General features: G+C 38.5%; 1 protein-coding gene, 1 non-coding gene and 1 pseudogene across 4 annotated transcripts; 1 reads left to right on the forward strand and 2 right to left on the reverse strand.

Annotated features, from left to right (window-relative positions):
* Positions 1 to 20,224: 20,224 nt before the first annotated feature.
* Positions 20,225 to 80,855, reverse strand: LOC103111538 (small ribosomal subunit protein uS5-like; annotated as a pseudogene). Its single transcript, XR_009552610.1, has 3 exons — positions 80,762 to 80,855; positions 80,467 to 80,590; positions 20,225 to 20,877 (listed from the first exon to the last, which is right to left on the reverse strand). The product of XR_009552610.1 is annotated as a small ribosomal subunit protein uS5-like (transcript).
* HAS2 (hyaluronan synthase 2) lies at positions 79,974 to 111,962 on the forward strand. 2 transcript variants are annotated; one of them, XM_007520808.2, is made up of 4 exons: positions 79,974 to 80,551; positions 98,003 to 98,629; positions 107,289 to 107,390; positions 108,980 to 111,962. In XM_007520808.2, the coding sequence occupies exons 2-4, from the start codon at positions 98,003 to 98,005 to the stop codon at positions 109,907 to 109,909; spliced, it is 1,659 nt and encodes a 552-aa protein (XP_007520870.1). In that variant the 5' UTR covers positions 79,974 to 80,551; the 3' UTR covers positions 109,910 to 111,962. The 2 variants fall into 2 exon arrangements, with proteins under 2 accessions (XP_007520870.1, XP_060051628.1); XM_060195645.1 differs by lacking the exon at positions 79,974 to 80,551 and adding an exon at positions 82,124 to 82,252.
* Positions 111,963 to 125,257: 13,295 nt separating this feature from the next.
* LOC132542647 (U4 spliceosomal RNA) lies at positions 125,258 to 125,397 on the reverse strand. The gene has a single exon (XR_009553611.1). It is a non-coding gene; the product is annotated as a U4 spliceosomal RNA (small nuclear RNA).
* Between the last annotated feature and the right edge of the window lie 18,782 nt (positions 125,398 to 144,179).

The raw sequence follows: 144,179 nt of genomic DNA on the forward strand, positions 1-144,179 counted from the left end.
CTGGAAAACACCAGAGGATGTCAAGCACTGTTTTTCTTATCTGAGGGAGAGAGGAAAACAGGAAGGGTATTTGGAAGTAATAGTAGGTATAGGTGTGACTTAGAAAGGCAATGAATGGAAGACCATAGAAAAAATGGGGTGTTATACATAGATATAGATAATTTTAGATATAAAGTCAACTGGTATCGGTGACCTTGGGAGAGCAACTTCAGTATCCAGTGGAGGGGATGGGGACACAGAACTCTGGTGGTGGGAGCCATATGGAATTATACCTCTACTATGTTGTAATTCTGTAAATCAGTATTAAATCACACACACACACACACACACACACACACACACACACACACACAGTGGGTCACACATGTTAGCAACTAGCTAATATATCATTTTAACTGCTACATTATTGACAAAAGTAGTATGGGTCAGAAGGAAAGCAAGTATTCTTGTTGAGAGTTCAGATTCCACAAATATGTTCTCCACAGAGTATTACTCAAATATTAGTTTTTTTTAAAAATAATATGTTTACTGAGAATGGCTATTTCCCTATAGAAGGGATATTTTATTTTTTTCTATTTTACAACTAGGAAAATTAAAAGTCAGAGATATTAAAACTAAAGCCGTACAATTTCTACAAGAAGTAATAGATAAAATTCCAGAAGTATTGCTAAATTCAAATTGATTCTCATTTCCCATTTTAACATAAGCCCACTCATAAATAAATTTAACAGAGGATAAAATGGAATATGATTGGAGATGAGAAAGAAAGAAATTTAAAAGGGAATTGTGAAACTATCCACATAGAGTTTCAAGTTTCTAGTTTTTCAGAGAGCAGCTCCTTTGAGGGGGATTATTAAAGAAAAATAAATACTCCAGAATGTTCAAAATCATGAACAGAAAGCTTTGCTGAGAATATAATGCTTCTTTTTCTCAAAGAGAGCTCCCAACTAAATTATTTGGAAGAGGGTGTCCCTTTTTTTTGCCTCGAGGGTTATCGCTGGGGTATGGTACTAGTGGTACTAGCACTATGAATCCACTGCTCCTGGAGGCCTTTTTTTTTTTTTTTTAAGCTAGTAACCTTTTTTATTTTTTATTAGTGATTTAATAATAATTAACAAAACTGTGAGATAACAAGTGTGCATTTCCATACAATTCCCACCACCAGAGCTCCATATTTTTATTTATTTTTAATTGTTATTTATTTTTATATTACAGAATTACATGTTAACATGGGTTTGAATCCACACCATTCCCACCACCAGAGTTCTTAATCTTCATTTTCCCCACTGCAATCCATCACAGTTCCCCAAAAGTTGTAGACATGGGCCAACCATCTTCTCTACAACTATCTGTCCAAATTTATATATAGTTGCCCCTTCTTTTTCTGATTCAATCCTCTCTTCTCCTCTCGTTCACTCATGACATCATAACTACATCCATGTGTCCCTCTCCTTTCCTCTCTCTCTCTTTCTGTCTCTGTCTCTTTCTCTCTCTCTCTGTGCTGATAGAGCTGGAGTTCAGATTTCTCTTATCTTCATCCTATCACTTCTCCCCTACTGGGAGTATGGATCAAGGTTATTTATGGGGAGCAGAAGATAGAAGTTCTGGCTTCTGTAGCTGCTTTTCTGCTGAGCATGGGCATTGGCAGGTCAATCCATACCCCCAGCCTGTTTCTATCTTTCCCAAGTGGACCAGAGCTCCGGAGATGAGAGGTTCAGGACACATTGGTGAGGTCCTCTTCCCAGAGAAGTCAGGTAACATAATTACCATGGAGTCATGGTAGCATCTGTAGCTTAGTGTCTGGAAGGTGGCATGACCTAAACTGAAACAAAATGGTTAATGAACAGGAATCAGAAAGTAGAATCAGAGCAGATGAGATTAGGGCTTTTAGAGTAGAAGAAGCTAGGAAAACTATTTTAGGCATGTTCCTGGGGGCATACAACTATGGTGGATTTGCTTAAGTTTGGTAGCTAGCCTGAGGTTGGATAAGAATATTTTCTGAGAGAATGGTGTCAGAGTAGAGAAAGGGGCTAGAAAGTTGAATTAGGTAGGGCAGGGAGTAAAAAAAAAAATCTGTGATTAAAATTAACTACTTACCTTCATCCACCTGCTCCAGGGCCTATATGTAAATACATATTTATATTTAGCACCAGAACCTGTGTAACCTCTAAGTTCCTATTGGTCTGAGTTTACAGCTCATGGTCACACCTGAGGAACATTGCAGGCTGCACTCATTTTAGGATCAGTCTTTTTCGAGTGCCAGGGAAGGATACTCCCAGCCTCCCTTCAGAGACTGGGGATATCCCAACTGTCATTGCTTTATGGTAGAGTCAAGTCCCTGGGAGGGCCCACAAGACGCTGTTCCTTATGGAACTGACCCATTAGTAACTGGTAGTGGAGAGAGAGACTCTTTAGGGGTCTAAGAGGAATTTTTTTCCATTTTTATTAGATAGGAAAGAGAGAAGTTGAAAGAGGAAGGGGAGATGTAGAGGGGGAGAAAAAGACAGACACCTGCAGACCTGCTTTATTCATCTCTTGTGCTGGGACACCTCCCCCAACAGCTTTAAAAATCCAGGCTTTAAAAAATCATTCTATCATAATTAATCTCTGGACCTTTTGTGTATCTAATTTCTTCTTCTATTTTTAATTCTCTTTAAATTATCTTTACTTATTGCATAGGGACAACCAGAAACAAAGAGGGAAGGGAGAGCTAGAAAGAGAAAGAGACAGATAGACACCTCTAGCCCTGCTTTGCCACTCATGAAGCTTTCACCTTGCAGATGGGGACAAGATGCTTGAACCCAGCTCATGGTGCACTTAAATATGTGCACTTAACCAGGTGTGCCACCACCTGGCCCCTGAATCTAATTTCTTCAAACAAGTTATTTTCCCTTTTTCTTCTGGAAAATACCTCTTGGGAGTCGGGCGGTGGCGCAGTGGGTTAAGCACACGTGGCGCAAAGCGCAGAGACCGGCGTAAGGATCCCCGTTCGAGCCCCCGGCTCCCCACCTGCAGGGGAGTCGCTTCACAGGCGGTGAAACAGGTCTGCAGGTGTCTGTCTTTCTCTCCTCCTCTCTGTCTTCCCCTCCTCTCTCCATTTCTCTCTGTCCTATCCAACAACAAAAGCAATGTCAACAACGGCAATAATAACCGCAATGAGGCTGCAACAACTAGGGCAACAAAAAGGGGGAAAAATGGCCTCCAGGAGCGGTGGATTCATGGTGCAGGTACCGAGCCCAGCAATAACCCTGGAGGAGGAAAAAAAAAAAAAGGAAAATACCTCTTGGCAGCCTAGAATGTTCCTAGCTATGACTACAGAATGCAAGATCAGACCTACAGGGATGCAGAGGTTACACAGACTACTGCACTGAATGTTGGCCCCAGATAAATCAATGGGGTTTATACTTAATGGCATTTATATACTTTTTTCAGATTTGGGAGCTACTCTCTTCCCTGATCCAGCTTTCTGGTTCTATTTCCAACCCTGACACCATCTACCCAGATAATACTTTTGGTCCACTTTCATGTTAGCTGTAGGGCTTAGGCAAAATTTAGTAAAGTCATGGGCCCCTTAGAATATACCTAAAATAGGTTTCCATTTTGGAAAAAGTGGAAACCCCAAGTCTCATCAGCTATATGCTTGCCTTTAGGTTCCAGATTAATAAACAATGTGTTCTTTTTTATATCTAAATACTTTTTCAGATTACAGATTACAGATGCTACCATGATGCTAAACTGACTTCCCTGGGCAGATGACCTTATCAATGTACCCTGGAACCCCATCTCTCGGGAGACTTACCCCACTAGAAAGACTCGAGGAAGGTCTCACTGTCTGAGAAATTCAGGCCATTATCTCCATGAGAGTCTGAGAGGCTGGACCCTGAGGCCCCCTCTTCATAGGAGGGGCAGTAGGCAAGTCCACACTTGACCCCATGGCTGGTGATGGTGTTTTCCAGACCTGGAACTTTCTTGCACATACTTCCTCATTCCTTTTGAACAAAGGACATAAGTCACCATATATGACCAACTGAAAGTCACCACAAATATCCTGATTTTGCTTAACTGCCCCCTTCCCCCTGCCCTGAGGTGCTGGTGATTCACCTTTAGAGAGAACCCTGCCTATGCATGGTGAGCTCATGAACAAATCTTACACGTTAACTTAACCAGTAATGAACAAATACTTGATAGGTCAAGACTTAACCTTGTATTGTGTGTATGGCTTAATGATTATCTTAACCTTTTCCTAACCCTTGGGTATATCTACCTGCCTATACCCCCCAAAAAGAGTTGTCTCTCTGAAGCTTCTCCTGGAAGAGATCCTGTGGTTCCTCTTCACACACTCTCCCTCATCAGCAGGGTTCCCAGGACCCCTGGGGTGGCCTGTCTCCCCAACCCCTCCACTGTGGTGGCCAGCCTATGTGCAGAGGAGAAACGACCCCACAAAAAGATGGAAACAGACTGCAAGTATGGATCGACCTGCTAACGCTCATGTCCAGTGGAGAAACAATAAAAAAAGCCAGACCCTCCACGTTCTGCACCCCATAATTATCCTGGGTCCATATCCCCAGAAAGATAAAGGATAAGAAAGCTTCCAGTGGAGGTGATGGGATATGAAACTCCTGGTGGTGGGAAATGTGTGAAATTTTACCCTTCTTAGCCTATCGTTTTGTTGATATTTTCTATTTTTTATTTTATAATTAAATTAAATTTAAAAATACATTTATTAAGTCACTTTCTTTTTTTTTTCTTTTTTAAAACTTTATTTCTTTTAGTAAAGACAGTGAGACATTTAGAGGGAAGTAGGGAGGGAGAGAGACAGAGAGATACCTGCAAACCAGCAAACCTGCTTCACTGCACGTGAATCTTTCACCCTGCATGTGCGGACCAGGGTTTTGAATCCAGGTCCTTATGCACTGAGATGTGTGTACTTAACCAGTGGCACTGCGACCCAGCCCCATTATTTTTCTTGTTTAAACTGATATTTTTTAAAAACATTTTATTTATTTATTTTTCCCTTTTGTTGCACTTGTTGTTTTTCATTGTTGTTGTTGTTATTGTTGTTGTTATTGATGTCATTATTGTTAGATAGGACAGAGAGAAATGGAGAGAGGAGGGGAAGACAGAGGGGGAGAGAAAGACACCTGCTTCACCGCTTGTGAAGCTACTGCCCTGCAGGTGGGGAGCAGCGGGCTCCAACTGAGATCCTTAAGCAGGTCTTTGGCACTTTGTGCCACATGCGCTTAACCATCAGCACTACCGCCTGACTCCTGCATCTTTTAAATATAGTCCAAAGTATCTATAAAATTTCTACCTTTCCCCATCTATTCTCCTCTCTTCACTTTTCAGTCCTATTATAGTTTCATTAGCTTATAAAATTCCCCTTGTACTATTTTCTCCTACTGACACACCATGAAACACACACACACACACGCAAACAGACACACACACACACAGGCACGCACATACATACACACACGCACACGCACACGCACACACACACCAGTTTCTCTTCTCAGTTTTCCCATGCTAGTTTCCACAGTCTCTGTGGACAGCCAACTGGCCTTTGGGAAACATTATGTCATGGTGACACTGAATCCATTAGATGTTCACAAGTCAGTCTGGAAACTCCAAATCTAAATTGAAAGCATATTTCCACAGAAATGAGATACAGATTTTCCTGTACATGTAGGACTTACTGATCCATACAAGCTGGTACCAATGTAGGGAAAACAGACAGTCCTGCCCTCAAAGGCCTTGACACAGTTCTTTGTGGAGGGTTTCTTCCCTTTCCAGAGCCTAAACAGTTATAACCTAAACCATGTTCACAATGAGAAAAGCTCATAAAATCTGAAAAGAAAAAGAATAAAGCCTCACTGAAGTATACCTAGAATTCTCCACACAAATAATGAAACGTGGGGCAGGTGGTAGCACACTAGGTTAAGCACACATACTTCAAAGCTCAAGGATCCTGGTTTGAGCCCTGGCCTCCTTATCTGAGGGCCAGGGTGTGGGGAAGGAGATTTGCTTCACAAAGGGTAATGCAGGTCTGCAAGTGTCTTTCCCTCTCTCTTTCTATCTCCCCTTCCCCTCTCAGTTTTTTTTCTCTCTGTCTTATCCAGTAAAAGGGGAAAAAATGGTCACCAGGAGCAGTGGATTTGTAGTGCTGGCACTGAGACCCAATGATAACTCTGGAGATGAAAGAAAGAAAGAAAGAAAGAAAGAAAGAAAGAAAGAAAGAAAGAAAGAAAGAAAGAAAGAAAAAAGCTATGCTTTCATGTTCGTAACATGTACACATAATAATCAGGGGTTCTCACACATCTTTTTCTGAGATGGTCCCTGGAAATTCTGTTGAGATTTGCCATAAAGACATAGAAGTATAAAGTTATGTTTCCACTCCAGTTGCCACAGTATAAAGATTCATGGAACCCTTCATCTGTGGTGAGGGTCCTTTGCTGGAATAGGATCTCTTGTCATATACTCTGTACTCTGAATCCTTCTACTTTTAAAGGTATTTCCTATTGTCAGCTTTTAACTATGATAAAAGTTTTTAGAACATGAAAAATACCATTGTCAAATATCAAACATATTTCATATAAGTGGTTAAATGACACCTAGAAGAATGTTGGTTACTCTGTTAATTGCTGCTTCACTCTCCAAATAAGGATTAATAAAAATTACACATACTATTCACTCATTGTGTCATCTAATTCTCTTCTACACACAAGGATTTTGAGTTGAGAATACAATTCAGCCAGAGTACCAGCTTGCATCCCTGAGGCCCCAATAGGTTTTGGATTCAATCCATGATATCACCTTATGCCAAAATTGAACACTGCTTTAGTTCTCTCCTCTGTCTTTCCCTCCCTGTTCCTTTTCATTGTCTCTCATATGCATGTTTAAACTTTGAAGAAATAAAAACAGAGTTGTGATGATAACTATTACTGATAATAAAATAGTAATATCAATTACTGATCTATTTCTTGCTCTAGGAATACTCCTTAATGCTTTACGCATTAAGGTAATGCTAATCACTATTGTAAAAGAAATCTGAATATTCATTGGTTCTAACAAGATAGAACTTTTTCTCATTCACATAAAAATCCCAAATTCTCTCCCTTATGGGAGATATTGGATTCCAGAAGTTCCAGCTCCAATACACCATCTTCTGGAGGAGCCTTCCATGTTTGCTAACAGCATAATTTTCTTCACTGGGAAGCAGAAACAGAAGTACAAAATTGGATTTTTTTTTTTTTCTTAAGCAAAACAAGAGGAACACCTACCTATACAGCTCTGTTACTGAAGGGAAGGAGAAGGTGTATTTTGGTAAATGTCTGAAGAGATAACAACAATTTAGATTCAGGTGATGCTAGGGATTGAACCAATAAACTCTTGTGCCTCAGGCATGAATATCTTTTTCTGTAACTACTATGCTATCCACCCAGCCCAATAGAAATGTATAATTTGAAGACTGGTTTGAGTCACTTTCAAGAGTAACTTCATGAAGAAATATTAGAAGATACACAGGAAGGAGCCAGGAGGTATCGCAGTGGGTTTGGTGCCCATGGTTCGAAGTGCAAGGACTGGATACTGGTTCAAGCCCTTGGCTCTCCACCTGCAGGAGTTTCACTTCACAGAAGGTGAAGCAGGTCTACAGGTGTATATCTTTCTCTCCCCCTCTCTGTCTTCCCCTCCTCTCTCCATTTCTATCCTTGCCACAACAACAACAATGGCAATAACAACAATAAAAACAATAATGACAAGGACAACAAAATGGGGGGAAAATGGCCTCCAGGAGCAGTGGATTTGGTAGTGTAGGCACTGAGCCCCAGCAATAACCCTGGATGGGAAAAAATACACAGGAATGCAAACATCTAAGTTATAACAAGACAAGATGGCTATTTAGAGAAGAAAGAGCTCAATTGTAAGGATACTTGGCTGTGTCATGAGTTATCCCAGGTTTGAAGCCCTGATATAACATGTGGGGGTATTATGGCACTGAGGAAAGTTTTGGTACTGTGTTATCTCTGTCTCTCCTTTCTATCTGAAAAAGTCAGTCTGAAACAGTGAAACTTTAGTTACTAAAAGAAAGGCAACTGTTTATCATTTCTTGTTGCTATGAGTAATTGGAAACATTTGCTAGACTGAAGATATTTGACTTATGAAATTAGGCGAGTCTGAGGTGAAAAGTGTGGACTTTCATTATTAATCTTAAAAGACTCTCAAATCTGTTTAACAACTTTTACAAAGTTGTATTTATAGAAGTATATTACTTTCTTAAATTGTTTTATTTATCTTGTCATTATTATTATTATTAAATTTACTGGAGCACTGCTCAGATCTATCTTATGATAGTGTGGGGGATTAAACCTGGGATTTTGTATCTTCAAGAAAGAAAGCCTTTTTGCATAACTGCTATGCTATCTCCCCCACATTTAATTGCTTTTTAGGAAGTAAAAGTTTGAATCTTGGAATATATAACTGTTCTAGTTAAGGAGACAGCAATAAATGCATGAAAACAAACACTTTCATTGATATAACTATAAAATTAAATAAGGTAGACACTTCTGAAATGATGGTTTCTTCTTTATTTTCAATTTGGCCAGTGTAGCAGTCAAACAATCTATCTTTGCAAATTCTGCTCTCTTTAAATATGTAATTATTTTCTACAAGTGGAACTACATAGACCTCATAACTGCATCTATTGCTTGTTCATAAGTAATATGGAGTTGTTCATAAATGTGTGTATGTGTGATTCCTTTATGGTAGATCTTTGCAACTTTTCTGAATGACAATGCCTCTTATTCTACTGAAAATTGCTAGAGATTGGTAATGGTTGATGGTAATGGTCCTATCTATACCACATTAATTGTGCTTGAGACATAACACTTCAATCATAAACTATTGTCTCATAGTAAAATCAAGGCTCTGTGGAGGCACAAAGACAAGAACATAAGCTTAACTGACATACCATGAAGCACATGATTAGATTAAAAATAGCCATTGAGTTTTACAATCTACCTACTAAGTGATTCCAAGTGATCCTAGATGTTCTTGATCTGATTTTACCTCAAACCTAAGAAGGTACTAGCAAAAAAGAAAAAAAGGAAAAGAAAAGAAAAAGAAAGTGAAAGCAGTTAATAAAGACAAATAATTTCTGGGGGCCAGGTGGTGGCACACTAGGTTAAGCACACATAGTGCAAAGTGTAAGGACTCACTCAAGGATTTTCAAGCCCCACTCCTCACTTGCAGGAGGTGGGGGATCGCTTAACAAGCAGTGAAGCAGGTCTATGAGTCTCTCTGTTTCCCTCTCTGTTTTCTTCACTTCTCTCAATTTCTCTCTGTTTCATCAAAAAAAAAAAAAAAAAAAAAAGGAAAAAGTGGCCACTAGGTGCAGTAGATTTATAGTGCAGGCACTGAACCCCAGTGATAACCCTGGAAACAAATAATAATAATAATTTTTATTTATTTATTTATTTATTTATTTAATAATGACTTAAGCTAATGTAATAGCATACTCTTAAAAAATTACTTCCATATACCTGATGTTATGAATTCATTTGTTGAATAGTATTGAATTCTATGTGCTAAGCTCCCTATTGATAATAATGTACAGAATGGATAAAGTCTTTGCTTAAGATTTGTGAGGCAAAGTTTTAAAAATATGAAGTAATCACAAGTACAAAATGTAACTACAGCTTTGTATAAAGCCAAGAAAGGGCAGTGTTATAAAGAAGAATAGAGAGATTATAACACACAGCATGTGAGACTGCAGATGTGAGGGCCACATCAATTAAACCACCAGTCACATGTGCTAGAGTGATGCTGATTTTTTTCTTTTTTTCTCTCTTTCATAAATAATGAATATATAAATCTTTTTTAAAGATTTTATTTATTTATTAATGAGAAATATAGGAGGAGAGAGAAAGAACCAGACACCACTCTGGCACATGTGCTGCCAGGGATTGAACTCAGGACCTCATGCTTGAGAGTCCAAAACTTTATCACTGCACCACCTCCCGGACCACAATTCATAAATCTTTAAAATAAAAGAATAGTAGGGAAGTGACTCCGGTTAGTGCTGAGGTTCCAAGCTCAATTCACACTGCTGTATTTCTCCCATTTAATATAAATATTTTTTGGATTCTTTTAAAAATTTTCTTTCTTTATTAATTTGTTGGATAGAGATAGCCAGAAATAAAGAGGGAAGGGGGTAATAGAGAGGGCAAAAGGCAGAAAGATGCCTGAACCCCTGCTTTACAACTTGCAAAGCTTTCCCCTGTGGGTGTGGACTAGGGGCTTGAATAAGGTGTGCCACCACCCAGCTGCAATATATAAATAATTTTAAATGAAAGCATTAAAGCATATTCAAGGAAGTTATATCATTTAAAACATGAAGAAAAAGTGGTTCAACAGATTTAAATGACTGACTCAGGGCCACACAGACAGAGGTAAGAGTAGATTTCCCCATAAATCAGGGAAAAAATAGAAAGAAAAAGAAAGATGAGATAAGAAAACAAGAAATAATTTTGCAACTTGAAAATCTGCAAGACTTACACTATTTTTTAAAAAGAGGAAGTGGTCTGATTGGGGAGAGAGCATAATTGTTTTGCAAAGGAATTTCATGCCTGAGGCTGCGAGATCTCAGGTTCAATCCCCAGCACCACCATAAGCCAGAACTGAGCAGGGCTCTGGTCTTCCTTTGTATCTCTCTCTTTGTATCTCTGTCTATGGTCTTCCTTTGTATTAATTAATTAATTAATTTTTTAAAGGAGAAATGCTACCCTTTTGGTCTCTATAATATCAGACCCAGTAGGCTTTTGGAGGTGGGAGAGAAACAAGATCATCCCTCTCAGTGTCCTGAGGAATCAGCAATGAGCAGCAACCATGCTTGTCGACATAATGTATCTGATGAGCTATCAATTGGTAGCGACAAATCCGTTTCTTGCTGCCTTTAGCTCTCAACCCTGCCCAGCTGAAAAGGCACCAACATAGCTGTTGAATCGATACTCTGTATTCAGAGAACCCGTTACTTCATAGTCAACTTTCCTTGATGCCAGCTAGGATCCTTAGATAGCAGTTATCAAGTCTCAAGTAATTCTCCATGACTCTGGATATAACAGCAGGTGAAACAGTTCTGAACAAGGTCCAACCACTGCCTTTTCAAATGAATCTCCCCAGTTACCCAGTGGTTTTGTCTTCCCCTTCAATATTTTTTTTTTCAGATATTTAGTTAGTGGGCAAGACATTATAAGAATGAAGAGAACAGTTTCATTTTCTTCATGCCTCACATTAGTTCAGGCATATTACTTTCTAAATATGTTTTACTAGAAAATCTAATTTGAGGGGGTTGGGTTAAGTGCACGTGGCACAAAGCGCAAGGACCTGCTAAGGTTCCAGGTTCGAGCCCCTGGCTCCCCACCTGCACAGGGGTCACTCTTCACAAGTGGTGAAGCAGGTCTGCAGGTATCTTATCTTTCTCTCCCCCTCTCTGTCTTCCCCTCCTTTCTCCATTTCTCTCTGTCCTATCCATAAAAAAGAAAACCCAATTTGACTTCTATCTATACCTTGAAGAGTTTTCCACATCCCAGCTTAAAAAAAAAATCCCCCTTTCTTTTCAAACCCTATAATGTCTATATTCTGATATTCATCATAGTATTATTAAACATATGGGTAGGGTGGGAGGAATAATGAATAATGATTAAAAATAAAGCCAACCCTGTTGATGCCAACTGAGCATGAGGCTGTTGTTCCATGATTTTTACAAATCTAGAACAAAACTTTGAGGAAGAAATTTTTAAGGATGACAGCAAAGGTATTGTTTACTGAATAATTATTGTTAGCTCTGGGTGGGCCTAACCTGTGGCTAAAGCTGTCAGCCACAAGAATGTAGAACCTAGATGCAGGCATAGCCAGTTTAGCCAGTTCTTGAAGTGTGCCACTGGTGTCAGCAGTTTCCGAAGACCCCTGCCCCACCAGACTGTCATGGAAAATCCCTACTGAACTCTCATTAAACTTCCTTGTTCTCCTTGTCCTATAAGAATCCCCCTCCCCTGACCCTGGACAGGACCATGCACCCCTGGAGAGCTTGAATAAAGCCCTGCTTGATAATACTTGAAGCCTTACTGTTTCTATCAGTAATGAATTCTGTGCTTACACATAATGAATTCTGTGCTTACATGCTCATCACATAATCCCAAGAGGTGTGCTCTATTCTATTCAGTCTTCTGAGGAGACGGTCAATTAGAAAAGGTCAGAGGTCCACTTATAACCTATATACTTGCTAGCTGGACCCCTTTGTGCAATAAAAAGTTCCCTCCAGATGAATGCACCCTTTGGCCATAAAGTTTAGCAGAGATTGATGTCTACCCAAGGTAAGTAACTCTTGCATCAAATCTAAAAAAACAGAGTAGGAGTGGGCTTCAGGTCTCACTGACTTATGGGCCTGGTGCAAGGAGTCTGTACACATACCACCAGCAACAACTCTGGAGACACACTAAGGTAAGAAGAACCACAGCTGGAACTTGAACACTAGTGTGTGTGATTTAGAGCTTTTGATCTTTCTCAACAAGCAACTATGCCTTTGAATGTTAGGGACTTCCATATGCAGAGGACTAATCCTTAAAAAGCAATTTCAAATGCCTAGACATCAAACTGCAAGTTCTATGATGTAACTTAGGGCCTAAAAGCAACTGAATCTCCCTCTGGTTAAACTGTTTGATATTTTGAGGAGATGTTAAGGTCAGGGCAGCAGACTCCATCCTAATAGTTCACCAGGAACAAGGGTATTAGGACGCAACCAACCAATTCTTTCAAGCATAGTTTCTTTTTCATTTCTCTCCTCTGCACATGCTCATCAACCAGACTAGAAGTAAGACATCTGCACACTTAATTATTAATGTCAGCTTAGCCATCTGAAACTTGAGCTTCATTATCATAGCATCATCAACTCAACTCTTTGGAGGAGTGAATACTAAAAAAAAAAAAAGAAAGAAAGAAAGAAAAAAGATAAACCATGAAACAGAGCCCAGATATAAGACTCTCCTTCTGAAGGTTCACTGCCTCTTCCAAGTTTCATGAAACCTGCTCCTCATATTTCTTCTGTTTCCCCATTTCATTCAGGTCCCCAGTCTTTATGTTGCAGTTGTTTATTTTGGGATCAGAGTAAAACAGGCAGTTTAACTCTGTTTATTCAACAGATTGAGAAATCCCAACGAGAATTTTAAAGACATAGAGCCACAAATCTGCTAGCAATAAAATTTGCATTTTAGACATTTAGATTGGTCAATAAGGAAATATGGAGGTCAGGCAGTGGTGTACCTGGTAAAGCACACACATTACCACGCACAGTGACCCCTGTCTAAGCCCCTTGTCCCCACCTGCAGAGTGCGGGAGCAGTACTGCTGGTCTCTCTTTCTCCTCTCTAGGCTCCTTCCTCCTTCCCTCTCTCAATACCTTTCTGTTCTGTCAAATAAAAAGACAAAAAATGGCCTCTGGGAGTGGTCAATTTGTCCTGCAGGCACCAACCCCCAGAAACTACCGTAGTGGTAATTTTAAATAAATAAGTAAATAAATAAATAAATGAAATATACCTGGCTGAATCCTGTTACATCCTATGGAGGAAAACGGCAGACATGCACTGTCTTCTCTAAATTCTCATGGTTATTTTTCCCAGTAGGAAGTTAAGTCTAGACAACCAGTTGCTTAGAAAACTTTATTCATGAAGTCTTTTATTTTAGTCTTTAGCTGTCCTGCTTTTTTGTTTGTGTGTGTGTGTGTGTTTTTTTTTCCTACCTCCAGGGTTATCACTAGGGCTCCGTGACTGCTCCTGGCAGACATTTTCCCCATTTTATTGGATAGGACAGAGTGAAATTGAATGAGGAGGGGAAGATAGAGAAGGAGAAAGAAAGACAGCGTCTGCCCTGCAGATGAGGGGGTGGGGGGTGGAACCCGGATCCTTGTGATTTATACTATGTGCAAGTGCACTTAACTGAGTGCTGCCATCGCCCACCCCCTAGCACAATTAAATAACAATTATCTTTCAGAGACAGAAACTTTAAAATGACAGATATCCTCGTTTTCTATTTGGCTGGCTTTGGATTTTTGTTTACTCTGTAGGGAAGAGGAGGTGCAAGGAGAGCAGAGGAGGAACAGTGGAATTCATGGTGTGCAGAGCCAGACAGTAGACCCTCCACCACACCCTCCATCTTCTGCAGCCTGGCTGCCTTGCTAACATGGATCTCAGGGTGGAAAGGACTTTGCTATCTGCCTCTGATAAAGCCATGTCTGAAAAGGGCGATTCAAACATGGTCATAAGTGCAATTTTGTGGTTCAAGGTTTGCTGACAGAAAATGTGTTTGTTTTGTTTGGGGCTTAGAGATTTTGCACTCCTAGCTCTCTACTCACCCCCGCCCCCGCCCCCGGCCCAGCTTCAGGGAGACTTCTGTCCCAAGTGACTCAGCAGGCTCTCCCAGTCAAATCCAGCCTAAACAATGTCCACTTGGCTAAGGGTTGGGGTGTTCTCCCATTGCTCAGGGACCTGGCAGCACTGAAAGGAACAGCCAAGGCCCCCCTCCCTCTTTGGTGAGGAGCGGCACACGGAACACAGCAGTACGCAGGCCAGACTTCTCAAGCTGCAGTCACAAAGACTCCACCCAAGATCTTCAACACACACTGGCCCTCCTACGAAAGGAGACGATGAGAAATTTGAGAAGCAGTGCTGGCTGGGCTACATGCTTTCCCTGAGGACGCCGCTAATCGCAAACAGGGCCCAGTGATTTCAGTCACCAGGTTCCCTTCATCCTCCCAGTGACGCAGGTTCAGCCAAGGCGGGGTGGGTGAAGCAGTTGGAAAGCCCACACAGCAGCACCCGCAGTGTTTGGGTGGGGTGGCAGGTGAGTCCCCAGTTGGAAAGAAACCAAGAATCCTGGATGGCAAGCAGTCACATCTAAGAAGAACTGTTCTTTGCTTCAACACACACACGTATCTTTATACTTGCCATCCACAGGACTCAATAGCCTTTTGAAGCTAAATTGGAAGGACTGAGCTAGTTGGAAAGAGGTTGATAATTCGGTATGGAAGGTGATGAATCCTTCAGAAGAGGTGTACCTGGTCTTTCTCTTATGTCTTCAAGTTCAAGAAACACTTTACTCCTTCCCATGAAGAGTGTGTTCTTTGTTTGGGATACCTTTCTTCACTCTGAACTCAACAACAACAAAAATAGTAAATGATATGTGATGATAATAATTATTATTATTACAACAAGGTTATCGCTCAGTGTCTGAAGTATTCCACAATCCCATAACCATTTTTTAAATTATCTTTATTTATTTATTGGCTAGAGATAGCAAGAAATCAAGAGGGAAGGGGGTTATAGAGAAGGGTAGAGAAAGAGCGACACTTGCAGTACTGCTTCACCACTCGCAAAGCTTTCCTCCTGCAGGTGGGGACTGTGGCTCAAACCTGGGTCCTTTCTCATTGTGTGCTTATTTGTGCTCAGCCACTTGGCCCTACCATTTCTTTAGATGGAAACAGAGAGACAGAGAGAGTCAAAGAGACTAGACCACCAAATCTTCCTTCAGTGTACTGGAGGCTGGGCTCTAATCTCGGTATGGCACATGGCAAGGCAGCTCACTGCTTAAGTGAGCTGTTTCACTAGCTCCCTGTGCATGTATATATATCTTTTTTTAAATATTTATTTATTTATTCCCTTTTGTTGCCCTAGTTGTTTTATTGTTGTAGTTATTATTGTTGAATAGGACAGAGAGAAATGGAGAGAAGAGGGGAAAACAGAGAGGGGAGAGAAAGATATACACTTGCAGACCTGCTTCACCGCCTGTGAAGCGACTCCCATGTAGGTGGGGAGCTGGGGGCTCAAACTGGGATCCTTATGTCAGTACTTGCACTTTGCGCCATGTGTGCTTAACCATCTACGCTACTGCCTGACCCTGTATATATTTCTTTTTTTTAAATATTTATTTTATTTATTCCCTTTTGTTGCCCTTGTTGTTTTATTGTTGTAGTTATTATTGTTGTTGTTGTTGTTGGATAGGACAGAGAGAAATGGAGAGAGGAGGGGAAGACAGAGAGGAGGAGAGAAAGACAGACACCTGCAGACCTGCTTCACCGCCTGTCAAGCGACTCCCCTGCAGGTGGGGAGCCGGGGTTCGAACCGGGATCCTTATGTCGGTCCTTGTGCTTTGCGCCACCTGCGCTTAACCCGCTGCGCTACAGCCCGACTCCCTATATATTTCTTTTTATAGTGAAAGACAGAAGTAAAAAGGAAGAGAGAATGATATGACAGAATCACTGCAGTACTACTCCACTGCACATGAAGTTCCCCTGCTGCAGGAGATCAGCTGCATGAGGTGCTCAGGACTCAAATCTAGGTCCCCTCACACATCTGTGTGCTGTGAACTCTACTGAGTGAGAAATCTCCATTATCCTACCTGATGCAATTTCTGATACAGAATGAGAAATATATATATATATATATATATATATATATATATATATTAAAAGAACATATATATATGTTCTTTTAAAAAACTTTTTATTTACTTATTTTGATAGAACAGAAAGAAGTTGAGAGGGGAGGGAGAAAGAGAGAGACAGAGGGACACAGAGACATCTGTGGCCCTACTTTCCTTCTGCACGTGGGGACTGAGGGCTTGAACATGGCTGCTCCTTATGCACTTAACTAGGTGCCCCACTGCCTGACTCCTCAGAATTGGAACTTCGTGCTTGAGAACTTTATCCACTGAACCACCTCCTAGACTGCAGCCCACCTCTTCTTTATTTTTTAATAATTTATTATCTTCATTTATTTGATAGGGACAGGCAGATATTGAGAGGGAAGGGACAGATAGAAAAGAAAAGGGATAAAGAGACACCTGAAGACCTGATTCACCACTTGTGATGCTTTGCCCCCTGCAGGTGGCGACTGGGGACTTGAACCTGGTTCTTGGACATTGTAACCATGTGTATTCATCCAAGCATGTCACCACCTGAACCCGATAATTTTATTTATATTCTGTAAATATACATTAAGTAAATATGTAAGAGTTGCTGAGGGAGGCACACCCTCAAGTAAATCCTAGTAAGTCACACCTTCTCTACTAGAATTTCTTCCTCTAAGTTCAGGTAGAGCCTATAACTTGCACCTGACCAATAGTGGAACATGTCAACATTGATGGGGGCCACCTCATAGTTAGGTTTTAATATATTATAACAGTAATGAGGTATTATCTCTGGTGATTATTCTGTAACATGTCAAGTGTTCAAATCTGGGCATTTAGATCACTTAAATATTTGTCATCTATTTTTCTATCAAAAAGAGAATGGGGAGGAGGGTAGATAGCATAATGGTTACGCAAACATACTCTGATGTCTGAGGCCCCAAAGTCCCAGGTTCAATCCCCCACACCACCATAAGCCAGAGCTGAACAGTGCTCTGGTAAAAAAAAAAAAAAAAAAAGAAGAAGAAGAAAAAAGAAAGAAAGAAAGAAAGTAAAGAAAAAAATTAAAGAGAACGATGAGTGAGATCACCTTTTGGTTATGTATATCTCCATTTATTGCTATCGGTTTTCATGTCTTGAGGCTATGTCATTAGTTGTGTAATATTTGGAATTATTTGAAAGTATTCTGTCCCATTATTTTTCTGGTTATTTTGGGCATATCTGTATTAGATTCTCTATAGTATAGCAGTATTCTTCTCAATATATATTTCCTTATAGTTTTCACCTTAACACACAATTCTGTCCAATATCTTTCAAAATATTTCCAAAGGCTTCTTTCCTTTCTCTCACACTCACCATGGCCCTGTTCTACTTTGAATTATATCTACCTACTGTCTTGAACCCCTCTACTTCTATATGTGCTTTAGTAACACACACACACACACACACACACACACGCGGTGCATGCGTGCACACGAAATAGCACCTAACTACCTCAGGTGTTCTCCAAATTCTCTTCCTTCTCTATGATGAAAAAAAAAATCCCTGGTCATACAAGTCTCAGATCCCAGCAGAACTGGGGTTCAGAACCCTCTGGTTATCTTCCCCTAACATTTTCCCTTCTAGGATTATGGATCAAAATACCTTTTGGGGTGCAGAATGAAAGAGCTCTAGCTTTTGTAATTGCTTTTCCACTGGACAAGGACATGGGTCAGTCAATCCATACCCCTAGCCTGAAAAAAAAAATTAATATTATCAGTCTGTGCTAGTAGCTGCATTTTTCCTTTAAAATAATTTTTTATTTATTACTGGATAGATACAGAGAGAAATTGAGAGGAGCAAGAGTTAGAAAGGGAGAGAGACAGAAAAACACCTGAAGCCCTGCTTTACCACTTGTGAAACTTTCCCCCTGCAGTTAGGGACCAGGGGCTTGAAACTGAGTCCTTGCATACTGTAATGTGTGTGTTTAACCACATGCACCACAATCTGACCCCATGGCCACATTTTCCTTCTAGTCTACTCTTTTTTTTTTTTGGCTTTTAAATTAGGTGTAAACCTTCACAAATTCTGCATTCAAGTGAGGATGTCCAATCAACTCATAAGAAGTCATTGGTTCAAGATTTACTTTCCTATCCTGATTGGATATCAAAAACTAGTTATCTCCATGTTCCTAACTTCTGAAGAAGATTTAACAGTTGTCTCTCTGCTTCAAACTTGGATTTCAGTCTTGCTTTTTTTCCCCCTTGATTATTTTTCTTTTAGATGTAAACAGAGGAGAGAGTGAGAAAGAGGGGGGGGAGGGAGAGGGAGAGGGAGAGAACATAGCACTAAACCTTTCTTCAGTTTGATAGGATATGGGTATGAACTTGGGTGGCACATGTGGCAAAGCAGCACACTATTCAAATGAGCTATTTCATTGAACCTAGTATTGCCTACTCTAATCTCTAAGGACATATTTCACATTTTTATGAGCTTAGTGGTCCATTTAAGAGGAGTATCTGTTCTAATTTACACATCACTTAGAGGATTTTTTATAAGGAAGTATTTTCAAATAATCTTACGGAGCTTACTTCTCTAACTGTAAGTTGAGTATTTCCTTGTCCATGCAGTTTTACTTATATAGAGCTTTTGAAATTCATATCATAAAGATGTAAAACCCTGTCATTTTCTCTTGTCCTAATCAGAATGGGGCCACCCTGACAGCACCTTAAGTTCTTACCATAATTTTTGGTCTCTAATGAACTCCATCCTGTTCGGCCTGTTCTCTGCCAGGCTAAAGACTAACTTGGAAGAGTCTTGGGAGCCCATTCTAGCTGCCGGCCATATTTTCTAAATGCCTTGTATAGGTATGTATTTAGTAGGTAAAGTCCTTGTGCATTGTAATATGTGCGCTTAGCCAGGTATACCACCACCAGTCCACAAAAGTCACTAATGTCTTTTCCCCTCTGGTTTCTTACCTAATGGTACAGAATCACATTTGTGGTAAAAACTGCTAAAATCTGGCATAATTCAGTTCTCAGCACAATGTGCCAATCAACTTACAAACACCGAGGAATTGTTTAATCTGCAGAGGATATGATGAGTTCATCCTAGATTTAGCTATGTGAATAAAGAATCCTGAGCAATACTACTTGTCAAAGCCTATAAACCATTTTCGTTTGGAACTACTTATCCTGTATTTTCAGTTTCTCACTTGTCAGAACAGAACCTGTAAGTGTGTGTGTGTGTGTGTGTGTGTGTGTGTGTGTGTGTGTGTGTATAGAGAGAGAGAGAGAGAGAGAGCCAAAATCTCTTTGGCAAAATGTTCCATTCAGAGGAGTAAAGAATTTTAATCCTTGAAAGAAAAGATCATTTTATCTACTTTCATTAATTTTCAGACAAGAGATTCTCAAAAAGAAAGAAAGAAAGAAAGAAAGAAAGAAAGAAAAGAAGAAGAAAGTGACTTTGCTAATAGCTCCTAGGTAGTTAGAAAGCAGCATGACCTTACTTCAGACTATTTCCACTTATCACCTCTTCAGTTGCATAGGAAATATCAGTTTCTCGAGTCTTTTTCTAGTCTGTATTTCCATGCTCTGGTGTGTTTTTCAGCCCTGTTCCCAGATCTGTGTCCTATGTTTATACCTTAAGTTACCAATGACTGAAAGAGCATCTATCATATGCCAGTCATATGTGTGATTTGTGCTTCATTTTTGTTCAAGGGATGGAATTGTTTATAGTATTGATACTTTCTAGGAAAGTAGTTATACTGCTTTTTGTTTATAATTTATACCTTCTTTTTTTCTTTTTTTTGACCAGTAATCACTTTTATTTCTCCTGTACAAAAACTTATGTCGTGGCCACAGCTGGAGCCTGGGTCCTCTGCACGGAGACTCTGGTGTGGGTCTTCACAAGGTGGTCGGTGAATTCCTGGTAAGGAGACTTGGTGAACACTGTCTCTTTCCAGAGATCGGGGGTGAGATAGCTGTAGGTTTTGGAAATGGCGTCAAAGGTGGCCTTGGCGAAGTTGCCCAGCGTGGCGCTGCAGCCCCTGACCGAGGGGTAGCAGTCGTCAATGCCAGCCATCATCAGCAGCTTCTTCGGGACGGGGGCTGACCCAATGCCAGTGCCCCTGGGGGCAGGGATGAGGCGCACCAGGACAGACCCTCAGCGGCCTGTGACCTTGCAGGGCACGGTGTGAGGCTTGCCGATCTTGTTCCCCCAGTAGCCCCGGCGCACAGGGACGATGGACAGCTTGGCCAGGATGATGGCCCCTCGGATGGCAGTGGCCACCTCCTTGGAGCACTTGACTCCCAGGCCAACGTACCCGTTGTAGTCCCCAATGGCCACAAATGCCTTGAACCTGGTCCGCTGCCCGGCTCGGTTCTGCTTCTGCACAGGCATCATCTTCAGCACCTCGTCCTTGAGGGATACCTTCTTATCAACTCTGTTTCATCGGTTCGTTTGTGGGTTTGAATTCTCCCACAAATTCAACACAGTTTTCTTAGTACTTATTGTTTGTTTGTTTTGGATAGTGATAGAGATAATTTAAGAAGGAATGGGGAAACAGGGAGCACTTGCTTCAGTGTTCATAGTACATCTCTGTCCACCCCATCCCACCCCACAGGTGGGGACCAGGGGCTTGAAATCAGGATCCTTGCACATGATAATGTACGGGCTCTACCAAGTATGCCACTGTTCAGCCCCTCCCTTAATGTTTATGTAATACTATATAAAACACAGGATTTTTTTTTTTTTTTTTTTTGACAGGAAGAAGACCAAGATCTTCCTCCTAAACCTGCTTGGATTTTCTAAAGTACTCTAAAGACTTGAAGTAGTTCCAGAAAAGAGATAAAGTAGGTTTTACACCTAGGAAAAATCAGAAATATCACCTCACTGGACCAGAACTACTAAGGAATACTTGAGTTTGACAGGCTCACTTGAAGTGACTATGACTAAAATAAGCATCACCTTACACATCTATGCCAGGAGCAGTTTGAATTTGATTAAGCAGTCAAACGCCACCACGGTCATTTTGGTAACCTGCATTAGCAGATGGCTCTCTCTGTGTGACTGTCCTACCACATTTAAAAAAAATATATTCCCATATTTTTTTTTTCTTAGTAAAAAATTATAACTACTTTTAATATTTTAATCATTTACTTTCTTAGGTAAATTGTACATTATATCTTGCCTATTTATTTTTATTTCTTTAATATTATATCAGTGACTTCCCTGGGATGCATTGGATCGACCTTCTCGTGGTACATCCCGTGAGTACCCATTCATTGGAGAAACTGATGATCCTTCCTAGCCGACTTAATCCACATGGATCCCAGTCACTTTCAAAGCCAGCAACAAGCAGCTCCTGCAGCTTTCAACCTGACGCTGTTGACTGGCTACGGAAGAAGGGCAAACTCTAGAAGAAGAAGAAGTGACTTCCCTGGTCCATAATCCTCCCATCTCTCTAATAAAAATGTATTCTTAAAATTGTACCTCAGAAGCTCAGTTTTGAAAGCAGGCATTTTTTTTAATTTTATAAACTCTGAAAACATATTAATTGAGAAGAAAGTCAAATATTTGCACTAAGATTCAGGAGTTTGTTCATTCAAAAACTATGTAGCTAATGCCCACCACATTTTGACCTCTGATTTCTATTCCACTGGGACTCATTCGCAGTTGTGGTCTAACGAGGTATATTTCCAAACACCATCAACCCCCTCTCTTACTGTTTATATAATAACATAAAAGCACAGGAGTTTTTGACAAGAAGACATCCAAGACCTTTCTCCTAAAACTACCTGGATTTGCTAAAGAGCTCTGTGCTCCATATTTTCACCTGTAGTCACCAAGCACTAAGGTACTGTATTAGGTATGGGATCCTGTTTTGTGTATGTATTTGCTGAAGTTAGGTTGTGGGACTTTACTCCAAGAGCATTCATTATTCAGTATTAAAGTTATTTGAAAGGGGATTGACTTTTTTTTGAAACTTTTTTTTTCTTTATTGGGGGATTAATGGTTTTCAGTCAATAGTAAAATACAGTAGTTTGTATATGTGTACAATTTCTCAGTTTTCCACATAACAATTCAACCCCCACTAGGACCTCCTTTTTTCTCCCCTTGTTATCTGAAAAAGTAGGCTAGGAGTTGTGAAGTAACGGAAGGAAGGAAAGAAGGAAGGAAGGAAAGAAAGGAGGAAGCAAAGATGGATGGATAGAAGGGAGGGAGGGAGGGAGGAAGGAAAGGAAGAAGGAAGGAAGGAAGGAAGGAAGGAAGGAAGGAAGGAAGGGAGGAAGGAAGGATGGAAGGATAGGAGAAAGGGAGGAAAGAAAGGAGGAAGGAAAGATGGATGGATAGAAGGGAGGGAGGAAGGAAAGGGAGAAGGAAGGAAGAAAGAAAGGAGGGAGGAAGGAAAGGAAAAAGGAAGGAAGGAAGGAGGAAGGAAAGGAAAAAGGAAGGAAGGAAGGAAGGAAGGAAAGGAGGTAGGGAGGGAAGAAGGGAAGGAGGAAGCAAGGAATAGAGGAAGGAAGAAAGGGAGGAAGGAAAGGAGGGAGGAAGAAAGGAAGGGAGGGAAGAAATTAAAGGAAAGGAAAGGAAAGAAAAAGAGGAAGAAAAGAAGGAAGGCAGGGAGGAAGGAAGAGGGGGAGTAAGGAAAGGAAAGAAGAAAGAAAGAAGAAAGGAAGGGAGGGGAAGGGTGGAGGAAGGAAGGAAGGAAGGAAGGAAGGAAGGAAGGAAGGAAGGGAGGGAGGAAGGAAGGAAGAAAAGAAGAAGGGGGAAGGCAAGAAGGAAAGAAAAGGAGGAAGGAAGGGAGGGGGAGGGAGGGACAAATTTTGGCACTACTGATGTCTAAGTATTTATCCATGATTTTATAGTAAGGAAATACAACCTGATATCACTCTCTTCCCCTCACAGAGATAGAAGTTACAGGAAGAAGGAGACAATTCTATCATTCCTAATGCCTCCTCCTAAGAGTTAAAGTGTAAGCTTACTGACTACCCATGCACATTAGTGGGGTCCTCAGATATGGAGCTAGTATGATAATTAATTTGATGCATTGACTTGTTTGATCCTAGCATGTTCAGATATTTGGTTTGATATTTTCTCAGTGTTTCTTCCTTCCATATATGTATATAGAGAGAGTGAAGAGAAATAATACTTACTGTTTTTTTCTCTGAAGCACTAATACTTCCTCCATAATAGAATGGGCATCATTTACATTGGTCGAAGACAAAAGACTGAGGCTCCCCAATCAAAAGGAGTTATATTCTTGTCTACAACACAGAAACCCTGCCTTAGTTTTGAGTCAGCTGACATATCCTATAAACTTCTGACTTACCAATACCTATAAGTGCATAAGCCAAGTCCTTTGTCACTCTCTCAAAGAATAGATACATATATAAATAGTTAGATAACTTGATAGAGATCTAGTTCTATTGATTCTTGATTCTGAAGGAAAAAATTAAAATAGTTTTCACTGCTTATATAAATACAGAAGTCTAAATAATATCATAATATCAACAGTAATGTTTTTTAATTTTTTTGCTTCCAGGGTTATTGTTGGGGCTCGGTGCCTGTACTACAAACCCACTGCTCCTGGAGGCCATTTTCCCCATTTTGTTGCCCTTGTTGTTGCCCTTGTCATTGTTATTATTATTGTTATCATTGCTGCTGTTGTTGTTGGACAGGACAGAGAGAAATCGAGAGAGGAGGGGAAGACAGAGAGGGGAAGAGGAAGACAGGCACCTGCAGTCCTGCTTCACTGCCTTTGAAGCGATCCCCCTGCAAGTGGGGAGCCAGGGGCTTGAACTGTTGAACCGGTATCCTTGAGCTTTGCTCCATGTGCGCTTAGCCCACTGCACTACCACCCCAACCACCGGTTTTTTTGTTTGTTTGTTTGTTTGTGTTTTTTGTTTTTTGAGACAAAGTGTACCTTGAACTGTTCGGCGCCTTTATCACGCCATTAAAAAAAGATACAGTTCACTTACTATTAATCACTATGATGAAATATGTCATGAACTAATTTGTGAATTGCATAAATAGATAATTACCTTGCTTCCTGGGAAGATGACCTTAGGCAGTCACAGTTTAACTCCATCTATGATGATCAAAATTACCATGTACTGACTTTCCTCTATAGGCATCAGAGGTTCTGAAATTACCCAAACCTCTACAGACATACACAGTAAATGTGACAACTAAATTCACCCATTCTTAATTTAATAATAAAAATCTTCTACATATGGCTGACATCAGTGTTCTTGATGATTTTAAATGCAGTAGAGGCAGAATCCTGTCTATCCCAAGGAACCTAAATTCCAAGGAACTCCATTACCCATATTGTCATTTATAATATCTCTTAAAAGTCAAATCCTTTTAAAAAATTATTCTTTTCATGGTATTCTTACAAGAGGAGGTAATAGGTTTGGTTACCAATGTGTCCATGACTCCATTAAGACAGGAGTTAAATTTAATTTTCTTTATCATTCTATCTATGTTATTTAAACGTTGGGTACCGTTAACTGTTACCTAACACAATACCTGCACTTAATAAGGACTCTGTGAACATTATTAAGGTGTGTCAGCTACCCCTATATTATTTTATGCTCATCATTTAATACAATATGGCAATTGAACTTAAAAGATTTTTCCCCCTTTTCCAACTCTGATATTCACTAGTATTTGACAAAATTGCCTGGGTGTTCACTGGTGTACTATAATGACTACAGAGAAAGATAATATTTCTCCCAAAAACACTTGCAATGACATGATCTCCACCTCCTAACACAACCAATCTGTGCCTGTTTCTTGCTCAGTCAGTCGTCTGCCAAAGGAACACCCACTGCTCATCAAGGACTCAATATCTGACCCACAGAGACACTAGATAGCACAGGTCTATAACTTCCTGACTTGTTGTGTCACTATTTCCCTTCTGATCCTTGGAATCTAGTTCTTCTTTGGAGTCCTTAATAGTGTTCCAGAACTAAAGCAAACTATTCCTACACCTTTTGTCTGTGAAATAGCTCTCCTCTTCACCACCAGGAGGCAGTATTGAAACTAAAGAAAGAAAGGTCATTCCAGTGCAGATAGTGAACCTTGACTGAAGCTTGGTTTTACTACAGGGTCTGCGAGGAAGAAAGGAAGAAAGGAAGAAAGGAAGAAAGGAAGAAAGGAAGAAAGGAAGAAAGAAAGAAAGAAAGAAAGAAAGAAAGAAAGAAAGAAAGAAAGAAAGAAAGAAAGAAAGAAAGAAAGAAAGAAAGAAAGAAAGAGAAAGAAAGAAAGAAAGAAAGGAAGGAAGGAAGAAAGAAAGAGAACGAAAGGAAGAAAGGGAGAAGAGAGAGAGAGAAGGAAAGAAAGAAAGAGAGAAAAAAAGGAAGGGAGAAATGAAGGAAGAAAGGAAGGAAGGAAGGAAGGAAGGGAGGGAGGGAGAAAGGAAGGAAGGAGAGAAAGAAAGAAATTTTAGCATATATATTGTTTAAAACAAAGAAATAATTCACAATGCTAAATACACACGCACCTGCTGGAATCCAGTTGTGTTACTGTAAGCCATAGTGCATTTTTCTGAAGTCTAATTTTCACTATTCAAAACAAGTCCTTCTCATTTGCCACTAGTGGCTTCTCTAGTCTTAACTATCCATGGTTCTTCCGGTTTATTGTTGTTGTTGTTTGTTTTTTAAAGATGTAGTCAATAGCTGAAAGGTGGTCTTTCATTTCTTGAGAAAAGTGTTTCTTAAATTAATGATTGGATATTAACTTATTCACTTATAAAATTTCAAGGGTATAGTTTCTCACTTTTTATGCCACTGACGTTTTCATCTCCCCATTCTCTGCCCCCCCCAATAATTCTAAGTTTTAAAGATAGTTTGCTAGTTGGTTTTTTTTGTTTGTTTGTTTTTTGTTTTTTCTTTTTGCAAATTGTATGCTTTTCTCTCCCATATTCCACATATGAGCAAAACCATTTGATGATTGCCTTTCACTTCTTAGTTTACTAAGCATAATCACCTCCAGTTCTATATTATCCAGTATTATTTTTTTAATTGTAATGTAGTACTTCATTGAATGTGAAAATGCTTTCATCTGGGAGCAAGAGGTAAAATTTTGTTTAAAAAATATTTTATTTACTTATTTATTTATTGACTTGAAAGAAAGGGAGTCACAGCAACTCTGGCACATACAAAACTGGGATTTAACTAGGCATAACCCATGCTTGAGTGTCTAACACTGCATCCAGTGTACCAACTCCAAGGGTGCAAGAGTAAGTTCTTAAGAAGGACTTCAATTAGTTCAGGAGGAGTGAAAGTGCATGTTATGTAGTTCTAGGCATATTTTATAGATGCATTGAAATCTCACAGCAGCAGTGTAAAGAGGAAACCTTATTATTTATTTATTTATTTATTTATTTATTTATTTAAGAAAGGAGACATTAACAAAACCATAGAATAAGAGGGGTCCAATTCCGCACAATTCCTATAACCCGATCTCCACATCCCACCCCCTCCCCTGATAGCCTTCCCATTCTCTATCTCTCTTAAGTTGAACTTTACTTAAAGTCAAATCAGTCACTGGGCACCAGGATGAAAACTGGTGCATCTCTGACTCAACAGTCTGTGATATCAAATAGGCACTGTAATGTGAATAGAAACACATGCTCAATAATAGTAATTTTTTACCAACTACTTTTATTATTATTAGCTTACTTGATAGAAGATTTCCTAATCATTCCACCTGGCTGGACATGTCAATATCATTACAGACTTAAACTGATTTTTTCTGGAAAGTAAGGAAGTCCAGAGGAAGGAAATAGGGATGTAAAAGCTCCCTTTCTATAGAGGGAAGGGTTAAGAGAAAAAGACAGAAAACAAATAGCAAATGGTGGGCTACCCCCTGCGAGAGCTCCCTTACACTCTGCAGGTGGGCCGTAATTTGTAATTACTTCTTCATTGGTTTAGACAGTTTCCGGTAACAGTGTAGGTAGGGACTCCAGGAACAAGAGAATGGCAACTGGAGAAAAGAGGAAAAGCTAATTAGCTCTTTACAGAAAATAAACACACAGAACCTTAATATGGGGCAATTGTTCTGCAAATCTTGATTTCAAGAATCTTACAATGTGGAGTCTTGTTTTTAAGAGAAATGCATCATATGGTCTCTTAAAGAGTCTCCTTATTAAAAGCCCAACACGCACACACAAAATAAACAAAGAAAGAAAAACTTCCCACCAACTGTCAAATATGATCAAATATAAACTGAGAACTATGATGAAAATCTTAGACAACATCTTTGGGGAAACTCTATAGCTATGTAGTTACTAACAAGTACTGCCTGCTTAAATAGATGATAAAATACCTCCGCATTGGCAGTGATGTCCCATTTTCATTACACAGTATAGTTATAAAATTAAATAATTACCATACTCCACAAATGTAAAAATTAGGGAAAGATTTGCCTTGTGATAAAATGGTTCCTATGAGACTAAGATGCTTCGCTGTTTAAATTCTGCCAGTATTTGAAAAGGTCTGTGTGCTGGGAATCTTCTGTTTTTGGTTTGCTATTAGCAGTTTAGAAATCAGTCACAATTTAACTGGCCATTTATACTCTTTTCAGTTATGGGGTCAGTGGTGAATGTGCCTTCTAAACCAAGAGCAGAGCCCCACCCTAAGCAAATTTGGCCTTAAAAGTGCACTTTTTTTTTTTCCTCCTTAGCCAAATACTTTAATGTAAACTCTTCTCCCTTTTGGAAAGTGAGATGGAACAAAACTAGATCTGAACATTCTTATTTTTGTCAGGGTTTCTATTTAGTCGATGAATCAATTTAAAAAGAACAGAAAGAGACAGGAAGGAAGGAAAGAAGGAAGGAAGGAAGGAAGGAAGGAAGGAAGGAAGGAAGGAAGGAAGGAAGGGAGGAAGGAAGGAAGGAAAGAAGGAAGGAAGGATAGGAGTGAGGAAGGGAGAGGGTGGGGGAAATGAAGGAGGAGGATAAGGAGAAAAGAAGGAGGTTGAGATCAGAATATATTGACTGAGTACCCTATCAGAAACCAAAGTTATCACAGGAAACAAAGTGATTATCATTGTAGGATGGAGGGGAGGAATGGGGCACAGAACTCTGCTGGTGGATGCTGCAGTATGTAATTATAACCCTTAATTATATAATCTTGTGACTTATAGTTAAATAATCAATAAAAAGTGAATTAAAAGTGACTGGGCAGTGGCCCACTTGGTTGAGTGCACACCTATTACCATGTACAAAAACCCTGGTCGCCACTTGCAGGGAATAAGAGTTGGGGGGAAAAGAGTGAGTGATGAGGCTGCAGAGGTCTTCCTTTCTCCCTACCTTCCCCTCCCCTCTCAATTTCTCTCTGTCCTATTAAATATAAGAAAAGTAAGGACTTCAAAAGGTCACTGTGGAGTTAGGATCCATTTCAGATTGTATTCCTGATAAACTAAGGGTAAAAATCACCACCTGAAAATAAAATACAACCAGGATCTCTCCAGAAACTCACTAAGTCACATCCACCAAGTTGTAGATGCTATCATGGTTTCACCTTGACTTTCCTGGGCAAACCACCTCATCTGTGTGTCCCAGAACCTCACCTCTCCAGAGCCCTAACCCACTAGGGAAAGACATGTACAGGTCTGCCAACACCCAAGTCCAGAAGAGAAACATTTACAAAATCTAGACCTTCCACCTTCTACACCTCTAAAAGAATTTCGGACTATAATCCCAGAGAGAAACAAATGTTAGGGGAAGATGAACAGAAGGCTCTGAACTCCAGTTCCATCAAGACTCAGAGACAGAAGAGGAAAAAAGAAGGGCATTTGGAAGTAGAAATAGGTGTCAGTGTGACTTAGGAAGAGAAGGCAGAACCATGGGAAAAAAAATATGTATATATATATATATATATATATATATATTTACAGCAATAATTGCCAACCTGTATCTGTTACCTTAAGAGAACAGTGGAACACTGAAGTTTCCAGTGGAGGGAATGAATAGGGACACAGAACTCTGGTGGTGGGAATGGAAAGGAAGTATGCCCCTGTTATTTTACAATTTTGCAAATCAAAATTAAATCACTAATAAAAAGGTAAAAACACTGAAAAAATATAATAAAAATATAGCAAATTTTTAAAATAACATAATAAATTTTAAAAATAAAAGCATTACACAGATTATACAATAACAAAGAATGTACTCAAAGTCAGATATATATTCTCACATAAAAACACATGTTTGTGTATGAAGATTAAAAGATGTATGCATACACATAAATCAAAACTCCTCCATAAGTAGACAAACATATGCACCCAAATAACAGGAAGAGCATTTTAGATGAAGAAAGAAGGAAACTTTGTTTGCTTTTCAATTTCAGTATCATTATTAATATACAGAGTTATTTCTGTCACAAGGTTGCATCTCCTTAAGAGTGGTATCAATGAAAACTATTATTTAAAAAATTTTTTTATTGGGGAATTAATGTTTTACATTTGACAGTAAATGCAATAGTTTTCCATATAACAGTATAACCCCCACTAGGTCCTCTGCCATCCTTTTTGGACCTGTATTCTCCCCACCCCACTCACAAACCCCAGAGTCTTTTATTTTGGTGCAATATGCTAATTCCAATTCAGGTTCTAATTGTGTTTTCTCCTCTGATCATGTTTTTCAACTTCTGCCTGAGGGTGAGGTCATCCCATATTCATCCTTCTGTTTCTGACTTATTTCACTTAACATGAAATTTTCAAGGCCCATCCAAGATTGGCTGAAAAACGGTGAAGTCACTTTTTTTTATAGCTGAGTAGTATTCCATTGTGTATATATACCACTACTTGTCCAGCCACTCATCTGTTGTTGGACACCTATTACAAATTGTGCTGCTAGGAACATATGTGTACACAGATCTTTTTGGATGGGTGTGTTGGGTTCCTTAGGATATATACCTAGGAGAGGAATTGCATGATCATAGGGTAGGTCCATTTCTATCCTTTTGAGAGTTCTCCAGACTATTCTCCACACAGGTTGGACCAACTGACATTCCCACCAGCAGTGTAGGAGTTCCTTTGACTCACAACCTCTCCAGCATTTGCTGCTGCTACCTTTTCTGATGTATGGCATTCTTACAGGAATGAAGTGGTATCTCATTGTTGTCTTTATTTGCATTTTTCTGACAATCAAAGACTTGGAGCATTTTTTAATGTGTTCCTTGGCCTTTTGGATCTCTTCTGTGGTGAATATTCTGTCCATGTCCTCTCCCCATTTGTGGATGGGGTTATTTAATGAAAACTATTTTTTAAATATATATTTTATAATAGTTGCTATCTGACCTAAGTTATAGTATATCTTGTCAAAAGGAGATTTTTTTTTTCAAGTTGTTTTACACGTTTGGAAAAGGAAGGGAGATAAATTTTTATTGAGAACAAATCACTTGCTTTTTTACATTATAAAGAGAATTTTCACTTACCTACTTATTTTAGAAGACAGAAGAGGCCAGGGTATTGATCCCTTATATGTGGGGCTAAGGTCTTAACCCAGGGCTCACAATTCCCAGTCCTACTCTCTACCACTGACTGATGTTTTTTTTTCCACTTTTAGTGATATATATTTAGTAATACTTACATAGCACTTATTATGTACCACATACACTATTCCGAGCACACTATAAATATTAACCTGTTTGCCTTTCTAACAGTTCTATAAAAGATAGACTATTTTATCCCTATGGGACAGATGAGGACACAGAACACTAAAGAGGGCAAGTAACTGATGTAATAGTAGTTAAGCTTGGATTTTTGCTGGATGATCTGTGACATTTGTGCTTTTAATTCTCTTTCCTTACAAGGTGAAAATTAATCTCCTTAAAAACATTCACAGGTGAGGAAGGATGCATGCTCTACTTATTTACTTAATTCACGTCAAACAAGAATTAAAACACGGCATATTAGGGCCATAGCACTGACAAAAATACTTCTCTATTGCCTTGATATTAGTTCTTTTTTTTCTATATAACCTCCTTTCAGTTTGTCTACATTCACTGCCTAACATTTCCTAAATATGTGGTAAACAGATCTTTCTGTTTACCAGGTAGGACAGCTGGCTGAAGCACTAAGTGCCTCATCTCCAGTTAAGATTTTAAAAGTACCACCCAAAATGAGCAAACACATCACTTGCCAAGGCTTCCAAAAACGAAAACAAACAAAAGCACTGTATGAGGCACAATGCATCTGTTATAGCAGTGACAAGATGCTAGGTAAAAAAAAAAAAAAGCCTTTCTAGAAAATTAGTCATATGTAAAGCTTTGTTGATATAAAACTTTGTAAATTAATAAATAAGGAAATGACAGATGTTAGCAAAGAAATATGCTGCTAACTTACTAGGAGTAAGGAGATGATTTTTCTATTCATACATACAGGCACTTTGTAGAATTACTGAAAGAGCTTGAAACAAAAATAGTAAAAGTTTGTTTGAGAGTAGTAGTACGTAATTCATGTTAGTCATTGACAATGGGCCATCCCACCACATTTCGGTATTTTCTGTTTGACCTCATCACAAATTCTACTAGCACCACCATTGCTTAAGCCTTAAAGTTTTTATCTTAACTCTCCCTTTATTTGATATTTACACAACTAATAGATTGATCTTTTTAAAACATATTCTTAGAAAGAGAAGTGAGAACATGATTTGTGAGAATGTGAACACACCAAAAGCATTCCTAAAAGAGAAATTCACAGCAAACAACAGATCAGAAAACAAGAAGAAATTCAAATAAATAATCTAACCTAACACCTACATGACCCAAGACCAAAAGAACAGGAGAAACCTAAATTAAGTAGGAGGAGAATAATAAAAATAAGGCAGAAATAATAGCACTGAAACAAAAAAATATTGCAAAGTATCAATTAAAATAAGAGCTTGTTTTTTGTAAAGCTAAACAAAATTGACAACCCTTTATCCCAAGTAACAAGAATGAGAGAGGAAGAGAGAGACAGAGATACAGGAGGGATTATGATCAACATTATTGTAAATTAAAATGGAAAAATCACAACAAACACAGATGAAATCAAAAGAATTGTGAGTGGTTTTCTATAAGCAACTATGGGCTGCTGAGCTGGGGAATCTAGAAGAGAACAATAAATAATTTAAATCATACAGCCTTCCAAGACGGAATCAGGAAGTCCTAGAATATATAAGCAATTTCAGTGTAAGAAATTGAAATGGGCTTTCCCTCTGCCTAGGTGAGCCTGCCAATATGGGAGTAAGGGCTCTCAGGTTCTCTCTCTCTCACTCGCTCTCTTTCTCTTCCCACATGTACTCCAACATGTGAACATTCTCAATTTTCCTGAATAAAATTTAAAAAATGAATGAAAAGAAAAAGAAAGACAAGAAATTGAAATGGTAACCAAGAATCTCCTGGAAAACAAAAACCCAGGATGAGATGTTTTTGCTAATGAGTTTTATAAATTCTTCACGGATGACCTTTTGCCTATATACTTTTCAAGTTCTTCCAAAAAATTTGAAGTTAAAGGAATACTCCCTACCACTTTTATAATGCCAATATCACACTAATATTAAAAGCAAAATCTTGGAAAACTAGACTGAATGCCATATTAAAACAACTTGTACACCATGACCAAGTAGAATTTATCCCAGGGATGGTTCAATAAATATCTGTTAAGCGATATAATTTACCATATCAACAATAGGAAAATTAAAAAATCACATATTTTAATACTGAAAAGGCCTTCAACAATGTTCAACATTCTTTTATGATAATTTTTTAATATGGAAATTTGGCTAGGGAGACAGCATCATCCTTATGTAAAAGAAGAAAAAAATTCATGCCTGAAATTCTGAGGTCTCAGGTTCAATCCCCAGCAACACATTAAGCTAAAACTAAGTAGTGCTATGGTAGCTCTCTCAGTAAAATAAAAATATTAAAATGTATATATAAGAACTGAAGAAACATCCCCCAATCTAGTAAATTCTATATACAAATTTTTGATTATCACCATCATACTCAGTGGTATGGAACTATAAACTTTCCCTCTTATCTCAGGATCAAGGCAAGGCTTTCTACTATCACCATTACCATTCAATACATACCTGGGAGTTTAATTTACAGCAATTAGGCAAGAAAATAAAAAGGATATAAATTGGAAAAAATAATATTATCACTATTTGCAACTGACATAACACATAGAAAGCCTTAAAGAGTCCAATAGAACAGCTTTAGAATTCACTAGACAGTACAGTAAAGTAAAACTGCAAAATTAATATACAGACATAAGAGGAATTCTTATTTGCTAATAACAAACTAGTAGAAGAGGAAATTAAATAAACAATCCCATTTATAATAATATTAAAAAATTATATGTCTTGGGCATAAATTTAACATAGTTGGCGGAGAGTTTTTACTTGAAAACCCTCAATCACTATAAAAAGAAATCAAAGAAAAGATAAGGAAATGGAAGTATACCCCCTCTTCATGGTGTGGAAGAATTAGCATAATTGAAATTACCATCTTACCAAAAATAATGTGTAGGTTCAGTGCAAAACCTATCAAAAATCCCTGTGAACTTCCTTCAAGTAATAGAGAAAATACTACAAAATTTTATCTGGAACTGTAAAAGATCAATAATTACCAAAGTAATCCTGAGAGAAAAAAATGAGAATCAAAGCATAATCCTCCTTGATTTACAAGGATATTACAAGGCTATAGTAATCAACACTGTGAATTACTGGGACAAATATAGTCATTAAGATGAATGAAATAGAATTAAGATCCCAGAAGTAAGCCCTCATATTTATGGAAAGTTAACTTATGGGCCCAGAACATTAAATGGAAGAAGGAAAAACTCTCTCTTTTTTTTGTTAAATTGTATTTATTTATAACTGTATAGAGAAAGAGAAATTGAGAAGAGGGAGATAGAGATGTAGAGATACAAACATTATAGTGGAGATGTAGCCAAAACTACACAAGGAAGCAGACTGAAAGTAGATTAGAATATAGATTAAGAAAATAGATCATTAGAAAAGAGAAGAGAAGTGGGATGTCTAAAGTATGTTGGGTCAGAACCGGGTCAGACTACTTTGTCATATATAGAGCGAAATATTCCATCCCCTGGACAATGCACCTGCTAGTTGAAAATGGCCTTGTAATTTATTGTGGTGAGTTGCAAAATCTCTTGTAGTTTTAACTGCAAGACCTAATTGCTTTGAATTTTGCTTCTGTACTTCCTGGTATGCTTGTTTGTGCTTATAGACTTGGAATAGACTATAAAAGGCAGTTTAACCCAAGGTTTTTAACCCAAGCACTTTCTGTGGAGTATTTCAGGCAACAATAAACTTCTCTTTCTTTCCATCTTGGTCTCTGTCTCATTACTTGCTGTGACAACACCTGAAGCTCTATGTTAACCATTTGTGAAGCTTTCCCTCTGCAGGTAGGGAGAAGGGGCTTGAACCCAGTCTTTGAGCACTGTTGTACGTGGGTTTAACCAGGTGCTCCACCACCTGACCCGAAAAGGAAAAATTCTTCAATAAACAGTGTTGTAAAAACTGAGTGGTCACACACAGAAAAATGACAGAGGACCACCACGTGTCACCACGCACAAAGATAAACTCAAAAAGAAGTAGAAGTTAGACTGGAACCTATAAATACATAGATAAAATATTGACAGAACAATAAATGATATCTGTTTTGGAGTTGTCTTCAGAGTCTTGAGTCTAGCAGCAACAAAAACAAAAGAAAAGATGGATTATTGAGGCTACATGAACCTGAAAAGCTTCTATGGGGAGCTTTTCCCAAAAGCATTTACCAAAACAGAAAGACACAGTACAGAATGGGAAAGTAAATTCATATGTCATACAAAGGGCATATAGCCATGCTGCCTACAGAACTCACTAGTTAAAATGAATACCCCCATATAACATATGGGAGAAAGACCTGAACAGACACTTCGCCAAAGATATTCAGATGGTCAATAGTCATATGGAAAAAAATGTTCAAAATCACTGACTATCAAAGAAAGGCAAGTCAAGTCAACCACCTCTCTGTGAGAATGGTTTACCCCAGAAAGAACACTAGCAAGTGCTGGGGAAAATAAGGAGAGAAGGGATCAACTTGACACTGAAGATGATGAAGATATAAATTATTGTAGCCCCTATGTAAAAATAGTTTAGAGATATCTGAATACATTAAAAAACAACTTACTAGAAGGCCCAGCAATTTCTCTGCTAAGCATCTATTGCAGAGAAAAAACAAAACAAAGCATTTATTCAAAAACATCTATGCAGAGGCTAGATGGTGGCACACCTGGTTAAGTGCACACACTACAGTGTGCAAGAACCTGCGTTCAAGTTCCTTGACCCAATCTGCAGGGGGACAGCTTCACAAGTGGTGAGGAAGGGCTGCCTCTGCCTCTCTCCCTCTCTACCCCCTCTCCCCTTTCAATTTCTATGTCTTTATCCAATAATAAATAAAATATTTTTAAAAATCTATGTGCACCTATGTCTGTGGTGGTAATATCTGTCATAGTCAACATTTAGAAATAACCCAAGTGTCCAACAACAGATAAATGGCTACAGAAGTTGTGGCAAAGATGCGCAATGGAATATTACAGAACAGCTGTTAGAAATGACAATATGTTCTCTGTACTATAGCACAAATGGAAATAGAAGAAATCATGGTGATTCAGGTAAAACAGAGAAGGAAGAATACCAAAGGCCCTCACTTCCTGAGGGACTCTAAGAACCACACAAAGGTCAACACATGAAAAATCCTCAGTAGGCTGAAGACCGTTGCAGTGGATTCACAGACTCAAAGGGAGAAAGGGTGGTTACTAAGAGAAGGCTGGTCCTAAGGTGAAATAAGATGATAGTTTGGTTGAGCATGAAATGCACTGATAGTTGTCTTAGGAAATATAGCGTTGTGGCAACAATCCTGTAAGTCAACATTTTCTCAATGAAGTGATATTAGAAATGAGGGGGAAGAAAGAAAGAAAGAAAGAAAGAAAGAAAGAAAGAAAGAAAGAAAGAAAGAAAGAAAGAAGGAAAGAAAGAAGGAAAGAGGGAAAGAAAGAAAAAGAAGGGAGGAAGGAAGGAAGGATATTAAAAACAGTTTCTTTTCTCCTCTTGCTGAAAGCACAAGCAACATTCATTTTTCTAATGTTTTCTGAGACTCATTAAAGATAGTAAATAAACTTCAGTTTCTGCCTATAGTTTTATAGTTTCTTTGCACAGTTATGCTAAAATATGATAGGTATAACTGTTAAAACATTTTCCTCAGTTTGTAACTAAACATATTTTTTAAATATTTATTTATTTATTCTCTTCTATTGCCCTTGTTGTTGTTTTTTATTGTTGTTGTTGATGATGTAGTCATTGTTGAATAGGACAGAGAGAAATCAAGAGAGATGGGGAAGACAGAGAGGGGGAGAGAAAGACAGACACCTGCAGACCTGCTTCACAACTTGTGAAGTAACCTCCCTGCAGGTGGGGAGCCAGGGGCTCCAACTGGGATCCTTATGCCCGTCCTTGTGCTTTGCCCCACCTGTGCTTAACCCACTGTGCTACTGCCCAACTCCTACTAAACATATTTTTGAAAAGGTAATCTGGAAAATCACCAAGTCTCCTTAGAGAAATGAGGTGACAGGGAAATAGAATCATGATTGACTTCAGCAAGAGACAGAAAACTGATTACATTTTTTACATGAGAATTTCAACATCCCTGGGCCTACCTCTTTATTCAGGTAGGGAGAGTGAGAAAGAGACAGAGCAAGGGAGAGACACCACATACCAGAGCTTCTATCACGCTGTGGCTCTCCCAGAAGATGCCAGAACTCCAACCTGGACCATTTACATGGCAAAGCAGCCACACTACCTTGTGAGCTTTCTAACCCAAGTGCTGTTTCTGAATCAGAGACTCCCTTTCATGATGCCTTCACACTTAAACATTTTTTCAACTCTAGACATAGGACTTGTCAATTGTTCTGTGGACATATTAATTTTTTTATGTTGCATGAAGTAAAATTAGACAAGTGATATAAATATATATATAGGTCGATATAAATTATTATGGTTGCCAGTGTTGTTTTATTATTATTATTTGTGAATTTGATTGTAAGCATACCCAAATCTCTCAGAATAATCAGTGTGGTGTTAAGAGAATGGATCTCTGAAAAATAGAAGACAATGCAATACAAAGTTTTTAAAATTCTTTTTAATTCATTCTCATCTACTGACATAAAACTTTGTGAAATACAGTTGTTGTTTTTCTAAGTTTCCGTTCTTAAATTCATTGTTAACACTTTTCAGAGATCCATTCTCTTAACACCATACTGGTGTAGGTATAGCTTGGCTCTGCCATTACTTTCTAGTCATTTTGAAATTATTCAAGGCCTGTTCTCTTATCTCCTTCCAACTTCCTCCAAAAACCTGTAGTGACGTTAGACTCTAGACAATTGCACAACTCTATTTTTTTTCTTTTTTTGTCAGTTCTGGAATGAAGATTTTATGCATCACTAGCTGTGTCCATGTATGGCAAGGTAAAATTAATATCCTCTGTGTTGTTTAGTCTATATTTCATTGGCCAGTTGCCTAGAATGACTAAGGAAACTGCCTAAAAAGCTACCCCTTCCTTCTCCAAAGCAGGAAAAAAAAAAAAAAAAACTCTGAAATGACTTTTACCAGAAGCAGAATCACTAAATGATTTTTTTAAAATAAATGTAAAAAGGAGTGGGGGGAAGCTCATGTTAGTAGATCCCATATTTCACAAGAGGGAAAGTTCCTCATTCAGACACAGCTGTCATAAAGCCAAATTCTCACCACAGTCTGATGACTACAGATTGAAAGGTGATATTCACTGGCAGTACCTGACTCATTTCCAGTGTTAACGGAAAACTTAATCACATAGACTGTGCTATTTTCTGCAGCATCGTAGGTAGAATAGATGACACAAATATTAGCTTCTAAGGGAACTCTGTGCAGCCTATGGGATAGTTGACCTGGGAGGTTGCCTGCATTGTCTTGTACAAGACATCAGAATGGTGAAGACCCAGGGATGGCAAAAAAAAAAAAAAAAAAAAGTAAAAGATAAATCTGAGAAGGCAACACCTCCTATTTAGTTGTTCATCTCTATATGTATACTACTCATTATATGTTATAAATGAAGTTAAAACTTCTGTGTATGTATGTGTATATGCATGCACTTATGTGCCTACGTGTGAAAACTCAAATGCTAAAATGGCTCAAAATGTATATGCTTTTCCTCATACATATATATTTTTTTTCAATCACTTCAATAACTTGAAAGGACTATCTATCCCTTTCTACCTTCTCCTTTGACTTCAATTTCTCTCAGTCGCTATCCAGTAATAAATAAAAGTATGATTTAAAACGTTTTAAAGGCTTTACTTATTTATTTATGTATTTAACTAGAAAGATAGGATGGGAGAGAAAGAACCAGGCATCACTCTGGTACATGTGTTGCTGGGCACTGACTCCAGACCTTATGCTTGAGAGTCTAACGTTTTATCTGCTGGACCACAAGGCTGCATTTATTTCTTTGTTACACTGGTAGTCTCAGGAATGTTTAAAAAGGGAGAACTGTAGGAATTGTAAGCAATAAAGCTGCAGTCAATAATAAAAGGACAAAAACCTATAAGGTACATGTAATGTCCTTTCACATATCAAAGAGGGTGTTTTTCTCCTAAAATCTGTACTGCATATCTCCTAAAAGTAGAAAATATATGCCACTGTAAGTTATCCAGGATGTCAGCTGAAAAGGAAGTATTTATTTATTTCTTTTTTTATATATAAACATTTCAGATATTAACTGAAAATTCCCTGTTCACTGAGACTAAATGCTGGGGATATGTCATGCAGGATCTATGAAACTATAGCAAGGATTCATTGCTTTTTTCCTCCTGAGATAGTCTCCTTGGCTTTTCATTCTGACTTCCCATGTTTAATTGATGGTTTATTCAACCTTTTGCCAATACTAGAACCACTTTGTTTCCTTCTCATTTATTTGGTCTGGCTCTCCAGATGGTTGTTTATCTTATATTCAGAGAGTTTTTCATCTTTCTCTAGAAACCACCCTGCCACTTTGGGGCAGAATCTTGCCCTCTCCATTTGAAAATGCCTTTACAGTCCTTTTTTCTCTCAATATTTTTCAGCTTACTCATCAAAAAGTACTAAAGAATCCAGATCCCTTTACTTTTTAAGATAGGAATTTACAGGGCTGGGTGGTCGTGCACTTGGTTGAGCACACATGTTACAAAGTGCAAGTACCTGGGTTTGAGCCCCCAGTCCCTACCTGAAGAAAAGAATCCTTTTATTTTTATTTTATTTTTATTTTTTATTTAAGAAAGAATTAACAAAACCATAGGGTAAGAGGGGTACAATTCCATACAATTCCCACCACCCAATCTCCATATCCCACCCCCTCCCCTGATAGCTTTCCCATTCTCTATCCCTCTAGGAGCATGGACCCATGGTCATTGTGGGTTGCAGAAGGTAGAAGGTCTGGCTTCTGTAATTGCTTCCCCGATGAACATGGGTGTTGACTGGTGGATCCATACTCCCAGTCTGCCTCTCTCTTTCCCTAGTAGGATGGGTCTCTGGGGAAGCGGAGCTCCAGGACACATTGGTGGGGTCTTCAGTCTAGGGAAGCCTAGCGGGCATCCTGATGACATCTGGAACCTGGTGACTGAAAAGAGAGTTAACTCTTTGTTAACAAGCAAAGCCAAACAAGTTGTTGAGCAATCATGGACCCAAAGCTTGGAATAGTGGAGAGGAAGTGTTAGGGGGATACTCACTGCAAACTCTAGTGTACTTCTGCTTTCAGGTATATATTTTGCAGTAGTTTACGGATACGTGTGAACATATGCTCTCTCTCACAGAAACTGGTGTATATCTAGTTTTTGGGACTTTGTTAGAAAGTGAACCACCACCTCTTTCTAACAATCTTTTGCTGATGGGAATAGTGTTTATGTACACACCTATTAAATTGTAGTCATATAAATCACTATTTAATTAATATGAGAGGGGGAAAAATTGATTGTATGTCTAACAAAGGGACTTTTCAAAGTTAACCCAATTATCAAATAATGTGATGATAACAATAACTATCCACTGTCTTCTTGAACCCGACCTCACATTTCCACTATTGAGCCTAAACTTCCCCCAGTCCTGGGACCCTAGGGTAGGGCCCACTTTCCCATATGCTTCTCCCAATTCTTATAAAATAATATTGCATCTGCTGATCACAACCTAATCAACTCAACGAGTGCCACCCCAGCATGCTTCACTTCAGACTGTGTCCAGAGACTTCAGGTGTGGAACGATAACCCTTCAGCTTCATCACTGGCGTGAGACCTTTCCTTTCATAGTATTCTCTAATTCCATCCCAGGTGATTCACTTCCTAACAAAGTCCAAAAACCTAGATATAGACTAGGTTCTGTGAGATAGAGCATATGTTCACAGGTATCCATAAACTAAGGCAAATATATACCTGAAAGCAGTAGTACACTAGAGTTTGCAGTGAGTACCCCCCAACACTTCATCTTTAGTATTCCAACTTTTGGGTCCATGACTCTTCAACAATTTCTTTGGCTTTGTATGTTAACTCTCTTTTCAGCCACTAGGTTCCAGTTGCCATCAGGATGCCGACCAGGCTTTCCTGGACTGAAGATCCCACCAATGCGTCCTGGAGCTCCGCTTCCCCAGAGACCCATCCTACTAGGGAAAGAGAGAGGCAGACTGGGAGTATGGATCCACCAGTCAATGCCCATGTTCAGTGGGGAAGCAATTACAGTAGACAGACCTCTCACCTTCTGCAACCCACAGTGACCCTGGGTCCATGCTCCCAGAGGGATAGAGAATTGGAAAGTTTTTGGGGAGGGGATGGGATATAGAGATTGGGTGGTGGGAACTGTGTGGAGTTGTACCCCCCATTCTATGATTTTGTTTATGTCCCTTTTGTTAAATAAAATAATAAAAAAGAAAAGAAAATGAATAAAGAGAGAATTTTTAGTGTTTTCTATGTTCTTCAATCAGCATTTTATAATAAAATAAATCAATAGTCTGGATTTCTTTTCAAGTATGGATAGGATAGTGGGGATAGGAACAATTATAGATTCAGTGCTATCAGGATTACAATTGCATTTGTTCCCTATCCTGTGACAGAGATCTTCCATAGGTCTAGGGAGATTGCTCAAAAGTTGAATGTCTGAGGCCCAAAGGCCAAAGGTTCAATACTTAGTACTGCTATTTATCAGAATTAAGTAGTACTTTGGTTTCTCATGAAAATAATTAGCTTATAATGATTTTAAAATTTTATTTATTTATTCAATATAAAAAGGTGAATTGAGAGGGGAATGGAAGATAGAGAGAAAGAAAGAGAGACACCTGTAACTCTTCTTCATCATTTTTGAAGCTTCCCCTTGCAGATGGGGACTAGAGGCTTTAAATGGGGCCCTTGTGCATTACATGTACAATCACCCTGACACACCACAAAATAACCCTAAACGATATTTTCAAAGTAAAATGAAAATAGTACAGTTAACAATTTTTCCCTGAAAATTACCATTAATAACTAAAAAGAATTACTCATGTCCTAGTTAGACTTTTTTTTTTTGCCTCCAGGATTATCACTAGGGCTCAGTGGTGCCTGCACTACAAATCTACTCCTCCTGGAGGCCATTTTCCCCCATTTTTGTTGCCTTTGTTGTTGTTGTTGCCATTGTTGTTGTGGGATAGAACAGAGAGAAATTGAGAGAGAAGGGGAAGACAGGGAGGAGGAGAGAGAGAGATAGATAGCTGCAGACCTGCTCTACAGCTTCTGAAGCAACCCCCCTGCAGGTGGGGGCCCCCTGAGGGCTGAATCCAGGATCCCTACACTGGTCCTTGCCCTTTGTGCTATGTGTGCTTAATCTGTTGCACTACTGCCTGGCTCCTAGACCAATTTTTTCAACTTTCCTTTACCACCAGACCCCAATTTTAAAGGTTCTTGAAATTAGCCTATGCTCCTTACACTATCGGATTTTTTACTGTCATTAACAGAGACAGCTTCAGGGATAGAATGCTTTCAAATCATACTAATAGGTTTAAATTCATTAAATTTTCAAGTAGAGGTAATCACTTTCCCACTGTGGTATAGAAATGCTTATCATCATGCTGCTGTGATGTGGTATTGTGACAGGGCTGAGGGAAAGAAGAGCAGATTTCCATAAAAGTCATTAACCCAGATAACCCAGTGGAGAAACATGGGGAGAACCAGAACCCTGGTGGCACTATTCAACCAATTAAATAAACTGTCAGTTAGATTCAGGTGGCCCCAATGCTATTGTGGGCTTTATGAACAAATCAAATTTTAAATTGATAAATGCCTCTAGGACAGAATGACCACACTAAGGTTAGCCAATCTCAAACAACAACTAGTCTTAAGCATTAGCCAATGAAAGGATTTCTCCTCTTTGTTTTTTCACATACCAGTTTTAATATTTTATTTATTTATTTTTAATTAATGAAAGTCATAGATAGATGACAGACTGATGATAGACTAATAGATTATAGAAAGATTGATAGATGATAGATATATGATAGACAGATATAGATAATGATAGATAGATAGATAGATAGATAGATAGATGACATACGAATTACTCCTCAACTATATGTGTCAGTTGGTATATAATGGAGACCTTATGAAAAGATTTTCTTCAAAGAGAATTGAAGCCTTGTTATCACCACCATTCCTGTAAACCAAAGGAATCCTGGACTGCTGAGTACCTTCTATACCTACCTTTTCAATTTTCAGTCAGTGAGAAAGCTCTATCCTTCAAGAAATCCTACTAGAGGTTCTTTATTTAGGAAGAAACTTATAGGAGGAAAGAAGGACATGAGTGTTGTTATGTTGGTATACAACCATGCTTGGTTCATATAGTGTTGAAATATACTTGCTCTGCATGTTTCTTTAAAAAAGGCCATGGGTAGCAAGGTAAGCCTGAACATTTGTAACTGCATATGGAAAAATTGGCAGTCATTCCATAAATGACAGACAGTTTGCTTATTTTAAGTAAAATGTGTGGGAAAGATGGAAGAATTCTTGCCCTGTTCTAATCCCTCACTATAGCCTATCTTTAAAGGATCACCCCTTTGTGTTAAAGAATAAAGCAGATATCTCTGAGCTTCAGCAATGCAAAGCCCCTGGGAGTTTGTAACTCATTAAGCACTCAGCAGTCATTAAGATTTTATGATGCTAATAAATCTATCAACTATCACAAAATTTAAAATTCAATTCTAAAACCTGCCTACTTAAAAGGAGTTTACAATACAGTTGCTATTTTGGGTAGAAGAGGGCTTGTTTCCCCAACATTTAAAAAGTCATCTTGCATTATCTCAACAAAGAATTGCTGAGAGAACATTATTTTCAGGAATTTTAAATGTTATTTGGGAAAATTGAGAACACTCATATGTTAGGACGTGAGATATAGAGAGAGTAAGAAGGGGCCAGTAGGTGGTGTACCTGATTAAGCACATACCTTATAGTGCACAAGGAATGCAGGTTCAAGCCCCTGGTCTCCACCTGCAAGGGGAAAGCTTCACAAATGGTGAAGCAGGGATGCAAGTGTCTCTCTGTTTCTCTCCCTCTCTGCCTCCCCCTTCCCTCTCACTTTTTCTCTGTCTCTAGCCAATAATAAATAAATAAATAATAAAAAAGAGAGAGAAAGACAAAGGAAAAGAGAGGGGGGGGAAGAGAAAAGCCCATAAGCCTAGCTTTTAACACACATGCCCCACTTCCACCTTTCCAAGCCACACCTGTCACCACTTCTATTTTCTGGGCATTACCCTCCAGGTACATCCTGTCCCTCAACAGTCACAGAGATAAAAAAAAGCAAAGTACTAAATTTAGCAACATCAGTTCCTTTATAAGACAATCAAATATGTGGAACGAGAGAGAGAGAGAGCTAGGAATACTCATGTTCAGAGACATGCTTTATCTATTCTCTCTGAAACACAAGTTACTGGTTATTGATTCTATCTAGAAGCATCGAATCTTTTCTTCTATTTCAGCAAAGAAAGAACAAGAGCAAAACATTTCACCTCAGGTACTGAAATAGTCTCCAACATCATTGCCCTGTCATTTGGCTACACTGAATTCCTTGGAGATGTCTTTAATACTTCCACTCATTCCATTTTCTCTCAAAATCTTTGGAATCAGCCCACCATGGACTCACTATGCCACCAATATATCCACGGATTTCCAATGATTAAATCTAATTATCAGCATTAAGAATTCATCTTATTTGATCTATTAGATCGAATGGCACAGATATATCTCTACTTAATTATCTTTATTTATTGGATAGAGTCAGTGAGAAATCAGGAGGGAAGGGGAGACAGAAAGAGAGAGAAACTTACAGCCCTGATTCACCACTAGCAAACCTTTTCCCCACAGGTGGGGACTGAGGACTCAAACCTGGGTCCTTGAACATTGTAACATGAGCACTCAACCAGGTGTGCCCCCACCAGCCCCACCTCTTTTGGGGTAGCTTTCCAGGAAAAAGAATATTTGATTTCCCCTGAGCTTGACTCTGACTGTTCTTGACTTTTCTTCTTCATCATCCTTTCCCTTTTTCTTTCCCTCTCTATCTCCCTCTCCTTGTTCTTGTTCTTCTCCTATCTTCCTTATTTTATAGCTCTACAAACCAAAGACTGAATGTTTTAGACTCCATCTAATGATTAGTTCCATTCTCTCTGCATTAATTACTTACTATAAGACTTTTATCTAGTTTTATTATTTCAATTGTTTTTATATGCTGACAGTTTGCAATTGTATGTGATAGTGGGAACTCAGAATGTTCGGGACCAAATCTGGATGTTTCTCTTCTAAACCTCTCCTGATATTCCTTTTTGTTCATCCCTGTTCTTCTACCAAATCCCATTCCCAACTTTCAATAAAATTTCAAGTGCCATTGTCTCCAAAGAAGTGGATCCCCACTCATGGAATGACTTGAAAAATAAAGCAGAAGCAAGAAAACATGAAAAAAAAAATCCTGAAAAATACCACCGCAAGTCAGCTATAAGATTCCCGACACAAATGCCAAGTTTCCTCTCTCTGTTTAAAGATGAATTCTCTCTGCCTTCTCCCTGCTTTACCTCACTGGTCAGTGTGCTTGCAAGTGGATTCTCTCTGCTCTGTCTAATGTTTTCTTGTAGGTCAATTTCCAACAATTCCCTTTTTGTCCCTTTCCATACTTTGGGCATGTTTGAATCCTTTCACAACCCATAGGATGGGGTGTCACCTCACATCAGAGGTTCCAGTCTATATCCTGTCTTACAGATGTTGAATTTGCCAACTTTTATGATAATATAAGCCAGTTCCTTAAAGTGGTGTGTGTGTGTGTGTGTGTGTTGTGTTTGTGTGTACACAATACTGAACATGTTACAGAGAGACATGTGCCCTTTTACTTCCCACCCTCAGTTCAGTGATGATTTCCATGTTGTGGTACAGGCTGGATAGTAAGTAGAGTGAGAAAATATTGTTAAAATGCAAGCGCAGATCATGAGAGCCTTTTCTCCCACTGCTTACCTCCCCTTCCACATCATGCATATGAATACTTGGTGACCCATCTTTACATGTGCTCATTGAAGGCAGATACATTCTAATCTGCACTTGCTCAAGAGCTGGGGAAATCCCTTTATCCTCTTCTTCCTTATCTGCAATGTCCTGAGCACCAAGGTCCTTGTCCTGACCTGGCTATGTATGCCCCAGGCTGTTGTATGGGGAATGTGGAGGGTAGGGGGAAGGTTGCCACTGCTGATTATAGCAACCAAGGAATGCTCCTTTCAAACCTTCTTGCTCATATATATCTAACTGGCTGCAAGAAGAAGGCTTATAGTATGTGTTACAAAATATAAAAATGCTCATCAGAATAAATTTGGAGATTTAATTGATCTTATAAAACAGTCCATGGATTGATCATTATCACAGCTAGCAAGTATTTCTTTTCTTTCTTTTTTTAAGATCTACTTATTTTATTTTATAAGTCAGAGAAAAATTGACAGTGGAGGGGAGATAAAAAGGGAGAGAAAAAGAGAAACACTTAAAGCAGGGCTTCACTGATTGTGAACTTTGCCCTTGAAAGTGGGGACCAGAGTTTGAACCTGAGTCCCTGCACATGGCAATATATGTCCAGTTAGCAAGGAGATAGTTTATGCAAAGGGATTGCACATTACAGAAGTTTCTTATAGTCATAAAGAGGGTGGGATAAATTTACTAGTAGAAGAAAGGAAAGATTATAAAAGGGACAGTCACCTTCTTTTAGGTAAGAAGGGATGGAGGTCATAGGCAAAAAAAAAAAACAAAACTCTGCTGATTGACTGATTTAAAATACCAGTTTGAAGAAAAGAAAAGCTGCAGTTAGTCTAGGTATTAGGTGTTGGTGGGATCTGATATAACTTGTAGCTTTCAGAGTTGGGGCCTGGAACCTTTCTCAATCTAGCTCTTGTTGCCTATTGGCATTGTCTCTCCTGTCAAGCTACCTCCTCTGCTGTCCAACTAATAGAATCATCACTCCTGCACTATCATGTCAAATTGCAAAAACGAGTAGCCAGAAATTGAAAGAAAAGCATTTCTTCTCCTGTCCTTCTGATTTTTAATTTTTGCTAGTGCTTCTCAAAAAGAACATTTTGTAAACAAAAAGTACAAGGTTCAGCCCTCCCTGAATGTCATAGCAATGCACAGAAAAGAAGGAATGAATCAGGACTGTCAGTTATGGGTACACACCTTTCAGGCACAGTTCTCATCACTTTTCCCACATTCCCAGGATTTTTAACTTTACTTGGAGGAAATTCTCACCTGTTATGTTACTGCATATACATATACATTTAATCTTAAAAAGAAAAAAAAAAGCATTCTGATCTTGAAACTTAGCTTTTCTAAACGCACCTATTTACTCCTTTACTTCTAAGAATAATGTCATACTTGTGTTGAATTAATTCACACATTTTTACTCATAGGACTAAATCAGTTAGTTCTACTGTATTAAGGAGATAAAGGTCTATCTAAGAATTAAAAACTTAGGGGGCCGCGCGGTAGCACATTGGGTTAAGCACGTACATGGTGCAAAGTGCAAGGACCAGTGTAAGCATCCTGTTACACTGCTCCCTACCTGCAGGGGAGTCTCTTTGCAGGCAGTGAAGCAGGTCTGCAAGTGTCTTTCTCTCCTCCTCTTTGTCTTCTCCTCCTCTCTCAATTTCTCTCTGCCCTATCTTACAACAATAACTATAACAACAATAACAACCACAACAAGGTCAGCAAAAGAGAAAAAAAAATGGCCTCCAGGAGCAGTGGATTCATAGTACAGGCACTGAGCCCCAGCGATAACCCTGGAAGCCAAAAAAAAACTTAGGTAAGTAAGTATTATATTGTAGAGATAGGTTTACCTCCACTGTATGAGCAATGATTAGGTTTGGTTGCATTTAAGAGAAAAACTATTATAGCTGTTGAAAAATGCAAATTTACTTGTCTCATATAAAAAAGAATGAAATCTTTTTTAAAAAATTAATTAATTAATTAATTAATTTTTTATTTAAGAAAGGATTAATTAACAAAACCATAGGGTAGGAGGGGTACAATTCCACACAATTCCCACCACCCAATCTCCATATCCCACCCCCTCCCCTGATAGCTTTCCCATTCTCTATCCCTCTGGGAGCATGGACCCAGGGTCATTGAGGGTTGCAGAAGGTAGAAGGTCTGGCTTCTGTAATTGCTTCTCCGCTGAACATGGGCGTTGACTGGTCGGTCCATACTCCCAGTCTGCCTAAAAAAGAATGAAATATTGGCAATAGAATATTCCAGGTTTGATGTGGCATCTTCACAGGTTTTTCAAAAATTTAGGATTACTCTAGTTTGTTTGTTTGTTATGTTGCCCCCCCCCCCCAGCATATAGTTTCCAACTAGCAGGTCAATTTATGACTCAGAATAGCTCTTGGGCATCTAACCAGTACATCTACATTCTAAGGTATCTCAAGGAAAAATGAAAAAAGTGAATTTCCTTTAAGCAATTTTACTAAAAACCCTCATGATACTTACATTTAATTATATACGAATTAGTCAGAGTGGCCCAGGAAGCAATAGGGTGGATAAAGTATTAGACTAGCAAGGATAAGGTTCAGAGTTTGCTCTCTGGCATTGCCATATGCTGGAGTGATGCTCTGGTGTTCTCATATAACTAACTTTAAGGAAACACTTGATCTTATCTACCTGCAAAGGGTGATAGGATATATATATTATATAGTATGCATAGTATAGACCCAAATAAAATTGTCATTCTGTTCCCAAGAAGGGAAGAAATGGTTGATGTTTGGCATTCTTTGCCACACATATAAAGTGTTAGAGGTGCTTAGGTGGAAGTTCATAAACCCACATCTAGAGGCCCTGAGAAAAATCACAAGGGGAAATGATTCCTGCAGCCGTATTAGTTTGCCCTGATTTAAGATTAGATGTTAATGTCTATCTCCCACTGAACTGAGAGACTAGGCATTCTACTCTCCTATATTTGTAGCCCTGGATAAAGATTTTAATTGTAGCAGATTCTCTGTGTACTTTTGGTGAATTAAGATTTTAAAAATGATGAAATTTATGTAGTAAAAAAGGGATCATGTGTCAGCTCTACTGGAATTTATAAAATTTATATTTTTTTATCTTTATAAAAAAATATAAAGAAAGAAAGAAAGAAAGAAAAAAGGAGAAACTTCAGACTTTATAAAAGGCATTAAACATTTTTTAATAAAAGGCATTTTTAAGAACATTTGTAATCTGATAACACTTATAAGGTTTTATTACTAATAACTGAGCCACCTTTTTTTCTCATATGAATGAGCAGGTTCAAATTTGGTTCATTGACTAAGAAGCAAGCCAATTTCAAAATCAGGACAGATAGTAGTCTCTATTTAAGTAAGAAGTGATGACTCAGGGTTGCAGAGACCATGACTTACCATGCCTTCATAGAACATAGCTCTTAGAAGAGGTATAACCATAAAACCAACATTTGGACTCAGTCATTATAGTAACTGCTTCCCAGATGAGTCACACTCATTATTTCTGAGTTTATAAGCTACCTAAAGCTGAACATGGCATCTGCTACTTTAAAAACTGTAAAACCAAAATGAAGACACATCCTGACAAACGGGAGATAGAAGCACAGCTACAAACACACCTTCTCTTATTTCAAACCCATTTAACTGGTTTTCTTTTATACTCTGAAAGAATGTTTCCACGAGTTGACTACTGATTTACCCAGAAATGAAACCATAGATCTAACATCCAGCTACCTTCCTGTTTGATTTCACACTCTCTTACTAAGCAATGACTGTGTGCACATGTTAATTATGATCAAGCTGATGGAAACTTGGTGGTCACATCTAGACTCTGAGCCTGGATCTGGGTAGAGGTCTGGTGCAGCTTGAGCCCAGATTATATCTTGATCCTCAGAATTACTTCTTCCTACTCACCAATTCTGAGACAGACTGATTTAGGCTTGTCGCCAGAGGCTTCTTCAACTCTGGTATTTCCGGGTTATCTGCTGGGTGTGGAGGAGAGAAAGCAGACAGAACCCATTTTAGATTCTGCCCAGTAGATAATGAAAAGTTGGAATGTGGCTTCCCCAGGGCTGCTAAGATGTGCTTTTTAAGTACTCTTCAACAGATGAGCTTTTTTGAACTTTTCTTTATCTCTTGGGAAGAAGAGATTTTTTTTTTCTCTCTCTCTGTTATGTACCCAGCTTTTCAATGTGATGATTTGTGGGGATGTTATAAAGTTACAAACTCCAACTTACTATTTAGGAGAGTAGAACTATCAACCAGGAAAGCTGATAAACTCCTCAAGCTGAGTTTCCTAAAGATAAGTAGGAGCTTTGTGTTCATCTCCTTAGTCTAAGAAACATTTTAAGCACAGCATTTCAAAAAAGGAAGGAGAAAGACTACCCTTGAGAACAGGAGGAGGATTTTAGAAGTAGTTCTCTAGAAATCTCTAGAAGTTCTCCAGTAGTTCTCTAGAAATAGAGTACAACACCTGAAATCCAGAACACCGGGTTGGTTGAGATGCTCAGTCTTATGGGAAAACAAATATGTAAAGCTATTCCAAGGCATCACATGCTGCAACATACCTTAGATTTCTAGTTCAACCATCCTGTGTAGAAAATGTTAAATAAAGACATAGAGAGGTTGTATGTCTCAAAGTTTCTCAAAACACAAACTGAATCTTTTTAATATATAGGCTGTGTATTTGATATGCGGACTCTCTCAAAAGCCTAGACCAAGTAGATTAGAAGCATCCAATAGCACAGCTCTATACAAGATACTGGACACTGTACAGCAAGCCATAACAAAAGGACTTTTCAAAGTTAACCCAATTACCAAATAATGTGATGATAACATTAACTATCGATTGTCTTTTTGAACCCTAAGACAGCAGGAACCTCACATCTCCACTATAGAGCCCCTACTTCCCCCAGTCCTGGAACCCTTGGACAGGGCCCACTTTCCCATATGCGTCTCCCAATCCAAACCAAATAATATTGCATCCGCCAATCACAACCTAACCAACGCAACGATTGCCACCTCAACATGCTTCACCTCAGACTGTGTCCAGAGACTTCACGTGTGGAATGATAACCCTTCAGCTTCATTACTCGGGTGAGACCTTTCCTTTTATAGTACACTCTAATTTCATCTCAGGTAGTTCACTTTCTAACAAAGTTCCATAACCTAGATATACACCAGTTTCTGTGAGAGAGAGCTTATGTTCACACGTATCCATAAACTACTGCAAAATACATACCTGAAAGCAGAAGTACACTAGAGTTTGCAGTGAGTACCTCCCTAACACTTCCTCTACACTATTCCAAGCTTGGGATCCATGATTGCTCAACAAATTGTTTGGCTTCATATGTTAACTCTCTTTTCAATCACCAGGTTCCAGATGCCACCAGGATGCTGGCCAGGCTTCCCTGGATTGAAGACCACACCAATGTGTCCTGGAGCTCAGCTTCCCCAGAGACACACCTTACTAGGGAAAGAGAGAGGCAGACTGGGAGTATGGACCGACCAGTCAACGCCCATGTTCAGCGGGGAAGCAATTACAGAAGCCAGACCTTCTACCTTCTGCAACCCTCAATGACCCTGGGTCCATGCTCCCAGAGGGCTAGAGAATGGGAAAGCTATCATGGGATGGGGTGGGTTATGGAGATTTGGTGGTGGGAATTGTGTGGAGTTGTACCCCTCCTACCTTATGTTTTTGTTCATTAATCCTTTCTTAAATAAACAATTTAAAAAAAAAGACATAGAGAGGGAAAATATAAAACCTAGTCCCAATACAGTGACATAATCACAAATGGAGTAGTGGGATTAGAGGCTTTCGACATGTCAGAAAAATTCAGTTCATTATTTCCACCATTGGCAGAAATAAAAATATATGTTAACTGGAACATTTTATTTGTTTTTAGGTAGAATTATATTGTCTTAGAGTGCTTCTTATTGTTTTCATGAGAAAATAAGTCTCTGACCAATGAAAGATAGTTTAGAACTGAGAAGATAGTATAATAGTTAAGGAAAAGACTTTTCATGCCTCAGGCACCAAAGGTCCCAAGATCAATCATCAGCATCACCATAAGTCAGAACAGAGCAATGTTCTGATCTTTTTTCTGTGGCTTCTATTCTGTATCTCTTTCATTAATAAATAATTGAAATAATTATAAATAAATGATACCTTAATGGAAAATGTATGAGTTTAACTCTAGTTCAACCAATTTTGGGTAAATTGGACAAATTACTCAAGCTCTATGAGTCACAGATTTTTCATCTATAAAAGAGGAGATTTCCACTTTGCAAGCTGATGGAGAAAAAAAATCTATATCATGAATGGGAATGATCCAATACAGTGTTTGTTACTGTGTTCAAGGTTATTGTTATCATGTCATTATCCAATGCTAGGCAGAAATTCTTTCCACTTGAAGTCGACAGAACAACTTACTGCATTATATTTCTGTAGATAGCCAAAAAGAGAGTGTCAATATTTGCACAGAAACTTCTTTTTATCAAGGAATCTTATCTTGTCTACCTAGGAGTTCATACTTAAGCCTCTGCTTAAGCTTCTAATCCTCCATGGAAATGGCCTTTGAATCTTCTTGCTCTGAGCTACTCTGAATTCTTGGATACACTTCACCCAACATACATTTGTTGTGTTTAGGGTATTTCTGTGGTTTCCATGGCTTCTATCTCTCAGATCTAGTCTGCAGAGAATATATAAACTGAGGGGTTATCTGTTAAAGATAAGAAAGAAGTATGGTCATATCAGACTTTAAAACTTCATATAATATGGGCTCAGATCACCAGGAAAACATTATACTCAGATTCTAATTTTTAAAAAATGGGATCATGATATCTATTTCACAAATTTAATGTGATAATTACAAGCTACTAAAACCTGTATTTTGAAATACAGCAGGTATTTAATACATGAACCAATGTATCCTTTTTTTTTCTTTTTTTTTTTAACCGGAGCACTGTTCAGCTCTGGCTTATGGTGGCACTGGGGATTGAACCTGGGACTTTGGAGTCTCAGGCATGAGAGTCTTTTTGCATAACCATTATGCCATCTACCCTCCACCCCAATGTATCCTTTAAAAATTTTTTCTCTTCACCTAGAGACCAAGAGAGATAGAGATAGAGAGGAGGAGACCACAACACCAAAGCTTCCTTTGTGATGGGGACCAGGTTCGAACTTGGATCATGCATTTGCCCAGCAGGCATACAGACATCTTTTCCCTCTGCTTTATTCTCAAGGCAGTTTTCCTTCTCTCTTCTTCTTGAAGCACTTAACTGCATATAGTTGTAGTAAAGAGTAATGACACTTAGAAGCCTGGTTTTACTATTGTTACTGACTTTGTTACTTTTATTTTTAAACAATTTATTAACTTATTTTACCAGAGTACTGCTCAGCTCTGGGTTATGGTGGTGTGGGGGACTGAAACTGGGACATCAACGAGAGCCTCAGGCAGGAGTACTTTTGCATAACCATTATGCTATCCACCCCACCAAACAAAATAAATTAACAAAGCAAAGAAAGAAGAAAAAGTAATGGCTCTGATCTGTTGTGCAGGTACTGAGGGCCATTGATAACTCTGGTAGCAATAAAATTAAAAATCAAGAAAGACAGAAGAGGAGAAAGAAAGATCACACCATTTCTTCTTAAGATTCTAACTGAATTGCACACGGAGATCCCCATGATGTTTTCTTGCTTTCCCACCTGACCTGCCTCACATGCTCCATCTTCCAAATACTCTAGGTTATATGTTTCTGCATCCCCTGTGACCTGTTCGAGCTCCTAAAAAAGACTGGGATTGGAATGAAGTAAAACATATGACTTGGGAGTGAGGCCATCTCAGCTGAAATTCCTACTTTATTCTCTCCTAGGAGGAGAAGCCAAGTTCCTACTGTGGGAAGAGAGAGGATGGGGGAAATCGAAGTCCTGAACTCATTTCTTTATATTATGAAAGCCAGAAGAGGGGTTTTAATGCATTGGGTCAGCTTCTGTGGTCTTGACAGAATCACAGGAATTGCTGGAGTTGGAGTTGACAGCACTTTGTGAAGTCATTTGTCTTCAGTGCTTCTCACATCCCTGTTAATTTGAAGATTGACTTTAATCACCTCTTACTGGAATCCTATGCTTTGGTTTCCTGAGAGCTGCAATTAAAACAACCAGGACTGAGTGGGGGAGGGGTTGTGGTAAGAGTCATTTTAAGGGATTTAGAGTCAGTACTGCAGAAACATGTTAAGTTTCAAGAATCAGCTTTACCTGTTCTTAGAGTTTTGCACAGTTTCTGACTTTTTTTTTTTTTTAGAAGCAAAAAGGTTGGTTTAATCAGCAAGCTGACTGGAATATGTATAACTATACCTTTCATTATAAATGTGTCTTCTGGAAGAGTCTAGCTTAATCCATACTGTGGGGTTTGAAAGTAAGCAGAATGAAAAGAATATTACATTGTTCACATGTGACAGCTTTGCATGCGTTTAAAGATTTGTTTTAAAGTATTTTTCAAAATAGCTTTTAATATGATATACATTTTTTTGGTTAAAACAATACTCCAAAAATGTGATGATCAAAGCTTAAGCCTCTCCAATAATATTTCTAAAAATATTTTCATATTAATATACCTCAATGAATACTGGTATCATACTTTAATTGCTAAAATGTGTTCTTTTATTCCTAATTTTAATAGTTTTCATTTATTTATTTTTTATTATCTTTATTTATTTATTGGATAGAGACAGTCAGAAGTTGAGAGGGAAGGGGGAGATAGAGAGGAAGAGAAACAGAGAGACACCTGCATCTCTGCTTCACTCCTCGCAAAGCTTTCCCCCTGCAGGTGAGGACTGGGGACTTGAACCTGAGTCCTTGTGCACTGTAACATGTGCACTCAACCAGGTGTGCTACCACCCGACCCCTGCCTTTAGAACAAGTAAAACACATTTATTCATCCCATATAAAGTGTAATTTTTAAATTACATGTAAATTATCATAAAGTAAGTGGAAAAACTATTGAAACTATGCCACAGTGACAGACTGTCTTATAAATCCTGGAGTGAAAGAAGGGAAGACTTGAGATTGATGGATTGGCTTTGATTGAACTCTCAGTACTTGGCCAGAAGTTGGTACACTTAAACTAGCTGTGGACTGTTACAGCAGAGCCAAAAACTCAAGGTTGGTGTGTGGGGAGGTTCGGAGGTTGTTGGGGACCTAATGCACACTGGTGAAGGAAAGCGTCAGGTTGTACTGAGTACAGTGTGCAGACACATTTCAAGGGAAGATAAGAAACTTTATGTAAATCATTCTTTCCCCAATAAAGTAATTTGAGGGGGGGAAAAGAAACTTGGAAACTGATATAGGTGTTTACTAAAAATAAATTTTGGGGAAAAATCACTATCCTTTTCCCATGGGCTTTGTATTTTTGAAATAATAAAAAATAATTAAGACCTTCTTCAAGGGGGCATTTTGGGAAGCCATTGATCTCAGACCTGGAGATCTGAAGGCCTCAGTGCCTTGGTGTACTCCCTGCTTGCTCCCAAATCTAGCTTCCTGTAGTCCAGCCCTCCCTCGCTTTTACCTATATAAAAACTGATCCCATTTAGAGGTCGGAGAGGTTGATATGAACAATATATTCCAACCTCTTGTTGTGGGTTCCAAGGACAATAATGTATTTTTTCTCTTCTACATAAGCTAGTATAACAGAGGTTGGCTGTTTGTGGTACTAGCAGTAGGCCCTAGGTCTGCTTCATTAAGAGTCACATAAAAACCATGCAAACAATCAGAAACTAACACTCCACCTAAGTAAAGAAGTAAATTGAGCAAACTCAAATCACTAGAAATTAAGTTTATGTAGGAATAGCAGTAGAATTCTAATTTGGGAAGCCTGTAGCACAGCAAAGAATGGGAGAGTTCAGCAGGTCTATGATATTGGGCTGTTTTCTGGGACAAAAAGTTTGAAGAAGGGGAATTCTAGCCAGATTACAAACACTAAGTTCATTGACTTCAGAATGAGGAGAGACTCTTGGTAAATGTTTATTAGTCAAGAGAGAAACTTTGATATTCTGAATATCAGGCATTTATAGGAAATTGGTTTCTCAGTTCTTTGGTTTTCCTGAGTGTTTTGTTTCCTTTTCTTGGATTTTATTTTACATTAAAATCCTTTCACAGAATTTGTTACTTTGAAAATGTCACAGAGTTTGAAGGTTGGTAGACTACTGTGCTGATTCCTTCATTTTGGGTATGTGGAGAGTCAGAGTCTTCAAGCTTCCAATTCTAGCATAACCTAGAAATTTAGTACAGTCTAATGAGACTAAATAGCATACACTCTAGTCATCTGCATCTATAATACAACATAGTATGTCCCTAAATGCAAAGATAATTTATGTTTATATGAGAATTACTCCTGGTACACACTCAAAATGCTTAGCTGGGGTCAGATGAATGTCTGGGTTTTAGTGAATCACTTCCTCATACACAACTTCATACATACTGTTTTTCCTCTAAATCTCTAACACATAGTATACTGAGTTTGATTAAGGAATTGTAGGTCATTTTGCCATATTAGTTTTTAAAAAAAGCAGAAGTTTAAGGTTGGAAATGTTACTTGCTCAAAATAACACAACAATTAAATGGAAGAACTGGTAGTGCAATCCCTGTCTGACAAACTGGACCCCAAACCTTTATCTGATTCTTTTGAAGATACTGCAATTGTAAATACATTATTAAATAAGTGATGCTGGTTTAAAAAATCTCCAGTAATAGATCTTTCAGTGCTTCAGAATTGTGTTTTCTAATAGGGTTGGAATTTTTCTTAAGACTTAGATTGTAATATTAATCAACTTACTTTCTACTCTTTAGAACCAACCTGTCCTATTTTGATACTCAAAATTATTAAATAATTTACCACATGTAAGGCATTTAACACAATGTCTGACAGAAGGTTAGTATTCCATATAAATTAGACATTATAATAAATTCATGGACTGATGAATTAATAATTCTGGCAAGGTCTAGGAACATGGAGCAAAGTTCTTTTATTCATACTCTCTTCAAAATGCAAGCATTGCCTTAAGTAACTTTAACAGTCAAAACTAGTTAAGCTGTGTGGGGGTAGATAGCATAATGACTATGCAAAGAGACTCTCAGGCCTGAGCATCCAAAGTCCCAGGTTCAATTCTGTGTACTACCAGTACTCTGGTAAAAACAAACAAACAAACAAATAAATAAATAAATAAGCAAATAGATAAATAAACTAGTTAAGCTAATAAAGAACAAAAGCAGAAATATGTATCATCAGTCTTCATCAATCTCTTTAACAAATCATTCTCAAAGCCCATCTTTTGATACGATTGAATCCTACAACATGATGTGGAGCTGCAGGATAAATGATCACTTTTGAAAATCAATAAATATAGTGAGTCCAGTTTCCTGGGAAAGATCAAATGTTTTGAGTTTGACTTCTTTTCTATCTCTAAAAAACATTTCAGGAAAAAAAAAAAAAAAGATGAATTCTCATTGGTTTTTTTCCCTTTGTATGTTTTGTTAATCTTTTTTTTTTAAACCAGGCTGTGAAAATTTGTTGTTCATTAATGAAACTCAGAAAGTAGTTGAATTCCTTTGATGTTGAAGACAGCATCTGCCTCATAAAGAGTAAAGAAATCAGCATCTGCATCACAAAGGCTTCAACTTAGTTCAAGTAATTGCCACCCAGAAGTTGTAGGTGCAAGTATGTAACTAGCCTTGTTTTATAAAGCATGTGTGTGTGTGTTTATTGGCTACACATGGCTAAGAATCAATTCTTCTAAAGTTTTAATTCTCATAATCAAAAAACATATATCTCACTTATTTAATGAGAAAAAATACGTAAAGAAAGGTACAGAGAGAAAAACCAGCTCTGGCTTATGGTGTTGCTGGAGATTAAACCTGGGACCTCAAAGACTCAGGCATGAAAGTTTTTTGCATAACCATTAAGTAACAACTTTACTTTTCATAAAAATTTAAAAGATAAATTACAACCACATTCATATTAAGTTAAACGTGCTCTTCAAGTGAATGTATTTTCAATCACCTGTCAAAGTCACTTAAAGTTAAGTCAATGAAATATGTCCTGTTGTAGAAAAAAAAATCAAAACTCCTAAAGGGTGAACTAAATTATTTTTCCATTCAGTATTCAGCAAATTTAAGGGACAGATTTAAAAGTGGGAAATTATCCTCAAAGCCCATCAATACAAGCAGTGGATAGAGGGCGTGTCTATTTTATATCTTCTCAATCAAGATTTTAGTATCAAAAGAACAAAGATAAATGCCTTTGAATTTAACTTTTTATACAAGTGAACATCATTTTGTCAAATATTTTTAAGCAATTGAGCTGTGTCATTGGTCCTTTTATAATGTATACCAATCAAGCAATGTCTATAATTTCCAATTTTTTATTTTCTTCCTTCTATTCTTCCTCTTCTCCTTCTTCTTCTTCTTCTTCTTCCTTATTGCCACCACTGGGACTTGATATTTGCATTACTAATTCACTGCTTACAGTGGCCATGTTTTTTCTTTTTAATAGACACAGAGAAAAATTGAGAGGGATAGGGGAGAGAAAGGAGAAAGAGAGTCACCTGCAGCATTGCTTCACCACTCATGAAGTTTCCCCTTTTCAGCATAAAACTTAGGTCCTTGCACATGGTGGCATATGGACTCTACAGAGTCCCCTACCACCTGGACCTTAGTTTTGATTTTCTTACATTAAAATGAGAACTTAGAATCACATGGAATGTAATTTCAGTGAGAAGTATTCATTTGTTATGTATTTATTATGAGAGAGAAAATGAGAAATGAGAGAGAAAGTGAGAGGAGCAGAGCATTCTTTAGCTCTGGATTAAGGGGGTACCAGGGATTTAACCTGTGATTTCTGGACTCTCATACATCCAAGTTAGAGAGCACAGGTAGTACTAAATTCCTAACACATGTTCACTACTTTTAAGTCTCTTACTGATTAAATTTGATGGCAGCTGCTCTATATTTGTTTATATGGATTTCTACCATTTTGTTACATATAATTCACTAAAATAAGTAATTGCAATAACTGTGCAAAAAGTATTAAGTTATCTAGTTTTAGGAAGGAAAAATCACAATTTTCCTTACTAAGTACAACTAAAAGCCTAAGCTGTTACATGTAAGATAAACAAAAGAGGATTTTGAAAGGTGCAGAAAGGAAGGCAAATAGATTGAAGACTTTGGAATCTTGTGAATGACATAGAGGAGAACTTCCTGGAGTTCTCTTTTTATGTTATAATTCTCAGACCTGAAGCTGAAAAGATGACCAACCAGAGATGCCAGCAAGCTGATAAACATTTTAAAGAATAATAGCAATAGTAAAACTTCAGGAAAACTTTCTCTTTTTAACCAGAGGAGCAGGAAAGGGGTAGCCTACTTCAATGGAAAGCATTTAGACAAGAATTGCTCTACTACAGTCAAAGAACAAAGAGAGTGAGAAAAACAAAACAAAACAAAAAACAAACAAAATAAAAACTGACACTGCCTTCTCTCAGACCAGCAGGAGTCAAGGAGAAGATGAAACACCTGTTTTCAGCCAGGGTGGTGTCAGAGATGGCCAAGGAGGGAAGTAGAGTTAACTGCCTGGTGATAATGAAACTTCCCTCAGATACAGGGTCCCCTCTACATAGAATTAGTTAATGACTAGACTTATTTGTAAGTACCCAGTGATGGAACAAAGGAGTTGGTTTTGAGAGAGGTGGAAGAGAATGGCCTTAAGAAATACTTATAAAGAACTATAAAAGCTGAATAAGGGCAAGAGACTGGCATACTTTAATGATGACTTTAGTCACTATAGGGCCACCCTATAACCTGGGGCTCTAGTTGGGAAGTCCTGAGATTCCCACACAGACCTTGCTGGGTAGCTCTTTGGGTCTGCCTGTCTCCCTGGCCGTTGATAGACGGAGGTCAAAAGCAGACCCTGTGGGTTCCCGGGCAGCTCAGCGTGCGGAGGGCGATGTGCTCAGGGAGACCCTCAGTCAGCCCTGGCAAAAGCCTTGGAGGGCAGTTCGTTTATTGAAAGGAAAAGTAGATATACATAGGTCATAACTCGGGGGGAAGGTTTGGGGTATCCATAAACCCAAGCATAGAGCAAGATAATTCATAGTTATGTTTTTACTGACAGACTGTTTGATCATAAGCTTTACAATGTACATTTTTCCAGAGGTAACTTGACGGCACTTTAGAGCAGTAAGAGAGAGGGGAAAAGCTGAGCAATGTTTGCTGAAGTTTTAAAGTTAGCACAGTAATCCATGGCTTTTAATTAAAGAAGGAAAGGAGAGGGGGAGGTGGCATGTGTAGAAAGTCACCCATGTCTGAGGGTCCAGCTGTCATAAATTCCAGAGACTGGAGGAACCAGCCCTTCTTTGGACCTGAAGGCAGAGTTGGGGGTCAACTCGCTCAGATCTCATGGAAACAATGGCCTGGACTTTCTGGGACAGTGGGCCCATTCTACAACAAGACCTGATGAGCTTAGACTTTGAATAGATCCCTCTCTACATTGTCACTGGTCATCTCCATCAGGAACAACAAAATAGACCCTTTGTGGACCCCCCTCCGTAGGACCTTAGCCTCAGTGTGGATCAACAATGATAGAGAATGTTCCATCATTAGAAGGGAGGCTGGATAACATACTCTATCTGTCTACCACCTGAGGAAGATGGGTCCCGAAATTGGGGCAGTTTGGAATGTTCCTACTCATGACCACAGAATGTGAGCTCAGACCTATAGGGATGCAGAGATTACATAGGCTCTTAAGCTGAATATGAACCCCAGATCATATCAAATCAATGGGGTTTACAGTCAACAATATTTATATACCTTTCCCATATTTGGGAGCTACTCTCTTCCCTGATCCAGCCTTCTAGCCCTTTATCCAGCCATGACATCATCTTCCCAGACAATAACTTGGGTCTATCTATATATCAGAGGTCAGGCTCAAGAAAAAACTAGTTTAATCATGGGCCCTTTGGAGTATAACTAAAATAGACCTACTAACTATCTACAAAACAGAGACACCCCCCCACACACACACATACCCCAACTCTTTACATGAACTATTCCAGCCTTTAGGTTCATGATTAGTCAACAATTTGTTCTGTTTTATGGGTTAACTTTTTTTTCAATCACCAGGTTCCAGATCCTACCACAATGCCAACCGGACTTCCCTGGGCAGACAGCCCCACCAATGTGTCCCAGAGCATGCTTCCCCAGAGCCCTGCCCCACTAGGTAAAGAGAGAGACAGGCTGGGAGAATGGATCAACCTGCCAATGCCCACGTTCAGTGGGGAAGCAATTACAGAAGCCAGACCTTCCACCTTCTATACCCCATAATATCCCTGGGTTCAGGGTTAAAGAATAGGAAAGCTTTCAGGGGAGGTGATGGGATATGGAGTTCTGGTGTGGGAATTGTGTGGAGCTGTACCCTTCTTATCCTATGGTTTTGTCAGTGTTTTCTTTTTATAAATAACTAAAAAAAAGAAGTACTTACAAAATAAAATTTTAAAAAATCCACTGCTAAATAGAAAATGTGGCAAATACTTTTTAATCTCTAGTTGCTAAATTTGAGTAGAATGGCTCCATACAACAGACGCATGTACTATATTCACAAGCAAATGCTCCATTACTCTCCACCATATAGACTACTCTCCTTCAGGGCCACTTCTTACGAGAGTTTTCTTCTTATTATTAAATTATTATTTTTCTTTTTTCTATTTTTCCCTTTTGTTGCCCATCTTTTTTTTAACTGCTGTTGTTATTGTTATCATTGTTGTTGAATGAGACCGAATGAAGTGGAGAGAGGAGGGGAAGACAGAGAGAGAGAGAGAGAAAGACACCTGCAGACCTGCTTCACTGCTTGTGAAGTGACCCTCCTGCAGGTGGGGCTTGAAACAGGATCTTTATGCAGGTCCTTGAGCTTTGTGCCATGTTCACTTAACCCACTGCACTATCACCCAAACTCCCCATGGGAGATTTATACCCTCCAGCCCGCTGATGTCAGTTTAACCATATGACTTGTTCAGACCAGTCAATCACATGAAGTATAGTAAAAATGAAAGCATTGCTTTCAAAGATTACTTTGAATATATATGCATATACATATATGTAGTTGACTGACATATATTTTGTATATATCAGTTCTAACAACTACACTAGCCAATATCTTCATTACCCTATCAGAATAAACTATTTCTATCAGCTATATGTGACAACATCATATTTTCTCTTAAAAGTAAGACTCTCATGGGTAGTATGGTATATTAAATGAATAATTGTCTAGAATATTTGAAATTGTGACTATTAAGTGACTATTATATGGTCAATTTACATAAACAATGTGGATATTTGTATGTATAGGGGTGAATATATAACTCACAACTTATAAATAATAGAAAGCATGTTTATCTCTGTAAAGAACACTAGGGATCTTGTTTTTATATGACCCCTAAAAGGGAAGTGAATCTGGAAAATACCAGAGAAAGTCAGGCCCTGTTTTGCATATCTGAGAAAGAAGAGGAAAATGGATACTCAGAAGTAGTAATAGGTGTGTGTGTGTGTGTGTGTGTGTGTGTGTGAGAGAGAGAGAGAGAGAGAGACTTAGAAAGGAAGTGAAGGCAGGATTATAGAAAATAAATAGGCAAAAAATATGCACACAGATATAGATATAGTAAACCCATATCTGTGATCTTAGGAGAACTATTGAAGCTTTTTCTGGAGGAGGACAGGAATACAGAACTCTGGTGGTGAGAACAGTGTGAATATTATGCCCCTATTATCTTAAAATCTTGCAAATACCTATTACTTCTTCTTCTAGCGTTTGCCCTTCTTCCGTAGCCAGTCAACAGCGTCAGGTTGAGCCTGATGTAAAGTTTCGAGACCTCCTTTGAATCTGGAGAGGTGGCAGTCATTAACTATGTGGGTCATAGTCTGTCTGTAGCCACAGGGGCAGTTTGGGTCGTCTCTGGCTCCCCAGGGATGGAACATAGCGGCGCACCGGCCATGGCCAGTTGGATAGCAATTGAGGAGAGCCCAATCATAACGTGCTAGGTCAAAGCAGGGTTGACGCTTGCAGGGGTCTGTGATGAGGTGTTTGTTCTTTACCTCAGATGACTGCCAACTCTGTTTCCAAGAGTCTGGAACAGAGAAGTTCAGTGTAGGCGTAGGGAACCAGATTGGGTGACGAGACGTCAAGCGTTGGACAGGGTGGGTGAAGATATCCGCATATATTGGCAGGTCCGGTTGAGCGTAGACGTGGGAAATGAACTTAGATGATGCCGCATCCTGGCGAATATCTGACGGGGCGATGTTGCTAAGAACTGGCAGCCATGGAACCGGGGTGGAAAGGATGGTTCCAGAAATTATCCTCATGGAGGAATATAATTTGGAATCGACCAAGTGGACATGGGGGCTACGGAACCATACTGGGGCACAGTATTCTGCAGTGGAATAGCATAATGCCAGAGATGATGATCGTAGTGTGGAAGTGTTCGCGCCCCATGAGGAGCTGGCCAATCTTGCAATGATGTTATTCCTCGCGCCCACCTTTGCTGAAGTTTTTATGAGATGTTTGTGAAATGACAGGGTGCGATCGAGAGTAACGCCAAGACAGACTGGCTAGGCTTCATGCCGAATTCTCGCATCATCAAGCTGCACATTAAGCTCACGTGAGGCCGAGTCATGGTGTAGATGGAAAACAGATGATACCGTTTTTGCAGTGCTAGGGATTAGTCGCCACTTTTTACAGTAATCAGATAACTATTAAATAACTATTAAATAACTAATAAAAGAAAAGAGATTGGAGAAATCCTTGAATAGTCCAAGTAAAAGGAGAAACCAACACACAAAAACTGTTCTTAAATTTTCAGCAAACAAAAAATTTGAAAGTTAAAAGTAAAATTAGAGGCATTTTTTTTTTAAATCTAGTGAAGGAGTAGATGTATCTAATTGTTAGAATAACAGCACATGCCAGATCCTCACTATGAGGTGGGAATGTGTTCTGATTTGTTTATGATAGTACACTAAAAATGGACATTTGATAACAGGTTGAAAAGTCTAAGACCAAGACAGACTGAGAATTGGATGAGTTGACAATGGAAAGTGGTGATATTTTAGAATAGGAGAATGATAAATACTCAACTGCACAGTAGAACAAATTAGTCTTCACTACTCTGGGAGGAAAGAGGCTGGCAGTAGCACTCTTATGCTCAGTCATGAAGGATACAGTACATTGAGTTAGTATAAGCTTCTACCCTGGTGTTAATGGTGATTAATATAGGGAATTATGAAATGGATATTCAATACATATGTTCAAGACCCATTACTATGGGACACATCTAGGTGGAGGAAGTAAAGCGTAGGCCGAGGTTTAGAGGTAGAAGACAAGGACCCGAGGCAGGAGGCTGGCACCAGTAGCCTGCTGGCTGGCAGTATGGTCTATGTTCTTGTACAACTGTTTTAGCACTGAGCACTGAGGTATGAGAGAACTACAAATTCAAAGTTGGTTTTTTAAACTACATATGTCTCAAATAGGAAGAGTAATTTTATTAAACTATTGGCCATCTAGACAGGCATGCCTTTATTAGATTTGTACATACTTCTGCAAATATTAGCGGTGAGATTGTAAATACCCCTTCATAAAGTCTCATTATGATTCTGATAAGTGAATTCTTCTTTTTTTTTCCTCCAGGGTTATTGCTGGGCTCGGTGCCTGCACCATGAATCTACCGCTCCTGGAGGCCATTTTTCCCCCTTTTCGTTGCCCTAGTTGTTGCAGCCTCGTTGCCATTATTATTGCCATTGTTGACGTTGCTCTGTTGCTGGATAGGACAGAGAGAAATGGAGAGAGGAGGGGAAGGCAGAGAGAGGGGGAGAGAAAGATAGACACCTGCAGACCTGCTTCACCGTCTGTGAAGAGACTCCCCTGCAGGTGGGGAGCCGGTGGCTCCAACGAGATCCTTGCGCTGGTCCCTGCGCTTTGCACCACGTGCGCTTAACCCACTGCGCCACCGCCCGACCCCCATAAGTGAATTCTTGAACACAAGAACTTGACAACAGGAGAGATGGAGGAAAGAAGAACAAATTTATCATAGTTTCCAAGATATAAAAATTAAAAAATAAAATGTTGCTGTTATCTTTATTATATAGAGATAGTTAGAAATCTAGAGGGAAGGAGGAGATAGGAAGAGAGACAGAGAGATAACTGCAGCCCTGATTCCCTACTCACAAAGCTTTCCCCCTGTAGATGGGTATGGGGACTCAAACCTGTGTCCTTGCACACTGTAATATGTGCCCTCAAGCAGGTGCACCAATACCAGGCCCCAATATATAAATTATTTGAAGTCATTAAACAACAGCATTAATTCAGTTATTTGGAAAAGGGAAAAGGAGATGGTATAATGATTATGCAAAGGACTTTTATGCTTGAATCTTAAAAGTCCCAGGTTTAATCTCTGGCACTACTATAAACTAGAGCTGAATTCCGGTAAAAATAAATAAATAAATACATAAAGTCAGTTATTTAGAAGAGAGTTGGAAACTTTGTTTGACACGACATATCTTAGTTTGCTCAGAGATGTAAATTGAATAAAGACTTAAAAAAAGGTAGCAAATGCATCCCTTCTCTTTTCTCTAAAAAAAGAGAAGTGTAAAGATTTATTTTTAGTCAAAAATGTATTCTTAGATGATTCTACCAAAATTATATTGTCAGACACTCTAGCATAAAACTCCTTAATTCAATCTGGTCTGGATCATGTACTTCTCTGTGTGACCTGGGGTAGTTCACAGACTTTTCAGCTTTTTAGAGTATTTGGCTGGAAACATGTATAAAGTAAGAATATCCTTAAATCCAGGTGATCCTTCTTAGATTCCTTTTCTGTGTAAACATGCTACAGAAATCAGACTATTCAATTCAAAAAAAAATTTTTTAAATTTGGCTCTTAATTCTTCTTCATAAGCATGAAACTTTCTAGAACAAAGCGATAACATACACTTTCAGGCCTGAGGATCCAAGGTCCTAGATTCACCATAAGCAGTGCTCTGGTCTCTCTCTGTCTTTCTCTTACTAAAATAAAATATATAAAATATTAAAACAAAAAACATGGCACACCTGGAAGGATTTCTGCATTTCATGTGTTTTACTCAGATTTGAAATCTGATACCATATTGGAGATGCTATAACAACAGAAGAAGTTTTGGTACATAGGCATTTTTCCCTCTTTCTGTCTTTCACTATCTCTGACTCCTGCTGATTTAAAACAAACAAAAAACAGTGATCCTGAGCCACTGTTGAAATCAAATATGTTGAAAAATAAGATCAGAAAGGAAAACAAAAAGCAGAACTTGGACTGGAGGGTTCAAGTCCTGGAACATGATGGCTGAAGAGGACCTAATGGGGGTTAAATTATTATGTGAAAAACTGGGAAATGCTATGCATGTACAAACTATTGTGGTTTGCTTTCAACTATAAGCCATTAATCACTCAATAAAGAAATAAAAGGAAAAAATCACACACGCAGGAAGCCTCTGGCTACACACACACACACACACAGACACACACACAGGATGGTCTATAATTTATCAGTAGCTATATTGGGTGAATATCCATTTAGCAAATTCCCTCTGAACTACTACATGGCGACTGATGACACTCAGTGAGTACATTAAAAGAAAACAAAACAAAAAACTAAACAACAAAAACTGTAGGGGGATAAGAGGAAATGCAGGGGATTAAACCTAGGACCTCACTGATGTGAAACATGTGTTCTACCACCAAAGTATTTCTCCAATCTCTTAAAAGAATTTTCTGTAGGAATTAGGGTGGGGGGGACCCTTAGCTTTTAACTTTTCAAAACCTGACCAGTTTTTTTTTTTTTTAATTCTGAGTATAACCTAGAACATATAAAAACAGGACACTTACCACAAGAGAAGTTGAACATCTCCATTGCAACTGAGAAAGTCATTTTAAAGCATGTTTCTTTCAAATTAATGTTTTCAACAATGCTAATGTTAATTGTGATGAACACATGCAATATCTGTATTAGTGCTTTAGATGGATAATTTTATTTATTCCCTGCATGAACATTTATTTACTTACTTATTTACTTATTCTACCACTAGGATTATAACTGGAGCTCAGTACCTATAAGATTTCACTGTTCCTGGTCATAACTTTCTCTCCTTCTCTTCCTCCTCCTTCCCCTTCTCTCTCCCCTTCTTTTTGTCCTGATAGAGACAGAGAGATACAGAGGAAGAGAGAAGGAGAGATGGCTGTAGCACTAATCCATTGCTTGATGATTGTTCCCTTAAATGGGAACTCAGCATTGAAACCCAGGTCTTTGCACATAGTGATCTATGTTGTCTAGTAGGTGCGTGGCCACCATTCAGCTTCTCACCACATCAACTTCAAAATAGTGGTTTAGGGGCCAGGTGATAGATCACCCATTTGAGCCCATGTACAATGATTGGCTTCAAGCTTCTGGTCCCTACCTGCAGCTGGGAAGCTTCATAAGTGATGAAACAAGGCTGTAGGTGTCTCTTTCTCTCTTTATCACACCCTCCCATATTCAATTTCTCTCTTTCCCATTAAAAAAAAAAAAAAAGAAGAAACAAAGAAGGAGAAAACAATTGCTACAGTGGTGTTACTTGGGCAGTGACCCAGCCCCAGTGATAACCCTTGTGACAATAAAAAAAGTGTTATGATTTAATTCCTACTTTACATAGAAAGTAAATAATAAACAATATTGACTGGTGCCGTAACTGTTAGATATTCATATAGATAACAAAATCAATGTGCTTAATAAAACATAAATGCTTTGGAATTTACTATTTATTTTCCAATACAAAAGTACTATTATTCTTATTATCTAAATAGAATAAGGAGACATTTCAATTTGTAAATATATATCTAGGAAACCGAAGTTCCTCAAGGACATCCCCAAAGCACAAGTTTCTGAATTTCAGAATGCACAGAAATTATCTGCAGGTATTTTCTGATTAGGCATGTTACCAGAACTCACCTCTGTAGATGCTGACAAAAAAGTACTGAGTTTGAGGGCCAGGTGGTGGTGCACCTGGTTGAGTGCACATGTTACAATACACAAGGATCCAAGTTCAAGCCCCTGGTCCCCACCTGCAGGGAGAAAGCTTAGCAAGTGGTGAAGCAGTGCTGCAGGTGTCTCTTTGTCTCTCTCCCTCTCCATGACCTCTTTCCCTCACAATTCTGTCTGTCTCTATCCAATAAATAAATAAAGGTAAAAAAAAATAATAAAAAGCATTTTAAAAAAGCACTGAGTTTGGACACAGGTGATTGTGATGGAATCCATGCTAATTCTACACTTTTAGAATTATTTTCTTCATTTATTGATAGAGACAGCCAGAAATTGAGAGGAAACAGGGAGATAGAGAGGGAGACAGAGAGACAGACAGTGAGACACCTGCAGCCCTGTTCCACCACTTGCAAAGCTTCCTCCTACAGGTGAACCAGGGACTCAAACCTGGGTCCTTGTACGCCACCAGCTGTCCCCTACTGTTAGAAATATTTAAATGTCTTTTCACCACTGATTTTTGGAGCCACCTGTCTTTTCAAAGCAAGCAGGAAGGCTTCTTCCTAAATTGCTTAATTAGAAACCTGACAGACGAATCTGTTCTGAGCAAATAGCAGGTGCCCTCTGCAAGAGATGAGTCAGGAACTAAATCAAAATATTGATAGATGACAGGTTATAATATATCAATAGAATCACCACATATTAAGTTCTCAGATTTGTTTGACAAGTCTAGGTTGAATGCTAAAACTTTACACTACTAGGAAGAAAATGATAGAGGATAAGATATTTCTATAATTCAAGAAAACACAAATCCTTTGAACAGCATCACAATGACCAGTTTTCATTCTCAAGTTATTAGTTCATAACAGGATATGACTAATGCAATGCATGGAGCTGCACTTCATAATGGCATAGTTAGGACTGTTAATGGCACTAACAGGACGTGAGTCTGCTAATTGGGTCCTGAAGTTAACACCTTTCTTGGATAAAGGTAGGAAATCTCACTTTTCTAAATTGGTTCAGGCTTTTTCCTGCCAAGACTATCAGCTGTCTAATTCTGAAGACAGGCTTCTCACCCAGAATGTTGATTAGCATTTGAGTTTTCTTCATCTTAAAATCAGGTTCTAGTGACTGGGGAGAAGAAAACATAGTAGATTCTTGAAAAATTGTATATTCCTGATTTCCTATTCTCCTAGGATAGCATTCTCTAAAATGGTCATGATTCTCTTAATTTACAATTCTTCCTGCCCCAAATTGATGCATTGAAAAAAATAGAGTGAATCACTAGAGAAAACAGAATGTTTGCTTAGATTTTTCTCCCTTTGTCTTCATTTTAAAATTAAATGTCATTTTATTTTAATTAATCAGAAAAATTTAGAGTTTCATAGTTTTCAACCCTGTCTGTGATAGATTTTAGACAAAGTGTTCTGTGAATTCCATGAAATCATATGGAATTTTTCAGTATATATTCACTTTTGGAAACATTTTTATAAGATTTATTTATTGGATAGAGACAGAAATTGAGAGGGATGGAGAAGATAGCAAGGGAGAGACAAACAGAGAGACACTGTCATCACTATTTCACAACTTGTGGAGCTTTTTCCCTGCAGGTGGAACCAGGGATTTGAACTTTGATCCTAGCACACTGTAACCTGTGTACTCAACCAGGTGTGCACCAACACCCAGTCCCCTAATAAATATTTTTTTAAAGAATTAGATTAAATATCTCATAGGAAGTGAAATAATATAACAGATTGTTTAAAATAATGTGGTTACTCAGTCTATTTCCACAACCAAGATTATTAAAAATTGCTTGTGGACAAACACATGTCAACATCTTCTCCTCAGTCATTACAATGTAGACCACTGAAATGTAAAAGGATAGTTAGGTCACACACTGTAGTCTCAAGAAAAACATTATGCTTTTATTAATTTCTCTTGTAAATTTTATTTTGCTTTATTTATTTATTTATTTATTTATTTATTTATTTATTTATTATGTTGCACTGGGAAATAAGCCCAGGTTCAGGATATTGATGCTGAGTGACCATGCCCAGGTAACTCTTTCACTGTTTATTTAAAGAGAGAGGAAATACAACCCATCACTGCTCCACCATACAAAGGGACTCTCTTGGTGCTATCTGTGGTACTTCTATCTGGTGCTCAGGCTTGAACTCAGGGACTAAGGTTAGAACTTTGCCAGTTGAACTAGATACCTGTCCACACAAGAGACAGAGACAGAATCCAGAGCACTGGTTTACCATGTTATAAGGTGCAGGAATTGAACCCAGAGAGTCATGCATGCTAGCCAGATACTCCAGCATTGAGCTTGTACCCTGGATATAATTCTTATATTAAATAAAAAAAACAAAAAAAACCCAAAAAAAACCAAAAAACAAACAAACAGAAAATCCTCAATAACATAGAAGTAAAACTATTCAGTGATTTAAGATTAAGTTCCCAAATACAAACATTTCTTTACATTTTTTTTTTCTTTTCTTAGTAAATCATTTAGCTGTTTGTATTTAGGGATTTTATAGTCAAGCAAATAAAAACTCAAAATGCTTTTGATTATCTTTAGGATTTAGTCTATTCTATAAAATAGTCTAAAGTTAATTTCCTCATCCCTTGAAAGAGATGTGAAAGGATATTGTAGAATGTCTGATGATGTTTGGATTTTTGCTTTTTTTTCCCATATAGATTATTTTTAAAACAAAGCTTTAGATCCAGAAGTGTAACTCACCAGGCATATAAGCCAGGTTTCAGCCCTTGCTCCCATGGTATTGAGGAAGCTTCTGTATTGTGGTCTATCTCTCTCTGTCTCACTGTATTTACATCTATCTGAAAAAGTTTACCCAGGGAAGCAAAGCCCAGGAAACAAGAAAATATAGTTTTAGTAATTTTCATAGTTGAATTTGAAATGACCAAGGACTGAATTGGGGATATAGCATATTAGTAATGAAAAGACTTATATGCCTGAGGCTCAGATATCTCAGGTTTAATCCCTAGCAGCTCCAGTAGTTAGATCTGAATAGTAGTCTCGTAAAAATAAAATAAAATAAACAATAAGTAATAGCAATGAATAAATAATTGATAAATAACTACCTGATATAGAAAGATCTTCAAAAGCTATGATAAAAGTTATTTTTATCTGTATCAATTAATCAAAAGATATTTCAGTCTCTTAAAATATGCTCACTCTGGGGAGTCGGGCTGTAGTGCAGCGGGCTAAGCGCAGGTGGCGCAAAGCACAAAGACCGGCATAAGGATCCTGGTTTGACCTGCAGGGCAGTTGCTTCACAGGTGGTGAAGCAGGTCTGTAGGTGTCTATCTTTGTCCCTCCTCTCTGTCTTCCCCTCCCTCTCTCCATTTCTCTCTGTCTTATCCAACAATGACAACAACAATAATAACTACAACAATAAAACAACAAGGGCAACAAAAGGGAATAAATAAATAAAATAAATATAAAAAATTTAAAAAATATATATGCTCACTCTGGGGCCAGGTGGTGGCACACCTGGTTGAGTGCACATGTTACAATGCACAAGGACCTGGGTTTGAGCCCCTAGTCCCCACCTGCAGGGGGAAAGCTTAGTGAGTGGCGGAGCAGGGCTGCAGTTGTCTGTTTCTCTCCCTCTGTATCTCCCAATTCCTCTTGATTTCTGGCTGTCTATAGCAAATAAATAAAGATAATTTGAAAAAGAAGAAAGAAAAAGAAATGCTCTTTCTAATTTCCTAAGTGTTTGATAGAAGTTTCAGTATTTCCCTTTACTCACACCTTGAAATCTAATGATAAATATATCTATATCCCCTTAATTTTTTTGTCTGAACTAAATCCTAGAGTTGCAAGTGTTTAACCTTGAAAATAACACTAAAGTAAATGGCTTACTTACACTGGAAATCCTTTTGTATCATCCAAACTTAGAACTAGAAAAATCAATTCCAGTCCAATCTCTTTCCATCTTTGCACAACTCAGACTGTTATAGAAGTCTACTGTTCATGAACCTGAAGTCTGTGTTTGAACCCTCATTGTTAAACAATTTTGAGATCAGACAAGAAGTCACATTTCACATGTGTCTGTAAGCTTTGTAAGTCTTCCAATATCTGTTGCATTCTCTGAATCTGTGTCACACTAAGCCTTTTTGTTCCTACAGCCATAGAGATATGACAGGCACATCATATTGCTGTGTCTATTCTCACTAGTAGATACCATATATATATATATATATTCATTTTTGTATTATCTTTTATTTATTGGATAGAGACAGCCAGAAATCCAGAAGAAAGGGGAGATAGAGAGGGGGAGAGGCAGAGAGACACCTGCAGACTGGCTTCAACACTTGTAGGGCTTTCCTCCTACAGGGGGGACCAGGGACTCGAACCTAAGTATTTTCACATTGTAACTTGTGTGCCACCAGGTGTGCCACCACCAGGACCCAGTAGATAACTTCTTAAAAGGTTAGAGGTTGTGCCTACATGTCAGCTGTGTATTATATAAACCACTAATCCTTGCAATGAAATGGGGGAGAAAGCAACAGCTTTTGATTTTCTTAAAGTGAAACATCTGTAATTGTACAGTCTCACTTTTGGTATGCATAAATTAAACCCCAACTCCACAAAATGGTGGTCTGTTGGCCCTTGGGTGCTCCAAGACCCTTTCAGCGGATCAATGTTAATTTTATAATAGTATGAAAAATTATTCATATTTTTCACTTTACTCATTTATACCAAATGATGAGAACCTAGTGGTAGATATAACTGCTATTGCTTTATCATGAAACAAAGCAGTGATAGTAAACTTTACTGTCAAATCTATGTGTTATTTACTTCCTGTAATCATAGAAAAATAGAATCCCATATCATTTCCAAAGGCCCTTGAGAAAACAGTAAAAATGATCAGTTTCATTGAATTTCAGCCTTTGAATATGTTTCCTTCCTTTTCCTTTTTCCTTGCTTGGGCCTCATTCATGTACAATTTCAATACTCTGTTTACTCATTCTTTTACATTTCAGATACAGAGAGATACCACAGCACTGAAACTTTCGCAAGTACTATAGTACCCCCATGCGGTTAGTGCTGGTACTTGAACTTGTTCAGTAGACATGGAAAGATATCTTACCAGTTGAGCTATCTTCTAACTCCCCAAATAAGTCTTTCTTAAATATTCTGTGTAAAGACATGGGAAGTATACAGCTTTAGTTGTCAGGTAGAAACATTTTCGAGCTAATCACATTTATCACAGGATATATATATATATATTTTTTTTACTTGTATAGTCAACTTACAAACTATAATTATTCAGACTTAGGTCTTTGGAAGACAATAGTTTTTGAAAAATGAGTAAAGTGTGATTGATTTTACACACAGTAAAAAACAAAACAAAAGAAAAACAAAGAATGGCTATAGTAAATGACAGGATAATAACTGAACTTTTGAGTGCTAAGGAGAATTTAGGACCTCTCTTATCACCATTCCTATGACAATTGTCTAGGATTTGAAAATAGATTAGATGAGATTGGTGGTTATTTAAGTGTATTTTCAAAAGAAAACTTGTGTGTGTGTGTGTGTGAGAGAGAGAGAGAGAGAGAGAGAGAGAGAAAGAGAAATAATGGAAAACACCACTGATAATGTGATGTTGGCCATGGATACACAGAGAAACACTTTTGTAAGGCAAAAATACACTCTTATCATTGAGCCACTTCCCTTATCCAAAATCAGGTATTTCAGTAGTTCTGATTTTTTACACTGAGTAATAAAATATAATTAGGATCTGGGTGGTGGTGTACCTGGAAGACAGCACATATTACAATGTACAAGGACCTGGGTTCAAACCTCCAGTACCCTCTTGAAGGGGAAAAGCTCCAAGAGTAGTGAAGCTGGTTTGCAGATGTCTCTTCTTCTTTTAAAAAATTATTTATAAATTGGGAAATACTGACAAGACTATAGGATAAGAGGGAAACATTTCTACACAGTGCTCACCCCTAGAGCTCCATATCCAATCCCCTCCCTTGATAGCTTCCCTATTCTTTATCCCTCTGGGAGTATGAACCAGGGTCGTTGTGGGGTACAGAAGGTGGAAGGTCTGGTTTCTGTAATTGCTTCCTCACTAAACATGGACATTGGCAGGTCTATCCATACTCCCAGCCTGTCTCTCTCTTTCCCTAGTGGGACAGGGATCTGGGGAGGTGGGACTCCAAGACACATGGTAGGGTGGTCTGCCCAAGGAAATCAGGTTAGCATCATGGTAGCATCTGGAACCTGGTGGCTGAGAAAGAGTTAAGATGTAAAGCAGAACAAACTATTTCCACCTTCCCTTTTGATTTCTGACTATCTCTACCCAATAAACAAATAAAGATAATGAAAAATAATAAAGTACATTAAATTGTGGGAAATATCCATTTCAGTAAACCAATGTTTTCCAAATGATCAGTACATGTTATAGATTCATGAATGGCAAAGTATAAGATAGGAAAACAGATATTTTACCACAAAATTTTAAACTTTTTTGTCACTGATGCTCTGGACCAGTTTTTTTCAGACTGAAAGAGAAGTGGAGGGAGAGGGGGAAAGACACCACAGCACTGACATTTTCCTCAGTGCCTTGAGGACCAGGCTCAGACCTGAACTGTGCACAGCAAAGCAGCAGAGCTTCTGAATAAGCTATCTTGGTGGCCCAGAGGAACATACTTTAATGTCAGCATACATGTAGGTTATTCATATTGTTTTAGAATCAGAACTGCAATGTATAAAATTCCTGTGTCCCCATTTTAATGTGAAAGAACATAAAAATACTAATAAACTCCAGTTTCCAATTACATATCATACACACACACACACACACACACACATATCAATTAAAATCACAATTGAGGGCTCTGAAGACAATTCACTTGGTTACACAAGGTCAGGCTGGAGTAGTGGCTCTGCATGTGACTCTGAAACAGACAATTTACTTGGCCAGGCCTTCACCCCACCTTAATGCATGAAGCCCATGTTAGAGCCCTGGTACCACATGACTGCAACAGAGCAATTAGAGAAGTCTTATTGATGGTGGAGTTCTGCTGTGGTGTTTCTCCCTTTCTCTTCTTGTCTTTCCCTTTCCTCTCTTCCTGTCTGTCTGCCTCTATATCTCTATCTGGAAAGAAACTAGTGTGTGTGTGTGTGTGTGTGTGTGTGTGTGTGTGTGTGTGTGTGTGTGTGTGTGTGTGTGTGTGTGTGTGTATAGCAGGGGTGAGGGGTGGGGGTGGGGATCATTCCAGGAAAGGGATAATAGTGCAAGTGAGGCCCCCTACATTGCAAAACAAACAAACAAATTGAATGCCACAATGGATACTGAAAAATATTGGTTAGCTAAAGTATGTGTAGGATACAGATTAGTAAGAAGAATTTGCCAGACAAGGTTAAAGGGAGAAAAGCAATTTTATTAAGAGTTTTGCCAGGTAAGGCATGGAGTAAACACCTCAAGGAGTGAACCCGGACCACGTGGAGTGAGTTAGGGTGCAGCAGTTAAGGGACAGAAACTCAGTTACATACTTTCATTGGGATCTTTTAAGTACGGAGAAAGACTTAAAGGGATAAGGAGAAAATACTTTATTTGCCACCTCTCTTTCCAGGAAAAGACACAATGATGTGTTCCCATCACAGGGGTTCAGGTAGACTCCTTGTAACTCCTCCCACCACACCCTTGTAACTTGTCCCTTGTAACTCCTCCCACCACACACGCCCATTGTCTGACTGGCCCGCTCACACAAAGGATTATGGGAAATGCAGTTTTTAACTTGCAATTCTCAGGTAAGATTGCCATAGACAGGCAAAAAGCAGTTCCATCATTCATTTTGTATCACAGCAGATAAGAGTAGTAAGTAACTGTCTTCTTTAAAGTCAGATATTAGGCATTCACAAATGGAAAAAATTTGTACTTTTTTGTTTCATGGAAGTACACTATTAAAATGGCATAGAAGGGAGTTGGAAGGTAGTGCAGGGGGAAGGGTTAAGCGCACATGGGGCAAAGCTCAAGGACCTTCATAAGGATCCCTGTTCAACTGCGGGGGTGAGGGATGGGTTGCTTCACAAGAGGTGAAGCAGGTCTGCAGGTGGTGTCTCTCTTTCTCCCTCTCTCTCTCCCCTTCTCTCTCGAGTTCTCTCTGTCCAACAACAACATCAATGGCAACAATAACAAGGACAACAAAATGGGGAACAAATGGCCTCCAGGAGCAGTGGAATCATAGTGCAGGCACCGAGCCCCAGCAATAACCCAGGAGGCAATAAATAAATAAATAGATAAATAATAAATCTGTATAAAATAATTTTAAATAAAAATATTTTTAAATAAAAATAAAATTTTAATAAATTTTTAAAATAATTTTTAAAATAAACAAATCTTTTTTTCCTTTTTGAATTTTTAAAAAATCTTTATTTATTTGATAGAGGCAGCCAGAAATTGAGAGGAAGGGGGAGACAGAGAGAGAAGGAGATAGACACCTGCAGCCCTGCTTCACCACTTGTGAAGCTTTCCTCCTGCAGGCAGGGACTGGAGGCTCCAAACTGGGTCCTTGCCCACTTTAACATGTGCGCTCAACCAGGCATGCCACCACCAGGCCCCTGGTTTACTATTATTTTAAATGTCTTACAAGTTTGTAAACTTTCAGTCAAGTTTATTTCCATTTTAAAAATTGAAATACATGAACAATTTTTGAAGTCTTTAATAAGCATGTAAAGACACTTCTTACAAAAAAAAAAAGCAATAAATACTTATTGGGAAAATCTGAAGGTTTTGAAATAGGGCAGAAATATCCACTATGCAACACCTCTAGAACTGCCAGATTCAGCACTTCGAGCTTTTCTAGAAAGGGAAAAAGATTTATCTTGAAATGTTGTACAATATAGAGAATGGGTGTATGTCTTTCTACAAAATATTGTTCTCTTCTACCTGTCTCTGTTACTTTGCTTTTTGTTAAATTGTTTGCTTTTAACCCTAGTGGGAGGTGAGACTGGAGGTCTGGGGACCTCCAGCATAAGGGACTTGTGTTGTTTTCTCTGGCCTTCCTTCTATTAAGGATGATGGACATACCTAAAGCCTGGGGAATAAGTTACAGCCCCAGTTCCTTGCCAACATTTTAGGTTTCCAACTAAATCTTTGCTCTGAATACTTCCTCTCTCTGAAATAAGAACACTTACTTTGTGTTGTAGAAGTGTGGCAATCAAAAATAAATGTTTTACGTCTGAAGTTCTTTGCTATGTTGTCTCATACAGTTCAGAAAGTAACAGGGATAAAGTACAGGGCATGTCTTAGAATGTGCAAACCTGACACATTCATATTCTGAGTCAAGGAATGCACTTTTAAAATTGAAAGCTAAGATTTAAATTGATTATCTAGTGTTATGTAATTGGTGTCATAACGATATTAAAACTGGATCTCAGTTCTAACTGGTTGCTTCATGACTAGATGACTGGTAGTATTAACTCAGGTCTAGACTCAGCTAATTTGGATTAAAAAATGTAGGTTTTAGGGTACATCGATGGACACAATGAGTAATTCAATCTTTGCAAGTCAATGAGAAGACAGCCAAAAGATCAAGCAAGTTAACTAAGTGAGCATAGGCTTATGAAGAATAACTGGAGGAACTAAAGTCAGGAAAAGGGTACTAATACTTTTTGAATATTCATAAAAGTTATGTTATAAATTACTGTTCTCCCTAAGCACTTAATTTAGGTGCTACATTAATCTCATAACATAACAGAATGCATCTTATCACAACAGTGATTCTGTCTGTCTTTTTGTCTGCCATTTAGTAACTGATAAGCTAAGGTCTAAAATGATGAACTGCACTTCCAGGATCACGCAAATAGTACACACCAAAAGTGAGATTTGAATCTAAGGTATCACTCTGAGTCCCCTTCTTAAGAGGATCCAATGGATACATGAGTCACTAAAATGACATAAACTGTGTGAGCCTGTGCTAAATTCTCTTGCTGGAGGACTTGGGGTTGGGGTGAGGATGACTGATAGAAAAATCTCCAAGAGTAACCCCTTTTTACATTCACTTGTAGTCAGGAAGTATTCAATTTAATTTATGGACCATGAATTACAAGTAAAGGAAACAAAGAAACAACTGTCTTTTTTTTTTTTTTTTTTAATAAGGAAACCGAGTTATATTGTTTTAACTATTAGCGTGAAAATAATGAAGAATGCTACATCACAGAAACATTCCTATAGTTTAGAGCTAAGCTTAAGTGTTCTGGCAGTCTCATACAACTTTCACTTCACATCTAAATCAACAGAATCTGTTTTGCATGGAAGAGGGCATACACTAGACAATACATACATTTGAAATTAAAATGAAGCGTTTAAAAACTTTCAGAAAATGAAAAATCGAGAAGCAGAAGTCTGATTAAGTGTGAGGAAATGGTACTCTGTATTTGAAGCCAGTTGCTCAAGACTTGAACCATCTAAAAAACTGGGTTCAAACAAAGGCTGAAGCCTGGAAGCCTGGGGGAGGGGAAGTCCTAGTGGAGGGTCTCCCAGCATGCTGTGAAGCCACCAGGCTCCCTGAAGACTTCCAGGAGGGCAGCCACCATGTGTGGGGGTGGGAAAGGGGCGGGGTTCTCGGAAATGGCTCATAGTTTGCAGGTTGGCCCCTGAGGACAGGGTTAGCAAACTACCTGATATTGCAATAAAATTCTTGACCTATAGTCACATCCCTCCCTGTCACAGGCTGCCTGACCTGCTGAAAGTGTCTCTCCCGGTTTATTCAACTTCTGGGATTCATTTATTATTGCTCAAACTCTATAAGGAGCAGGCATCCGCTTTTTAATGCCTAATCAAATTTGAAACCACACACCTCAGAGAACCCTTGGAAAAGAAGGGGGTAAAATAAACAGCAAAGAAATATCTTTTATGTTATGTTTCCTTTTGGGTAGTTTCTAACACTCATGTTAAAGTGTAAACTCATTCTCATTTTTTCCTAAACAGTGCCATCTTCTGTCCATTTTACACCATCAGGAGCCGTGCAGGCTTGGACCACAGAAATAATGGCTGGGGATGGGGTGGGCAGGAAAAACCGAGGAAATAATAATAATAATAATAATAACAACTTCCCATTTGGGGGAAATGAAAAAAAGGTCATCTCAGAGAGGGGGATTAAACAACCGTTTTCATTCGTGATATTGCAAGAAGCTTGCATTCACTTCCGTCATGGCTAAATTCTTAAAGGGCACTCTTCCAGTCTTTCAGGGAAAAAATTTTTTTTATCATATCTCACTTAAAATACGCTGTTAGTGGTCTCATACTGGAGGACTAGCTTAAGAAAAAAAGTGATTATTCAGCTTATTTTCGCCCACCCACAGGAAGAACGGGTTAACAAGTGGTAAACCAGGTGTGTATACTCTCTCTCTCTCTCTCTCTCTCTCTCTCTCTCTCTCTCTCTCTCTCTCTCTCCTGCCTTTCCAGCCAACTCTCCTCTGGGCGGTTACTTAGCCTCAGGGCACCATTTGGGCTTAAAACAAGTTACTTAAATATCAGTACTACTGGGCATTTCTCTTGAACTGGGAATCCTGTAACTCAAGACAGCAGCTGGAGATGCTCCTGCCTCCATCGCAGAGGGGAAAAGGGGCACCGTGCGGTGGTTAGCATGTGTGCACTGCATTTAGCTGCACAAGTTAATTGAGTTCATTGGAGTTTAGAATCGGCCTCTAGCTCAGAAAGGGTTTTGAATGGCCAATTTCTCTCTCTTTCCCTCACCCCCTCCCGCCTTCCGCCCTCCCGCCAGCCTAAGCTCCCAGTTCCCTCCCCTCTGGGTTCCCCAGTGCGCACCTCCCTTCTCCACTCCCCTACCCCCCTCCCTCCTCCGCCCTATTAAAAACACCCACCAGCTCACTAGTTAAGACCCCTTAAGTTGGAGGAGGCAGAAAGGCAACAGCAGCGAAAAAGGAGAAGTCAAGACGTCTGGAAAGAATTACCCAGTTCTGGCTTCTAGCAGCCCATTGAACTAGGGACTTGAACCAGTCCCAGGCAATTTTTTTCTCCCGATTCTGCGCTTCCTGGGTTCTGCTGAGTCTTCCCTGGGCTTTTTGGGATACTGAAAAGAGGAGAATTTCAGCTACCAGGGGAAGGGGACTGGAGCAAAAGTATCTGTACAATAGCAATAATAAAGATAACTTATTTTTAAAGCACAGAAAATATTTTCTTTTAAGAATTATAAGTCTGAAGTGGAACGGGAATAGTCAAAGAATAGTCGTGAAATTTACTTTTGAACTAGGTGAGAACCAAACATTTGAGCCTCCCCCATCCTTTTTAAATGTTATTTTTATTATTTTTATTTTTTTTGGCCGGTCGTCTCAAATTCATCTGATCTCTGATTACCTCAATTTTGGAAATTGCCTGCCACCGACCCTCCGGGACCACACAGACAGGCTGAAGACAATTTTATGACCAAGAACTGAACAAGGTACGTGACACTGGCGCGATATGGTGAATGGTGAGGGTCCTTGAATAGAACTGGGAGAGGGGAAAAATTAGCCACATAGGTGTTAAAAAAAAAGTCAGCTTCAACAGAAAAGTGTTAGCTCCAAAAATTTCTAACAATGCAAGTCAGGAAATAGTTCAGAACACTGTCAGGCTTAACAACACATGCACTTTCTTTTCCCCACCCCCCCACTTCCCCTGGCGCTCGCCAGAAATCCGTTGCTTTTCCGAGAACACAGGTAAACTCTGCCTGGGAGAGAGAGCACGTCCGGGATGTACTTTTCCATTCCGCGTCTCCTGGAGCCACAGAGGGGCTCCCAAGTTAGGAAACAAGCCGTTGCACTGTGTAAGGGAAATGTTTTCCTCACGCCCTCCTCCCTCGCTGCTTACCTTCTCATCCCTTCTTCATTCACCTTCTATACCCCGAGCCTCTCGTATGGGGAGGAAACCGCTGCAACCCGCCAGAACATTTTATTTCTAAATGGGAAGCACTCTTCTTCCTTGAAAAGTAAAGGGTTAAAACGACCTAGACTCCAGATCCCGGAGAAAAAAAGGTTGGCAGTAACCTCCCCAAAGCTACCGGCAACTAACTCATGGCCACTCCTCCTTCTTTCACGGGCCTCCCCTCCTTTGAGCGCCCTGCACCCCATTTAAAGTGTAAGGCTGGGGCGGTCAAGGCTCAGCGAGGCTCTGGAAGCCAGGCTCGGCCCCAGGTCCCAGATGCAGCCAGCTGCACTCTCAGACACGAGCGAGAGGAGGCCGAGCATCCCGGGAGTTGGGCGCGCACGGGGACCAAGCGCGGGCAGCTACTGCGCGGGGGAACCAGCTCCGACGTGGCACCGAGCACGCGGGCTGCAGCTGCAGCACTGGGACTCTGTCGGCTGGGGGTGTCTGCCTGCAACATCCCGAGCCGTCGGTTCCTGGGGGTGCGGTTGTGACCCCTCCCCACCACCAGAGCCCTAGTGAAGGTGGGAGGCCAGCCAGACATTGGAGAGGGTGGATAATCAACACCTTGGGCGGAATTCGTCACGCCGGTTCCCGCCCAGCGTGAGCGAAGTCTCTGAAATGGGTCCCAGGGAACAGGAGGGCGGGTCTGAAAGGAGGGTCTGTGTGAGGGCGAGAGCAGGCAGGAGGGGGAGGCTTTTCCCCTCCCAGCCAAGGAAACACAGGCGAGGGGAAACGGTGCTGAAAGGATAATTAGGGCTGAAAAGAGGAGCTGGGAGAGAGAGGCGGTGCCTGCTGAGGAGGGTTTACAAGACCCAGATCCTATTACATAGCCTTAGGTGCCAGTTTTCCCCCTGCGCTGTCTTTCCAGCCCCTAGTGCTGCGCTGGGGGCTTGCACTTTTCCAGCGCGGGCTCCTTCGGAGTCTGCCAGCCGCTCACAGCTGCGTTCTCTGAAGGTGAGCACTGGAACCCGGGGCCCCTCCCAGCCCACTTCCCCACCCTTGGGGACCGTTGCTGGCGGCGGTCTCTACAACATCTGCCTAGATAAAGCCGCACTTCTCCAACCCACGTGGCTGGCCTGGGCTTGCCTTGACGTCACGCCCACGGAGGAGGTGTGACCCAAAAGATTGGGAAGTCCTGATTGGCCATGAAGGGCTTCCCCAACTGGAAATCTGAGTAGCTTGCTGAAGAAGTGAGACAATTGATGAGAGCTAGAACAGCTTCACCATCTATTTCAAAGTCCCTCCCCCCAAGACCTTTGGGGAAGTTAAACAGGTTTATGAAGTTTTTAAAAAAACATCATTTAAACAATTGTAGAGGTCAACGTATACTCAAACATCGCTAATAATGGGCTTAAAAGTAAATGTGCAATTATATAGAATTGGCCAGAACAATATTTTGTGCCTACTCAACTATTTGTAGACAACAATTTGACATATTTGAGATGAAATTAACTGTTAAATTCTAGCCCTTTTCTTCCAATTCTGTTATAAGCCAGTTGACTCATTCATTATATTAGTCCACTTCATTTTTCTAGGTTTTAAATGAGATTACTTGTGCAGTTTATAAACTATGGTTTTTAAATATCCATCATAGTCTATGAAATGTTTGTCTAGTTATTTTGACCATTTTTATACATTTTCAATAAAACTTGAATTCTCTATTTTAGTATGTGCATTATTTAGTGTAAGTATTTGCAATTTGTGAAGAAGCCAGAATCTTAGGAATACATTTCTGGATTATAGCACTGTAATAATCACTATTATTATCTTTTTCTTAACTGAGTACTACTTGAATTGAGTGAATAGAAAAATTTACCATTCATGTCTGTGTCATAGATGTGCTGACAAATGATTATTTTCTGAGTTGCTAGTGTTGTACCTAGAGTTTTCACATTATACTTTGAAAAGCTATACACTTTATAAAAACCCACGTTTACATATCAGTAACTAGTGGGAATTTTGGATATTACTCTTCACCAAGCAAAAGTTAACTGCTTTTCTAGAGAATAGGAATTGTGGGAGAAATGAGTCAGAAACTGTTACTGTTACTAGAAAGAAAGCAGTTTGAAACTAACCGTTTTTGTTAGTTCTATAGAATAAAGCTCCACAACATGGAATTTCTTTCTTTTTTTTTTTTTCATCTTTTTAAAAAATATTTATTTATTCCTTTTTGTTGCCCTTGTTGTTTCATTGTTGTAGTTATTGATGTCATCGTTGGATAAGACAGAGAGAAATGGAGAGAGGAGAAGGAAACAGAGAGGGGGAGAGAAAGAGAGACACCTGCAGACCTGCTTCACTGCCTGTGAAGGGACTCCCCTGCAGGGGTTCGAACCGGGATCCGTATGCGGGTCCTTGTGCTTTGCACCATCTGCGCTTAACCCATGTCTCTCCAGACAACATGCAATTTCATGTGCTTTTTTTTTTTGATTAATTACTTTTTATTATTTTATTATTTATTTATTTTAAATTTTTTTATTTAAGAAAGGATTAATGAACAAAAACATAAGGTAGGAGGGGTACAACTCCACACAATTCCCACCACCCAATCTCCATAACCCACCTCCTCCCATGATAGCTTTCCCATTCTCCATCCCTCTGGGAGCATGGACCCAGGGTCATTGAGGGTTGCAGAAGGTAGAAGGTCTGGCTTCTGTAATTGCTTCCCCACTGAACATGGGCGTTGACTGGTCGGTCCATACTCCCAGTCTGCCTCTCTTTCCCTAGTAAGGTGTGTCTCTGGGGAAGCTGAGCTCCAGGACACATTGGTGGGGTCTTCAATCCAGGGAAGCCTGGCCAGCAACCTGATGGCATCTGGAACCTGGTGACTGAAAAGAGAGTTAACATACGAAGCCAAACAATTTGTTGAGCAGTCATGGATCCCAAGCTTGGAATAGTGGAGAGGAAGTGTTAGGGAGGTACTCACTGCAAACTCTAGTGTACTTCTGCTTTCAGGTATATATTTTACAGTAGTTTATGGGTACGTGTGAACATAAGCTCTCTCTCACAGAAACTGGTGTATATCTAGGTTATGGGACTTTGTTAGAAAGTGAACTACCTGAGGTGAAATTAGAGTGTACTATAAAAGGAAAGGTCTCACCTGAGTAATGAAGCTGAAGGGTTGTCATTCCACACGTGAAGTCTCTGGACACAGTCTGAAGTGAAGCATGTTGAGGTGGCAATCGTTGCGTTGGTTAGGTTGTGATCGGCGGATGCAATGTTATTTGGTTTGCATTGGGACATGCATACGGGAAAGTGGGCCCTATCCAAGGGTTCCAGGACTGGGGGAAGTAGGGGCTCTATAGTGGAGATGTGAGGTTCCTGCTGTCTTAGGGTTCCAAAAGACAATGGATAGTTAATGTTATCATCACATTATTTGGTAATTGGGTTAACTTTGAAAAGTCCTTTTGTTATGGTTTGTACAGTATCCAGTATCTTGTATATAGCTGTACTATTGGATGCTTCTAATCTACTTGGTCTAGGCTTTTGAGAGAGTCCGCATATCAAATACACAGCCTATATATTAAAAAGATTCAGTTTGTGTTTTGAGAAACTTTGAGACATACAATTGATTTTCCCCCTCTCATATTAATTAACTACTGATTTATATGTCTACATTTTGCTAGGAGTGTACATAAACACCATTCCCACCACCAAAGGACTGTGACCCATCCCTCCCGCCCACTCCCACCCCCCACTGGCCCAGGAAGCTGCATGTCTACCCTTCACCACTGGGTTTTTACTTTGGTGCCCTACTTACAATTTGATCAGGTCCTGCTTTTAGTTTCCCTTTCAGATCTTCTTAGTCAACTTCTGTTGATGAGCGGGATCATCCCATACTCATCTTTATCTTCCTGACTTAGTTCACTTAACATAATTCCTTCTAGCTCTGTCCAAGATGGGTCAGAGAAGGTGGGTTCATTGTTCTTGATAGCTGCATAGTATTCCATTGTGTATATATACCACAGCTTTCTCAGCCACTCAACTGTTGTTGGGCACCTGGGTTGCTTCCAGGTTTTAGCTATTATGAATTGTGCTGCTATGAACATAGGAGTACACACCTCTTTTTGGTTGGGTGTTATGGAGTCCTTGGGGTATAACCCCAGGAGAGGAATTACTGGATCATATGGAAGTTCCATGTCTAGCCTTCTGAGAGTTTTCCAGACTGCTCTCCACAGAGGCTGTACCAATTTACATTCCCACCAGCAATGTAACAGGGTTCCTCTGTCCCGATATCCTCTCCAGCATTTGTTGCTGCTGTCCTTTTTGATGTATGTGTGCTTTTTATTCTTTTTGTTGATATGACAGATTACATTGATTGACTTGCAGGTGTTGAGCCATCTCTGTTTCCCAGGGATGAATTTCACTGGGCTTGATGGTTTATTCCTTAATATATTGTTGGATTTAATTAGCTAAGAATTTGTTGAGGATCAGTGTTCACCAGGGATATAAGCCTAAGTTTTCTTTTTTTTGTGGGTATCTTCCTGCTTTGGAGGTCAGTGATATTAGCCACATAGAATGCATTTATGAGTGTGCTATCTTCTATTTTCTGGAAGAGTTTGAGGAGAATAGAATGGGTGTTATTTCTTCTTTGAATGTTTGAAAAAAGTTCATTACTATAGCCATCTGGACCTGGGTTTTTATTCTTGGAAAGGTTTTTGATTACTGTTTCAATTTCTTTACTGGTGATTGACCTGTTAAGTTTATCTACTTCCTCTTGTTTCAAAGTTGGCAGTTGGTATGACTCTAAGAAGATATCCATTTCTTCTAAGTTGAATTTATTTTCATATAAATATCCACCATATCCTTGGTATCGCTGCCTTGTCTGTTGTAATAACTCCTTTCTGAGTGATTTTACCATATCTTTCTCTCTTTTTCTCTTAATGAATGCAGCTAGTGGTTTATCTATTTTATTTATCTCTTCGAAGAAACAGCTCTTGATTTCATTAATCTTTCTGATGGTCTTCTTGTTTTCCATTTCATTGATTTCTGCTCTGATTTTGACTATTTCCTGCCTTCTGCTGACTGTTGGATTTCTTTGTTACACCATTTCTAGTTGGTTTAGTTGGGTTGTTAGATGGTTTATTGTTTATTTCTCCTTTTTGTTAATGTGGGCCTGTATTGTTATGATCTTATATTGATGGAGTGCTCAGGGGAAGGAGCTCCTGATGATTATTTTTTTCTACATTCATACACTTGGAACAGGGAAACATGCTTATAGCACAGAGATTTGCATATGAAAAGTGGATTTTTAGTTGGTGGAGGGCTATTTTTGTACTACAGAGAGAGGGACATGCCAGGGTGACCTCAGAAGGGGTATAATTGGGTGACAGAGGATAAAAAGGTATCTTTTTTGTACCTGCTTCTCTCACTCTATTTTGGATTATGGACGTTGGGACCCCCTTTTACCACATCTCTTTTCTTTTTCTTAAAATCTATACTTTGTACAACTTAATAAGGGGTCCAGAAATCAAACCCTTGAACTCGTGTCCTGTGAAAATTCCTTTTCATCGAAACTGCAATGAACCTGTGGAGGGACCTCCGCATGTGACCACTTTCCTCTCAGGACTGCTTTTGCTGTTTCCCATAGAGTCACATAACTGGTTTCTTCATTTCCACTGATAGTGAAATTCTCATTTCTTTAATTTCTTCAGTGACTTATGTGTTACTCAAAAGCATGTTATTTAGTCTCCAGACTTTTTTTTTCTGGTTGATTTCTAGCATCATGGTCTGAAAAGATATGTTTCATGATTTTAATATTCACATATTTGTTTTGACTATTTTTGTGTCCTATCATGTGGTCAATACTTGTGAATGATCCATGTGTACTTAAGAATGTGTATTCAATTCTTTTGAGATGGAAAGTTCTGTATATACCTGTTAGGTACATTTTGTCTATGGTTTCTATGGTTTCATTTAAAATCGCTATTTCTCTACTGATTTTTTTTTTTTTGGTCTGGATGATCATTCTCTTTCTGTGAGTGGTGTGTTATGATCTAGTGTTATTGTGTTGCTGTCAATATCTCCCTTTAATTTAAAGTCAATGAATATTTATTTTATATATTTGAATTTATATTGAATATATATTTATATTGAATTTATATTTAATATATATTTATATATTTATTTTATATATTTGCACTTAAATTTGGAGTATATATACTTATAATAGTTATGTTTTCCTGTTGGATTGAGCCTTTACCATAATGTAATGTCCCGCTCTAGCTCTACTTATTTACTTTCTCTTTTAAAAATGTTTTTTCATTTATCTTTATCTTTTGGATAAAGACAGCCAGAAATCAAAAGGGAAGGGAGTGATAGGGAGAGAGTCAGAGAGATACCTGCAGTACTGCTTCACCACTCACAAACCTTTCTCCCTGAAGGTGGGGACCAGGGGGCTTGAACACCGGTCCTTGAGTATTATAATATATGCACTCAACCAGATGTTGACGCCTGCTCTACTTACCTTCTTTACCTCAAGGTATATTTTATCTGAGAACAGAATTGCTGTTCCTGCCTTTTTTTCTGCACTGTTGGCTGGAACATCTTGCTCCATCCTCTTACGTTAAATTTCCACTTGTCTTTTTGACTGTATGTTTCCTGGAGATATATAATAGATGGATCATACTCTTTAACACGCTTAGCTGCTTTGAATCTTTGACAAGTGAATTTAGGCCTTTCATGTTTAGGATAATTATTATATATGATTTATTTACATCTATTTTTTAAGGCAATTTTAGATTGTTGATTCTTTTTCCATTTGTTTTTATCTGTCATTTTGTGTTGATAGGGTTCTATAATAATTTAAAAAAAATATTTATTCCCATTTGTTGCCCTTGTTGTTTTTATTGTTGTTGTTATTGATGTCATTGTTGTTGCATAGGACAGAGAGAAATGGAGAGAGGAGAGGAAGACAGAGAAGGGGAGAGAAAGACACCTGCAGAACTGCTTCACAGCTTGTGAAGTGACTCCCCTGCAGGTGGGGAGCCAGGGGCTCGAACCAGGATCTTTATGCCGGTCCTTGAGCTTTGGGTCACCTGAGCTTAACCAGCTGCACTACTGTCCAACTCCCGGTTCTATGATAGTTTTATCACTAACTTTGCTTGTACTTTCTATTCCCTTTTTTTTTTGCCTCCAGGGTTAATTCTGGGGCCCCTCAGTACCTGCACTATGAAGCCTCTGCTCTTGGTAGCCATTTTTTTTTTCCATTTTACTGGTAGGACAGAGAGAACTTGAGAGGAGGGGGAGATAGAGATGGAGGAGAAAGGTGGATGCCTACAGACTTGTATCCTTGCATGGGTCCTTGTTCTTAGTACTGTGTGCATTTAACTGGGTGTGCCACCTTCTGGCCTAAACATTCCTTGTTTTGTATTGTGGTTACTATACATACAATAACTCACATATTATATCTTAAAAAGAATTTATACGTCTTGAACTAACTAGTATTTGATAGTATTGTTCTATCCATTGAGTCTCTCCTCTCTCTTATTTAGTCATTCCTTCTTATTTTTATTGTGTTCTTAGTTCTGCTCTGTTGCTGTTCGCCTCAGTTAGGATATGTAACCCTTTGTTTCTTCTCCTATGGGGCTACTTTCAGCAATTCCTGCAAGAATTTAGCTTTTGAATATTTGAAAAGACCTTTATTTCTCCCTCATATTTGAAGGACAACTTTGCAGGATAGAGTATACCTGACTGACAGTTATCTTTTAGTATTCTAAATAAACATGGAATGTCATAAATACATCTACACACATGGCTTTCTTAGAAGCTAAAATTTCTTTAAAAGATGTTTTCTGAAGTTTTTAAAAGTATATTTCACACAGCAGCTGGGCGATGGCTCACCTAGTAAAGCACTTAGGTAGTCGTGCATGAGGATTCAGGTTCAGGTGTCCAGTCCCCACTTGCATAAGAGGAGATTCACAGACTGTGGAACCGTGCTATAGGTATCTTTCCTTCTCTGACTCTCCCTGTCTCTCACCTTCAAAATGAATGGGCACTGGAAATAGTGAAGCCATGCAGTAATCAAGCCCCACCTACAACCCTTGTGGCAAAACCAAACAAAACAATAAACACCTTTTCCACACATCCATTTCTTTTCTACTATTGTCACTGTGTGAAATGTCTTCATCTATGAAGCAATGTCGAGATACCCTTTGGCAAAATTTATTGCACAGCTACATCTCAAAATCGAAGAACATGCAGTTTGTTTTATTACTATTTCTTGGCTATTGCATCAAATGGGAGTGAATTGTTAATGAAATTGGAGAATAGAGCATACACCTCATTGGCCTTTCTGGATTAAAAAAAATTTTTTTTTAATTCACAAACACTTAGGCTATGCTGCACTAAGAGACTGTAAGGACAGAGTCAGTGGCAGACAATATGACAACAGAAGATGGAGGACTGCTCCTTATAATGATTTCCATCACTCCAACTTGGTTTTAATCCTTTCTTTATAGCAGCAGTTTGCATAGGTTAGTTATCAGTCTACTGCATGCATGTTATCTATTTTGAAGGAATGCCATCTACAATCTAGAAAACTTGACTGATGTATGTCCATATATCATTATTTGAACAGACAAAAACATTTATGAATGAATGTTTCTTAAGTACATGCATATATTAAATATTAATATTTGTTAATATTGAATATTAATTTAATATATTAAAATAAATTAGATACAAGTCTTGATGGAGTTCATATGAGAAATGTACTTGAAAAAGTCTTTAAACAACCATGATTTAAAACAGAACAATATGTAGGCCATAAAGAAAAACAAGAGAACATCTACTTTAGGGCACATATCTAGTATGTTTCAGTCATGAGTTACATACTTTACGTGTGATATCTAACCCATTCCTTTGTCCCCAGCAAAGAAAACTTTATAAAAATACTTAGCCTAGTGGTCCGGGAAGTGGCATAATGGCTAAAGCACTGAATTCTCAAGCATGAGGTCCTGAGTTCAATTCCTGGCAGCACATGTACCAGAGTGATATCTGGTTCTTTCTCTCTCTCTCCTATCTTTCTCATTAATAAATATATCAAATCTTAAAAAAAAAAAAAGTACTTAGCCTAGGAGTCATATGGTGGCAAGGACCCAGGTTCAAGACCCTGGGGGGATGCTTCATGATTGGTGAAACAATGTTATATATGTCTCTGTCTCCCTCTGCTTCTTTATCCCTCTTCCCTCTCAATTTTTATCTGTTCTATCAAAAAATAAATAAAAAGTATCTAGACTTATGAAGATGAAACGACTCACTCAAGGCATATTCCAAGTCAGTAGCATCATACTCACTAATCTTTAGATAATAGCAAAAAATATGAATGGAAGAATATCTGAAGATTAGTGAATATGACACCATTGAATTAAAATATGCCATAGCTGGTTTAATCAGGTTTCATGATGAGAAGAAATCACATCTGATTGAAAGAGACTTGTTATTTGCAACACACATAATGATAAAGGATTTTCACCTAGAGAGACTGAGTCCAAGAGTCAATGGAAAAACTTGGTAGAACTGAGATTTTATGCCAAGCCCTTTTGTATTTTCCCCATTTGCTACACTGAACTGAAGTTTAGGATAGTGAAGTTCAGGAAACAATAGAACTGTTGGGAGAATCAACATCTTAAGTGTAATTGATCTCTGATGATGGTCCAAATGAAGAGAAATATGAAACCTAAAGCTTTGAGTTCAGACACAGCTGGGTGACCAGGCTTTTTAAAGGCTATTGGCTAACCCTGCAAGCTTGGCTCCAGGGATTCTGCTAGGATAACTGCAGTGGGACCAGACAGGGAAAGACCAACTTCAAAGCCAAAAAGGCAAAGAAGGTCAGAAGGGGGAAAGGGGAGGGTCATATGCTTTAATGTATCCCAGAGGGTAAAGCATTCTCATTTGAAGACTATTGAAATGCTTCACTGGATACTGCTAATTGAGATTTCTAGAACACAGAGGAAGGGATGTGTTTCAGTCAGCATCACTGGAAGGATAGTTATTCATGTAAAGTAGAACATGAAAACTGTCTTGCCCTTTAACCTAGTGATTGCCCTGCTTCACTGTGATTAGAATTAAGAGTTTAAAAAATGTTTGATGCCCCGGTTTGCTTCACATTCTGACAAACTCAGATTGTTATGGATCTCCTAATAAGTAATTTTTTATAGTGTCAGGTATCTTGGATGCATAGCAAAACTGGGAAACCATACTTGTAAACTTTTTATTCACAAAATCCACTATTTGCTGGCCAGTGGCTCCAACAAGATTGTCTTATTGCAGAAACACACACTCTTTACTAATAATGCCAACTGCATAAATAAATAATACAAATTCTAACTATTCTACATAGTTTAGAGTCTTTCGCTTTGTTCTGCCATCAACATTAGTGTAAGAAAGTAAAGAGAGTAAAGAAAGACTATGTTCCAGAACCACCTCTGCTATTTATTAGATGCTGTTGTAAGCAGTGTATTCACTAACCAAACAGTTCTTTGAATGCCTACGTCCTTTGTGGCATTGTGGGTTGAACAAGTTAAAAAAGACATAGTGCTTACTGGATATTAGAATATAATGAAGAAAAAAAGAATATAATGAAGAAGAGTGAAAAAGCATTCTTTGCAATCTAGGTTACACTTACTTTATGTTAATTCAAATAACCATAACAATAATGACAATATAAAACAATTATTGAGTGCAACTTTAATTTAAGTCAGTTGTTGTAATGGATGGATAAATATACATACAAGCACAGAGACAGAGGAGGGAGGGAGAGAGAGACACCTTGTTTTGCAATAACCCCGCAAAAAGACGTGTTCCCATTTGACAGACGACGAAATGAAACTCAAGGGAATGGATAGAAAAAGGCCTTTGTTCTTTGTACCCATTCTTGTACAGAGCTTGTCTATATTGCAATCTATGTTTAAACTTCTTATGAAAATCAGCAATATCATAACTAATAAAGTCTCACTTGTATGTTGATCACCCAAGGGCACACAATTCATTTATAGAAGTTTTAAGTTCTTTGCATAAGGTCAGGCAGAATTTGGCTTAAACTCATCTTTTCCCAGGCTTTCCACTCTGCCACTCTTATCCCTTATTAACTGGCAAACAACAGTTTAAAGGGAAGGAAAATCAGGCTAATTAGGTACTTAGTGTTAGGGGAGTCACTGGCAGTGAGTTAGTTTAACATAATGAGCTCTGCTGATAATTTCTTACCCAAAGTTTTATTTATTGTTATTTTTGTTATATATATATATTTAAAGATAGAGACAGAAAGGCAAAGAGAGAGAAAGGAGAGAGAGTGAATGGAAGAGAGAAGGGGAGAGAGGAGAAGGGAAGGGGAGAGGAGAGGAGAGGAGAAGAAGAGAGAGAAGAGGAGAGGAGGGGAGGGGAGGGGAGGGGAGGGAAGGGAAGGGAAGGGAAGGGAAGGGAAGGGAAGGGAAGGGAAGGGAAGGGAAGGGAAGGGAAGGGAAGGGAAGGGAAGGGAAGGGAAGGGAAGGAGGAAGGGAAGGGAAAGGAAGAAAAGAGAAGGAGAGAAGGGAAGGGAAGAGAAATACCCCAGCAGCAAAGCTTCCTTCAGTATAGTAGGGCTGGGTAGTGTACATATCAAAGGTGCATGCTGTCTAAGTGAGCTACTTCACTGGCCCTCTTTCTAAGTTCCTAAATGAGTTCCCCTTTTCAATCACATAATTTGTTTTTTGGAGTGAACATGATTAGATACATATTATAAATAAACGATGAAATGGTTAAGTGGCAAGTGTTATACAACTGTCAAAGTTAGCCAATCATTGAAAGGTAGAACCAGCAGTTTATTCCAACTCATTTTGGTTCCAGAAATCAATACATATGTATGTACATAAATATACTTACTCACATATTGTTAAAACTAAAACACAAAGCAATGTATGACATCCTACCCAAGAGGAGTGCTCTTGCCCCTCAAGTTATTCTTCCTTTTTGAAATATTTCATTGATTGATTGATTGATTTGAACAGAGATAGAGGGAAACTGGGAGGGAAGGGGGAGACAGAGAATGAGAGAGATACATTTCCAGTACAGCTTCACCACTTTTGAAGATTTTCCTCTCCACATGAGGGCCAGGGGCTTGAACCTGGATCCTTGCATATTATAATGTGTGATCTTAATGGGTGCACTACCCCCTGGCACCTCAAATTATTCTTTAATGCTTGGTTTGGCCTAAACTTTTCTGAAGGATGGTGCTTAGTAAATACTTGGTATCACTTGTAAAATAATATTAAATCACTAATAAAAATAAATTTAAAACATTAATATCAGGTCCAATAACTACTTAAGAATTAACCATAAGTCTGAAATTAGGGGGAAAAACCAAGTTTTATATGTTATAAATGTTCTTTAAGAAGCCTATTTTTGCTAAGTGTTTAGCTGTAATTTCTTACCTTGGAGGACCGAGCTAGCCATATTTTCCAATTTAATAATAAAGTCATATGGCAGACAAGGAGTCTGCTTGTGAAACAGAGTCTCTGAATTAGGGATTGTCTCAGGAAATTTCACACATGGTGTGCATATCTGTGAGATAGCCCAGGGGAAACGGTGAAGGAACATCCTCTGTGTCACTCTGAGATCAATGCACTCCCTCAGCAAAGCTGGCTCTGAGATGTGCTTTTGCCCTTTGGCCAGGACTGTGATGCTGCATGTGTCATCCTAGGCAATAATGCGAGGCCTCCAGAAACATAAAGGTTCAGTTCTAGCCACACTGTTGTAGTTAACTAGAAACTTTTTCCCAGGCTTCAAAAAGGACATTCCGTAGACTCCGATGATGTCACAGGGTGTTCCCACTTCAGCGGTGGCCAGAAGATGCTATGTTAACACTCTATGTCCACGTGTGTTGATAAAAGCTAGGAAAATATGAATAATGGAAAAGAATGGCAGGCCATGCTTTTGCTGTCCTGGTGATTTTAAACACAAGAGAAACACCCACTTAAGCTTCACCCTGGTGGTGTGTTTTAGTCCCCTTGAAATTTTTCACTCTTGTGAGAATGACTCATGTCTTGGAAATGACAAGTTCCAAGTCCAGTGCTTTGAGCACCATTAGGCATTGGTTAATGTGCCCTTTGAGAGTTTCAGAGTCTCATGGGTTGTTTTAATTAACAAAGGACATTTCACTTTTTTTTTTTTGCCTTTCACTAAAAACTTTGCATTTTACCATTCTCCAGAAATCTGACTCTTTTTCTACTCTCCTTTTCCCCCCTCCTTCCTTTTCTTTCTTCTTTTCTTCCTTGTTCTACCAAAGCACTACTCAGATCTCACTTATGGTGATGCTAGAGATTGAACCTGTGATTTCTGATGCTTCAAACATGCAGGTCTGTTGTGCTACTGCTGGTGTTATTTCCCTGGCCTAATCTGGTCTTTTTATTGGTAGTGTAATTACCTTTGTCAGACGTACATGTCTGTAAACTGTGGCATCCTATATCTGGACAGAAGTGGGATCACATCTTTGTTAATTTTTCTTTTAGTTTCCCTGTTAATCACTACCTTAAACTTTATTATGTTTCTGGTTTTCTAAAAGACTTTCACAAACATTGATTTTGTCCCTCAATGCAGCTCTCAGAAGGGCTACTGACAAGTGCTATCATAACCATTTAGAAAAGGAGGAGAATGCCCATAAACTAGAATGCTGGTCTCTAGACTGCTTTGTATTACTCTGTTGTGTTTGTGAAGATGAACTAATTCCAAAATGAATGTCAGGCAAACAAACAGACAAACACAAGGCTGGCACTCCTGATTGGTGGCTGGCTTCCATCTTCTGGCAGTTCAAAAGACAAAGCTCCCTTCATCTTTGAACTCTAGTCCCCTTGGATTTTGTTGCTATGTGCATCAAACCCATGGAAGGAGAGATTGAAGGAGGCTCATCCTCTCTTTAAAAAAAACAAAAACAAAAACTGCTGGCTGTGACCCCTCTCATATTTCCAAAGGCTGAAATGCCATGGAACACATCATGTAGCCTGTTCTCAGAAGAAGAGGAAACAATTTTGAGCAACCACACTACTACACTAGTTTCCCCAAAGTATAAAGTATGTCTACTCTGAAACTTTTTAATGACTGACTTTGAAGACTAGGTTATAAATGTGCTTCTTAATCTTACCAATGTGAATGTCATACAACAAGAAAAAGTCAAGATAACAGCAGGTGATATGTGGATGTTCAAATTTAAATCTTAATTTGGAATAAGAACATATAATAATAACTATAACCAGCAAATAATTTCTCACCAAATTTTCACTGGACATAAAATTATTTAGCATTCAGACATTAGTTGAAGGACTGGGGTTGGAGCGTAGTGGTTATATATAAGCACTTTCATACCTGAGGCTATGAGGTGCCAGGTTCAATCCCAGCATCACTATAAGCCAGAACCAATGCTTTGGTAAAAATAAATAAATAAAATGAATTAAGGAAAATGTTATGCACTAATTTTGTAATTTTTAAAAGGAGTTTGCATTCATTTTTAAAAACTGCTTATTTATTGGATAGAGACTGCCAGAAATTGAGAGGGACGGGGAAGATAGACAAGGAGAGAAAGAAAGACACCTGCAGCGCTGCTTTATCACTCAAAAGCTTTCCCTCTGCAGGTGGGGATTGGGGGATTGAACTCAGGTCCTTGCTCATTGTAACATGTATGCTCAACCAGGTGTGCCACCACCTGGCCCTGGTACTAATTTTGTAAATGAAGAAAATCTCAAAGATAGTATGAATGTTAAAGATAGGAACATTGTATTTATACTAATTATGCCACTTATTATAGCTCATTATCTCTATTTTTGCTTTTATAGGGGCCTTATTCCTTTGGACTAACTTTTTGAGAGAGAGAGGAACTGAGAGAAGAATAGCATAGCACCTAAACTTTACTCAGCAGTAAGGGATGGCTCAAACTGGGTTGTCTACATGCATTGTAGGTTATTCTTAGAAGAGAAGGAAAATAAATTTCAGGGTGGGAGACATGAAATCATAGGGAAACTTTTCTATGCTAAGCACTTTATCTCTTTTAGGAAATGCAAAGAATGGTGCTCCTATATTCTATTTGTTCAAAACGAGATTCAGAAGAGACAGATATCTTAAGGAGGAAGACACAAATTGAGTATTGCGAATTGAGATGTCTTTCAGGTCTAATGTGTTATGACTTTTCAGAAGATGCTTTTCAGAAACTCACCTGTTCAGGTAGTTGGGCAGTAGCGTAGCGGGTTAAGCGCATGTGGTGCAAAGTGCATAGGCCTGTGTAAGGATCCTGGTTTGAGGTAGTGAAGGTCTGCAGGTGTCTATCTTTTTCTCCCCCTCTCTGTCTTCCACTCCTCTCTCCATTTCTCTGTCCTAGGTAACAATGATGACATCAATAATAATAACTATAACAATAAAAACAAAAGGGCAACAAAAGGGAAAATAAATAAAAAATAAACTCACTGTTTAAATTAAGTATGGTGCTTCCTCTTCTTTAACATATACTTTATTTCTACAGTTGTTTATTGTGTGCTTACTGTGTTCCAGTAAAGTTTCTGATATCCAGGATGTAGCCATCCTAGTGTAAGTGATTGTGGATAGGAAGAAGAGACATATGGATAAGGCAATACAATTCAGAATTAAAGGAATTTGATAGGTATCTGTGTGGGATTCCTATTTTTTCATTGTTTTAACCTATTGTCATCAGAAAATTTAGAAATAAGTGAGAGAGTTTAACAGCTATAAAATGAAATAGAGATACAGAGAAGTTAAACAATCCAACCAGGGTCACACAACTATTTGGTGGATGAATGAGTACTACAGTTCAGATATCCTAAACTCAAAGCTCAGCTTGTTACATAGAAAGGGTGAGATCTGAGGGACCTGCATTGGAAATGAGATAGAATTAAACATGATCATAGTAGCATAATCCCCAATTGATTTGTCACTGGTCAGTATTGAGAGGAAGGAAGCCAAAGGAAAAATTTTGCCTTTCTTAATATGTGATGTGGTTTCTTTCTTTCCTTTTCTCTCTCTTTCTTTCTTTTTCAAAATATCATTATTTATTTGATAGAGATAGCCAAAATTGAGAGGAAGGAGGAGACAGAGAGTGAGAGAGACATCTGTAGCACTGCTCTACCACTTGTGACATTTTCCACTCTTCAAGTGGGGACCAGGGGCTTGAGCCTGGGTCCTTTCTCATTGTAACATGTGCACTCAACCAGGTGCACCGTCACTGGCACCCACTAGAGACGTAGTTTCTTTTTTTTTAGTTTTATTTATAAAATGGAAACACTAGCAAGATCATAGGATAAGAGGGGTACAATTCCCACCACCAGAGCTCTGTATCCCATCCCCTCTCCTGATAGCTTTCCTATTCTTTTAACCCTCTAGGAGTATGGACCCAGGATCATTATGGGGTACAGAAGGTGGAAGGTCTGGCTTCTGTAATTGCTTCCCCGCTGAACATGGGTGTTGACAGGTCGATCCATACTCCCAACCTGCCTCTCTCTTTCCCTAGTGGGGCAGGACTCTGAGGAAGAAGAGCTCCAGGACACACTGATGGGGTCATCTGTCCAGAGAAGTCTGGTTGGCATCATGGTAGCATCTGGAACCTGGTGGCTGAAAAAGAGTTAACATATAAAGCCATACAAATTGTTGATTAATCATGAACCTAAAGGCTATAATATTGCTGATGAAGAAATATAGTTTCTAAGCCTGTTTTTGGTCATATGCATACTAAACAAAGAAGGTTCCTCTGATTTTTTAAAAATGTAGTTTTTAGTAGTACTTTACAGTGCTTTCTTGTTTGATTCTTGGAACAGCCCTCAGAGAATGATAGAATGGTGTCCTTATTTCTGTTGTGTAGGTCAACAAACTGAGGTGCAGAAAGTCAAACAATTAATTGAGAAACACAGGTGTAGAAGTCTTGAATGCTTCCAATCCATTGCTTTCCCCATGACATCATGTACCTAACAAGTATGGGGCAAGAAGGGTTAACCAAGAGTATCATTTGATTATATTACAGATGCATTGTGAGAGGTTTCTATGTATCCTGAGGATAATTGGAACCACACTGTTTGGAGTCTCGCTCCTCCTTGGAATCACAGCTGCTTATATTGTTGGCTACCAATTTATCCAGACAGATAATTACTATTTCTCTTTTGGACTGTATGGTGCCTTTTTAGCATCACACCTTATCATCCAAAGCCTGTTTGCCTTTTTGGAACACCGGAAAATGAAAAAATCCCTAGAGACCCCCATTAAATTGAACAAAACAGTTGCTCTTTGCATCGCTGCATATCAAGAAGACCCAGACTATTTAAGGAAATGCTTGCAATCTGTGAAAAGACTGACCTACCCTGGGATTAAAGTTGTCATGGTCATAGATGGGAACTCGGAAGATGACCTTTACATGATGGACATCTTCAGTGAAATCATGGGTCGTGACAAATCAGCCACTTACATCTGGAAGAACAACTTCCATGAAAAGGGTCCTGGAGAGACCGAAGAGTCACATAAAGAAAGCTCACAACATGTCACCCAGTTGGTCTTGTCCAACAAAAGTATTTGCATCATGCAAAAATGGGGTGGAAAAAGAGAAGTCATGTACACAGCCTTCAGAGCCCTGGGACGAAGTGTGGATTATGTACAGGTAGGTTTTCGAATTCCTGCCAGGGCAAACATACGTTGAAATAAAGCAGCTTTTGTATCTCTCCAGTCATATGCTATAGCCCATCCTTGTCCCTTCTGAACACAGTACTCCTTTCAGTTCATCTGAAAACAGCCTGGCTGTTGAAAGCACATTTTGAAAAAGAGAGAAAAAAATCTTGTAAAACTATTAAGGCTATCTATGAAAATGCTTAACTTGTGCAGGGTTAGTGGTGAGAAGTCCAGATTATTTTCAATGGGAGACCCTTAGTTCCCTTCTCTCCTCCTCCTTCACCTTCTCAGTCCCTTTGGGTCTTCCAAGTCAAATCCATCATCATTTTCCACATAAAATCTTGAACCTCATAAGAAAACACTGTCTGTCCATGCAGAAGGGTCTTGTGAAAAGCAGCAGACTTGAGAGAAGGCTATGAGTGCTTGCCAAAGAGTAAGCATGATGATGGTGATGAAAATGGTTTTGACTTAAAAGCCTAGGTAATTCAAAAGTGAGACAGAAAGAAAAATAAAATGAAAAAAAAAAATAGAGGTGGGGGGGCAGAAGGCGGCTTCCCAGAGAAAACCAAAGTAATGTTTATTTCACTCCTCAAACAGCATTACCTCACTGCAACTTGACCTTTGAAAACATTTGTGATGGTGTTTGCTCGTCTGAAAATTAGACAGGCTGGGTATTTCTCTTTCATTTTCTTTCTGACTGCTCACTTTAGGATTTCTCCTCATTTGCATGAAAACTCTCTCCTTTAAATATTTAAATATTAGTATTGCCCCTGACAGTTTTTCGGTTGTAAATTTATGCAGATGTTTACACTAAATTTTGGTCAAAATAATGTCAAGGAAGGGGAAATATCTCCATCTTTGTTTTTAAATTCATGGGAACACTTTTCCTCTCTTAAAAATGAAATCCTACTTTGCAGAAGACTCATCATATTGGGTTGGGGGGTTCTATCATGAAGGCATGGGCAGTAGATCTTCAGTATAATATAGTGGAAATATCAGGGGGCCGTGTAGTAGCGCACCTGGTTGAGCACACTTGTTACTATGTGCAAGGACCAATTTGAGCTCTCAGTCCCCACCTGTAGGGGGAAAGCTTTGAAAGTGGTGAAGTAGACCTGCAGGTGTCTCCCTCTCTGTCTCCCCCTTCCCTCTTCCTTTCTGGCTGTCTCTATCCAATAAATAAATAAAGGTAATTAAAAAAAAAAGCAGCCACTAATTTCAAAGTCCAGTCACTAAATTTAATCATAGGTATTACTCACAGGTTAGCCTACAGCAATATCACCTCACTGAATATTGACATCCTGGATAGAAAAAAAAAAAGACAATGTCATGGTTATTTCAAATAGTGTATCCAATGTGACTAGGTAGAAGTTATTAATGATGATATTGCTAATTGTTTTTTGTATATGATCATTGTGTCCTAACTTCAAAATTATAGTCTCATCAATTGTCTTTGAAGGATTTATTTTATTTGATACCTGAAGGCTGTTAAAGCATTAACTCTGTTGATGTCAATCTGCATATCAATTTCTCCTCATAGGGAGATAGAGTTGTACCTTCAAGCTTCTTCCACTGCCTAACAGCTTTCACAGTTAAGATAATTTCATCAACTCAGGACATTGTTACATGTTTACACAGGCGAATTCAGATTCAGATGAGAGGATGAAATCACCCTTTTAAAGTAAGGAATGTCTGTGGAACTTAGTAGAGGACTTGAAAAATGAGGTTTTGAGTTTAAAATGAGAAAACATCTGTTTTATTATTTTGCCTTCAATGCTAGTGAAAACAATTGCTATGTTTGCCATTGCTAATTAAGACATGATTGTGTGGTCTTTCTTTTTTAACTTGTTCCTCCCAAGTCCCCATCTCCCATCATTCTTGTTATGAATTTTGCTTGTATCCTTGACAACTTGACTCTGTGCCTGTTGAGGAAAAAAATAATACACATTATGGAATGTAAGAGTACATTTTCTATAAAAGCTCTAATCAGGCTTGAGAACCTTCCTTCCTTTAGGCTGGAGGCTCCAGATAGACTAACCTGAGCTGCAGCTGTTAACTGAGCCCTGTGTTCTCCTGGGACTTTCAGCCCCTTCTTAGCACTAAAACAAGACTTAAACCTCTTGGCATTCTAACGCCAATTAGTTTCAACCTGCCATCCTTGAGCAAATCTCCTGATATTTAGCCATTCATACACTATAAAATGAAAAGTTCATAATGTTCTAACTAGTATGCTCTCAATTTCCATTCTGAGTGACCCAGGGTCAGAAAGCAGAGCAGAAGCTACAGAAAGTCAAAGGGAATGAGAGGTAGAGAACATTGGCTATTAAGTGATTACAAGTGATTGAACATGTAGTCCAGTTATTAGTTGGAGACGGAAGGAAGTAATGTTCTGGTGCTAATACACAAGAGAAGAAAGGGAATGAGGAAGAAATTGACCATCTGCTAATATGCTTTCAAACCTGGCTGAAGAACACTGCTTAACTGTGTAGAGATGGCCAGAATGACTAGTTGCAGCTGGTCTTTGGCACTGACCACCACTCTTCTCACTTGATCTTGAATAGATGGCCTGGTCTTACTTATTGCTCTCCTGATTTATTATTTCATACCTTTACAACTCTGCCAGTGCCCTACTCAAAAGTCCAACTTTCTACCACTTGACCATCTATCTCATCTATGAAAGGGAAAACTGAAGTATTGGTTCTGAATGGGGTCAAGTTCTTTATTCCATCAGGTTTATAAGAGTACCTAGTCACTTCCTACACCAAGGTTATCGTTTCTATCTTCACTTCAGGCTCTCTGACTGTCTTTTCCAGGACAAGGTTTTATCAATCACTTTCTCATAATTCCCTTCTAAATTCGTGTAGCTTTCATCACTGACTAGTCTCTAAAATAAAAAAAAAATGATGACATGAAACATAGAGGGGAATTTTATTCCAAGAGAAAGCCATATTGGTTGAAATGATCACACACTTTTGATTGCCGTTTGTTATTGGATAAATAGAGGTGTGTGTGTGTGTGTGTGTGTGTGTGTATGTGTGTATGTGTGTGTGCGTGTGTGCGTGTGTGTGTGTGTGTGGTCATTTTCTATTCTGTTCGCCCTATCTTCTACACCTATATGATTCTATAGAAATGGACAATAATCTATATTCTTTTTCACCAGGCAAATCAGTTCTTAAGATCTATGTTAAAACATAAAATACTGCCACATTTAAAAAATTATCTTTATTTACTTATTAGATAGAGCGATCCAGAAATTGAGAAGGAAGGGGATTGATAGAGAGGGAGAGAGACATAGAGACACCTGCAACACTGCTTCACCCCTTGGAAGCTTTCCTTCTGCAGGTGGGGACTTGGGACTTGAACCTGGGTTCTTGCTCATTGTAACATGTACGCTCAAGCAAGTGCACCACTGCCCGCCTATTTACTTATGTACTTTCATAGCAAAAAATTATGTTCTGGTTTCAAAAAATATCATGTTTATCAGGTTCAATGTCAGTGAAGAGATACCAAGTCAAGATGCAACAAGTTTGCAGTTTTCAGTGGGTACAAACTGGGTTTACTTTTTGCTGCGTGATCAGTTGTCAAACACTGTACTCCAAGAGTAAAATCCAGGTAATTAATTAATCACAATCAGTTTAAAACTTTCTATTTTTTCCATTTTCCCTAATAAAGATACTAACTCAACAATATTTACAGTGTCAGTTCAATTTAACTTTAAATGTTTTGGTTATTTGACCATTTTTGTTTTTGATTATTCAAGTAAGTCATATCTAATTTATCTATTTTTAGTAATAATAAGAATACCTTCTTATTGAAATAATATTTTTTGAAATAAAATTCTTAATTTGTGTCTCTGGTTTTGGTTTACTATATACGACAGTCATTTACTGAACATTTACTGTTAACTAGATATTATTAGTTGCCTGGTATACATTATTTGACTAACCCCACTGCAATAAACTTATGTAGTATAACTGATTATCCATATGTTTCAAATGAGGGAGGAGGCCCTGGAAGGTAAAATAAAAAGTTTAAGTTCAAGTGTAATCAAGTTTATGTTTCTGCTAAGTGGTGGAGTCCAGGTTTCTTTGATCCAAGATTTGTGTATTGTTTTCTTTCCAATCATATCTTTAATTTACTGTTTCTTTTCTGAGTGAAGGAGACTCATGCTAATCAGCTGGCACTTGTCTCCTTGAGTTTGTTAGTAATTATTTAATGATTTTTAAATAATCTGATCTACCCCTTTTACACTACAACAATGTTTAAAGGTGGAAGTCAGAGTAAGAAGACCTTGTTTGCTCTGTAGCTTAGTTGTGGCAGGGAAGCTTGGTAGCAGGGTCATGACCAAGAGTAAATTTTCAACACTGTAGACAGAAATTGTCTCACTGGATGAAGGTTAAGATGAAGCGTCAAGGTTAATAAAGGGCTGAGCCTTACAAGTAGGAAAAAGGTGAAAGCAGTAGTGACAGTAAGGGTCTTGATTTATTTTTGACATGTTTTCTCATCAAAGGCAGTTAGAGTAATTATGATTTCCTCTTGCTGTGTAGTGCCCTATGTTTTTTGAAGTGGTATGACATGGTGGGGGTCGGGAATCTATCAGCCAGCCTGACCAGAAACACACTTAAAACTGGGAAATATGGAGACTTGGGACTTGGAAAGCATTTGCTAGAATATATAATGTTATTTCTGGAGGAGTTTTGTATTTGAATTACTGTGGAGTGGATTTAAAATAATTAGATAAGGTGTAATAGAATCATAGATATCCTAATAATGTGTATAATAGATTTTGAACTAGCTATATAGAGTGCCCCAGATACACTTGGACTTGTTTGCTGTGGTAAGAGTCTCTAAATATTTGATTAATTTTGTGTTCTTTTACTGATTCTCTCCACTGGGCTATCCGTTTGTAGTGATGATTGGCATGACTCTTTTTGTGTAGGTTTGCTTATAAAGCAGAAACATTTAAAGATTATTACATTATATTAATTATGTAATTATTTTACAGACCTTTTCACAAAACATGTGTATGTGTAATATCTCACTACAGCACCATAACAATGGTAAATGACTTGTTCAGAATCTCTATGATAACCGGGGTACAATTCCACGCAGTTCCCACCAACAGAGTTTTCAATTCCATACCCTCCATTGGAAGGTTCTTTATCCCTCTTGGGATTATGGACCAAAATTCTTTATAGGGTGCAGAAGTTGGACTGTTTGGCTTCTGTAATTACTTCTCTGCTGGACATGGACTTTAGCAGGTGGATCTATACTCCCAGCCTGTTTCTGTCTTTCCTTAGTGGGGTAGAGCTCTGGAGAGGTGAAGTTCCCATACACATTGGTGAGGTCCTCTCTGGGAAGCCAGGATGACACCATGATAGCATCTGAAGCTTGGTGACTCAAAGGCAGTAAGAAATAAAGCAGGACAAAATGTTTAATAAATAGGAACCCAGAGGTAGGAATAGATGGAATTAGGGATCTTAGGGTGGATAGAATCTAGGAAGTTCATTTTAGGTATAATTTAAGGGATCCATAACTTTAGTAATTTTTGCCTGAACCTGATAGCTAACACACAGGTGGGCTAAAAATATTGTGTGGGGAGATGGTGTCAGAGTTTAAAATAGGACTAGAAACCTGGATTAGGGCAGAAAGTAGCTCTCAAACATGAGGAAAGTATATAGATCCCACTGACTGTTTACCCCATCACTCTGAGATAGGGCCCATGTCTATTTTTATTTAGCACAGGAGATTTCTTATGATGAGTGATCTTGTGGTTTATCAAATTACAGCAATACACTCAGTGTAGCTAGAAAGATGTTTTTGATGTGCAAATCATGTCATGTAGCTTTCTCCAATGTAAAGTTAAGCTCTGTGCCCTGGTGTATGACCCCTACAGCTTTTAGGTTATAGCTGAGTAAATACATGCACATCTTTGAAGTGATATACTTGTTATCAATTGGCAATGGCACACTTATAATTCCTGTCCTGATTATGCTGATTTTAAGAAAGGCCAAAGTTACTATTTATACACTAAGAGATGATTATTATTAGATCAGTGAATACAAATGTGTTAGCAGACTATCACACATGACTGTCTAGTTGGTATTCTCTCACCAAAAAACATCCAGAAGTGGTACTTCTTTAAAGATGTTAATGCTACTATAGACTTGTTCCCAGTGGACTTTTTGAGAGTTTTCTCTTTGGGCACAGTTAAATTCAGCACATGAACAATCTCTCTCAGACAACTTCTGGCTCATTGCTATTGGAAACTAGGAGTGGCAGTGACCAATTTAAATATGTACAACCTCAGAAGTTTGGTTCAAGTTTAGTAATTTCAAAGAGCAGTTCCATTGACTTGCTTTTGCTCACAGGCAGGCAGTTATGTACACATGAATTCTGGATTGCCCCTTCCTGTTGTTTATAGCCTTATTTTAGCTTTCTGGTTAGACCTTTGACAGTTTGAACCAGTAGAGGTGGGTGTGGCTTTTAATAAGCTCCTGTGAGGCTGGACTTTGAAGGTAAATTGAACTTCTGCCTTTACCTTCCTCTTGTCTATTTACTGCCTCCTCTTTAGCAGGTAGCCACATACCATCCAACACTAGACAAGCACTGGAACAGGCAAAGTATTGCATTTGGACAAAAAGAAAAAAATCTTCTGAGACTTAGGTTGTTGAAGTAAAATCCTTGTTATAGCTTTCAAGCATTTCCCCTAAAGACAGCGATGCTTTGCTGGACCAAAATAAAATGTAGTAAATGGATTTTGATTTAGAAAACTCATGCTTTAAACTGCTTCAATTCTGATAGTTTGTTTATGTGAATTTATTATTATTATTATTATTATTATTATTATTATTATTATTATTTTATGAGGTAGAACAGAGACCAGGTCACCACTGATCTTGGGCTTGCAGTAGTGCAAGAAATTGAACCTGGAACTTCTTGGGACCCAGGCATGCAAATCCTGTGGTCTTTACCATGGTGTGCCATCTGCTCAGTCTTATTTTCTTATCTTTTGTTGTTGTTGTTTGTTGTTCAAAACTGTCAAGTCTGTTATTTTTTTATAGAATTATTTGGGGAAAGGTAAGGATAATTTTGACATCAGATAAACTTTACAGTTTTGACAGAACAATAAGCTAAACCTTGCTTAAATCTAAAAACTAGGGCCAAACTTGATGAGAAAATAATGGGAGTCGTAAACAAAACCCCATTGCTAATCATGCCATTTGTTGTTTGGGTAGGAGAAACAAAACTGGTTCATCATAAGCCAGTTCTATTTAATTTCTATAGATTATGGCCTTAATACATTCCTTGGGGGGTGTGAGGTGAGTGTTAATAAATTTTTTTGTTCTTTTTTTTTTTTTGTCCCTTTGTCTGTTTTTAGCTTACTCAGGGATAGAGAGGTATTGGTACTTTACCACCATTTTTTTTCTTTGCTGATGTAGAAAAAAATCTATTTCAATAGGTATAACCCAACAGATGGAAAGATGGCAGCTTTTCTCAGCTGTTTCACTGCTTCCCCCACTAAAATAAGCTGATAGGAATGAATATAGGATGAGTTAGGAGTCGTCCCTGTGTCCCTTTCTTCTGGGAGTGGGACATTCTGAAGGACCAGGTATCTGACACACCTTTCAAAGGGGCTTGTACAATACAGTCAATTACACTTAAATCCTTTTTGAGACTAAGAAAGTCATGCTAAGGAACAAAATTGTAAAGTCTGCTACATCATATGCCCTGTCCCCTGTGTCAGCTTCATGAATATAGATGCTATATTTTGGGGGGCCAGGAGGTGCCACACCCACTTAAGTATGGATAGTACTACGTGAAAGAATACACAGGGAACCAGGTTTGAGCCCCTGCTCCCCACCTGCTGCAGGATGCTTCACTAGCAGTAAAACAGGTCTGCAGGTGTCTGTCTTTCTCTCCCTCTCTCCATCTCCCATCTCCTCAATTTCTCTCTGTCTCATCCAATGACAAGGGGTAGCCCAGGTGACTGGGACAAAAAGTAAATAAAAGTAGGCTTTGAGTGCTCATCTGCCTTGTTTAAATGATGGTTTAATTTCCCAGTTGTTCAGGAATCAAACTGTGAATGAAGGTACTATTTATGAACTTGCCTCTTCGGGCTTCTAAAAAGAAATGGTCTGTCAGGGGTGCATGGGTATAGACTAAAATCATTAATTTTATTGTGGTTGTTTTAGTTTCAGACTTACTCTCCCCCCAAATATATATATATATATATATATATATATATATATATATATAACAATCAGCATTTCTAGAATAGTTAAGAGAATTTACATAAGGCTCATAAGACAGTTCACCAGGTGGAGGGAGGTCTGCTGATCCAAGCACACTGTCAAGGTCCAAATCATGGATGTCTCTCCTACTCTCAGTCTTTCTATCAGAATGAAAAAGTGACCTGGAGCAATGACACACTCAGCACATTATTTCTTCTGTTCTATTAAGTAAGACATATAACATCAATATTGAACTTGTTGAGAAATACAATCTCTTTTGATTGACTAACATGTAAGAAACTGTCATTTTCATAATATTTGCTTACATAAGCCTAATGAAACAACATATGCCTCATTTTGACTGTGTGGAGTATGCATACTATCCTTCCTTTAACCCGTATTCTGTGTTCTGTTTTGCAGGTCTGTGATTCAGACACCATGCTAGATCCTGCGTCCTCTGTGGAGATGGTGAAAGTTTTAGAAGAAGACCCCATGGTTGGAGGTGTTGGAGGTGATGTTCAGGTACATATGGCTTCATTTCTTATATGAGTCGCTTTTAGTAGTGCTCTTACTAAATGATTCACTAAACATTAATTGACTACATACAAAACAGTATTAGGCATTTGCTTTGGTGCTAAAGACATGTTAGATTGTCTCTTAGGACCTGGGAGCTGGCTCAGCCCCTGCAGTGACTCTCACCACAGAGGAGTACCATGGACAGTACTGATTGAACTCCATGGGTAGTGGAATAGTAGTTCTTTGATGTCTAGCTCTTCTCTATCTCTAAAGAAATACAGAATAAAAAAAAATCAATTGGATTAGCAAGTGGTGGCTTAGCAGTATTACATAATTACAAGACCCTGGGCTTACTAACTGGCACTGCAAAAGGAAAAAGGACCCTCTAGACTCACTGAATCTTTTCTATTTTAATTTGAAATAATTTAGAAGCTCAGAGTTACACAACATAAATTTCAGAATGTAATGATTTCCACTATTTTTGTTAAGGTCATAAGAATATCCTTGTAAAACCTGATACTGGAAATCATTGAATTGTAAGGGCAAAGAAATGGCAGTGTGACAAAGAATAATTCTATGTTTTACACAAGGAGTGGTGAATCAAAAATCAAAATTGCAAAACAAATAAATTTATACTGTGAGGAGGCAAAGGAACAAGAAATAAGTGTACTTTAAAGACATTTATTTTCTATTTATTATTATTTATGCCCAATTATCTGCTACTTGTGGAAAATAATTAGTGAGATGAGTAGTAATGAAGGCAATTTAAAATTTGTGGGGTGGGATCATAAATATGTAAAAATTTGTAAATACTAAAATGAGTACTCTGCAAATGTGCAATTAGATTTTAGAAAAAGGTGAGAAATACATGGATACTTAAACTTGAAAGCATAGGCATTATGCTGCTGTTTGATCCATATCATCTATGTATGGAGACAATTCAGGGAAGACAATGAACTAGAATAGGCAAAGAAATAGCCTGCCAGTCAAAGGGAAACATTAAAAGTAAGCAAAACTGAGACAGAGGAGAGAATTTAGGAATATTACCAAGAAAATCTGACAATGTTCAATAGTTTTTACATAAATTATTATTTTAGGATTATTATTATTTTAGGATGCAGAGCAAATCATTTGATCACTGGCATCGCAAAAAAAAAAAGTGGGAATAGTAGGAAAATTAACAGTCTAAGATTGACTTAATTAAAGCTTACCCACTACAGGTGAGAAAAGGACTTGAAAAATCTTCAAATCTTAGATGGTAAGAAAGAGTGTCTGGAGAAAACTTTAGAGATTCACAACTAGGCTAGATGGCAATCTTAATATCATAACATAACAGGAAGAAAAACAAAACATTGCACAAAAGGAGAAGTTATCTTTTCATAGTTTCAATACATGCACACAGCTTATGAGATTATTCTGGTAATATAAAATCAAAGAAAATAAAGTCATGTCAAAAAGAGGAAGGAAGCCAAAAGAAAACAGTAAAATAACAAACTGACTCTTCATAGTACTTGAGATATGCAGATTTCATTTGTATTTTTAGCTAAGACTTACATTTTGTTTATTCATGTTTTTCCCTTTTTTTTTTTTTGTAGATTTTAAACAAGTATGATTCCTGGATCTCTTTCCTCAGCAGTGTGAGATACTGGATGGCCTTTAACATAGAAAGGGCCTGTCAGTCTTATTTTGGCTGTGTCCAGTGTATTAGTGGACCTCTGGGAATGTACAGAAACTCCTTGCTGCATGAATTTGTGGAAGACTGGTACAATCAGGAATTTATGGGCAGCCAATGTAGTTTTGGTGATGATCGGCATCTAACAAACCGGGTGCTGAGTCTGGGCTATGCAACAAAATACACAGCTCGATCCAAGTGCCTTACTGAAACACCTATAGAGTATCTTAGATGGCTAAACCAGCAGACTCGTTGGAGCAAGAGCTACTTCCGAGAGTGGTTGTACAATGCAATGTGGTTTCACAAGCATCACTTGTGGATGACCTATGAAGCGGTTATCACTGGATTCTTCCCTTTCTTTCTCATTGCGACAGTCATCCAGCTCTTCTACAGGGGCAAAATTTGGAACATCCTTCTCTTCCTGTTAACTGTCCAGTTGGTAGGTCTCATCAAATCATCATTTGCCAGCTGCCTTCGAGGAAATATTGTCATGGTCTTCATGTCCCTCTACTCAGTGTTATATATGTCAAGTTTACTTCCTGCCAAGATGTTTGCAATTGCGACAATAAACAAGGCTGGGTGGGGCACATCTGGAAGGAAAACCATTGTTGTTAACTTCATAGGACTCATTCCAGTATCGGTTTGGTTTACAATCCTCCTGGGTGGTGTAATTTTCACCATTTATAAGGAATCTAAAAAGCCATTCTCAGACTCCAAACAGACAGTCTTAATTGTTGGAACGTTGCTCTATCTATGCTATTGGGTCATGCTTTTGACACTCTATGTGGTTCTTATCAATAAATGTGGGCGGCGGAAGAAGGGACAACAATATGACATGGTGCTTGATGTATGATTTTACATTGTTCTATATTTGCAGTCACACATGCAGACACACACAAACCTTAGTTCTTCTGGGGACTATACAGCATTGTGGCATCAGATAAGGCCAACAATGGAGACATATCACTGCTGCTGGGACTTGAAACAAAGACATTTTTATGGGTTTATTTTGATTCTGCCAAAGTAAAATGATACATCAATAAGAAGAAACTCAGATTCAACCTGTTATTTCTATGAAAAATGGGAAGAATTCTTTGTTTGTGCACTTTTTCCTTACTGTCTATCCACCTAACAGTGTTTTGCCCTATATACCTCACTAGCCATGCTTTATGTGGGTTATCATGGAAGAAAAGGACTTTGGAAACTCAAGGAAAAGTTCTTTCAACACATACAACCTAACTTATGGACTATGTCATAGCTAACTTTATATATATATATATATATATTTTTTGTTGTTGTTGTTTAACTCTACCAAATGGAATGCCAAAGGAAACATGAAAAGCCATTGGCTGAGCTGTGTCTTTGTATATTGTACTGTGTTTTAAAATTTTGTATGCTAATTTTTTAAAGCAAATTTTGCATATTTTTTACTTGTCTACCAAGATACACCTGCTATTCCTTAAAAATTCAAATAAAATAGGTTGTGAAAAAGTTGATAGTTAAAAAAAAAATCCAAAATGTGAAGTTTGATTGATGTTCATGATAGAAATGATCAAATGTTTCTCTCTCTGTTATAACTCAACAGATTACTTCCATGAGGATGGTATTTAAACTTTCAATATTTTACCCATTTTTATTTCTTTTTGAAAAGCCTTGTCATACTTTGGTAGTAAAAGAGCATACTTCAAGGCCAGATGGGTAGAAAAGTGCAATTTTTTTCATTAGATTAAAAAAAGGGAAATTTGGTCCTTGTAAGAAAACATTAGGCACCCAGCACCAGACAGAACATAAATATCAAAGATAAATGTTACTGAGATTCTAGCAGTGTAAGCCTCCAAGCTAAATAAAATGGAAATTAGAAAAAAAATTATCTGTTTAATTTGGATAAATAAATGCACTTAGTTTTATTTCATGAATCAATTACCATATCTTGTCTATATGTGGAACATATTTTACTTGTCTTTTTTTTCTATTTTGCTTATTAACTTTGCATATTTGAGAGCAAATTACGTGACTGAATGGGATGCATTTTAATGAACACAAAACTTAGATTCAAAGTTGGCAGATTCAAGCTCCAAGTATTCTCTTATTTCTGAGGAGGATTTTTTTTTTCTGGGTCATACAGATAATTGCATCATCTCTCTTGTTCTTAGCCTATATAAATGTGTTTACATAGTAGCAGTTATATCAAGGTTTAATCAAGAATTGGCACATACATATTGATGGGCCAGATACTTTCTAATTCAGGGTCTCAGTTACTCAGTTTTGTTTTTTTTTTACATGACCCTTTACATTATCTTGCCTTGTAGCTGGTACTGTATGGATCCATGTCAAAAACATGAAAATAAGAATAATGTAAACAAATGTATTGGAATGAAGCAGAAACTAATGGAAAAATGTTCAAATACGTGTTTCCTGCCTTTCTGTTTCATTTACATCTATATTCCATCTATCCTGCCTACGAAAAAGCTGCACATTTTACCTTTAAGGTACAAAAAAGAAAGAAAGAAGAAGCTACATAGCATCTGCAACTTAAACTCTCATTGACTCGAGAATATCAGAAATAAACACACCACGCAAATAAGTGAAATAAAAACTTGAGTTTTTCTTTTTAGTTATTTATGTTCTAAGTTAAACTTTGATAACATTCAAATGTCAAATCCTTTCATCCTTATAAGATATTGAATTAATTGCCTGTATTTATTTTAGCAATGATTCAATGTATTTCCAGTATAGAATGTATAGTATAATTGTTTTGTAAATAAAATATTTTTGATAAGATCACTGCCTTATTTTCTATGGGGAGGGGGAACTGGAAACAAAACAAAAGTGTTTACCCAGCTCCAGTGGTATGGATTTAGAAATGATGATGTATATAAGAAAATAAACAGAATTTGTCAAAAAAATAATAGAAGTCATTTAATGTTACTAAGCATAAAGTAAAAATTCCCCAAACTGATATGGTTTGGAAATGTGAAAAACAGAGACAAAGAGACTTCTACCTGAAATTAACTCTTGTCTCCGATCATTTTCATTTTACTCTCCTTAATGACAGTGAAATTTAGAGAAAAATGGTATCATCACAGGAAAAATGCTTTTAGAGAAAAGTAAGTCTGTTTCATACAGCATTTACAAATGCAAACACAATCTCAAATAACTGAAAGTTCAGGGTGAGTACAATAAATAAATTACTTATGGTATTTTTAAAAAATGGGCCATTTTATACAGCAGCATAATAAAATGTCTTCAGATAATCCAAGGATGTTGGAGATATATTACATTAAGAGAAAAAATATATATATATCCCTTTTGTAAAGTAGGATCCCAAATATGTACAAAGATGTTTTAATGTGATAATCTCTAATACTCAGAATATTATCAATTTATGCATGTATTTTTTGTATTATCAAATACCATAATCATGTATTGCTTTTATAGTTGAAAAAGGACAATAAATACAGCTTTTATTTTTAAAAAAGTGGGTTGGGACATCTAATAGCATTTCCTTGTCTGAGGATCTTTGAAGGAGTTTATTCCATTTTACCACTTAGCCCTCAAATTCATCTTATATTCCAATTCTGGAAATTCTTCATTAACTTAACACACATTATTGAAGAAATATAGTAACTAAATATCATTTCACTCTAGACATCAGAAATGTTGATAGTGTAGTACTAATAATCCACTGACAATGTCACTTGATGCTATATTAGAACTTGGCAACCTTTTTTCATTATGTTCCAGCTAGTGCATAATTTTAGGGTTTGCTGGGCACATGGTCTTGACTTGACCATGCAACTCTGCTAAAGTTGAGTATCTATAGTTAATATTAAACAAATTTGCATGATTATGTTTCAGTAACACTTGTTTATAAGCACTAAACTGAAAATTTATATAATTTTCACAAAACAAAATAGTCTTGATACCTTTCAATCTTTTAAGAATGAAAAAACCAAGTCTTAGCTAAATAGCATTTCAAAAAACAGGTTAAATTTGAGCAAGGTATTGCCTATGTATCACAGTTTCATAACCCTGTCTATTAAGAATTTCAGTTTAGTGGCCAGGTGGAGGCACATGTATTAACAATGCACAAGGAGCTAGTTCACATCCTCAGTCCCCACCTGCAGGGGAAAAGTTTTGCAAGAGGTGAAGCAGTGTTGCACTTTCTTTCTCACTATCTTCCCTTTCCCTCTCATTTTCTCTGTCTCTATTAAATTACAAAATAAATACAATATTTAAAAATTCAGATTTATTTATACTACTAATTAAGGTAACATCAAATTTTAAAGCATATGCTGGTGTACTAGGTGCTGACCAAAGCACAGTATATAAATCAGGTATTTTTAGTTCTTATACATTAGTTCCAAGGGATTCCATTATTATTGTTGTTTTATAAATGAAAAATCAGAGGTTTAAGGAGATGATGCTTTCAGTTAATAAAGCTGATCAACTGTGGCAACAGAATTTAAGTGCAGGCATTCTGATGTCCGATTCACTCCTTAAACTGGTCCTGCTTGGTTATTGTCCACCGTCTAGCAGTATCAGGACCTTCAGAGAACTTGTTGCAATTATAAATTCATGACTCTGTCCCAGACATAATGAATCAAATCTCTGGAGTTATGTTCAAGTACCTATGCTAAATAAAACCTCCAAATTATTATTATGAACAAAGTAGTGGTTCACTTAGTAGAGTTCAAATATAATCATTCATGAAGACCTAGGTTTAAGGCCCTCACCTGTAGGAGGAAGCTTCATGACTGGTGGACCAGTGTGCTGGTGGCCCCCCACCTCTCAGTGTGTGTGTGTGTGTGTGTGTGTGTGTGTATGTGTGTGTGTGCATGTGTGTTCTCACCCTCTTAAAAATAGCCACTAGGAAGAAGGAGTCATGCAGGTACCAAGCCTCAGAAATAACCGTGGTGGGAAAAATGGAAATGAAGGTTTAAAAAACATTGTCCTTGTTAATTTCCACTTAGACTAAGTATAGTCTCTGGGAATTGTTAATCCAAGGATCAGAGAGATAGCTCATTTTGACAGTGTGCTGCTTTGCCAAGGACACAACCTAAATAAGAGTCCAACTCCTAACACTGAAGGGGATTGGTGCTGCTGTCTGTAATCCTCTCTCTCTCAAAACAAAAAGCAGAAAATTAAACAAAAAAGGATAATTGTCTATTCAAATAATTGTGTTTTCCTATTGCAATTTTTTTTATTTTTAGTATCACAGATTGGTATTGACATAGCCAGCTTCTATTAAATTACTTAATAAATGTTATGAGCAAAAAATCAAAAGCATTTTATACTAACCTGCAACAATTGCTCTTCTGTATTTGACTGTGTCATGATCCTCTTATTCTCTATTTTTAGATTCCCAGTACCCATCACAGGGTATCACCAACACCTGTCTCTCAAACTGCAGGAGCTCAATAAACAGTGGTTGAACGTCTATGATGTTAAAAATGTTTCTAAGAATATGTATCATTTCATATGATCTCATTCACTCAATTTTGATAACTTTTTTTTTAATGTTTTCTAGGTATCAAAATTTGTGTTTGGAAGAAATAAAAAAGTTAGTATAGAAAATGGGGGGGGGGCTGGGCTGTAGCGCAGTGGATTAAGTGCAGGTGGCACAAAGTGCAAGGACCAGCGCAAGGATCCCAGTTCGAGCCCCCGGCTCCCCACCTGCAGCGGTGTAGCTTCAGGAGTGGTGAAGCAGGTCTGCAGGTATCTGTCTTTCTCTCCCGCTCTCTGTCTTCACCTCCTCTCTCAATTTTTGTTTGTCCTATCCAACAACAACGACAGCAATAACAACAATAATAGTAACAACAACAATGATAAACAAGGGCAACAAAAGGGGAAAAATAGCCTCCAGGAGCAGTGGATTTGTGGTGCAGTCTTCGAGCCCCAGCAATAACCCTGGAAGCAATAATAATAATAATAACAATAATGATAATAATAATAATAAATCTTAAAAAAAGAAAATGATTGCTATATCAGTATTATAGGAGGTTGAAAGATCACCCAGAAAATAAGAAAATTCAATTCTCAGATTTACTTAGTAAATACTGAGTATTTCTGGTACTACCACAACAGATATCATTCCAAATCTACAATATGTAGATCAGTTTATGAAGAGTCAAGAAAGACTCATAATATAAGGAAATGTTTATATTTTGACAATTATTGTATTCTTTCCACAGAAATATTTTTTACTTCATCAACCATATTATCCTGAAGCTTACATATATGTAACAGTATATATAGAGAGAGCTCTGACATCGCACATTAGATTTGCTTTTGTTGGAAATCTAGAAACAACTCTCAGAGATTAACATCCTTATTACTTGAGTAATCTGCCCCAAGTGCAGGGGCTAAGATGGAAAAGCCTTCAGGTTCATTTGGCTCAAGTTTTAAACTATTGAAACAGGCTTTTCTCAAAGGAGTCCAGTTTCCCTATTTGTTGTCAGAAAGCTCTCCAAACTTAGGCAACTCTAAATGATATACTTTAGCTTTTATGGGGCTGCAAACTTAATCCTGACATATTTAGTCAGTGGGTTAGCCTAATCTTGGAAACAACTTTGGCAGTATATGAGAACACTGATTGAAAAGAAGCACAGTTGATTTATAAAATAAGGGACAGACCTCATTTTATTCTCACAATTGTGTTGATTACTGAGTCATAAGATCTAATGTAATAATTAAAAATAAAGGTCAAGATAGTATCACAGTACAACATATCTACCCTTAGAAAGATCATTTAAGAGGGTCTGGCGGTGGCGCAGTGGGTTAAGCGCATGTGGTGCAAAGCGCGGGGACCGGCGTAGGGATCCCGGTTCAAGCCCCCGGCTCCCCACCTGCAGGGGAGTCGCTTCGCAGGTGATGAAGCAGGTCTTCAGGTGTCTATCTTTCTCTCCCCTTTTCTGTCTTCCCCTCCTATCTCCATTTCTCTCTGTCTTATCCAACAACGAATTGCATCAACAAGGGCAATAATAATAGCCACAACGAAGCTACAAGGGCAACAAAAGGGGGAAAAAATGGCCTCCAGGAGCGGTGGATTCATGGTGCAGGCACCGAGCCCAGCAATAACCCTGGAGGAGGAAAATAAAATAAAAATAAAAAGAAAGATCATTTAAGTATCAGGGAGTCTTTTTAATATATAGGCTGTGTCTTTGATATGCGGACTCTCTCAAAAGCCTAGACCAAGTAAATCAGAAGCAACCGGTGGCACAGCTATATACAAGATACTGGGTATTATACAACAAACCTTAACAAAGGGACTTTTCAAAGTTGACCCAATTACCAAACAAAGTAATGATAACAATAACTATCCATTGTCTTTTTTTTCTTTTTCTTTTTTATTGGGGAATTAATGTTTTACACTCAACAGTAAGTACAATAGTTTGTACATGCATAACATTCCCCAGTTTCCCATATAACAATACAACCCCCACTAGGTCCTCTGAATCCTTCTTGGACATTGTCTTTTTGAACCCTAAGACAGCAGGAACCTCACATTTCCACTGTAGAGCCTATATTTCCCCCAGTCCTGGAACCTTAGGGTAGGGTCCACTTTCCCGCATGCCTCTCCCAACTCAAATCAAATAATATTGCATCTGCCAATTGCAGTCTAATCAACTCAACGAGTGCCACCTCAACATGCTTCAGCTCAGACTGTGTCCAGAGACTTCAGGTGTGGAACAACAACCCTTCAACTTTATTACTCAGGTGAGACCTTTCCTTTCATAGAATTCCATCCCAAGTGGTTCACTTCCTAAGGAAGTCCCAAAACCTAGATATAGACCAGGTCCCCTGAGATAGAGCATATGTTCACATGTATCCATAAACTAGAGCAAAATATATGCCTGAAAGCAGAAGTACACTAGAGTTTGCAGTGAGTACCCCCCAACACTTCCTCTCCACTATTCCAACCTTTGGGTCCATGATTCTTCAACAATTTGTTTGGCTTTGTATGTTAACTCTCTTTTCAGCCACCAGGTTCCAGATGCCATCAGGATGCCGGCCAGGCTTCCCTGGACTGAAGACCCCACCAATGCGTCCTGGAGCTCTGCTTCCCCAGAGACCCACCCTACTAGGGAAAGAGAGAGGCAGACTGGGAGTATGGTTCGACCAGTCAACATCCATGTTAAGCAGGGAAACAATTACAGAAGCCAGACCTTCCACCTTCTGCAACCCACAACGACCTTGGGTCCATACTCCTAGAGGGGTAGAGAATAGAAAAGCTATTGTGGAGGGGATGGGATATGGAGATTGGGTGGTGGGAATTGTGTGGAGTTGTACCCCTCCTATCCTATGGTTTTGTTAATGTCTCTTTTCTTAAATAAAAAAAATTTTAAAAAGTATCAGAGAGAAAGGGTGGAATGCATGTACAGGAACCTTGGTGATGGGTACAGTGAATTTTACACACACACATTCACATACATATAGAATCTGTGTGTACAAAACCATATTCCTGAAATCTTATACAGTTTAAACCAATGTCAAATAACTATTAATGATTTTTTTTAAAAAAAACAAAGGACATCTAAGTACACATACTACCTCTCCAGACAACACAGAATGAGTTCATTCAATTAAAAAAATAAAACAAACAAAAAGTCTCTAGATGAATGTTTCAAGGAAATAAAAATCTTGGAAGATGGATCATTGGGAATCAAAGTTGAACTGTTTTCATGAAGCTATTAGAATCATCATAGAAAGGCAAATTCAAGAGAACATTTATTCCAACTCAGCTGTTTTAAATCTTTGTTAAAATGAGGCTCAATCACTTCAAGTCTAACCTCTCCAGATAAAGAAAGGACTACAAAAGCTGGATAAGGGCAAGCCTTTGTGGTCCATCATCCAGGGCCCTAGTCATTGAATCCTTGGATGCTCACATAGATATGATGGGCCTAGACCTCTAACAGATCCCTATCTCCACTGTCACTGGTCATATTCATCAGGAAAACCATCATAAACCCTCTTGTGGGCTTCTCCAGGACCTTGCCCTCTCTGTTGAAAAGCTATGGTAATGACTGCTCCTCTCTCCAAAAGAGGCTGGGTCAGTCTACTCAGCCACTAGAGGAAGACTGGTTCAGAAATAAGCATAGCCTAGAATGTTCCCAGCTGCGACCAGGGACTGTGAGCTTAGACTTGTGGGGTTGCTTTGTGGGGGAGAGAGAAGAGACCAGGAATTTGTGGCAGTTCAGGAACACAAATCTTTATTCATGCGGTGCCTCAGAGTTGGGTGAGAGCACAATGGTTTGGGCCACGTGAAGCTAGCAAAATGGCCGCCTCCTGCTATGCGCAGCAGACCTTCTCTGGGTCAGGTCGTGGAACAGAAGAGGGGAGCAAGAGAGAGAAAGCGGAAATACAAGCGGCTTTTATGGGAGGATTCTGGAAGTGGCAAGTTGGGATGGGGTTGGCTAGAAAAAAGGGGTGGAGAAAACACGGCTAGGGTTTCAGCTCTTGTGGGAATGGGTGATACCCTGAGGGGGCAACATGGTGGATATCTATAAATAAAACTTGCATGGAAATATAATGTTTTGTGGGCCCTGCCAATGTTCTACCACATCTACACAATATCCCAACAAGACTGACAAGGACTCAAAAGTTACATAGGCTCTTATGCTAAATATGAATAGATATGGGCCCTAGTCAAATTGATGGGGTTAACAGTTAATGATATGTATATTCTTTCTTCTTATTTGGGAGCTACTTTCTGCCCTGATCCAGCTTTCTAGTCCTATTCTCAAGTTTGACACCATCTTTCCAGACAATACTTTTAGCCCACCTGTGTGTTAGCTATTGGGCTTAAGCAAAAATTACTAAAGTGTAATATCTAAGATGTGGATGGCAGAGACTGGGGGTGAATAGAGAGGATATTACATCATCATTAGATATATTTGGATTCTGGATTCACTGAGTAGATACCCTGATTTCATTATTTACAAAAAGATTTATTTATAAATCTTGTAGGACTGCAAACCTTATAGGGCTGCCTTTATAGTCAACAAAAATAATAGAAGGAAAGCCTAATTGGAAATTCATCAAAGTTCTTTGTACTTAAGTTCATGTCTGTAGTTCTGAGCACTGGAGGGATATGATCACGTAGTTACTGCAGCTGAAGTAAAGCTAAGGTCCTAGGTCCCACTGGACACTTCTCTTCAACTGTATTAATACCATCCTAGCCCCTTTGTTATCATTTCTTGTATGTTGGGGACATCTGATTCTCTTTATTCTCTTGATCCTTTCTATTTGTCCATGAAACAGTGAAATAATGCCACTCACTTCTTTACTTTTCAAATCCCTCCTATCTTAATCATGGCCCTACATGACCTCACTTCTGTCTCTTTACATGACTTTTTTGTTGGACTTTCTTCCTTGTTACACTGCAGGCTGGCATTCTATCTGTTCTTCAGCCAAAAATAAGTTTGTTCCCACTTTAGGATCATTACCTGTTGCTACTTATGTTTGCCTAAAACAGTCTTCTTCAAGAATTTAACATGGTTGGGTTCTTCTTGTCAATTGGGTCACCTTCTCAGAGAATCCTTTCCTGGTTGCACTGTGTAAATTGACATTTCATCCTCTCACCACTAGGTTACAATATATTGTAATGTCAATATTAGAAGATATTTAAGAGTATAGTTTTACATCTATGCAAATGTGTATACTTTTCACTACACTCACCTCCAAAGTTCTGGTGTTAACTATACCAAAGACCCTTCAACCTACATGACTTAATAGTCTATGCCTCTTTCTCTGATAATTGCATAGCTTTCAGAATCTGAAAAAAAAAATCTGATTTTTTCTTGTAATTTTATTTGTTCCACCTCATCACTTTCTTGCCTTTTTTTTTTCTTCTTTGACTTTACTTTTCAGATGCCTGCCACATGTAGGATTGTATGGACCCAGGTGACATTTTATTTCCACTAGTTTTAATTGAGAGATAGAAGGAAAACTAACACACCACCAGAGCTTCCCTCAGTGTTGTGTCACTTTATGTGGCTCTAAGTTTGAGCCCAGGTTGTTCATGGCATGGCATGTGTATCCTTTCATTTTCAATCAGATTTCTCAGCAAAATTTTCATCATGGTATTTGTAATAATCAAAGGGAGTTGCTCATTTTATGTCATATTATATGTTTATATTTATTTTAGAAGATTATGTTCTCTCTCAGAATCTAGAGCAGAGATAATATCCAATGTCTAGAACAAGAATTGACATTTTAAACTTGCTAGTATGAATTATGAATGTGTATAAATATAAAAAGTAAAACATTGTATTATTAAATTCTCATATTTTGTAAATATTTTGTCTCTTTACCCCAAACTGAAATATGGGTCAAGTCACAGAGGACATTAAGAGTTATTTAAATTTAAAAAAAGTTTTTCTTCCTTCCCTGTTCTTCATTACCGTAAATCAAGAACTTATTCCTATAAAGTAGTCTCAAGAAAACATGAAAGAATGGACAGTTTGCAACATATAGATTGTGGAATTCAAGTTTACTTTTTTAACATCTTAATCAATATTGCATAGATGTGTATTTAAGTACAGAAACTAGAGTTTTTAATGTTTACTTTCTTTGATAGTTGGCAATATCTTCAACACCTAAAAATCTGAAGAATAACAGACCTAATTTGGAATGTAGTGGAGATCCCAGCTATGGATGTTCAATTTGTAGCCACATCCAATATAGGTTCTACCCAATATAGCCACACCCTAGGCTCTGGATAGTGATTTAGAATCAGTAATAGGCTTTGTCAAGTTGATTTTTGGCAGCAGTGACATAACTAGACATTAGGGAGAGAAGAGAGGCTGAAAGCTTCCATTGACCTTTTAAATTGTGACTGAGGCTGCTGTGACCCCATAGGTGGTCACCTTCCAAATGTTCAGAACATTACTCCTGGCCATACAGAGGTAATGTCTCACTGCATGGAAGGAAGCCCAGTCTGGAAAATATCTAATTAAGAAAACATCTCCATGGGAATGATACTATCTGGCAAAGAATAAATCCAGTGATGCCATAGGTATTATCTATCTTTTCTTTCCACACTTGAGTCATTTCCTTCATAGACCAGATAACAGTGATCTACAGAATTATGACTAGGCAACAATCTGTGCTGAAATATTGAAATATTATTTAAACATTGAGCTAACTCAGTGGTACTTCTGCTATTGTTTGTGTATGGGGTTTTATGATTAAAGTCTCATTTTCCATTATTTTCTACCAATGTAAAGTTGGAGCATATGGCCCATTTTCTTACTGGCTTAACCCTATCACTGTGCTAAGCATTATATTTTCCAGTAAGTATTCAGTAGCAGTAGTAATAATAAAAGTCAACAAAAATTATTTCTAGTAATCATGCTCTTAACACACTGCAACTATTTAAAAAATTGCTTTCCCTCCAGTAGATTTTGCCCTGCTCAAAGAAGAGGACTATAGCTTCCTCAACCTTGTAAACATATTCTCCAGCGTGAAAAATATGTTGCTCATGACTGAGCAACTTGTCAATCAATTGAGTGAATAGTCAAAATTGCTATTTATTATGATTTAACAAAAAAATAAAAGTAAGAAACAAGTAAATGTTGACACAGCACCTACCAAATGACAGTTTGACCATTTTGAACACATGGATTCATTTAATAACATTTTATGTGTGTCTCTTCCTCTGGTAACTGCAGAATCTAGCTGTCTCTTTTTCCCTTTCTCCAAAATTAAAAAAAAAAAACCTAAATCATATAAACCACAAAGTATATTCTAAACAGTAAGAATAACAATCTGGATAGCTTTCATTCTAAAGTAATCTACGAGAGTTGATGCATCTTGGGACATTTAGTAATTCTGACTTGACTGCCATATTTTCCAATATGATTATTTTAGTGTTAGATTTCTCACTATTATTTTAATATATAATACTCTGGTAAATTCAGTATCTTTTAAAAATATTTATTTATTTATTTTATTTTCCCTTTTGTTGCCCTTGTTGTTTAACATTGTTGTGGTTATTGATGTCGTTGTTATTGGATAGGACAGAGAGAAATGGAGAGAGGATGGGAAGACAGAGAGGGGAAGCGTAAGACACCAGCAGACCTGCTTCACCGCTTAGGAAGCGACTCCCCTGCTGGTGGGGATCCTGGGCCTGGAACCGGGATCCTTTACCGGTCCTTGTGCTTTGAGCCACCTGTGCTTAACCCACTGCGCCAACGCCCGATTCCCAAATTCAGTATCTTTTAAAAAAATATTTATTTATTTATTCCCTTTTGTTGCCCTTGTTGTTTTATCATTGTAGTTATTATTGTTGTTATTGATGTCATTGTTAGATAGGACAGAGAGAAATGGAGAGAGGAGGGGAAGACAGAGAGGAGGAAAGAAAGACACCTGCAGACCTGTTTCACCGCCCATGAAGCGACTACCCTGCATGTGGGGAGCTGGGGGCTGTAACCCGGATCCTTTACTGGTCCTTGTGCTTTGTGCCACCTGCGCTTAACTCACTGCACTACCACCCTACTCCCAATTCAGTTTCTTTTGTGAGGCCAAGCAGTGGCACACCTGGTTGAGTACACATATTATAGTGTGCAAAGACCTGGGGCTCATGCCCTTGATCCCCACCTGCATCAGAGCTGGCTGCAGGTTTTTCTTTTTCTCTCTCATCCTACCCCCCTTCCCTTTCAATTCCTCTGTCTCTATCCAAATAAATAAATAAAATTTGAAAAAATTTAGTCTCAATTGAACTCCTGGGCATGGTGGAACTCTACAGATACTATGTTCCTTTTATATTCTAATCAAAATTCTTATTGTCCATCAGACTATTTTTGGTTTCAAGTTAGAGAAACAAAGTAGAGCTAATTTACCTAAAGAAGAAAAGTACATCTTAAAGACAGTGAAGAAATTGTGATTGACTGACCTGATTCACACACACTCTCACTGAAAGTGATGTAGCTTGTAAAGCTGAATTTTCTTCCTCCACATGGTGACCGTGAAGAGTGGATCCAGCAATGAAGCAGAGTGAGCAGATAGTTTCACATATGTGACAATACATATCCCTCAGACTCCATGTTAAAAATTGACAAGTCAATAAGAAATAACTTACTTTTTAGCCCTTATAGACATTGCTGCTATAATACTGGCTCTTTCTTCTTCCACCATTTTAAATTAATTGATTGATTTAAATTTTTTGATTAGTGACTTAATAATGATCAACAAGATTATGTGCTAAGAGGGGTACAATTCCAACACCAGAGTTCTGTATCCCATCCCCTCCACCGAAAGGTCCCCTGTTCTATTATTTATTTATTTATTTATTTATTTATTTATTTATTTATTCATTTATGAATAAATAACATTGACAAAAGGAAACATTGACAAAACCATAGGATAAGAGGGGAACAACTTCACACAATTCCCACCACCAGATTTCCATATCCCATCCCCTCCCCTGATAGCTTTCCTATTCTTTAACCCTCTGGGAGTATGGACCCAAGGTTGTTGTGGGATACAGAAGGTGGAAGGTCTGGCTTCTGTAATTGCTTCCCCACTGAACATGGGCGTTGACAGGTCAATCCATATTCCCAACCTGCTTTTCTCTTTCCCTAGTAGGGTTGGGCTCTGGGGAAATGGAGCTCCAGGACACACTAGTGGGGTTGTCTGTCCAGGGAAGTCTGATTGGCATCATGCTAGCATCTGGAACCTGGTGGCTGAAAAGAGAGTTAACATACGAAGCCAAACAAATTGTTAAACAATGATGAACCTAAAGGCTGGAATAGTGCAGATGAAGAGTTCTCCGTTTTGTAGATAGCTAGTAGGCATATTTTAGTTAAATTTCAAAGGGCCTGTAGCTATCCTAGTTTTTTTTTTTTTTTTTTTTTTTTTGCCTGAGCCTGAAATCTGATATGCAGCTGGATCCAAGTTATTGTCTAGCAATAACTTGGATCCAGCTGGAAAAGAACAGAAAGTTGGATCAGGGAAGAGAATAGCTCCCTAATATGGGGAAGAGGTATAAATATTGTTAACTGTAAACCCCATCGTTTCATGTGATCTGGGGCCCATATTCAGCTTAGAAGCCTGTGTGTCCTCTGCATCCCTATAGATCTGAGTTCACATTCTGTGGTCATGATAGGAATGCTCCACATTGCCCCAATATCGATCCATCTTCCTCAGGTGTAGTATAGAGTATGTTGTCCATCTCCCTTTAGTAGATGGAAGGTTCTCTACCATTGTTGTTCCAAGTTTAGGCCAAGGTCCTATGGTAGAGGCCCACAAAGGGGTCTATTTTGTTGTTCCTGATAGAGATGACTCGTAACAATGAAAGATCCCCTATTCTTTATTCCTCTGGGAGTATACGCCAAAGATATTTATGAAATGCAGAAGGTGGGAGGTCTGGCTTCTTTAGTTGTGTCTCTGCAGGACAGAGGTGTTGACAGATTGATCCATACTTCCAGACTGTTTCTTCCACTAAATTTTAAACTTTATTTTACTATTTCATTAGTGATTTACTAATGATTGACAAGATTGTTGGATAAGAGCAATACAATTCCATATATTTCTCATATAACTCTCCCAGAGTTAAATATACCCCCTCCATTGGAAGGGCCTCTAGTCTTTATCCCTCTGGAAGTATAGACCTTTATGGGGAGCAGAAGGTGGAAGGTCTGGTTTCTGTAATTGCTTCTCCACTGGACATGGACATTAATAGGTTGATCCATATTCCCAGCCTGTTTTTATCTTTCCCTAGTGGGATAGGGCTCTAGGGAGGTAGGGTTCCAGGACACATTGGTGAAGTCGTCTGCCCAGGGAAGTCAGGTGTTTCATGGTAGCATCTGCCACTTGGTAGCTGAAAAGCATTAAGATATAAAGCAGAACAATTTTGTTTTTAATAATCAGGAACTTAAAGGTAAGAGTATAGCATGAGCTTTGGAGTCTTCATGTTGGAAGAAACCTGAAAGTCTATTTTAAGTGTATTCTGATGGGCCTGTGACTTTACTAATTTTTCCCTGGGCCAGACAGATAAGAAGCAGGTAGGTAAACGTATTGTCTGGGATGATTGTATCAGAGTTGGGAAAGCTGGATCACTAATTCTTAAGAGAATTTCTAGTGTCTGCAGTATCTTCCCATATCCTTCACTTGCTCTATATGCTAGATATCCCCTTGGATCATCACCAATGTTTCCTTTCTCTCTCTCTTTTTTTTTTTTTTTTTTTTTTTTTTTTTTACTTTTCCAGTCTGTCAAAAACTGCCAATGCCGATTACATTTCAAGTAGTTATGGTGGGGTATTGCTGAAAGTTTTCAAATAGCAATAATTGTGCTGCGGGTAAACCTCATTGGCTATAATACGGCCACTGTGCAAAGCTTGCAAATAACATCTTTTTTATGCTTATTTATTTATTCCCTTTTGTTGTCCTTGTTGTTGTTACTGATGTCGTCCTTGCTGGATAGGACAGAGAGAAATGGAGAGAGGAGGGGAAGACAGAGAGGGGGAGAGAAAGATAGACACCTGCAGATCTGCTTCACCGCTTGTGAAGCAACTCCCCTGCAGGTGGGGAGCTGGAGGCTCGAACCGGGATCCTTTCACTGGTCCTTGCACTTTGCACTATGGGTGCTTAACCCACTGCGCTACCGCCCAACTCTCGCAAATAACATCCTAACATCAGTTCTATTGCTTTGTTCTTGGTGATGAGTCTTTATTTTTAAAAATTAATTAACTAGTCAAAGATGTATTTATGCATTTTACTGAGAGACCAGAGCACTGATCATCTCTGGTTTATGGTAGTCTTAATGATTGAACCTCAGGTCTCTGGGGCATCAGGCATTCAATTTTGGTGTGCTACTACTTCTCTATCTCTCTAGCTGCTGATGTGTTTTGTCTGAAACCATGATCTTTCTTGGCCATAAGTATGTGTCAGAATTTAGTCAATTTGGTTCTGTGAAGAGAACATAATCCAAAGGGATCAGGTTATCATGCATCAGGAAGAGGGCACATATTACCATATGCAATTACTAGGCCCAAGACTCTAATCCTCTCCTGGAAGGGGAAAACTTTATGAGTGGTAAGCCATGTTACAAGTATCTCTGGTTCTGCCCCTCTGTCTCCCCTTCTCTTTAAATTTCTCTCTGCTTTACCCAAAAACAAAAAAATGTGCATATATAACATAAAGATTATGCAAAAAGATTGTCATGGTCATGCCTGAGGCTCCAAAGTCCCAGGTTCAATTCCCTGTACCACCATAAGCTTGGTTAAAAAAAATAAAAGTGCTCCAGGAGTAGTGATAGATTTGTTGTACAGTAGTAACCCTAGTCACAAATAAAATAAAATAAAATAAGAAAGTAAAATAAAGTAATACAATAACATAACCTAAATCTCCTAAACCTGTACACCTGTGAATGAGGAGGGTCATAATGCATAAGGCATAATACTTATCAACCATAAAGATACATAAAGAAGAGCTACCCCCAGATCCCCCGAAGAATAAGTCAGCAATATAGATAGAAAACAAACACACACATACACACACACACACACGCACACACACCATTAATGACTTTGCTCAGTTGCCTCAGTAAATAAGCAACGCCAGGAATTATACCCCTGTTGACATAAGTTTGTAAATCAATATTAAATTATTAATGAAATAAAAAAATAAAAACTCTACGACGAAGTTGAAAAAAAAGTTTGCTCTAACCTCCCGTCAAATATAGATAACATATCAAATCTCCATACTAAGACCTGATTTTGGGATTATTCCTGTTCAAGTCCTTCCTGGGTAGAAGCCTTCCCTTTTTTAATCTAAAATTATTAGTTTTCAGTTAATAATGTCATTTTCACTATTGCCTGCACAGAGAGCATACTCTAGATCGTGACCCTCTCTACATGATCTTCTACTGCTGCTTTGTAAAAACTCAAAGTTGTATGAGCCAAACAAAAATGATTCAAAGCATCCTTTCTTTAGGCCATAATCCAAGACTGAAGTCTTTTATTATTGTTGATCTTTCCAAAAGTGTATAAACAAACACCTGGAAAAGTGTTGGATTTATAGAGTAGGTCTTACATTCAATTCCTCAGGAAACAGCTCTTAGGATGAAGACAACATTCTTCTTTTCCAGATGGTTTAGTTGGTGGATACTTTTAGGAAAAGCCACTGAAGATAGTAGGGGGAGAAGAAATAAGTAAAGAGAAAAATTTAGCTAAAATGCAACTACTCTTCAGAGGCTGTAGAAACTGAGTAGACCTACTTAATTGCCCCTAAATTTAGACAGAGCTACCATGCTTATTGCCTGCTTTGTTTTTAAATAGCTGGATGATAACTATCCTGGAGTAGGAGCAGAAAAGATCAAGCCTATGCCAAAGCTGTTCAATTTGGTCAAGAGAAATTCCTGGGGAGTGACTCCATTTTACACTGTTAATTATTATTATTATTATATTATTATTACATCATCTGATAATATCCATAGCTGGGTAATAAATATCTCTGCCCTAAAGCAGAGACGCAGCTGTACCTTCTACTATACTATGCTTTAAAAAGTGTAGCTTCTCAGATATTTAGAGTTTTTTTAGTCAATAAACCACAGGTATGTTTTTAGAAATATGTGTCAACAACTATACTATAAATCATTAACCCTCACTCTTGTAATATAATTTTTTTTAAAAATGGGGAAATATATATCTTAACAATAGCACAAGTTATTAATATATAGTTTATATTTTTATGTTTTGGTAAAGCTTGTTCCAATAAGTGGCAAAGTCAACTTCCTACATGAAAAAGTAATTCCCTTAATAATCTTCTTCTATGGCTACTTTTCAGGGATAATTTCCCCCTATTAAACAGTAGATCTTCTCCTTGTACTTTCCTTTAGAATGGCTCTCTACATTTCTATACAATGGCTTCCATATCACTTGAAAGTCCCCAAGTGCAAGGTTAATTTCATGTTTACCTAAACTGCTTGTCAGTCAAAATCTTCTGTACTTTTTTCAAAAGGTTATAGCACCAATCTCTTCAAATGATAGCAGCTTTAGTTCTTCTTAATCAACAGTAAAAATGTAATTTTATAGTCAAGACTTGGAACAAATTTCAGAGGCTGGTCTAATATTCTTAGCTACATGTCAATGAAAATTTGAGGTGAATGTCCCCAATCCTACTCTGTAAAATCTTGTGACCAAGATAGAAATGTGTAAACAAAGATAACCTGGAAGTGAAACAAATGATATCTTGGTATGTCACAGAAAAATCTTTTGTGGAGCAAGTCAACATATCAATTCCTTTTCACTTTAATTCAGAAAGAAATTAAGAGTTTCCTTTTCAAGATAAGGTACCTTTATAAGCATATATAATAACCACTTTATTGAGGAAATATTGATTTATACAACTATTCTTGTCACAGGGGTAGAGTTTCACATCTCCCCAGGATAGATGTCAACACATGCCATCTTTAACCTCGAGGCACTGGGCTCCTCCCAAATCCTTTCAATCCCCCCACCTCCTCTCTTCCTAGTTCTAAGATCTGATAAAATAGATCACAGTTTATTAATATCTCACCTTATATATTTTCCTTGTTTTATTTCTTAAATCTGACCTGAGAATGAGATAACTCATTATTTACCACTTCTCTTCAGGCTTATTTCACTTAAAATGGTTACATCCAGTCCCATTCATGTTATAGCAAGGAAAAGTCTTATAATTTCTCATAGCCAAGTAGTGTTTTATAGTTCATCTGTTCAAACTAACTTCCTTAACCATTCAACTTTTCTTAGGCATTTGAGTTAGATAAACTTTACCTAAGGAGAACTTGATAATAGAGTCAATAAACATTATTAGAGTTGCTGGGAAATTGTGCAGATGCAGTCACATCTGCCATGTTGTCCCCTCAGGCTATTGCTAGTTCCCGAGAGAGTTGGGACATTCTGGGAGCACCTGTTCCTCCATGTTGTGCCCTCAGGGCACTGTCAATTCCCCGCCAATAGTTGGAGTGCTTTGGTTACTCCTCCCCCTTCCCATTCCCACCAAAGTTATTATCCTACCCTGGAGTGCTATGGTTACTCCTCCCCCTTCTCTCAGGAGAGCTATTCCCATAAAAGCCCTTCTTCTTCCGCCCCTCACTCTCTTGCCTGCTTTTCACCTCGCTGACATCAGGGTGCAGGGCATAGCAGGAGGCAGCCATTTTGGCTAGCTCCACATGGCCCCAATTGTTGTGTTCTTACCCCAACCTTGAGGTCCCTGCGGGAATAAAGGATTGTGTACCCTTTCTGCTCCAAACCTCCTTTTTCTGCGTCCCGTTGCTGCCAACACCACAGCAAGCGACATAGAGTGATCTTTACTCATCACTCACAAAACATTTCTTTTGGGAACCACTGTGTTCTTTTAGTGAAACTTTTTTTTTTTTTTAACTTTTGATGTAATTGCTGTTCACATTCATTGTAAAAATAATACAGAGAGCTCACTTATCTAGTGAGAGACCCTTGAGTTGTACCTCAACACCTTTTGGGAGCTCCTCAGATGGTGAAACAGTGTTATTAGCCTCTTCCTTGGTCTCTGCAGTTGTTGATCACTCTTTATTTAAAATTTAAAAAGAATGAAAATGTTTCCTCAAGACTGGTGTGTTTGTTTCCTTAGTATTAAAGGGAAATCACAAATTATCTCAACAAAGAACTGAGGAAAGAACATGATTTTTAGGTACTTTAAACTTTCATTTGGGAAAATTTAGAACATGCACATGTTAGAATGAGAGAGAGAGAGGAAGAAAGGAAGAAATAAACAGAGTTGATACTCACATGATGATATCTGGACAGAGAGAGAGCCCAAGCTCTCACAGATTCTAGGTTTTAAAACTCAAGGCCCTCCTCCACCTTTCCAAGCCACACCTGTAAGCACTCCTATTTTCTGGACAATACCTTGTCCCTCAACAGGTAGAACTGGGTATACATGAGACCTTTATGTTGCAATAACAACTATAATAATACAAAGAGATGTCATACTCTTTATATAGTTTAACTAATTCCTATAATGTTATCAACTTGCACACTATAGACTATTGTAAAAATGCGATAATTGACATTGATATTATACCAATCTTAACTGAAATTTCCATGGCTAACATCTCCCCCCACCCCGTGTGTGTGTGTGTGTGTGTGTGTGTGTGTGTGTGTGACTAGGATGCTTATGTCACAGTGACAGAAACTAAATTTAGAAATTAGAATAAATGGTACATATATGGTTTTTTTCTTTTGGGGTGTTTCCCCATACTGTGATAACTTTTTCAGATAATAGGGAGATAGATAGGTAGATAGACAGACAGACAGATAGACAGATAGATAGGTGATAGATAGATGAGAGATAGATAGATAGAGAGACAGACAGATAAACACACCATAGCACTGAAGCTTCTGATAGTGTGGTAGGGACCTTATTCAAACCTGGGGTGAGTGTATGTCAAAGCAGGCACACAATTCAGGTGAGTTACCTTGCTGGATCTGAACCAATATCACTTCTTGCCATGTTGAGTGACGTTTGTGAGAGGAAGAAAAGAATTAAAGATTCTCAGGTTTTTTTTTTCTGCCTCCAAGGTTATCGCTGGGGCTCAGTGAGTGCACTGCCAAATCCACTGCTCCTCTGATATATATATATATATATATATATATATATATATATATACATATATATATATATATATATATATAAATTTTTTTTTTTTGTGAGGAGAAAGGGGTAAGAAAGAGAGCAATTTCAACAAACTGTTTGGCTTTGTATGTTAACTCTCTTTTCAATCACCAGGTTCCAGATGCCACCAGGATGCTGGCTAGGCTTCCCTGGATTGAAGACCCCACCAATGTGTCCTGGAGCTCAGCTTCCCCAGAGACACACCTTACTAGGGAAAGAGAGAGGCAGACTGGGAGTATGGACCGACCAGCCAACGCCCATGTTCAGCGGGGAAGCAATTACAGAAGCCAGACCCTCTACCTTCTGCAACCCTCAACGACCCTGGGTCCATGCTCCCAGAGGGCTAGAGAATGGGAAGGCTATCATGGGAGAGGGTGGGTTATGGGGATTGGGTTATGGGGATTGGGTTATGGGGATTGGGTGGTGGGAATTGTGTGGAGTTGTACCCCTCCTACCTTATGCTTTTGTTCACTAATCCTTTCTTAAATAAAAAATTAAAAAAAAAAAAAAGAAAGAGAGCAATTGAGAGAGGAGGGGGAGATAGGGCGAGAGAAAGATAGATACCTACAGGTGGGAGAGGTATGAAAATTTAATCCTATTGATTTATATTCTCATAAATCACTATTAATATGGCATCTCAGGGGAGAGTAGATTTAATATTTCAAGCTCTCTAACTGCCTATACCATAGCCCTAAGCACAAATATTTGCTTTAAGCTAAACAATTAATATATTAGATCTGAAATATGATCAGACTCTGATAATAAGATTAAATTATTCAAGGAGCTCCAAAAATGTTCTGGCAAATTCTGACTCTTTAAACATCTAAGTCAACTACAACTTTAAGCCAGACATATGAAGACCATTTGGTCCTGTAAGTATCTAAAATACAAAAAGGTTCAGATACCACTAAAATGTTACAAAGCATAATGAAATCAAGTATATTAATATAGATACTAACCCTCGGATTATCATAGAAAACAAGTCCCTCAACTAACCTGGTTATAATAATAATAATTAATTCTTGATATTCTAAACTCTTTCCAAGATTACAAGCACCCCCTTGCATTCTCTTTAAGACCCTCATTTCTCCTAGTCCTGGTACCTCTGGAATCATGCCCATACTTATTGATACTTCTTTTCTATGTTTTTTTTTTTTTTTTTTGCTTTACCAGAGCACTGTTCAGCTCTGGCTTATGGTGGTGCAGGGGATTGAACATAGGGCTTTGGAGCCTCAGGCATGATAGTCTGTTTGCATAACCATTATGCTATCTACCCTCTGCCCTTTTCTATAATTATTTATCACCATACCACCTTTGTCAACTTCAGCCAAATCACTACTGGTGCTGCCACCCTGCATCAAGCTGCTGCTGAATTCTTACTGTGGACTGTAACTGGAGATAGTCAAGCCTGAGAAGTCAACTTCACAACTCTTCAAATCTGGTGAAATCTTTCCTAACACATGGGACTACTACATCCACATCATTTAACTAAGTAACAGATACCAGATATAAGCTAGGGTTTAGGGTACTGGGTACAAATGTACATATATCTACAAGCAAGGGGCAATTATATAATTCAAAATTAAAGTTCTCACTTATAGCTGAAATGCCTTAAGAAGATGTCATAAATTCTCTAATCAATTGGATTTAAATCATATTATCTGGACAGCCTAGCAGAAAGGCTCAAAGAAGACCGACCCCAAAAACCTAATTCTAGTTGGGCTCAACAAATGACAATACTAAAGCAATTGGGAGAATGTTTAAGGTCATCAGATAAAGAGAGGACTACAAAAGTTGGGTAAGGGCAAGAGACAGTCCCACTTAATGGTTCTTTTGGTCAATAGCACACCACCTCATCATCTGGGGCTCTAGTTAGGAAATCTTTGGACTCCCACCCAAGTATAATGAGCCTTGACCTCTGATGGATTCCTCTCTTCATCACCACTTACAACAGGAGCATCATCATAAGCCCTCTTGTGGGCTCTCCCAAGACCTAGCTCTCACCATAAATCAGTGATGGTAGGGATAGCCCCAGTCTCTGAAGGGAGTTTGGGGTATCCTGCCCTGCCACTCGAAGAAGACTGGTCCTAAAATGAGTGCAGCGTGCAGTATCTCCAGATGTGACCATGTGCTGCAAGCTCAGACCAATGGGGACTCAGAGGTTACACAGGCTCTGGTGCTAAATATATATATATATACATACATATATATATATATATATATATATATATATATATATATATATATATATATATATATATATGTATGTATATTGGCCTTGGGTCAGGTGGATGGCAGTAATATTTAATGGTATCTACAGATTTTTTTTCAACAATGGGAACTACTCATTGCCCTAATCCAACTTTCTAACCCCTTTCTCTACTCTGACACCATTTTCTAAGACAATATTTTTATCCAACTTCAGGCTAGCTATAAAACTCAAGTGAAACTATCATGGTTGTGTTGTCACCAGGAACATGCCTAAGATGGACTAGAAAGTAGGTCTGCAGGTGTTTACCTTTCTCTAGAAGTAGGTCTGCAGGTGTTTACCTTTCTCTTCCCCTCTCTGTCTCCCCCCCCCTCTAAATTTCTCTCTGTCCTATCCAACAACGATGACATCAATAACAACAACAAGAACTACAACAACAATAAAAATCAACAAGGGCAATGAAAAGAAATAAATAAAAGAATCATGAAAAAAAAAGAAGAGAAATCTTAAGTCATTTAAACAATGACAATCCATATAAATGATTATTAATGATAACTGGAGCTGAATTGATGAAGGGTAAACTAGCAAGGATTAAACAAAACCAAAAAGACCATAGACTCAACAGAATGCAGCCACTTATTCTAAAACTCAGAGGAACGATGATAAAGGATCTCCTTCTTTACCCAACAGACTGGGATTAATATCTTTTTGCATTCTGTCATGTCTATATTATTTACAATTATAACTGATAATTACTTATATTGAATTGTGACTGCTTATGTTAAGTGAAATAAGTCAGAAACAGGATGAATATGGGATGACCTCACTCTCAGGCAAAAGTTGAAAAACAAGATCAGAAGAGCAAACACAAGTAGAACCTGAACTAGAATTAGTGTATTGCAACAAAGTAAAAGTCTCTGGGGAGGGGGAGAGAATACAGATCCAAAAAGGATGACAGAGGACCTAGTGGGGGTTGTATTGTCATATGGAAAATTGGGAAATGTTATGCATGTACAACTTACTGTGTTTACTGATGAATGTAAAGCATTAATTCCTCAATAAAGAAATAAAAAAAATAAATCATGGCTCCTTAAAAAAAATAAAATCCTTGCCCACTCTGCTATCTCATCACATAGGAGTTGTCCTTTAATCACCCTGTGTTCTATTATTGTTAATATGCCTGGGGTAATGATTATGACAGTAGTCCTTTTTTCACAAAAATATAGTGAAGATCATTCATGTTGATAACATACAGTGTCTTGAGAAGCCCGGGGGTTGATCCCCTACTCTCCACTTGCAGGGGTTTCACTAGCAGTACAGTGGGTCTGCAGGTCTCTCTCTGTTTCTTTCCTGTCTTTACCTCCATTTCCACACTAAATTTTTCTCTGTCTTATCTTAAAAAAATCATATTCTGGTTGGCTCATCATTTTATATTATGAAAATAGCTGTATTAGAAATCTCAGAGTTTAACTAACAAATAAACTGAGGGGCACAGACTTTATTTTAGAAGAACAAATTAGAGAATGGTAAACAATTTTCATCAAGGAAGAATGTTGAAGTTTTCTGATCCCAGATTTCTTGATATTTGTTGTTAGAATTTCTATTGTCTTTCTCTACAGCCTCTATGTTTACAAAACATGTCTGGGTGATTGTTAACAGGTGCCCAGTAAGTAAGGCTTCAGGCACTTTTTTCTGTCACAACTTCCTCCTCCTTCAGGCAGAGATCTGGAGAAGTGTCAAGAGTTGCAATTGGCATCCCACAAACCTTGAGATTATGCAAAATGTATATCTGTAACTCAGACTTCTGGTTCCTTCCCTGAAGGATTTGGGGCTTGTGCACAATAGACTGACCTGAATAGTTCTTGAGGCATCAGATAATTTCACCTGAGTAAAAACATTCAGACAAAGACTATTGTAATCAAAGTTTAACACATTCTTGATGTGTCTCATGCCTTGAAAATACTTTGTGCTTTGACTATTGCCCCTGAATTGTGTTTTTACCTAAAAGCATCTTTGGTCTTCATGTTCCTTTTGATGTGGTATGAAAAAAAAAAAAGGAATAAATAGTCACTGAACAAAAGACATTTCTTTTTTAGAAAATGTATTTATTGGGGAATTAATGTTTTACATTCTACAGCAAATACAATAGTTTGTACATGCATAACATTTCCCAATTTTCCATATGAATATACAACCCCCACTAGGTCCTCTGTTATCCTTTTTGCACCTGTATTCTCCCCTTCATCCACCCCAGAGTCTTTTACTTTGGTGCAATACGCCAGTTCCAGTTCAGGTTCTACTTGTGTTTGCTCTTCTGATCTTCTTTTTCAGCTTTTTCCAGAGAATGAGAGCATCCTATATTCATCCTTCTGTTTCTGACTTATTTCACTTAACATTAATTTTTCAAGGTCCATCCAAGATTGGCTGAAAACGGTGAAGTCACCATTTTTTATAGCTGAGTAGTATTCCATTGTGTCTATAGACCACAACTTGGTCAGCCACTCATCTGTTGTTGGACACCTGGGTTGCTTCCAGGTTTTGGCTATTACAAATTATGCTGCTAAGAACATATGTGTACACAGATCTTTTTGGATGGGTGTGTTGGTTTCCTTAGGATATATCCCCAGGAGAGGAATTATAGGATCATAGGGTAGGTCCATTTCTAGCCTTCTGAGAGTTCTTCAGACTGTTCTCCACAGGGGTTGGACCAATTGACATTCCCACCAGCAGTGCAGGAGGGTTTCTTTGACCCCACAACCTCTCCAGCATTTGTTACTGTTACCTTTTCTGATGTATGGAATACTCACAGGAGTGAAGTATCTCGTTGTTGTCTTTATTTGCATTTCTCTGACAAAGACTTGGAGCATTATTTCCTTTTTTTTCTTAAAATATTTTGTTTTATTACTTATTTATTTATTTTTATTAATTTATTTTTTATAAAAAGGAAACATTGACAAAACCATAGGATAAGAGGGGTATAACTCTATACAATTCCCACCACCAGAACTCCATATCCCCTCCCCTCACCTGATAGCTTTCCTATTCTTTAACCCTCTGGGAATATGGACTCAAGGTCATTGTGGGATGCAGAAGTTTGAAGATCTGGCTTCTGGAATTGTTTCTTTGCTGAACATGGTTGTTGACTGGTCAATCCATATTCCCAGCCTGCTTTCTCCTTCCCTCGTAGGGTGGGGCTCTGGAGAAGCAGAGCTCCAGGACACACTAGTGGGATTGTCTGTCCAGGGGAGTCTGGTTGGCATCATGCTAGCATCTGGAGCCTGGTGGCTGAAAAGAGAGTTAACATACAAAGCCAAACAAATTGTTAAATGATGATGAACCTAAAGGCTGCAATAGTGCAGATGAAGAGGTGGGGAATCCTCCATTTCATAGATAAGATAGCTAGTATCATATTTTAGTTAAATTACAAAGGGCCTGTTGCTATCCTAGCTTTTTCTTTTTTCTTTTTCTTCTTTCTTTCTCGTTTTCCCCCTGAAGCTGAAATCTGATATGCCTGTGGATCCAAGTTATTGTCTGGAGAGATGATGTCATGGATGGGAAAAGGACCAGAAAGCTGGATCAGGGAAGAGAGTAGCCCCCTAATATAGGACAGAGGTAGAAATATTGTTGACTCTAAACACCATCTATTTGATGTGTGTGATCTGGGGCCCATATTCAGCTTAGGAGCCTGTTTGCCCTCTGCATCCCTGTAAATCTGAGCTCATGTTCTGTGGTCATGAATAGGGATATTCCAAGCTGCTCCAATATTGACCCATCTTCCTCAGGTGTAGCATAGAGTATGTTGTCTATCGACCCTTTGGAGGATGGAACATTCTTTACCTTTGTTGATCTAAGTTGAGGGCAAGGTCCTATGGGTGGCCCATAAGGTGGTCTATTTTTTTTTGTTCCTGATAGAGATGACTAGTAACAATGGAGAGAGGGATTTATTTGAGGTCTAGGCCCATCATGTCTGTTATAGAATCTCAGGAATCCCCAAATAGGGCTCCAGCTGATAGGATGGCCTGATAGTGACTAAAGAACCATCATTAAAGTATGCCAGTCTCTTGCCCTTATTCAGCTTTTGCTGTACTTGTTTTGCTAAGGTTAGCTTTGGAGTGAGTGAGAGAACTGTAATAGAAAGTCGGTGAGGAGAGTATCTAAGTCTAATTAGATACTATTCATTAGGAACTTTAAACTGACACTATTGTGTACTTTTGCTTTCAAGTATATATTTTGCCCTAATTTATGGACACATATAAACATATGCTCTATCTCATGGGACCTGGTCCATATCTACGTTTTGGGACTTTGTTAAGACTTTGCCTGGAGTTAAATTAGGGAATACTATGAAAGGAAAGGTCTCACCTGAGTAATGAGGGTGAAGGGTTGACATTCCATGCCTTACGTCTCTGGACAGTCTGAAGTGAAACATGTTGAGGTGGTACTCCTTGCTTTGATTAAGTTGGTATTGACAGATGCAATATTATTTGTTATGAATTAAGAGAAGCAAGCAGGAAAGTGAGCCCCAAGCTAGAGGTTCCAGGACTGGGGGAAATATAGGCTCTATAGAGGAAGTGGGAGGTTCCTGCTGTCTTAGGGTTAAGAAGATCATAGATAGTTATCACTACAATCACATTATTTGGCAGTTGGGTTAACTTTGAAAAACCCTTTGGTAGGATGTCCTATATCATACACAACATCACCATAATTTATGTCCTTTGACATTATTTGTATATAACTGTGCCACCAGTTGCTTCTGTTCTCCTGGGTCTAGGTTTTTAAGACAGTCAACATATCAAAGACTCACCCTGTATATTAAAAAGTTTCAGTCTATGCTTTAAAAAGTTTGAAACATACAATCAATTTTCCCCTCTCATATTAAATAGTGATTTATATGAGTACAAATTAATGGGACCATTCCCACCACCAAAAGAGTATGTCCCATCCCACCCCCATCCCACCCACCCCTGCCACCCTGGGAAGCCAAACCTTCACCCTCACACTCACCCCAGGGTTTTTATTTTGGTGCCCTACTCCAGATTCAGTCAAGTTCTGCTTTTAGTTTTCCTTTCTCAACTTCTGTTTATGAGTGGGATCATCCTATACTCATCTGTATCTTTCTGACTTAGCTTACTTTAGCTCCATCCAAGGTGGGTCAGAGAGGTGTTTCATTGTTCTTAATAGCTACTCATCTGTTGTTGGGCACCTGGATTGCTTCCAGGTTTTAGCTATTATGAATTGTTCTACAGTTAACGTAGGTGTACACGTATCTTTTTGATTGAGAGTTATGGACTACTGGGGGTATATCCCCAGGAGAGGAAGTACTGGGGTCATATGGAAGGTCCATGTCTAGCCTTGTGAGAGTTCTTGGAGCATTTTTTCATGTGTTTCTAGGCCTTGTGGATCTCTTTTGTAGTGAATATTCTGTCTATGTTCTCCCCCATTTTTGGATGATGTCATTTGTTTTCTTGTGGTTGAGTTTGGAAAGCTCTTTATATACCTTAGTTATTAAATTCTTGTCTGATTTATGGCATGTAAAGATCCTCTCCCATTCTGTGAAGGGTCTCTTGGTTTGGATAGTTTTTTTCTTTTTATTTATTTATTTTTAATTTTTTATTTAAGAAAGGATTAACGAACAAAACCATAAGGTAGGAGGGGTACAACTCCACACAATTCCCACCACCCAATCTCCTTAACCCACCCCCTCCCATGATAGCTTTCCCATTCTCTAGCCCTCTGGGAGCATGGACCCAGGGTCATTGAGGGTTGCAGAAGGTAGAAGGTCTGGCTTCTGTAATTGCTTCCCCACTGAACATGGGCGTTGACTGGTCGGTCCATACTCCCAGTCTGCCTCTCTCTTTCCCTAGTAAGGTGTGTCTCTGGGGAAGCTGAGCTCCAGGACACATTGGTGTGGTCTTCAATCCAGGGAAGCCTGGCCAGCATCCTGGTGGCATCTGGAACCTGGTGATTGAAAAGAGAGTTAACATACGAAGCCAAACAATTTGTTGAGCAATCTTGGATCCCAAGCTTGGAATAGTGGAGAGGAAGTGTTAGGGAGGTACTCACTGCAAACTCTAGTGTACTTCTGCTTTCAGGTATATATTTTGCAGTAGTTTATGGATACGTGTGAACATAAGCTCTCTCTCACAGAAACTGGAGTATATCTAGGTTATGGGACTTTGTTAGAAGGTGAACCACCTGAGATGAAATTAGAGTGTACTATAAAAGGAAAGGTCTCACCCGAGTAATGAAGCTGAAGGGTTGTCATTCCACACGTGAAGTCTCTGGACACAGTCTGAGGTGAAGCAGTTGAGGTGGCAATTGTTGCGTTGGTTAGGTTGTGATCGGTGGATGCAATATTATTTGGTATGGATTGGGAGACGCATACGGGAAAGTGGGCCCTATCCAAGGGTTCCAGGACTGGGGGAAGTAGGGGCTCTATAGTGGAGATGTGAGGTTCCTGCTGTCTTAGGGTTCAAAAAGACAATTGATAATTAATGTTATCATCACATTATTTGGTAATTGGGTTAACTTTGAAAAGTCCTTTTGTTATGGTTTGCTGTACAGTATCCAGTATCTTGTATATAGCTGTGCTATTGGATGCTTCTAATCTACTTGGTCTAGGCTTTTGAGAGAGTCCACACATCAAATACACAGCCTATATATTAAAAAGCTTCAGTTTGTGTTTTGAGAAACTTTGAGACGTACAACTGATTTTCCCCCTCTCATATTAATTAACTACTGATTTATATGTCTACATTGTACTAGGAGTGTACATAAACACCATTCCCACCACCAAAAGACTGTGACCCATCCCTCCCACCCACTCCCACCCCCCACTGTCCCAGGAAGCTGCATGTCTACCCCTCACTACAGGGTTTTTACTTTGGTGCCCTACTATTTATTTATTTTTTTAAAAGGAGACATTAAAACCATAGGACAAGAGGGGTATAACTCCACACAATTCCCACCACCAGATCTCTGTATCTAATTTCCTCCCTTGATAGCTCTCCTATTTTTTATCCCTCTGGGAGTATGGACCCAGCCTGCCTCTCTCTTTCCCTAGTAGGGTGGGTCTCTGGGGTAGTGGAGCTCCAGGACACATTGGTGAGATCTTCTGTCCAGGGAGGTCTGGGTGGTATCATGCTGGCATCTGGAACCTTGTGGCCAAGAAATGAATCTGGCATGTTTTTGCTGTTTAGAAGCTTCTTAATTTGATTGTCCCATAGGTTTCTACTTGCCTTAGTCTTCTTTGTTATTGGATTTGTTTCATTGAAGATGTCTTTAAAATTTATGTGGAAAATAGTTCTGACAATATATCCCTCTAAGTATTTAATAGTTTCTGGTCTACCATTCAAGTCCTTGATCCACTTGGAATTTACTTTTGTGTTTGGTGTAATATAGTGGTTCAGTTTCACTCTTATGCATGTTTCAATCCATTTTTTCCAACAGCATTTGTCGAAGAGACTCTGCTTTTCCCACTTAATAGTCTGGGCACCTTTGTCAAAGATTGGATGTCCCTAGGTGTGGGGCTTATTTCTGGGCTCTCAGTTCTATTCCACTCATCAGTGTGTCTATTCATGTTCCAGTACCAAGCATTTTTGAGTACAATGGCCCTATAATACAATTTGACATCTGGGATGTGATGCCTCCAGTTCTGTTCTTTCTTCTCAAGATTGTTTTGAGAATTCTAGGTCTTTTCTGGTTCCAGAAAATCTTTTGTAGCATTTGTTCTATTCTCCTAATAAATGTGGATGGGATCTTGATGGGATCTTGATGAATTTATATATGGCTCTGGGTAGTATATTCATTTTGATGATGTTAATTCTTCCAACCCATGAACATGGAATATCTTTCCACTTCTTTGTGTCTTTTTCAATTTCCTTGAGTAGTGACTCATAATATTCAGTTTACATGTCTTTCACTTCTTTGGTTAGGTTCATTCCTAGACATTTAATTATTTTTATTGCTATAGTAAAAGGACTTTATTTCTGGATTTCAACTTCTTCTAACTTAGTGTTTGCATAGTGGAATGCCACTGACTTTTGAGTGTTAATTTTGTAGCCTGACACCTGACTGTATTGCCTGATGATTTCCAAATTATTCTTTCAAGATTCCTTAAGTTTTTATTTTTTTAATTTTTTATTTGTAAAAAGGAATCATTGACAAAACCATAGAATAAGAGGGATACAATTTCACACAATTCCCACTGCAAGAACTCTATATCCCATCCCTTCCCCTGTTTGCTTTCCTATTCTTTAACCCTCTGGGAGTATGGACTCAAGTTCATTCTGGGATGCAGAAGTTTGAAGGTCTGGCTTTTGTAATTGCTTCCCCGCTGAACTTGGGCTTTGACAGGTCGATCCATATTCCCATCCTGTCTCTCCCTTTCCCTGGAGGAGAATGGCTCTGGGGAAGCAGAGCTCCAGACACATAGGTGGGGTTGCCAGTTGAGGGAAGTCTGGTGGACATCATGCTAGCATCTGGAACCTGATGGGTGACAAGGGAGTTAACATACACAGCCAAACAAATTGTTGACCAATCATGGACCTAAGGGTAGGAATAGTGCAGATGAAGAGTTGGGGGAACCTCTATTTTATAGATAGCTAGTAGGCATATTTTAGTTAAATTCCAAAGGGCCTGTTGCTACACTAGTTTTTTTTTTTTGTCCTTTTTTTTTTTTTTTTTCCCCCTGAGCCTGAAATCTGATATGCCTGTGGATTCAAGATATTGTCTGGAGAGATGATGTCATGGCTGGAAAAGGATGAGAAAGCTGGATCATGGAAGAGAGTAGCTCCCTAATATGGGAAAGGTGTATAAATATTGTTGATTGTAAACCCCATCAATTTGATGTGATTTGGGGCCCATAATCAGCTTAGGAGCATATGTGACCTCTGCATCCCTCTAGATTTCCAATTTTCTATGTATACTAACAAGTAATCTGCAAATAGGGAGAATTTGACTTCTTCTTTTCCAATCTGTATGCCTTTAATTACCCGAGCTTGCCTCAATGCTATGGCAAAAACTTCCAACACTAGGTTGAATAATAATGGTAATAGTGGGCATCCCTGTCTAGTACCTGATCTGAGGGGAAATGATTCTAGTTTTTCACTATTGAGTATGATGTTGGCTGTAGGTTTGCTATATATAGACTCCACTATATTCAGGAATTTTCCATTTTTTCATTTTTTCCATTTTTTGTAGTGTTTTGATCATAGAGGGATGCTGTGTTTTCTCAAAGGCTTTCTCTGAATCTATTGATATGACCATGTGGTTTTTGGTCATGCTTTTATTTATATGGTAGATCATGTTGATTAATTTACATACATTAATCCAACCTTGCATCCCTGGGATAAACTCCACTTGGTCATGATGAAAATCTTTTTAATAAAATTCTGTATCCAGTTGGCTAGAATTTTGTTAAATATTTTAGTATCTATATTCATTAGAGATATTGGTCTGTAGTTTTCTTTTTGGTTGTGTCCCTGTCTGCTTTTGGTAGCAAAGTGATGTTGTCTTCATAGAAGCTGGGAGTATTTCAGTGACTTCAGTGTTCTGAAAGACTTTTAAAAGTAGAGGTATTAGGGAGTTGGGCTGTAGTGCAGCAGGTTAAGCACATGTGTTGCGAAGCACAAGGACCAGCAGAAGGATCCCACTTCGAGGCCCCAGCTCCCCACCTGCAGGGGGATTACTTCACAGGTGGTGAAGCAGGTCTGCAGGTGTCTGTCTTTCTCTCACCCTCTCTGTCTTCCCCTCCTCTCTCCACTTCTCTCTGTACTATCCAACAACTACATCAATAACAATAATAATAACTACAAAAATAAAACAAGGGCAACAAAATGAATAAATATTAAAAAAAGAAATTTGTAAAAAAAAAGTAGAAGTATTAGTTTTTCTTTGCGGGTTTTGTGGAATTCATTTGTAAAACCATCTGAGATCTTTTACTTCTTTTTCAGTTGTCTCTAATTCATCCTCGATCTTGCTAATTCTGTCTTCAGCCTTATTTATTCTATTCTCTCTCCCCTCTACTGTTTTCTGGAGTTCATCTATTTTGTTACCCTGTTCTGATAATGTTTTACCTTGTTCAGCTAGTTGTGTTCTTAACTCATCTATTACAGCTTTCAGCTCTCTAATAACTTTGATATAGTGTTTTCTTCTAGTGTCTCATTTGTTCCTTCTGCACTTCTGATGACAATTCTTTCAAACTCTTTTCTCACTCTTGTGATTATTTCCTTAACTAGTGTTTGGATGTTGACCTCATTATTTTATGCTTCAACCTTTGGGGAGCTTTTAGCTGGACGCTTGTCCTGGCTCATTTCTCCAATATTTCTTCTTGTTGGTTTAACCATTCTATATAGTATGTTATGAGGTCCCTCTCTCAGTACTTTTCAAATTACTGATCACTCTTACCTGGATTGACTTGTGTTTAAGTAAGGTAATTAAAAGGTTCACAGTTGTGGAAATTGACAGTTGTTTCAATATTATTTTAATTCCTGAATTGGAGCACAGTTATTTAAAAGCCTCTTTTGTTTCTTTTCTTCCCTGTAGGCTATGGGAGCCTGAGGGCTTTTAAACTATAAGTAGGCTTCTTAGCTTAGTAACTAACTCCTGACCAAGAGATAAAGCAGGGTGGGCAGAGATAATCCAGTTGTTATGCAAAGAGACTCTCACAGCCCCACTGCTAGGCCACCAAGGTACATATCTTCTCCTGAATTTCCTTGTTAGTTCTCTGTCCCCTGGTGTCAGCCTAGGACCTCCCTGCTGTTGCTCCAGATTCTGAGGTCAGTAGCAATGGAGACTCACAGCTGAACTTGGTGAGTCTTTGGGGAGTCCTCTCCTCCCTTCAGTTGTCCCCTTATTGGTGAAATAGACTAGAGGTTGTGTCTTAACTGGTAAACTCCTGGACTATAACTAGCCACTTAATCTCTCCCTAGGCTCCTCTCTGTCCACAAACCACAGGTATTTGCACTCACCAGTGATTTGGTGGGTTCCTGAAGTCGTTCTAGCCCTGTCTTGTTGCAGTCCCAGGTGATCTCCTTTGGTATTCCTAGTTGACCCGGGAGAGGAGGGGAGAGAAACATAGCTGCTGCTGCTCCGTACCCCCGCCTCTGGAAGTCTCCCATGTTTCTTAAAGATATTGATCCATCTGTCTTCATTTCTGGCAATTAAAGAGCTCTCTCAATACTTGGAAGTAAGTGTGGCATTCTGGAACACCCAGTTAAGTACAGTGGGTTCCTTAAACAAAACATGAAGGGCCCTGGCAGCCAGTCCTCTTACA

This window comes from Erinaceus europaeus, chromosome 1 (assembly GCF_950295315.1).
Source record: "Erinaceus europaeus chromosome 1, mEriEur2.1, whole genome shotgun sequence".
NCBI lineage: Eukaryota > Metazoa > Chordata > Mammalia > Eulipotyphla > Erinaceidae > Erinaceus > Erinaceus europaeus.

Excerpts from the sequence above, each read along its gene's own strand:
- HAS2 (XM_007520808.2), top strand. The coding sequence starts at position 98,003 with ATGCATTGTGAGAGGTTTCTATGTATCCTGAGGATAATTGGAACCACA. Across the intron at positions 98,630-107,288 it reads GAAGTGTGGATTATGTACAG|GTCTGTGATTCAGACACCAT; the intron begins GTAGGTTTTCGA and ends TCTGTTTTGCAG. Across the intron at positions 107,391-108,979 it reads GTGTTGGAGGTGATGTTCAG|ATTTTAAACAAGTATGATTC; the intron begins GTACATATGGCT and ends TTTTTTTTGTAG.